Below are 138574 nucleotides of genomic sequence, written 5' to 3'. Positions count from 1 at the left end.
AACGCAGAGTTAATTCAGAGAGACTAAATAAATCGCCCGTTCTCCCGTCCCTGCTTAATGACCGCTCCCCTGTCCCCACGCCGTGAATGGGGTCAAGGAGATTTGGGAGGGGAGAGGGTCAGGAGAGGTCAGGTGAGTTTTCCATTTCATCCCGCGCAAGCCTGCCAGAGCTATTCTCCATGGGGTATTTCCCATTCAGCCGCGGTGAATGGACACTGATAGCTGTGAAAGGATCTGGCACCGTATGAACAGCCCTTCCCTAAGCGCTCGCTCTTGTGCTCTCTCCCACCCTTTCTTCCCAAGGGCTTCCAGGGAGCGGGGAATTAATAACGTTCATAAAGAGCCCCTTGGAAGGTTGGAAGTGTAACGCTGCGGTTGTGAATGGAAACCCGACGGCCGGCGATACCCTTCGCTGTCCCCTCTCTCTGCTGCTCGTTGGGAAGAGGTTTCTGCATCCAACCTGCTGCAGGAGGGACGACGCGGGGCCGTGTCACCAGGGACCCGCGGGACCGGAGCAGCATCTGCCCCAGCTCCCCGCGTGGCATCATCTGCTTCTCCAAAATGCGAAGGCTTTTCCTTTGCAAAGGCTTTTGCGGGGTGATTTTTTCCCGTATAAGACAGGACTCAGGTTATTACAGAGCCCTGACAAGTCACAAGTAGCTGATGAATCTAGTTGTCTGTTGTCTGATTATTATTGTGGCCGTTTGTCGAACTGGAGGGTGGGCGCACGACCATCATAAATCAGAGAGGCTGCGACCACTTTTGATAACACCTCTTGTCTCTTCTGCACCCATGTGAGAGACTGGAAGGGTTATGGAGTGGTGGGATATGGATTCTTCTGAGGGCTACATCAGTTTTTCTCAGCCACGTAACTACACGCAAATGTTAATTTTAAAAATGTCTGTCCCACTGTTTAGGTGCAATTACTTGTAAGATCTTAAGTTGGAAAGATTTGAGGGGACTGGGAGGAGAAGAGACTTCTTCCAGCCTTTGCTTGTGTGTGTCCATCAGCACGTAGTCCACTTTCTTCAGGCGTTTCGGGGTTCGTTTGTTCTCAAAGCGAAAGGTGCGGGTCAAAGTCTGTTAGCGAGGGCACGCGGAGCAGCGTCTGCACCGGCCGAGAGGGAGGAAGCGGGAAGTGAACTTTTCTGCTTCATGTAAATGAGTCTGTGCTTCTGGCATCGCCGGTAAATTCGGTCCTGGTTTGTGTCTGTGCTTTGCTCGAGTTCAGATGGTGGGTTTCCTCCGGCAGGGCCTTGCCGCGTCTCTGCGCCGCGTCGAGCGCAGGAAGACATTTGTCAAAAGTTTTTCTGTGGCGTGTGAGCAGAGAACGAGCTCTGAGTAGGTGAAACGTGTGAATCCGATCTGCTGGCCCACTGCCTCGGGAGGAGCGGACTCTTGGAAGCCGCTTTCCCTGGCTCCATCCCTGCTCCTTCTTGCTCCCGTCAGTGCTGCGGGGCGGGTTGCTGTCTGCCGCCCGGCTCCCAGTCCTTTCTGCTTTGCTCGCCGTTGCTGAAAAGGCTCCTCTGTGCAGGTGGGTGGCACGGAGCCGTCTCCTCCTCTCCTTTCCTCTCCTCTCCGTGTCCTTTGTCCGGCACTGTGCCGCTTTGCTCCTGCCCCCGGACCCGCCCTCCTACCTGCCTGCCAGGTGAACCAGCCTCTCGGCGTTGATCTGTTGTTTCTCTCCAGAGAAAGGAAAGGGAAAGTTTGGCTTGGAAGCTTAAAAGGGAAACCCAAACCTTGAGTTTCAAGTTGTTTTATTTCTCCTTGGGGAGGGAGAGGAAGAGCAGAGGAAGAGCCTGAACGCTCAGCAGCAGATGACGTCCCCACAGCACGACAGCTCGGGGAGCAGCTGCGAAAAAGCCCCACATGTGGCTTCCTTCTGCTTCTGTGTGCAGGAAACCTTACACAGAAGGGCTGGTGTGCCCCTTTTGGGGGTATGGCTGCTGTCCTTGTCAAGGTGCTTGGCATTGCGCTCCGTAAGGAATTACAAATACTGCCCCTCTTGTAGAAGTTTGGGGAAACCGAGGCCAGAGGTGCCTGTTGTCACGCAGCTTTTCGGACCAGCCACCCCCGTGTCTGACTGTGACAGGTCTCCCCATCACAAGACGCCAAGTCCTACTGGGCTGGACAGGCTGTTGCAGGTTCGCTTGGGTTGTGATGTGTAAGCGCTGCTGTTAGACCAGGATCTCCCAGCTCTGGTTTGCCTGACTCCTTCCGCATCACAGAGCTCCAGGTCCACACCGGTCCTGCACAGTCTGCCAGATAAATTGTCCTGGAAGAGATTAGCAGTTTAAATGAAGTGTTTGGTCTCGCCGCTGGGACTGTCGCTTAGAGCCAGACTGTTACCTGCAAAACTGCAGGGAACATCTCATTGTCTTTACAAGGAAAATAGTAACCCCATGTACTAAATCTCTCTCTGGTGGTTGGTTGTGAAGTGCCAGCACACCATCAAGGGAAGGGGACAAATGTTAACGCCAGGGCAGGGCTTTGGGCAAAGTCCAGACCTGGAGTTTCCTTCTGGGCTGGTTTGGGGTGACACGGTGCTGTGTGATCAGCGGGTTCGCAGGGCTGGAGCCTGCAGCCCGTGTTTGCTCAGCGCCCTGCGCGAGGGGCCCAGGTGTGGTTCTGCCGCTAATAACACACCGGTGTGACAGGTTATCGGGAGGCAGGGAGGGCCCTGAAACCAAACCCGCCTGTGTACCTGCTGCTGGTTCCACCTCTGCTCGCCTGCAAAGTACTGGAGTCGCTTTTCCTGAACGCTGTGTATCATATCGGAGCTAGGCTGGCTTTGGGGAGCTAGGCTGGTTTTGAGGAGCTAGGTTGGCTTTGGAGGAGCTAGGCTGGCTTTGAGGAGCTAGGCTGGCTTTGGGGAGCTAGGCTGGCTCTGGGGAGCTAGGCTGGCTTTGAGAAGCTAGGCTGGCTTTGGGGAGCTAGGCTGGCTCTGGGGAGCTAGGCTGGCTTTGGGGAGCTAGGTTGGCTTTGAGGAGTGCAGCTCAGAGCTGCCAGGATCACCTGTCACTGCTCGGCGTGGAACGGTGAGTCCTGGCTTCTCGTTTCCTTTCCTGCAAACCTCCCGAATCTTCCTTCTCCATCCCTCTGTCCTTATGGATCAGCGGTTCAGGTGATTTTCCTAGTCTGCGCTGGCATTTCTTTCCAGCTAAGCCAATCCATCTCTCCATGTTCTGTGAACAAAATAAAAAAAGTAGTTGATGGGTTTGGGGACAAAACGCAATTTAAACAGAAAAGGGTTCATAGTCTCTTGCAACCGTATCTACAGCTTAGTTGCTGTTGACAACTTGTCATCTCTGGCTGTACATGAGTATTGCTTCTGGGTACACTGGGATTTATTTTTTTTCTTCTGAGAGTGTGGATGGTGGAAGAGACAGTCCCTTTCCTACCCACTGGTAAGAAATTCAGCCTCTCTGCCTAAAAACTGAAATTCTTAGGTAGTCGGGGAGATGGACAGATTCGTGCTTCCTCTCCAGTGCTAGAGATGTCACTGCAATAAAAGGGAAGAAAACCTTTTTTTTCTCTGTGCGTGACACCTTTTACTTAATGTTTGGGGTTTACCTTAGGATAGGTCCCCATCTGGAAGCCCCCCAGACCCTGGACCACAGCGGACAGTGCACATTACAGGCCTAGTTTGGAGTGATGGGGGCTCACTGAATTTTCCTTGTGTGTCTGCTTCCTCCAGCTGATGGCACCCAGGCTTGTGCTGCAGCTTGAATTCCTGTCCCGAGGCTGTCAGCCAGCTGGGCACCCCTAGAAACGAACACGGCCGAGACATCCTGTGTCTAGCCCACATCTGAGAAAGGTGGTTGCTGCCCCCAGTCGCATCCTTTGCAGGCGGAGTGGATCTGAAGTGACGCTGAGCGTATCTGGGGCCGCCGAGGGTTCCTTTGAAGCCACGTCTAGTGATTAAAGGAAAACCGTTGCCGTTCCCCCTCTGCCGTTAGCTTGCCGTTTGACCTTGGGCAAGTCATCTCAATGTTGGCGGTTTTAAAAGGAGATGTCTTTTGTGACAGTGAGTGTGGAGCGGGAAGGTGAGGGATCCCGGAGGGAAAATAATCAGGACTTATGGTGTGTAATTGGCATTGTGTCAGCTCCTCAGCGCAGGAGCGGTGCCTCTCCTCTGCAGCACACAGGCGGAGAGCGATGCTTTTGTCTTTGTAAAAACCTCATTGCCACGCTTCCAGCTTCTCCCAGTCATCTCCATGTGGGTTACTCGGCTGATAGCAAGAGGAGAAGCAAGAGAGAAGGGAAAATGCAGAAACTGCCCCAGCTGTACCTATCTACCGAGCCTTGTGCAGCGATGGAGGTCAAACGCCCGTGCTCCGTGAAGCCAGGGAGCGCAGATTTGTGCTGTGCTTGGTGAACATGTGGAGTCTCCTCTCTGCCCAGCGCAAGGCTGCGGTCCAGCACGCCGCTGCTGCGGCGGCTCCTCCTGCGCAGACACTTTGCATCGCGCTCGGCCCCGGCCCGGCAGCCGCTCCGGCTCTGCCAGCTCTGACCAGGCGTCGCCTCCAGCACCGCTCGCCTCAGCCGCTGAGCGGGGAGCCGAGATCTGCCCTGTAGGAGTCTTGTCTTCTTCCCAGACGAAGAATTCAAAGGGAGACCGGGCTGCAAAATGGGATTTTTAGTTCAATTCTTCTGCTGGCTTCACTCTCTGCAGTTGAGTAAGGGCAGCTCTGGCACGGAGGGGGCGCACGGGCAGGGACGTGGTTGCAGCTTCCCTGCAGCCAGGGAGGGAGGGAGCCAGCAGAGATAAACTCCCCCGCCTGCGTGTCTCGCATTCTGTTCAGCCTCCTTCATCCCAAGGACCCAAAGCACCTGGGGGCTGCGGTGGGACGGGAGGCAGAAGCTTCTGTGAAATCGGGCGCGTGGTGCGCGGTCCAGAACCGGGTCGTGAGCTGGAGCATATTCAGGCCAGCGGGACCTGTTTTGCCTTGTCCCCACAGAGAAACTCGACGGCAGCTCGTTTAGGCTGAGAAGTCAGAGCGTGTGAATCCCGACAATTAGGCAGCAATTTGTTTTACTCCTGAATCAGTGCCTGTGAAGGAGCTTAATGTCTTGCTGACCCATTCTGCCTCTTCCAGCATCACTACAGACCATCTTCCTGAGATGGTTTTAGCAAAACAGCAATTTGACCGACTGGATGCTGGTAACCGTGCAGGATTTCTTTAGTTTGTAGACTGACGTAGTTGCAGGCTCGTAACAGGTTACTAAGAGGCATCTGCTTACTCTTGCCTTAGCTGCTTAGCCTCTGTCCTGATCTGCTGGCCTCTCCCCTCTGAAGAAGGCTGGAGAGAGGGAGCACGTTACAGGGCAAATAAATGACTCAGACTAATGAGTAAGGTAATTGCCGTTCACTGTTAGATGAGGCTAAAGTGGGTCAGGTTTGTTTGTGAAACTCCATGGAGGCACCATCTGTTCTCTGTGTCCCATCTCGGGGGCTGGAAACAGGGTTTGGGTGAAACTGCTTCCCCGGGAGCCTGCAGGGCTGCACGGGGGATGCCCGGTCGTTAGGCAGCCGTGTGGGTCTCTGGAGATGTCCCTGTGTGACCGCAGGCGAGTGCCCGCAGCCCTGATCCTGCACGGGAGCTCTTAATTGATTTCACTGGGAGAGGGGACCCTAAACCCTTTGTCTCTCTGCTACAACTGCCCATCTATAAGATGCCGCTGGACAGGATGCTGAGAGGTCATTAGACCTCCCTTGGCCTGAAGGCAGCATTGGATTTTCCCAAACAATGTCTGACAGGTGCCTGTCTCACCGGTCACAAGCCCTTGGAGAGAAACCCAGCACGAATGTAGTTCATATCTTTCAACTCTGCCGCTCTCTCCAATGTCCTCTCTTCATCCTCCATGTCGGGACGGGCACTGTCCATTTCAGCAGTGACGTGTCTGTGCGGTACCTGGTTTTAGCCCTTTTCCCTGCCCTGGATCCCGCTGTGTCTCTAACAAACCGTCTCTTCTCTCAGCCCACAGCATGTGAGCAGAAGGGGAAGCCTGGGGTGGGATCCCTGCCTCCTCACGCCTGGACTCGACGTCGCCGGCGCCGCATCTTGCAGTAAGAGGAAGAGGAAAATACAGCTCATTCACCATTGCTAAAAATGGGAGGCAGCATCTGTCCGGCAGACCGGGAAGGGAAGCTCCAGCCCTCGCCTGCGGGCCGTCCTGGGGAGGGACGCGGCCGGGGGGACGCAGCCCGTGGTCAGTAGGGGTGTCGGGGCAGCGCGGCTCAGCCAGCCTGGCTCAACATGCTCTTCCACAACCGCAAGACCCAGCTCCTGCTGGTCAACTTGCTGACGTTCGGCCTGGAGGTCTGCCTGGCTGCCGGCATCACCTACGTGCCGCCGCTGCTGCTGGAAGTGGGGGTGGAAGAGAAGTTCATGACCATGGTTTTGGGTAGGTGTTTTTTTTTTCTCATCTTTGAGGTGCTTGTTTCCCCTTTGGGTCTGGAGGGCAGGGGCAAATAAGGGCATTGAGGCTTGTCGCTGTGGGATGGTTGCAGGGCTACTGCTGTATGTGTTATATGTGTTTGGAGAAGGGGGCTGTGACCCAGCTAAGCGTCCTGAGTTCTTGAAACGTCCCAGGCTTTTTTCACAGTTCATAGAATCATTTTGGTTGGAAGAGACGCTCAGGATCATCGAGTCCAAACATAACCTAACTCAGGCACTACCCCATGTCCCTGAGAACCTCACCTTTTAAACCCCTCCAGGGATGGTGACTCCACCACTGCCCTGGGCAGCCTGTTCCAATGCCTGACAACTTCACAACCCTGGTCATACAGACCAGTGCCCTCCAGATCTGTCCCCCTAACACCACCTGCTTCTCTTTCCCAGGGATAGGACCTGTCCTTGGCTTGGTGTTTGTCCCGCTGATTGGATCCGCCAGCGACCACTGGCACAGCAGCTACGGCCGAAGGCGACCTTTCATCTGGATGCTGTGCCTGGGTGTCCTGCTGAGCCTCTTCATTATCCCCCATGCCAGCAGCCTGGCCAGCCTATTTGCCCTCAACCCTCGCCCGCTGGAGATCGCCTTCCTCATCCTGGGCATCGGCTTGCTGGATTTCTGCGGCCAGGTCTGCTTCACCCCGCTGGAAGCCCTGCTCTCCGACCTCTTCCAGGAGCCAGACAACTGCCGCCAAGCCTTCTCCATGTACGCCTTCATGATCAGTTTAGGGGGCTGCATTGGCTACCTCCTTCCAGCCATCGACTGGGGCGGCAGCTTTCTGGCCCCATACTTGGGAGGGCAGGAGACGTGCCTCTTCACCCTCCTCGCCGTCATCTTCCTCGGCTGTGTGCTGGCCACGCTTTTTGTGACGGAGGAGGCAGCCACCCAGGCAGATGTCCTGGATGGCCCGGCGCTGAAGGACGCTCCCCCCAAGCCCTCACCTCCCGCCTGCTGCTCTTGCCAGCTCTCCAGGAGCTCATGTCTCCTGCACGCCAGGCACGTCTTGCAGGCGCTGAGAAACCTCTGCACGCTGGTGCCGCGGCTTCACAGCCTCTACTGCCGCATCCCCAAGGTCATCCGGCGCCTGTTCGTGGCCGAGCTCTGCAGCTGGATGGCACTCATGACTTTCATGCTGTTCTACACAGACTTTGTTGGGGAAGGGCTGTACCACGGCGTCCCCAGAGCCAAGCCAGGCACGGATGCCAGACGCCACTATGATGAAGGTGAGAAGTGAACCAGCTGCTCTGAGGCTGCAGCACCTGTTCCTTAGGACGGGAGCATTTAGTGGGAGCTGGGAATGGGCTCAGCTCTGCTAATAACGCCAAAAAAAATGTTGCAGGAAACTGTAGGCTTTCTGCAGATGGGTCAGGAAAAATTGTCCCATGGCCCCAGAGCATTGCCCGATGGACCAAATAGCAAAACGCCTCTTTCTCCTCCAGCTCTCAGGCACTGAACCAGATCTGGCAGCACAGCCCTGGGGCTGGATTGTTAAACGGCAGAACGGTCTGGCAGGTTGCAGGCTGAACAGGGCGGATCCAGCTCTGTCTGCGAGCTGTGGCTGCCGCTGGCCAGGTCCTTTCACTGCTCTTCCCTCCCTTTGAAGTGAGGGGTGATGGTGCTCCCCATTGCTTGGAAAGCCAGGACATGCTCAGTAGCAGCCAGGTGGACTTTACCACATCTCCCTTTTGTGCTGCTGTGAGATTCCCATCTCACACCTGGATCTGGGGAGCCCTCGAGCAGCCTCCCCATCCTCACCCATCTCTCCAGCGCTTTCTGACAGCGCTCGCCACTGCAGCTGCCACGTCCACATCACGCGGTACTGCTCCCTGCAGCACGCTACCTGCTTACTCTTGTCACCTGCTGTCCTGTTTGGGCTGCTGTGTTGTGCCAGAGTCTTGACTTGCTGCCCAGCCCTTCTTTTCCTCTCCCTGATCTAAGTCTTTCATTCCTGGCCCTCCTCCTCCAGCTGGTGTATCTTGCCTTCTGAATTTTCCACTCACTGCCTCCGTGAGCTCTGCAGTACACTGCCTCTTTGTGCTGAGTGTCTGTTTAACTTAGAGGGAGCTTAATTATTATTTAACATTTACACTGTATAGCTTCCAGCAGGTCAGGACTCCATTGTGTTAGCTGTCATAGAAGCATGCGTTGAGTAATGATCCTTGTTTCAAAGAGTGAATGGTTTTGATTCCCTGAAATCTGATAGATCTTTGCAAAGGGTAAGGTCCGGATTGCTACCGGATACTGCAGTCGTTTAGTGGGCGTTGTGTACTTTACCTTGGCTTAAGCATAATTCCTTGTTCCGTTTGTTCCGTTGCTGGTTTTGACATCAGATAACCACAGATCCTGGTTCATAAGCAGGTGACGGATCCTGGGTCAAGAGCAGGAAAGTGTGAAAAACGATTTCCAAAAACAAGAAAGGCATTTGGATTCCCATCTCCCATTGCCCCTCTGGTTAGACTGGGGTGCCCAGAAATACTTGCTGCAGGTGCAGGGTGGAAGCTGCAGTCTGGGTGGTGCAGCCCTGGGATGTCTTAGGTGATGCTGCTCTGCTTCCTGCCGCAGCCATGCGGTTGTTTGCGGCTGTGTCACATTCTGCACGGACAGTACAGAGCTGGGCAGTGAAGGGGAGGGAGGGAGACCTCGAGATGTTCGCCTGTGTGAAATCGGTGCCTGTCACCACCTCTGCTTACCCGCAGGTGTCCGCATGGGGAGTTTGGGCCTTTTCCTGCAATGCGTCACATCCATCTTCTTTTCGACAATCATGGACCGGATGGTGAAGCAGTTCGGGACGCGGACGGTCTACCTGGCCAGCGTGGTGTTCTTCCCCGCGGCCGCCTTCGTCATGTGCCTTTCCCACAGCGTCATCGTTGTCACCATCTCGGCCGCTCTGACAGGCTTCACCTTCTCCGCGCTCCAGATCCTGCCGTACACGCTGGCGTCCCTGTATCACCACGAAAAACAGGTAGGGATCTGCTCCAGAGGGCAACGTGCCCAGGAGCTCTGAGGACAGCTTGGCCACCCTCTTCTGCCACTCGAAGCTGGTACAGTCAGTTCAGCCCGTGGAAGAGAAACACGTGTCTGTGCGCAAAGGTTTTCCACGTGTGCCTCTTGTCTCCAAGATGTGTCTTCTCTGAAGATTTGTCTGAAATGGAGGCGATAAAAGGGTTTAGCGTCTCTTTCCTTATGCATCCCCTGCTCACAACAAGCGTTATGCAATTTTTAAACATGGGGAGCGGGTAAGATGGGAGAAATCAGCTAGGATCGGTGTATCGAAGGGATGTCCTACATTCCTCTGTGTTCTGCATATTTTTAGGGAAACTGGTGCAGGTTAGTTACACCTGTGCGCATTTGGCAACCAAGTCACATCTGCAGCACTGCCTACCTGAGGTGCTAAAAAACCTCCAAAATTTTCAGCATTTAGAGGTCCTGCTTTCTGCATGAAGATCAATAAAATGAAAACCGAGGTTCTTCCTATTCCCCTAGCTCCAAGAAAAATAAACGTTGTGAAACTTCTGACACCAACACAAGAGCTAGTAATCCTGTCCCGCAGATGTTTTCCTTGTGGAGAAGTCCCAGGAGGTTCCTGAGTCGCACACTGGATTAATAGGAGTTTCTCTTGTGCTGCAAATGCAAAATTAATTTGTGGTTTGAGAGCAGCTCTTTCATCCCAATGGCAGGCGGTTCACTGTGCAGTGAAATAAGTAGGAGTTTTTACCACAGGCATCCAGATGTTCACATTGAACAAATACTTCTGACCGGCCCATCCTGATTTGCACCAGGCACCCTGTCAAAATTGGGGGACGAGGGAGTGTTCTGCTTTGCAAAAACTTCAGTTTGGCTGGGATTTCCCATGGACAGAATATCAACAGAACGAAAACCAAACTCCCCAGGCTGGGAATGCGAAGGCCACATGCCCAACTGTTTGCCAAAGGCTTGACGGGAAAATGCTCTCAGTGCAGTGAGGTGTGGGGTAGAGCTGGGTTTGGTCTCTCTGTTCCCCTAACTCGAAAGTTCCTCCTTCTTTTACCAGCTACTTCGCAACAGTGAGACCCCGCAAGAAGTAGTCCCTAAAAGGCCTTTTGCAGAAAATTCTCCGTCTTCCCCATTTCTGTTCCCTTCTTTTTTCCTTCCTATTGAAATCGCTCGTCATTTTTGTTTGCCTTCCCTCATTCGTGCTTCCTCTCTTCCCACTCTCTTTTTTTACTTCGACCAGTCCTCCCGAAGTGAATCGTTCCCCCCTCTACTGCCTCATTCCTCACGTGCCCTTCCTCTCTCCCCTAGGTATTTCTGCATAAGTATAAGAGCAAAGAGGAGGAAGACACAGCTCGAATGGACAAGAAATCAGCCTTCTCTAAAGGCCTCCTCTCCAGCCAGAAGCTGCCTTACCAGAATGGCCACGCTGGGAGCCTCTTCTCTTCCTCCTCATCCTCCTCCTCGCCTCCAGCCGCCGGCTCGGCTCTGTGCGTCAGCTCGTCCTGCGACGTCTCGCTGATGATGATGGTGGGAGAACCGGACTCGGTGGCTCCGGGCCGAGGGATCTGCCTGGACCTGGCTATTTTGGACAGTGCTTTCCTCCTCTCTCAGGTTGTCCCCTCCCTTTTCATGGGCTCCATCGTCCAGTTTACGCAGTCGGTGACTGCCTACATGGTGTCCGCTGCCGGCTTTGGCCTGGTCGCCATTTACTTTGCAACCAAAGTTGTCTTCGATAAGAGTGACATGGCCAAGTATTCGGTGTGATGGAGAAGGCACAAGGGCAGCGCGCGGGTGCCCGCACGTGGCAAAACCAGACGCGTGCGTGTCCGCACGGCCGCTTGTGGGAAGCCCCGTGTGGCATCTGCTCCCCCCGTGCTGTCGCTGGAGCCCTGGGGGGTATTTCTGGGGCTTAGGGGGGCAGGAGAGATGTGGCAGGGCTAATCTCAGGTGTAAATATGAGGCATCGGGGCGTCGCGCTTCGGGCCATCAGTGCTTTCCAAAGGTGCCTTTGTCAAAAGAGAGTGCTGCACAGCCAGCACCAAAGGGTTTATACAGAGGAGAGAAGGGAAATGGACTTTTCCTTTAATAACGGGTCATGTTTCTGTATAATTCTACCTAAACTGAGTAGGAGATGCAGTGGTATGGGGGGGGGAGGAAGAAATCATTGGCTTTCCTGTTTTCCAGTTACCCTCTTCCCCTGCTGCTTGTAGATTAACTCAGCTTCTTGAGCAATACTTCTGCAAACAGGACACGGGAGGAGATTTCCCTGGAAAAAAAAGGTGGGTGGCTAAAGTTTGGCCATGGAGCAAAGGGGATGCGTGTGTGTGGACACACAGTCTGTCCGTCCTTCCTCACCTCTGTTCCAACTGGGAGAGGCCATTCAGGAGAAAAGTTACTATGTCTTGTTTTGGAAAAACAAGTAACATTCCATTAGGACCAATTCCGAAAGGTGACTTATCTTTTACCTGTGTACTAAGTTGCATCAGATGGAAAGGACTTCTTAATTTTTTTTTTTCCTAACAATTTTTTTCAGCTTTCCTCACACAGTTCTCAGTAACTGCGACCTGTCAACTCCTCAGAGCTGCCACCTGTTCCCTCCCTTGACACATCCAGACCGTTGTGGCTCTTCCACACCTGGCCCTTGAAAGATGCTGCGATATCCCAAAACCTATTCTCAGAGGGTTTCCAGTCCTGTGATGATGAAGTAGAACAGGGTTTGCTGATCCAGATTGCATATTTACCATGTTATACTTGGGATTTTTAAAAATTCATTTTATTTCCAGACAGGAGTCAAGATTCTTACTGAGGCACAGAATAGACACATTCACCCATTAGAGAAAAGCAAAGTCCTGGGTTGTGCAGGTGGTTTAGCTCCCAGGTGTGGGTCATTTTCCAGGGGCAGAAGAGCGGCTGCAGCCGTGTGTCCTTCTGGCCAGTCCCAGCCTCCAGCCGAGTGGAATAATTCTGCCGGTCGCAGATTTCCACCGCTCAGAGACAATCCCCCGAGCAGGAGTCAAGGTCCTGGCCCACAGTCAGCACTTCAGACTTTGAAACAGTCCAAATTCTGCCTACAACAGGTAGAGGAAAGCGCGAGTTGGGCATTTGGAGGCGAGGCTGAGAGTACACAGAAGATGTTCATCAGCCTTTAGCTTTGGCTGGTCCAGAGAAAGAGCTTGTGAGTAATTTTCTGCGGAGGTGTGTGGGCAGCGGGATGCGCTGCTGAGGTTCTGCTGAAGGGCACAACGTTGCTATTTTTGCAAGGTCTTGTCAGACTATTCCTTGGCATGGGAGCGAGGTTCCTCCCCGCTGTCTGCAGACGGGTCCGCAGAGGCCTTCTCCTCAGCTTTTTCAACATTTCTTTCCCGTAAAGGGTGACTGTTTTTGTTTTCTTTCTTCTCAAATTATATGCCTGCCAGCCTCCCTTTCCCACAACAAGGTTTGTGTGCTGAAATGCAGCTGGTTTGGGGATGGATTTGGCAGCTGCTTAACCACCTACGGAAACAGTTTTTCATCTGTACTTCCTACCCTGGTCTGTCCGCTCCAGGCTGCAGCAGGAAGATGTTATTGCCAAAGGTGGGGTGTTTTGTGGATAAATGTTCCCAGTGATCAGTAACCTCTAATCAATCGGGTCCCTACTTGAGTGCTGATGTATCCTTTATTTTTTTTTCTTATGTAAAATGTTGGGAACCTTCACACCTGGAGGCTGCTACAATGCTAAACGCTTTTGATAATAGAGCCATTTGTTTGAGTGCCTAAAGAGTAATTCCACCCCGAGCTTCAGGTGTACGGGTTTGATGATAAAAGTCTCGGGTTTGATGATAAAGGTCTCGAACACTTCATTACGGACATCTGGTGGGCAGATGGGTACGGGAAGGAGGGTTTGCCAAGACCCAGCTCTGTCTTCACTTCTTGTCCGCCGTGGGAGCCGAAGCCCGAACGGGTTTGGGCTGTTTGCACGAGGAGAGGAAGAAACGGCCACGTGCGGTCAGGTCGTTGTCGGGGGACACGGGGAGCAGTTTTCTGTGTGAGCGTTCAGCGGGGAGGGAGGACAAGGCAGCGATCGGGATGGACTGGATTGATGGAGGGTGAGGAGAGATCAGGGCGAGGGAGCAGGAGGAAAAGGGGGTCAGGGAAACGGAGGTTTGCAGCAGTGCGAGGGTCCGGGCTGGCTCTGCCCTCGGTGTGGCCGTGCCCTGTCCGTAAAGCACCTCACAACCCTCCCGCTTCAACCCGCGCGTCTCACGGGCCGGCTGCCAAGGCCGAGCTCAGGGCCTGAGCTGGGCCGTCGGCGGCCGCCGTCCCCAAACCCGTTCGCTGTCACCGCAGTGGCCCGTGTGCCCCGTTATTACCAGAAGCCTTTGTTCCCAGTTCAGGCTGTCGCTGGGGCTGGCGGGAGAGGCGTTTTGCGGAGCATCCGTTGAGAAAATGCCGTTGTGGGATTGTCCTTCCTGGCCTGGCCGGTGAGGTTCTGCTGGGAGCGGCCTCTGGGTGCTGGCGCCGCTCACGGCAAGGGCCACGGGCACGTCCCGACACGCCGTTCCTGATTCAGTGTGAACACAGAAAGCTGTCTAGGACTTGATTAACCTGTACCACGTACAGCTGTGGGGACGAGCCCGTCAGAGGCGGTTTTACCGTGAGTTTTCCTGTTTCAGGTAGAAAGTGCGCTGCTGCTTTCTGCTGGCGGGGAATGGTGCTGTGCCTCGCCTTCGCTTTTGTGGCATGGGGTTGTGGAGAGCAGAGGTGGGGAGAAGGGAGAATGTCTTTAACGTGAGACTGTTACGCATCTCTAGGCGAGGGAAGGATGGGTGGGTGCTGGTTTTTGAGACCGTGTGCCGTCTGCGAGATGTTCGTGTTTTATTTATTCAGCAGAGCAATTATTTTGTATACGATGTAAGAGGAAGGCTATTATAAATTTTTATGAAAAAGGAGGAAATTAAAAATGGTGTTTAAATGGGACGGCTCTGTGGGGTGTGTGTGTGTGTTTCGCTAAACGAACCGCCAGGGGGCGCCCCGAGCGCTGCGGTGAGGGGCGGGGGCGGGGCCTGGCCGTGAAGCTCCGCCCCCTCCTCCAGCGGTGAAGCTCCGCCCCCCCGTGAAGCTCCGCCCCAGTGAAGCTCCGCCCCCCCTCCTTCCCCGCAGTGAAGCTCCGCCCCCCAGCCTCCTTCCCCGCAGTGAAGCTCCGCCCCCGTGAAGCTCCGCCCCCCCGCTCCGTCCCCGTGAAGCTCCGCCCCCCCCCCCCCCCCCCGCTGAAGCTCCGCCCCCCATGGTGACCCGCGCATCTCCGGAGCTGGGCCGGTTCTGGGCCGGTTCCGGGTCGGTTCTTCGGCTCTTTCCGCAGCGGAGGGGTGGGCAGGGGGGGCAGAGGCACCTGCCACCTGCTGTCACCTGCGACTCGCTGTCACCTGCTCCCTGCGGGTCTCTGGCGGGAACATCCCGCTGTGCACACCCCGAGGAAGAATCTCTCCCTGTTGTCACTCTGTGACCTGGTGTGAATCAAAGCCGCTGGTGTTTGAACCCCGCAGTGTCGCAGCAGCGGTACGGGAGGATTTTGAAGCGCTACGACTTTCCCAGTCTCTGCAAGGAATTTAAATATGATCAGCACTTAACGCTAAAAACTGAAGCCGAGGCGCAGGGTGACACCCAGAGGCACAGCAGCGAGTCGGGGGAATAGCTGTGGGTGCCCTTTCCAAATGAACATGCGCCTTGCTTGTTTTTTGGGTTTATCTTTTTTTTTTTTTAAAGCAAAGCCTTTGCTCTGGGAGTTTTCGTTCGGGCTCAGAATCTCACGCTTCTTACAAAGCAGAGAAGCTCTGCGCTCACTTCCTCGGGTTTCTGGGGCTCACGGTGGTAGATAAGAGGCAGATAACTCCCTTTTCCCATAGCGGCACTGCCCACCTCCAAATTGTCCTTCTGCTTGGAAAGATTTAACCCCAAACCACTGTCACCATCCAACTCTACGAGTGGTTTGAGAGAGCTGAAGAAAACATGATCCTCCCTCCCTCCGATCGGTGGGTTTGTCCCGTGCGCGGAGCAGCACGTCCTCACTTCTGTTACTCTCGTGCTTTTTTCCGTCATGGGCTGCGCGGCTCCTGTGATGCCGTCAGAACACCAGGCATTTCGGAGCCACCTGGTGAGTTTGGAAGCCGCTGCTGGCGGCAGAGGATCGTTCCCAGGCGGCCTGCGAGGCTCCTCGGGGCTCGGTGTACACTGACCAAGGCAGCCCCAAGGCCACGGTCAAGCTCACAGAATCACACAGAATCCCAGAATGTCAGGGGTTGGAAGGGACCTCGAAAGCTCACCCAGTGCAACCCCCCCGCCGGAGCAGGAACACCCAGCTGAGGTTACACAGAAGGTGTCCAGGCGGGTTGGAATGTCTGCAGAGAAGGAGACTCCACAGCCTCCCTGGGCAGCCTGGGCCAGGCTCTGGCACCCTCACCGGGAACAAGTTTCTTCTCAAATTTAAGTGGAACCCCCTGTGTTCCAGTTTGCACCCATTGCCCCTTGTCCTATCACTGGCTGTCACCCAGAAGAATCACAGAATCACAGAATCACAGAATGTTAGGGATTGGAAGGGACCTCAAAAGATCATCTAGTCCAATCCCCCTGCCAGAGCAGGAACACCTAGGTGAGGTTACACAGGAAGGCATCCAGGCGGGTTTTGAATGTCTCCAGAGAAGGAGAATCCACAACCTCCCTGGGCAGCCTGTTCCAGTGTTCCGTCACCCTCACTGAGAATAAGTTTCTTCTCAAATTTAAGTGGAACCTCTTGTGTTCCAGCTTGAACCCATTACCCCTTGTCTTACTGTTGGTTGTCACCGAGAAGAGCCTGGCTCCATCCTCGTGACACCCACCCTTTATATATTTATAAACATTGATGAGGTCACCCCTCAGTCTCCTCTTCTCCAAGCTAAAGAGACCCAGCTCCCTCAGCCTTTCCTCACACGGGAGATGCTCCACTCCCTTCATCATCTTTGTGGCCCTGCGCTGGACTCTCTCCAGCAGTTCCCTGTCCTGCTGGAACTGAGGGGCCGGAACTGGACACAATATTCCAGATGAGGTCTCACCAGGGCAGAGTAGAGGGCAAGGAGAACCTCTCTGGACCTACTAACCACCCCCCTTCTAATACACCCCAGGATGCCATTGGCCTTCTTGGCCACAAGGGCACAGTGCTGGCTCATGGTCATCCTGCTGTCCACCAGGACCCCCAGGTCCCTTTCCCCTACACTGCTCTCTAATAGGTCATTCCCCAACCTGTACTGGAACCTGGGGTTGTTCCTGCCCAGATGCAAGACTCTACATTTCCCCTTGTTATATTTCATTAAATTTTTCCCCGCCCAACTCTCCAGCCTGTCCAGATCTCGCTGGATGGCAGCACAGCCCTCTGGCGTGTCAGCCACTCCTCCCAGCTTGGTGTCATCAGCAAACTTACTGATAGTACACTCAATTCCCTCATCCATGTCATTGATGAATATATTGAACAGTATTGGTCCCAGAACTGACCCTTGAGGCACTCCACTAGATACAGGCCTCCAACCAGACTCCGCCCCATTGATCACAACTCTCTGGCTTCTCTCCTTCAGCCAGTTTGCAGTCCACCTCACTACCCGATCATCCAGTCCACACTTCCTCAGTTTTGCCGTGAGGATGCTGTGGGAGACGGTGTCAAATGCTTTGCTGAAGTCAAGGTAGACCACATCCACTGCTCTGCCATCGTCAATCCACCTTGTTACATCTTCATAAAAGGCTATGAGGTTGGTCAAACACGACTTCCCCTTGGTGAAGCCATGTTGACTGCCCCTGGTGACCCTCTTATCCTTGATATGTCTTAAGATGGCACCAAGGATAAGGTGTTCCATCACTTTCCCAGGGATGGAGGTGAGGCTGACCGGTCTATAGTTGCCCGGGTCCTCCTTCTTGCCCTTTCCAGCAATGACTTCAGCCAGCTCCCTCAGCACCCGCGGGTGCATCCCATCTGGACCCATGGATTTATGGATGTCCAGATTGCTTAATTGCTCCCTAACCCAGTCCTCATCAACTGAAGAGCCTGGCTCCATCCTCCTGACACTCCCCCTTTCCATATTGATCCCCATGAATGAGTCACCCCTCAGTCTCCTCTTCTCCAGCTCCAGAGCCCCAGCTCCTCAGCCTTTCCTCACACGGGAGATGCTCCACTCCCTGCAGCCTCTTCGTGGCTGCGCTGGACTCCCTCCAGCAGTTCCCTGTCCTTCTGGAGCTGAGGGGCCAGAACTGGACACAATATTCCAGATGCGGCCTCACCAGGGCAGAGCAGAGGGGCAGGAGAACCTCTCTGACCTACTGACCACCCCCTTCTAATCCCCCCCAGGTCCCATTGCCCTTCCTGGCCACAAGGGCCCAGTGCTGGCTCATGGTCACCCTGCTGTCCCCAGGACCCCCAGCTCCCTTTCCCCTACGCTGCTCTCCAACAGGCCGTTCCCAAGGACACGCTCAGGACGCCCCGAGCTCCCTGCGAGGACAGACGGGACGGATGCAGCTCCTTAACACAGCACCAGCATCCCAAAGCGATGGCCCTGCCGAAACTCTTCCTCCCGCGATGAAAACCTGTGATGCCAGCAGCAACCCTTACTGCTGCCACCTGCTAGGACTTGACTTTTTTTTTTTTTTCTTTTTCTTTTTTTTTTTTCCCCCTGGCATATTGGAGAAATCTGGACCTTTTCCAGTGTAAATGAACAGGGAGAGGAAACACCGGCAAACTGCGGCAGGGTCCCACGCGTCTCCTCCAGGACTCGCTCCAGCAGCCCCGGGTCTGCCCGAATCTCGGCCTGGGGGGTGGGGGGCGGTTTGGGGGCCGCCCCGCCAGCCCAGCCCGGTGCTCCGGCCGCCAATGGCACCGGCGGCCGCAGCCGAGCCCCCGGGGGGCGGGCCGGGCCGGGAGCCGCCCCCGCGCCCGCAGCCGCGGGCGGGATGGAGCGCGACCGGGTAAGGGGGCGCGGGACGGGGGGACGAGGTCGGTCTGCGTGTGTGTGTGTGGGGGGGTGTTTTTCCTCCCCGTCCCCCGGGATGAAGCAAGTGACCGGGCCAGGATCGGGCTCCTCGGCCCCGGGGGTGTCCAGCCTGCACCTGGCTCTGCTCCCCCAGCGGGGTTTGGGGATGTGGTTGTGCCAGGTTTTGCTCACACTCGCTTGTCCTTGGCCGGGTGGAAGCGTGGGGCATCCTTTATCACCGGGGGATCTGCTACATGTGGCTGCGTCCCACTTATTTAGCGTGTCGCATTTGTCCGACAACTTCGCAAGTCTGTGTTTTCGCGCGGCCGCTGTGAATGTGATTCCCGGCTCTGAAGAGGTTACAGGTGTGTGTTTGTCACGAGAGGAGAGTCATAGCCCTCGGCTGAGTTCCCGGCTCCTGCTCGTTGGCTGACCTTGGGCAAATTGCTTTTTCTCTGTGTGCTCAAACTGCACATCTGCTGGTCTCGTACGGCAGTAGAGTGCTCCTGGGGATTTGAAAAACTATAGGAATAGAAAGTGAAGCTTGAACACGACGTTGACCTTGTCTTGCATTGTGCTCCACTGAAGGCCAAAGTCAGGTCTCCATTTTCTTGCAGTAGCTGATCTGGGATGACAGCACCATTGACGTGCATTTTGCAAAAATGCCTTGGATTGACAAGGCACTGATGTCTGAACGGGTATCGACAAAGTCTGTCAGTGACGGAGCATGCCACCAGGTTACTCATTTCCCCTCTGCACCGCTCTGCGAGGTAGGATGTTACTATTGCCCCCAGTTGGATGGGAAGCTGAGGAGCAGAGTGTTCCAGCAACTACCCCAAGGCTGCACGGAGACCCTGCTCAGAGCTCCTTAGTCCCAGCTTAACCACTGGACCTTCCTGCCCTCTGGTTGTGCTTTTCTGTGTGGTGCTCAACAGAACTGTTCGCTCTGAATTTGCAAGGTATGTGCTAAGTGATGCTCCTGAGCTAAGGAGTTTATAGTTTAATTCAGTTGTCCTGGGGGCAAACTGAGGGGCTGGAGACTTCCTGAGCTGCTTGCCAAGGAGACCTTGTTGGAAAATCAGGTTTAAAGACTTTCTGGAAGAGTGTTTGGTAGCCAGAGGGCAAAGGCTTTTGTAGCCTCTGAAGCCTGTAGGAAGAGGAGACAAGAGTCACCGAAGCAGAGATCAGAGAGAGATCATAAAATTAGTGTGGAGGAAGGAGTGGAACTTGGTGCTGCCTTGAAGGTGATGGTTCAGAGCATTAATTTATGATGTGATGAAAACCTGAAGGTTGAGATTGGCCCAGACACCTTTCCTACCTCCCACGTGAGCAGCGATGGTCTCTGCTCGTCGCGGTTTGTTGAAGCAGAGTTGTGCTGGGGACACACGGTGGGCAGCGCTGCGAACGGCCCCGAGCAACGTGGCATCTTGTGCGTAGCAGGTTTTGAACGACGTGGGGATTATTTCTTCTTAAGGAGACGAGCCTTTCTATTAAACCCAAACCGCTTCTCAAAAATTCCCTTTCCAGCTCTCGGCACCCTGAGGAGCACTGATAACAAGGACTGGCTTGACTGGTTTGCAGCTCTGTAGAGATCTCATGGACTCACTCACTCTGGAAGAGGTTCATGAGGGACTTTGGCAGAGGTTTTCTTTCTCTTGGAAACCTGCTTTTTGCATTAAATGTAAAAAGCTCCTGCCTTCTCGGGTGGTTTAGGTGCTGCGGGAGCAGGACGCAGCCTCCAAGCTGCTGTCCACAGGGGCAGGGACGATGTGACTCCAGCCAGGAGACACCGTGACCCTTCTCACCTGTTTTGAAACGCGGCGTTCGTGTCCTCGAGGGCCCTGTGAGCCGACCCCAGTCCGTCTGCGATGCTTTCAGGAGGTGTGACTGAGCTCGACCTGCCTGAACTCGCCTTAAACTTGCTGGTTGAGGCACCGAGAGCCGGTGTAACCACAGCAGCGTGGTTGCTGGTGGACACGCACGGGCCGTGGTGCTTGCACAGAGCCCCAGGTGGATTGGCAGCAGCGGTTGCCTTGTGAGCTCTTCCAAAACTACTTCTTTTTAATCCAGCTGTGATAGGTCTGTGTCAGGTTGTGGTTGCACCAACATTTGCAGTGTGGAGAAACCAGCCCTCTCTCTTGGACCTGAATTAACTCCTCGTTGTAAGCCACAAGGCATCCTCTGCCATCTAGCAGGGCATCCCTGCCCCCTGGCTTGGGCAGAAGAGGGATGAAGTGTTTCATTGTGTATTTTTACCTTAATAAACTCCCCAGAGAAGTTTGCTTCTGGGGGTGCATCTAGCTCTTTGTTGGCATAGGAAAATGGTTAGCATGTGGTTTTTTGAGCAACAGACTCCTTAAAAACAAAGGCCGCTGACTAGTTTTGATGTTTTCTTTTTAATGCACGGTCCATTTTACTCAAGGGTTGAAGTTTTGTTGGTCAGTTGGGTTTTTTGGGGGGTTGTTGGTTTGTTTTTGGAAATAACCTTGCTGGCGTTCCCTTGCAGATGAACGGAGGCTTCCCCAGCTCTTCCAGAGGCTTCTGATCCAAGAGCTTCGTGTGGGCAGAAGACGCGAGTCAACAAATGGTCTCTGTGCGTTGCCAGGAGCTGCTGCCCCCCTGGACCAGCTCTTCCCTGCCGGAGAACTTTGCCGATGCTCTGCAGCGCAGCGTGTCACCGTCCCCTCTGCCGGGACACGGCAGCGAGAGGGTGTCCGGCCACCCCGAGGGCTCCGGCCACCTCCTTGCAGGCGGCGCCGGCCGCTCGGACGGCGCTTCGCCCCCCGCGTCCCGCGCAAAGGGGGAAGACGCGAAACCCCAAGTCTGCGAGGCTCAGCTCAAGCTGCCCGACTTCCGCGGCCGCCTCTCGCAGGACTTCACCCCCACGCTGGAGGAGATCGAGGAGTTCCTCAGGGAGAAGGCCGAGTTCCTCAAAGATGAAGCGAGCGAGCTCTGCCCGGCCGGAGGGGAGGTCGAGATCAAATCTGAGCTCAGCTTTGGTAGCTCTGAGGGACAGCTTATCTCCGGCGTGACTCGAGAAGATGAAGTCTCAAACGCTGCCCAGCTTGGAGGGACGGCTGATGGTGGTGACCAGGCGTTGGCTGCTGGGAGGGTTCCTGTTGTCCTCCAGATCCAGCCCCTCCAGATGGACTCTGCTCTAGCACAGAGAGCTGCAGGTGGTGTCCAGCTGCTCATCAGCTTGCAGGGCCAAAACCTGTCCCCCCTCCCTCAGATCCAACCCCCTGCGACCACCATGGACCAAAAATACGTCAAAATCGCCCCTTTGCCCGTCACCACGAGGCCAGGGCCGCCGGGGGATGTACAAGAGGAGGAGGCGACCCCCACGTTTCAGAAAGCCCCCGCTTCCCTCGTCCGCGCCCATCGGTGCTCGCACCCGGGCTGCGGCAAGGTGTACACCAAGAGTTCCCACCTCAAGGCTCATTTTCGGCGGCACACGGGTGAGAAACCGTACACGTGCGCTTGGCCCGACTGCGGCTGGCGGTAAGTGGGGTGTCCCGGCGCTCGCCAGGGCGCAGGAGAGCCCTTGGCTGGTGAAAATCCAGGGGAAAACCACAAGTTTTCTTTCCTGAGTCCATTACATGTGCGAGCTGGAAGGAGACGTGGAGGAGGAGAGTTTGTTGAGCGCTTTGGGTAGTTTTCACTAAAAATGCTGGAAACCTCCGGCTGGGGACACGTACCTGACAATCTCCCAAACACCCCAAATCCCTCTTGCACTGGATGCCTAAATACCCTCCATCAGTGCAGCTTTTCCAGGTGGTCTTGTAACTCTGCAAGCTTTCTCTGCCTAGTTCAGGACAATTTCCGCCAAAAATGGCTTTTCCCATTAATATTTGTCTCAGAAATTAGGAGTCCCATTGCTTCCTCGGGAGCCAGCGCACAGTTCTGTGTTTGTTTAGCAACCCTTTGCTTTCTCTTGCTGTTTGCCTGCCCTATATCCCTCCGACACCCGTGAGCCTGTAGCGTTATCTCCACGTTGCATTTACTTTTGTTTGCTCTGTGCATGGTGGCGGTTGACATTTTCTTTCATCCGCGTTCCTTAAATTAACCCCGCTTCTTAATCTTGCTGCACTTCTCTGATTATTTCCCTGCCGCGGTGTTTTCTCCCCGCTACCGCACACCTGTCCTGGGGGGCAGGATGCTCGGCGCAGCCTTTGTAAGGAGGGTTAATAGTCCTCAGGTCTTGCGTAACACTTTTCATCAGCAGATCTCAATGCCTTATCACAAAGAAAACTGGTGCTGGCAGCACTGAGCTTTCCTGGTGCCTTACGCAATGCTTTGGCAGACACTCGCTGCCTTGTTTCCCTGGATGGTGTGTTATGGCTTCTGTCTCGGGGTGGGGAAGCTCTGGGAGGTATGGGACTAGATCTGAATTTTGGGACTCCCTCTCGCCAAGCTGCTGTCCCATTGCCATCCGCAATTGTCCCTCAACGCCACCTGTAACCGCAGTACACGTCTATAGGCATCGGCGCCTTTTCCAGTGCTGCTAAACCGTCCTACACCCGATGCTCAGAGCCTGGGGATTGAGGAAGGGGACAATGGCAACCACACAAGCATCACGTTTCCCCCTGGGAAGGAGGATGGGGGTGATGCTACCCTGTGTGACAGCATCCTGCAGGATGTCCCCAAGTTGCTCGGCTTCACTTGCCACCCTGCCCACCGGTTACACCATGGACTGAGGTACTCAGCTGCCGCTGGGGTTCTCCGGGCCGTCCTCCCTTCTCTAGATGTGGCCCTAACTCTAAATATATACGTCATTTCTCCTGGCCCCGCTTTCTATGAGAAGCTGAGACCTTGGGGCTCGCTTCTCGCAATAAAGCTGGAAAAGAGGTCGGTGGTTTGCACAGAAGAGCTGAGGATGGCCTTGGGACACATTTTGTTTTCACAGAGCCTTTTGTGAGCAGCCGCAGTATTTAGTGTACCAGGTGTGAGCTTGGAATCCTGTGGCTGGGGTTACATCTGAAGCTCAAGCTTTCTGCTTGTTTGTGTGGGCTTGTTTCAGCCAGATTGAAAAACCCTTCTGCCCTAATACTCCTGCCGTCTGTGCTGGCTCCTTAGAGGAGTAAATCCTGCCCAGTCCTCCTCTCCAGCGCTCCGCTGACACTCGGACATGCTGAGGTCGCACCAGCTCCCGAACCTCATTGAGAGCCTTGGGGTGGCACTTGTAAAACCGCTGCAGCCCCGCGCTCTGCAGGTGCCGCCAGGTCTGGATCTGTGGGTGCCAGGTGGAAGAAAGGGCGCAGGAGAATGGAGACGTGTGTGTGGTTAAAGGGGCTTTCCAGGCTGCTCAGCTGATCTGCTCCGGGTGTGGGAATCACAGGGATGAACAGTCTGAGCACTGGGCACATCCTCGGAACAGCAATCGACTTGCTTTGGCATGGAAATCTCCGCTTCTGCACTCTGGGCTGGGTACGTTTGCTTTGCCTCCCTTGTGCTTGGTGTTTCAACCAGCTCACAGGCAGCTTCTCTCTCCCCAGCTCCCCATCTGACAGCGGAAACTCTACACCATTCTGAGAAACTAGGGGATGCACAGAGTTTGCAGGGAGAACCCGCGCTCTCCCAGTTAAAACAAGGCTTCTCTCAAAGCAACGCTCTTCTTGGGGTTATAGTAAAGCCCTTCCAGCCCGGCTCTTGAACAGTGTCCTTTAGTCACTGGGTTGATGCCCCAAAAAGCAATTTCTCTCAGCATCTGGCCTTGGGGCTGTCAGCTGCCAGGAGCTTTCAGCAGGTCTAAAACAAATGAGGGAAGCAGGTGGACACTGTCTTTAAGAGCAGGGGAAAGAAATTAAGATCTCAGTAGGTGAATTATTTTTCTCTAAACCACCCCATGGAGGGGTTTATTTCTTTCCATTCCTCCAGCAGGAGCCTGGGGTACCTGTGCTTCACTGGGAGGTTGGATGGAGCAGAAGTGACCTGTCTATGGTGACCTCCCACGTGCCGTGGTCCTCATGTTCCCCGTCCTGCCCAGCAGCCAAGGCTGGATCCACCATCCTTCCCTTCTCCCGCAGGTTTTCCCGGTCGGACGAGCTCTCCCGTCACAAGCGTTCCCACTCCGGTGTCAAGCCGTACCAGTGTGCCGCCTGCCAGAAGAAGTTTGCCCGCAGCGACCATTTAGCCAAACACGTGAAGATCCACCGGGGCCAGCCCTACGGCCAGCGGACACTGCAGGGCGGCAGCAGAAGTTAAGTCTTGCTGCTCATCCTTGCAAGGCTGAGCCCAGGAGGCTCCAAAGCCGAGCAAACAGAATGCAGAACCCACTGTAATAATGAAGCAGGAGAAATTACTTTATTTAACGAATTGTAGAAGATCCACTGTTACGCTGCTATTCAAGGATGACCTATATTCAGGGCCTGTTTCTGGTACTACTGTCCCTCTCTTAAATATATTAATATGTGATGGAAAGCCGAGTTAATTCAGGGCGAGTGTGTGTGTAGGGAAGCGGGGCTGGGACAGCTTTACAAGGTCACTTTGCAGGTGTCACCTGCCCGCTGCGGTGTGACAGGTGAGAACTGGCCCACAGCCCTTCATCCCCCCATGGGGCATCCCCGGGGCTGCTGCAGCATCCCAAGGCTCTGGGTCATTTCTGAGAAAGCCAGAGAGGATTTATTTTGGTTGGGCTCGCTCAGAAACCCACATCCATGAGCCCATCTGCCAGGGTGGCATCTCCAGACAGGCAGAACAGGGTGCTCGGGGGTGTCTGTGTTGTGCAGCAGCTGGAGGGGCTGAAGGCAGATGTTGGGTTTGGTTTTCCTGGCAGGGTTGAGATGGTGGTTGTGTTGTCATAGAATCACCGAATGTCCTGAGCTGGGAGGGACCCACAGGATCATGGAGGCCACCTCCTGTCCCTGCAGTGACAACCCCACAGGTCACCCCGTGTGTCTGAGGACGTTGTCCAGTCTCTTCTTGAACACTGTCAGGTTGGGGCCGTGACACCTCCCTGGGGAGCCTGTTCCAGTGTCCAGCACCTCTGGGTGAAGAACCTTTTCCTCATGTCCAGCTGCCCCTCCCCTGGCACATCTTCCTGCCATTCCCTGGGTTCTGTCACTGTCACAGAGAGAAGAGCTCAGCCCTGCCCCTCCTGCTCCCCTGCTGAGGAAGCTGTAGACCACGATGAGGTCTCCTCTCGGTCTCCTCCTTCTTCTCTTGTCCTCACTCTGCTTTTCTGTTTTGGGGGGTTTTGGTGGTGTTTGGTGGTTTTCCACCTGGGCGCGCTGGTGTCCTTGGGGACTGTGACTGTGGTGCAGCGCGGGGGGAATCGCGTCTGGTCCAGCTCGCTCAACGGTGCGTCTTGAAGGGGGATCAAGAGAACTGTCAGCAGCACCAGCAAAGTCCCTTTTTTACGTGATGGCATAAAAGAACAGGGCTAAGGAGAGACGCTGATGCGTACGGAGCCAGGGAAGAGCTGCAGCTCCGGTCGGGGGCAGCAGCGCAGCTCCCAGGTTGCTGACGTCCTTGTTGTGTTTGACTTCTGGTTAATTAAAGGCCAACTCCTTGCTCCTGTGCCAACTTCCCGAGCTTTTGCAAACATCTGGGAGGGAATTAGGTGCTTGTACAAACAAAGAATAAGCGTCAGGAGTTTGAGCTAGGCAGTATGCCCTTTCTACGTGGCTTTGCCAGCATGTCCCAAGCTGATATTTAGTGCCTGCGAGCTCTTTGCAACGCGGGTGTGCTCATGCCGTTCTTCCAGAGGAGAACTTCACACACTTGTCTCAAGCTGCCCTTGAGCTGGCTTTAGTGAGGCGTGTCGGGCTGTACCCAAAATGAGGACAGGGAAATGAGCTGATCTCCTTTCCCTGCCCTGTGGAGAGCGTGTTTGCACAGCAAAGAGGTTGTTCTCTGGTCCCTGCAGCCCTTGGCGAGGGATGACTCTGGGGAAGGCAAAAGCCAGACTGGTGGGGATGGATATGGTGTCCTGAGCTGAGGGCTGGTACGAAAGCATCCCTAGAAAAGACACGAAACTTCTGTGCGTGAAACACCAGCTCGTAAAGCAATCCATCCTAGTGATGGTGTTGTGCGGCTGGAGATGTTTGCTGGTGGTGGCTGCTCCTTCCTCAGCACGGTGCCCGGAGCTTTTCCAGCTTTGTTGAGAAGCTACTGCAGCATGACTTCAGGGAAAGAAGGTGAAAGGGAGCTGAAAATCCTTGATTTAATCTTAGTTTAGAATATTTGGGGATGCTTAACTGCCCCTGAAGGAGATGCTGCTGTTGTGGAGGCTGGAGACGGATGGAGTGGGGCATGTTCCACCCCTGAGGTTCTCTGGTGCACTGAGATGATGAATTTGTTTCTCCTACTGTTTGTTTTTCCAGCACTGCAGGACCACGGTCCAGCCCAGGACCTGGTGCTGCGGGTCGCTGTACAAGCACCAAAGAGAAGGTTCCGCTTCCTCAACGCCTTTGGCCCCTATAAACCGCAGAAGTTTCTCTGACCTGGAAACTTCAGTGTGCAAAACCGGTGTTTGCGCCGAGGAGAAACATTCCTAAAGCTGGCTTGGGTTTTGGATTCTTTATTGCAAAAACAAGCAGGCCAGCAGCGGAAGGGAGGCTGTTGACTTAAAGAAAATGAGAAGAGCAACAGTAACTCCAAAGTGTCAGAAAATATTTAACATTCAAACTTGTTTTCACATGGACCAAAAGACGTGCCATATTCAAATACAAAGCCTCTTGTCGTCAACAACTGTGACCACTTTAGAATGAACCAGTTCATTGCATGCTGAAGCAACACTGTTGGTCAAGAAACCGGTTTCTGGCATAGCACTATTTGCGGTTACTTTTGCTTTCTCTGAGAGACTGCAAATAATAAGATGTAGACATTAACACCTCGTGAATACATTTAACCTTCCATTTAGCTATAGCTTTATTCAGCATGACTGTAGATAAGCGTAGCAGCAAACAATCGTTGGAGCTTAAAGAACATTTTTAAAATAAGTACCAAGGCCTCCTATTTGTTCTGAAACTGTTTGTTTTATTTTCAGGGAATACCGTTTAATTTAATTGTCTTGATTATTTTGCCTCCAGCCCCGGCGCAGCGGGGACCGACGTGGGTCCAGCGATGGCTCTGCCGTTGGCTTCCCAAACCGCTGGCGTGCCGGGGGCACGTGTTTCTCAGAGAACACCTGCATCGCTTGTTTGTCCTAATCCCCAGGCAGGAGAGCGGGGTTTACGACAGAAATAGCTGGAGCCACGTAGCTTGACGTGATCCAAGCTTTCCCCAAAGGTCTGTTTCTGGATCCCGGCTTAAACTCCTTCATCCTTAGCTCAGAAGTGGGGAGGTGGCGATGTGCTCAAGGGACAGGAGCTGCCTGCAGCGGGGTTTCTTTCCTGCGTGTGCAAGACCTGCGACCCTCACGTTGACTGTTTGGAGAGAGCTCTCCCCTTAGGGGAAGGACAACGGCTTTTGCCATGATTAGCTGGCAATCCGGACCTGCCTCAGGGAGGGAACGCACCACGAGCGCTCCCAACTCTGCCCTGACCAGATGCCAGCAAGAATCATAGAATCATTTTGGTTGGAAGAGACCCTCAGGATCATCGAGTCCAACCATAACCCCATCTAACTCAGCCACTAACCCACGTGCCTAAGAACCTCCTCTAAACGCCTTTTAAACCCCTCCAGGGATGGTGACTCCGCCACTGCCCTGGGCAGCCTGTTCCAATGCCCAAGAGCCCTTTCCGGGAAGAATATTTTCCTAATATCCCATCTAAACCTCCCCTGGTGCAACTTGAGGCCGTTTCCTCTTGTTCTATCGCTTGCTACTTGGGAGAAGAGACCAACACCCTCCATGCTCCAAGCTCCTTTCAGGCAGCTGTAGACAGAAACGCAGCCCGAGCTTGTGTGATGCTGAGCCTTTAATGACGAGCCAGAAGAGACAGGTATGCAAGAGACTACTTTGTGTTGCCTTTTGTTTTAGTGGATTTTTGCCTGGCTAGGAATTCACTTCATGCCCTCTTTGCTTGAGGGCTCTCTTTGGAGGCTGCACGCCAACGTTGACTCATGCCCGTCTCGTGCTTTTGTTCGTCCCCCTTTGCTCTTCTCCCTCGCTCCAGCCTCTTTCACAGCGCTCCCTGTTCGTTTCGGACCTGCCCCATCCTGCCTCTCTCTGCCGAAGGCGACTTGGGGAGGTTGCGTGTTTCCAAACCGCGGAGCGAGAGGAGCCTGCGCCTCGTCGTTAGTCCAAGGACCTTCTCTGTTCTCCAGCAGCTCGTCCGCTGCGCAGCTCCCGTAGAGTCCCCTCCGGTCCCGGGTGGATCCGCCGTGGCAGATGGGGCTGGGAGCGCTGGCGGCGGCGACTTGCAGCGTGCCCGGTTTGTTTTGCTGTTCCTTTTAAGCAAACCGCAAAGGGAGGGGAGAGATTTTTATAAAATAAAATACCCTAGATATGTATCTCTTGTGCAATCCGTATTACAGTCTCACCTGCTTCCCTCTGGGGACTTTGGATGAATAGTCTAAAAAGTTTACTGAAGGCTTTGTAATTACTTATCCTTTGCTCCAGTGAGGATGTTACTCCACAGCAATGTTCATTGTGGAAGCACAGATGAGACCTATGGCATCGGGAGGGATGAGGAAGGACCCTCCCGTCTTCCCACAGACAAAACCAGCTGCCAAGAGGTGACACAAGCTGCCCTTGTGTCACCGAAGCTGCTGGGTTGCAACCCCGGCTCCATCTCAGGCAGTGTTAAGCGAACGGGGACGTGTGTCCGCCCAGCTCCCTGGTGCTGGAGCAGTGGGAGGCACCGGTTGCTCAGTGAAAAGGCTGCCGGGTTGCTAAGCAGTGCTTTTTAAGAAATTAAGTGCAAGCAGACAGTAGTTGTAGCGGGACAGGACGTGGGAGAGCACAGAGAGAAATCCAGGCGGCGTTTCTAAATTTGCAGCCGTGGCTCTGGATGTGCCTTCCGTCTTCAGCAGCGAAGTGACAGCGCTGATGTCCCCAGGCTGCACGTCCCCTGCAGCTCGTGCTGGTGGCTCGTCCTCCGAGAGGAGACAAGGGCCAGCGCAAATCCACAGCTGCGTTCAAGGCCTCTTTGGAAAGTTATCTCTAAGACGGATCGTAGCGTTAGTTGTTTTGGTGGTTTTTTTTTTTTGGTCCCAATAATATCAGAACTGAGTTTTAAATAACGATTCTCCCTTCCAAGAGCCCAGTTTTATTTGAGGCAAATGCAACTCTTGGCGTAGTTTCTATTTCTCCCTGGGAGTTACACAGTAGAAGTTGGTTTGGGGCAGGGGGCAAACTGGAGCCTTGAGTTTTCTCAGAAGAACAGGGAAGGACTTTGGTGGGCACAAGACCGCACAGGCTGGAAAACGGGCAAACATTTGCAGGAACAAAGAGGGTCGGCTGAGTTTTCCTCCCCTGCCTGGCCAGTTTGCCACCAGATGGGCCAGATCCTCCCAAAAGGTGGGAGCTGGTGGTGGGAAACAGGCAGAGAAGGTTTGCAGCTCTATCAGCACAGCGCTAACCCACGGGGCGCCCGGCAGCACTTTTTGGACTTGAAGCTGGAAAGAAAAGGGATAGGAGCCCCTTGTCAATTTGTATTTGTCCTAGGACATGGTTCAAGCTCTTCCGGAGCCACGGCTGAGCACAAAATGCAATGTTTTCTTGCCGAGAAGTGAAGTTTATCATGGCCTTGTGCTGCAGCTGATGCAATAGCTCACACCTGATGCAGGCCCTGGGAACAGTTGGGTTAAGAGCACAGCGAAGCTTAATGAACAAAAGAGCTAAATTAAAACAGCTGGCCATGCCAGATGACTGGCTGCTTTCTAATCAGCTTTCTACGTAGGCACAAGTCCATTTGCAGGGAGGCTGGAGCAGGGGAGAACATCTCTGGGTAGGAATAAGGCTAACGAGCAACTGGATTTTGTTTGTTGCTTGCTCTGTGGGGCTTGGCGATCCAAAGAGGGTGCTTGTTTTTTAGCATGGGCTTCGAACAGGTTGTTTGCAGGGATGCACCTTTCCTAGGAGCCGCTCTCCACAGCCCGTGCAGGTAAAACCCTTTGCTTTCTGATGTTTTGTCTGAGCTGGGGGAAGGTTTCTAGCTGATGCGGTAAATTCCCTGGCTGGAGGGGACAGAGGTGACGGTATCTGGTCAGCTGTGCCGTTCCTTGCTGTTTGATCCAGGGACCGGGCAGTGGTACAGGAATGGCTTATCCTTCCCTGGAAAATCCACCCAGATAAAGCCTTTTTTGGCTTAGAAAGTACGTGGTGGGAGGGGAGGAAATCAGATGTGTGATCTGACATCCATGGCTCTGTGTTTGCTTTTGGAAACTTTGGCTTTTCTCTGCAAATTACACCAATTTCTCCCCAACTGCAGTTCCACAGCTCCTTGCTGAAAGAACTGAGCGCGCTGCAGTCTGATTCTCACCTCTTCTATTTCAGACCTTGGCTTGTTTGCACAGACAGGCTCGGAAATGAAATTTTAAGTGTCATTTAAATGGCCACGATGGTCCCTGTTGTTCCCAGCCATGACGGTGCTGTTGGGCCAGGCTGGGGGAGGTTTTTTTTGGAGTCGTGTCCAGGAATTTTATTCAGGATGTGGCAACTTCACAAAGGGTAATTGTGCTTTTAGTAGGAGAAGGGCTGTGGAGATAACACAGTGGAAACTAGTTTGGCAGCGTTGTGCGATAACCAGAAATCCTCTGATGCGCAGCTTTAGGGCTTAACTTTCATAAGCACCTGAAACCACCTCCGAGCCTATGTGAGGCAATGGAGAGAAAAAAAAAGCAGCCTTTCTCCCGCTCGATCTAGTTCCTCGCTGTGTTGTGAAGTTTTTGTGTAACTGGGTAATTCTGCTTTTTCCTGAAATGAAATATTGAGTGTGTCTTTAACTGTTGTATGACCCGGGCATCGCACGTCCTGCTCAGCAAAGTATTTAACTCGGGAGCGTTTCCTTCAGCGGTGAACTGGCTGCTGCTGAGCCTTGCACTGGTCCCAGTCAAATATCTCCTGGGGGGGCGGAGATGGAGGCTCGTGGGCTGGATTAGCCGCCCCGCGTCCGCTGTAGGATGCTGAACGTCCTCTCCCGCTCTTCTCTGCCCTCAGCGTGCAGATTGCCCGGTCCTGGAGATGGGGCTGTAGTGTTCGTGCACTCAGAAGTAACAAGGGTTTGAAGCCAGCGCAGATCTGGGGCTTTTGGAGAGAATTGGCAGACACCAAAGCAGAGGCAGAGCTGCTTTCTGTGAAGGAAACTTTGGAGAATTGGGTGCAAAAAGGCTTTTTGTTGTGTCTGAGAAATACGAGATTGGTGGTGGCTTGGGTGTGAAGGGCACAGGAGGATGGGAACTGAGTTACTTCTCCATCTTCAAGGTGCTCCTTTTAGCTTTAGCTGGTATTTGTGGGCCTTGTAAATACCCCATGCGCATCCTGCGGTGCCTCCAGGACTTCTGCGAAGCGATGACTTCTCGCATCGGCGAGAGTCACCGCATCCCGGGACACTGGGACATCTCGGCGAGGACGGGGCTCACCTGGGTGCCAAAGGCTGGGCTGTGACCAGGGTGCGAAGATGCTCTGACAGCACGCTTTCTGCCATGAAACGTGTCGGGTTGATAACTAGCACCATCTAGTTCTTGTAGGCAAATGAGCACTCATGCCCACTTACCCCCAAGGATCTTATGAGTTGGGGTATGAGATGCTAATGCTGGTAACTGAAGCTTTAGAGATCAAACATTCAGCTTCCTGAGAACATCTGTTGAGCGAGCTTGTCCTTTTTCCTTCGCTTTTTCTTTTTTTCTTCTGCCTGCCTAGGCTCTCTCATGCTTTTTTGTCCTTTTAATTGAAAGTGGAGGTGGGAAAAAATGGAAATCATTTCTTAGTTTTATTTTAGAATGTGGCGGTTAACTTCTGTAAATAAATAATGGTCAGCATGGTTAAAAACTTCCTTTCTCCCCATGAGAGAAAGCATGATTTGGGGAAAAACGTTCTACTTTTTCCCTATAGTTAAAAGACACCTCGATTCCCTAAGCTCCTCACTTTCTCTGCTTTTATCTCCCTTCTGATCCCCTGTGACTGTGCAGTAAGTGCTGCTAAAGGGTTATTTTTAAAGGTATTGTGAAATACAGCGTCATGTTCCTTTCTCTTGCTCCTGAGTTTACAAACCTCCTTTCACTTCATTTGGCCCCATGAAATGGGACCAGCTGAAGGAGATGACCTAGTAATGGGGTGGAATTTGCCTTGTAGAACCAGCATTATTTGCAGCTGGAGCTGCTCGGGCTTAACTGGGCTCTGAGCCGCAACTTGTGTGTTTGGGGGATGATGGTACAACCCAAACAAAAATGAATTAATACCTGGCTGTGCGGCGCCTGTGTATGGAGCAGGACTCGCGTTTGCGAGAAGGCAACTGGGGGAACGGGTGCAGAAGACTCTGTGCTAACGCCGCCAACCTTTTCCCGGCGTGTCTGGGAGGCAGAAAGCTGCGTGTTTTGGCATGTGTGGCGTTGGGCGCTGAAGTGCTGCTGAGTTTCTATTTCTGCCAACGGGTGGGAGCCCAACGGCGAGGCGGCCAGAGGGGTTCGCTCATGGGAGGGAGCGGGGAGAGCGCTGCCTTCTTGGCACTTCACCAACTGCTCTCAAACTGGTGTGAAAAGTGCGTTGTTTAGTAGGTACCTCCGGACTGCGGCTGCTCATCTGTCAGCCAAGGCAGCGCGCCTTGGTGATAACCAGTCCCTGGCCATGGAAGAGCAGTTTGCTGGGGACTCCAGCGTGGCCATGGGTGGCTTTAACGAGCTTCGGGGTGATTAAGGCTCCTGCTGTGTGCGCAGCGAGCCCTGGCTCGCGATGGCATCGCCCCTTTGCCAGCGGCGTGCGGGGATGGGGTGAACCCTGCGGAGGTCCAGCAGCCCAGAACATCCGTATCCAGGTGCCCTCTGTGGGGAACGCAGCTGGGGGGGTTTGTGGGGCTGGTGCCCCCCTGTTCCCGGGGAGGACACAAGCGCAGGGTCGTGCCTTTCTGCTGGGAAGTGACATTTTTATGTGCAGGTTTATCAGAATAGGAAAAAGCCGTGAGCTACGCCTGGTGTATAACAACGTTGGGTTGTCCCCTCTTCCAGTGAGCCCTGGCCCTTTACTCCTTCAGCTCATACCTCCCCGGTTTTGCAGGACTTCGCTTTTTATTTATTTTTTTAAAAAAACATTTTAATGTTCTGCGGCTCGCTCCAGCCTCAGCCCCGTCCCTTGCCGCGACCTGGCCCGTGCCTTGCGGTGGCGGGGGGGCCGTGCCGGTGCACACACCCCTGCAACCCCCATCCCCCGGGGAGTCCCGCGTTATTCGTGACACGCCACGCAAACGGCTCCGGTGCCGCTGCCGGCGGGGCCGGGCCGGGCCGCGGGCACATGGCTGCGGGCGGGCGCTAGGGCCCCGCGGACTACACTCCCCAGCGGGCTTTGCGAGCCGTGGGCGGGCAGCGCTCTCCCATTGGTCGCTGCCGCCCCCGCTCCGGGCGGGGATTCGCCGGCGTGCGTGAGCGCCCCGCGCCCCTGCGTGGCCGTGGGCGGAAGTGTGGGGTACGGCGGCCGCGGAGGCTCCGCGGCGGAGGCGCTGGCGCTCCCCATCCCCCCGCCCGCCGCCGCCTCCGCGCCGCTGCCCTTCGCTGCTCGCCCGGCTCCTCCCGCCCGGGATGGGGGCCCGGCGCCCGGCCCGCCGGGGGGGCGCCCGGCCATGAAGGGCGGCGGGGGAGCCGCTCCCAGCACCTGCCCGCCGCGACGGGACCGCGACGCCCGGGGACCGGCGGGGCTCCTCCTCGGTGAGTGGCGGGGCGGGGGGCGGCTCCGGGGCCGGGAGCGAACGGGCTCCGTGCTGCGCGGGGGAGGGAGCGGAGGCGGCGGCACCGTGCGGGGGTTGAGGGGCCCCGGGCGGGGGGAGCCGGTGTCTGCGGGGGCCGCGGCCGGGGGGCATCTCCGGGAAGCGGCCGCCCCGGGGGCTGCGCTTGGCGGAGGGGCCGGGCCGGGGCGGCGGGGACCGCCCGCTGCCGGAGGGGCTCGGTCTGTGTGCGGTGGAGGAGCCGCGAAGCGAAAGCGGCGGTTCTGAAGGGCGGCAGCGCGGCCGGGGCTGGGGGCTGGGGGAGCCCCGGTGCCGCCGCTGGAGCCGCTTCTCCCGGGCCGGGGGAGGGGGCGGCCCCGGGACCCCCCGGCCCGTGTCCGGACCCGTTTCCGTCGCGCTGTTCCCGTTCGGTCCCCACTGACTTTCCTCCCCCTGCTGCTGTGAGGTTAGGGCCAGAGACTGGGATCAAGTGCTTGTTTTCTTTCTTTTCTTTTCTTTTTTTTTTTTTTTTAATATTTTTTTTCTTTTAATTCCCGGCTGCTGCTAATTTTTTTTTTTTTTTTTTAATCCTTGTGTACTCTGTGTGAAATGGGTGGATTCCTACCCACATCAATAAGTGAGCCCATGGAGAAAGTATGCAAATACATGCTGTTATGCTTTTATTATTTTGCATGCATATATACACACATACACACGCACGTATATACGTGTTCCTGCGTATTGCTTCCACAAGCCTTGTTTTCACAGAAAAACTTCTAATAATCCCCGTTGTGCTGCTGACCAAAGAGTTCTGGCTTTGGTGGTGCTGTTTTCAAGTGGTAGCTCCTGAGAAATAGAGGAATCGCTTTGTAGGCGAGTGCTCTGCTCGGTGGGTGCAGAATTTAGTCACGAGCGTTTCTTTATCTTCATCACATCGGGAACAAACCCCATCCCTGCACCCGGCACCGCCTGCCTGACAAAGCTGCGTGTTCGTGATTTTTTTTTTTTTCTGTCGGCCTGTTTATTTTTAGGGTCTTAGCGCCTGTTTGTGGAGAATAGTTGTTCCATCGTCATAGCAACCAGGCTGAGTGTATTATAAACATTATTAAAGGAAACCTTTTCCATCCAAAATGAGACTTCCTTTTCGTAATGAAGTTAGGATCAACGTAAAACGTTTAACCTCTTGATTGGGGTTCACTCTGTAGCGTGATGCGGAGATCTGACCCCTGACTCTTGGACAAGGAAGCTTTTACTTTCAGCATTTTGCCTTTTGGAGCTAATTTAATCTGTTGTCAGTAAACATTCTCCTGGACCCATTGTGGTGGCACATATGGAGGAAGCAAACGTGATCTACTTGGAGAGGAGCTTCCATGGAAATCAGTATTTTCACGGCTTACTGGGAAACAATCGCATCAGTGTCAGAAACCAACCGAGGAACTGCTCAAAGGCATTTCATATTTCAAGTTTACCATTCTCTCTGTTTGTCCTAAACCTTCCCGTGTTCTTTTTGGTCTCTTATCATACTAAAAGGAGAGGTAGAAAAGGGGAAACTCTTCATCCAAGCGCGGTAAAGCGGCGAAATGCCGTCTGCTGCCCAGAAAACGGCCACGCTGGGATGTCGGTCGTCGTTGGCCAAGGGTGGAGGATCAGAGCGACGGCAGGAGCTGGAGGAGAACACGGACCGTGCTTTCAAGTGCCCTCGTTGGCCGTGTTCAAACAAGTTAAAACATTTTTAAGTCTCGGGGTCACTAGTCAAAACCGTATTAGATAACGAAGCGGGTGCCACTGTCACCGCGTCAAGATTTAAACCAAACAAAAAGCTCATCGACTTCAGCCAACTCGAGTCTTCAGCCATAAGTACGGTGGGAATCCTGATGCCGCTGTTCTCCCTCGTGACTTGTTTTCTGTTGCCTTTTTACTAGTGCAGGACGGTTTTCTTGGGCATCTGAAAGGTGGAGAACACTAGAAACTACTTAGAAAAGGAAATACCCTTTTCTCAGAGTTAAGCAGCTGAAGCAGATTGTTCTTGAACCCCCAAATATTTGCTTACACCTTAATTTCATGGAAAGTATCTTAATTTTTGAGCCAAGAACCCAACATTTATTGCAACGTTTGCTTTAATTAAATACAACCATCGAACTTGGAGTGGGATTAGGCAATGAAAACTCCGGAGCGGCTCTTATCGTGAGGACATCCGCCAGCATTTCCTTCCCAGGAGCTTCCTGCCCCGCGAACCTCGGCTTCTCTTTCAGAACAAACCGATTTTCCTGGCTGCTTTGCAAACAACGGTGCAGGGAATGCCAGAGCCAAGGGGAAGACAAGAATTTGTTGGAGTCTAGGGTGGGTTTTTTTTCTTATTCTTGCCCGATTTTAGTATTTATTAGAGAAGGTATAGCTGGATTACTACTTGGAATTTTTTTTAACGGTGGTCTCGCGGATGTGGAAGTCTGCATCTCTAGTTTAATTTCTTGTAAACAGTAACTTTAGTCTACAAATCTAACAGGCTTTTAACTGGTAATTCACCTGTCTTTGGGAAGTAAGCAAACAAAACAAGTGACAGTGACAGGAGCAGCTAAAGTACTTTACAATGCTCTGTGTGTTCTGGAAAAGGACTAAATACCCTTATGCACTTCCCACCACATCCGAGTGTGTCAATATTTGGATATTAACACCCTGAAGAGGCTGGTTTTTTGATTTTTTTTTTGGATGTGTTGGGCAGCCGGCTCTTTCTAAAACGCATCAAAATTGATAACATCCTAAAAGAACCAGTTCAGGTGAATCATTGTCCCAGGGGCTTGAAAATATTTTATGAACGGTTTATTGGTAGTGGGGTGTTTGAAGTGCTGTGCTGAGGAAATTGTTGCTTGGTTGTGTGTTGATAACCACTTAATTAGATACTTCATTAGGGTGTTAAAAAGCTCCTATCCCTTTACTAAAATAAAAGGAATAAGGCAGCCATTTATTTATTTAAACAAAGACACTGAACAACCTGATTTAACTTGGAAGTCAACCCTGTTTTGAACAAGGAGTTGGGCCCGTGACCTCCAAAAATCTCCTTCAACCAAAGTTATTCTGTTGTTTATTTTCCTGGAATGACCGTCGGGGCCTTGTGTCTGCAGGAATATTGCACAACGTAGCCGGAGTTATTGTCTACAAATTCCTGCTGTTCACGCACCGTGGCCGTCCCGAACCATGGGAATAGTCGGGTCTTACCAGTCCCGCTTTGCGTGTGTGCGGAGCGCTCGTGTGCTGTGTGCACAGCGAGCCCGGCTTTCCTGCAGCTGTGTGAAGACTCGATTTGCTCGTTAAAGACTTGATTTGCTCGCCTGCTGAACGTCTGGCTTGTGCCATTGACTGTGAGATCCCCAAGACCGTCTCCAAATTACCGTTGCTGCCTTTTTTGTTTCTTTTTTTTTTTTTTCCTCTCTTTTTTCTTTTTAACAGAAGTGTTTGCGATGTGAGCAGCGGTTTTGGTGTCACCCTGTGCGTTTACCTCCGTTCTGTGCTGCTTCCAAAGTCGTCTTTTGAGGTGTTACTTCTGTGTAAATACCTCAACAGCTGTAACGGTGCCAGTTACTTGACTTTGTCCTCGCTGTGTAACATCTGTGTGACATCCTTCCTTTCCTCTGCCTCATCCCGTGTGGGTTCGGTAGACCTGCCGGCTTTATTCGGTCCGTCTGGAGGAGTCATCAGGCTGCAGATGCTTCTGAGAGGCTGTTGGAACAAATGCAGGCGAAAGATGCCTCGCACTGTTCTCAGCGTCGACTCCAAGCGCAGAAAATCTGCCGCAAGACCTCGACGTGTGCCCAGGTGGCCAAAGAGGCCACCAGCATCCTGGCTTGTGTCAGGAATAGCGTGGCCAGCAGAACTAGAGAAGTGATCGTGCCACTGTGCTGGGCACTGGTGAGGCCAAACCTCGAATGCTGTGTTCGGTTTGGGGCTCCTCATCATAAGAAGGACATTGAGGTGCTGGAGCGAGTTGAGAGAAGGGAACGGGGCTGGTGAGGGGCTGGAGCACAAGTGTGATGGGAGCGGCTGAGGGAGCTGGGGGTTCAGCTGGAGAACAGGAGCTGAGGGGAGACCTTCTGATCTCTGACCTGCCTGAAAGGAGCTTGGAGCCAGGGGGGGTCGGGCTCTGCTCCCCAGGAACAAGCGCCAGGACCAGAGGAAACGGCCTCAAGTTGCGCCAGGGGAGGTTGAGGTTGGATACGAGGAAAAAAATTCTTCCTGAAAAGGGCTGTGGGGCATTGGAACAGGCTGCCCATGACAGTAGTGGAGTCACCATCCCTGGAGGGGTTTAAAAGGCTTTTAGACGAGGTTCTCAGGGATATGGGTTAGTGCCCGAGTTGGGTTATGGTTGGACTCGATGATCCTGAGGGTCTCTTCCAACTGAAATGATTCTATGACTCTTTGAAGCCAGGGGATTAGGTCGTGCCGGAGCATCGCAACGTGTCCCTCCCCTCCGAGCACCAAGGGACGAACGCCTGAGGTTGTTTTGCGGTGGTCAGTATAGCTGTTGGCCACGGGGGACGTTCCATGTGCCGCTTCCCGAGCGGTTCCTCCGCCTGCTGTGCCACCCGTCGTTGCGCACCCGCATCCGCAGGAGACGCGGAGCCCCGGGGCTCTGTCATCAAATGGATCGTGGAGCACGTCGGGGCGCAGATGCACGAGTAGAAGTCACCGGAAAAGATGCATATCTCACGTCCTGGCGCTTTTTTTTTTTTTTTTTTTTTGTAAACTCGAGGCTTTGTCGAGTCAAGGCCTCAAACAAAGCTCCAGGAACCTCAAACAAAGCTGCAGCAGCAGGAGAAAGCTCGAGCTTGCAGCGCTCGTGTTTAGATAACTGCGGCCAAATGCTGTCAGCTCCTCAGTCGACTTCAAGGGTCATCTGTAGGCGTCAGAGAAGATCTCAAGACAATAATAGTGCTCTATTTTAGCGTACTCATTACAAAGTATAACTGCCCTCTGCCTCTAGCGGCTATTTTTTCCTCGTGCTCAGATGGTGCAGAAGTGGGAAGACTGTTGTCAGCAGCAGCAGCGTTGCTTCTCTGCCCCATTCCCTCGTTTGTCTTTTCAAATCAGACCACCACCTTTCTCCGTAGACTCTTAGAAGGAAAACAACCTTGGGCAAAAAGACGGTTTGCAGTGGCGTAATTATTGGTGTATTCATCTTGAAGAAAACGCAATCAAACCGCGGGGCTTTTTCTGCTGACGGGAAGCCGCGCTGGGAGATGGATGCCTTTTCATGAAATGAGACACAGTTTTGAAAGAAGTGGAAATGCTGTTTACAAATCACGAGAGGAGGAACATCTCCCTGCTGTTAGCATGGAGTGGGACAGGGGGTTCTTGTCCTTATCCTGATTGCTTTAGTTTAACTAATGAGCCCGTAACATCTCTGGAGAGCGTGGGCTTTGCTGTGTGTCTGAATAAAAAGGACAAAAGGAAGATGTTCTGCAAAATGTGGATGGCACAAGGAGCTTGAACTGCTGGAAAGGCCCATGTAGGGCGTCAGGCGCCTTCTGCCCCAGGTGCTGCAGAAGGAAGAACCTTTTTAACATCTTAGTTGATTCTTAAACAAAGAGAAATACTCATCTCACCTGTACTCGTTTTGATTTTGCATCTCGTGTGATGTTTTTCTTTTCTTCTGCTTTTTCCTGAAGAAGCAGCGGTTCTTTGATGTGTTCTTATGCTGTATCAAAGCAGCTTTAATAAAAAAGTTAAATGAGATGTTTTGATTCATAATACAACGTTGTATCCTGTACGCATGTTATCCTTTCCCAGTTCCAGCTTACTCCTGGACTCGGAAGGGGCAAGATCCACCTGTGATCTCATTGATTTGACCAATTTGAGGGTTATTTTCTGGCCTTCCCTTTGTTTGTCTATAATCTTCAGAAAAACCTCCCTGCTCCCAGTTCCATTGAGGTACCTCTCCATTGTTTCCTGTAGATGGTGTGCAATTAGTGTTAAATAAAGAGGGACATTCATTCTCTCATACGCTCTATAATCTATCCATTAACAATTCCAAGGTGTTCTATGATAGGCATGGAATAAATAAAACCTCTGCACACTCTTATTAAAGTGTATAACTAAGACTTGTTAAAGTAAAGGGTGCTGAAGATGTGCAATGTACTTCAAGCGATGGATGGAATCATGACAACCCTGAAGCCCGTAAATGCCTGAACCATCAGTAGTAACTTGATCAATCGGATGCTCCAGCTCGGTCTGTTCAGCCAGAAAGCTGCAGTATTTGGGATTTAGGCAGCGTGAACTCTATTTTGGTCAATGCTCCTCAGAACGATGTAGCTCATCACTGGAAAAGGTGGGGTTTTTTTTAAAAAAACCAAAATTGTATCTCCATCATTTCGTCTCTCCGTGCGTACTCTGTATTGCTGAACTTTGTGCTGGTCTGTCAGCGTCGTACGTCTCCAACTCTATTCAAAACCAGCCCTGACCTGGGAAATAACGCTTGGCTGGTAACGCTAGTGAGCTCTGAGAATAACGGCAAGGTGCATCTTAATAAAGGGAAGCAACCCAATGAAATAACAGCATTTAAATTCTGGGATGAAATCTGCACGGATTGTTACGAAGAGGGGAAAAAAAAAAAAGCCTTTGCCGCTCTGAGATTCTGCTGCTAAGCGCGTTTCTACGCGATTCCTCCCGTTGCATCAGTCGGCGCTACTTGGCGCGGAGCTGCTTGTGGGTTTTGAAAGCACTGGAGATAAATGTAGCGTGGGAATAATCACTCAGCTTCGTTTTCTTGCTCTTTCTCCGTTAACACGTATCGCTGGTATTGACAGCTCTGCAGCAGGGTGGAATCGAGTCCTTCTGTCTCCGCAACGCCCTGTGCATCATCGCGACAGGATAACGGTGCTCCGCGATGCCTCAGATATGAGACGATACGGGTAAAATGCAAATAAAAGTCGGAGGAGAAGGCCTGGGAGTGTTCTAACGTGGTTGCTGGGCTCCGAGTCCCGTACGGTTCGCGGCGCGGGGAGCGTCTCCAAGCACAGCGTTCAGCAGCTGGTATTTTCTTAGAGTGCCGAGCAATTAATTTGGGCAAGCACGGAGTTGTATGCACGCAGTAATTAACGAGGAAAGCACCTTAGGCCAGCATAACAAGGTGGTGTGGGTGTCCTTCATTTTGAGATTGTTCCTTGTAATTGCGGCAATTTAACCGGCTTGATCAATGGAGCATCCCTGCGTAGTCGCGTCAGTGCGCCATTAGGCAGGGATTCTGAAAAATAGGTTAAATGCAATGAGCTCTGCCCAAAAAAGTACCTGCCCTAGGGCACCTTATTTAAATAAGAATGCGTAGTCCTGTGTAAACTGTCAGCAGTAATTCTTTTACAGGGCTGAGTGAATTCTGAAGCTCTGACATGTAGACCGTTCTCTTCCTTATATAGGGCTGGATAAGCGCTGGGCAGTAATGAGATTGGAATAAAAGGCTTTGGGAACAAAGATGAACTGGCAGTCCTGGCTGAATCTTAAACTTATCCCCGTGTGTACGTGGGCTTCAAACAACATGGGTGTGGGTTCTGCTTGCCCAAGTTGGACTCGATGCCTTTGTTTTGGAGCTTCTGCTTGTGGATTTTATTTGGTTGCTGGGGCTGCAGATTCACTCAGATGGAAACCCCTGTACTTTTTAGGTTTGTCTTTATTGTGGTTTAACTGTCTGGGGGGAAAAAAATACCGAGCAGTTACACAAACCAAAACATTTTTACTGTAATTCATTGTGATGGTTCTTATTCCAGAGCGGCTGGGTTTGTTTTTCTTTCATTGGAAGAAGTTTTAGCTGCGTTAATAGAAGCTGTTCTGTTCTGGAATAAGGGAATCTATATGAGATACTGAATTGATATAATTTAATCTGGTTTAATTCACAACATATCTTATACTTCTTTTGTGCAGACAGGATTATTAGTGTTCGGCTTAGCAATATCCGGCAGTATTGTTTTGCGTAGTCAGATGTGGACAAGGAGCAACGTCATCTCTGCTGCCTTGTCTGTCTTTGCTGAATTTATATATTGACAGCGTCAGTGCAAGAAAACCACCCTGGAAGTGCACAAATCAACTGCCAGATACTAGTCCTAGAAAGCCTCAGCCTAAGTGACTGATCTAGGTAAGACATGGTAGGAATCGAGAGAAAAGCAAAAGCAGCATCCGAAATGGTTTTATTTACTTTCATGTTTGCTCTCTTAGGAGAGCCAGGGATGATGTGTGGAGAAGAAAGGAGATTTGAGAGGGGTTGGCTGCTCACAGAGAGGGGTAGAAATGTGAACTGAAGGAAAACCGAGTAACTCTGCGCTGGCACCTTCACGTCGCTTCAGCGGTTACTCGATGGGCTCTGTGTTCTTAGCGGTCCCGAGGCTGGAGGCGGGTGAGGAAAGGAGGAGGTGGTTGGATTTTTACCTGGGTGCACCTGAGCTGTTGCTCACAAAGCAGCACAAGTCAGAGTGGGTGAACGTGGAACAACTTAGAAACATCTTTTTTGGACAGTGACTCATTGCAACTTACCCAAAGTGACCTGATTTAGTTAAATGAGGCTAAATTTAACCCATGTGAAAAGTACTGACATGTGGGAGGAGACGACAGCACTTGGCTCTCAGCCCCTCCGTTCTGCAGGGAACATCTTTCACGGCTGGTGACTAATAATTTTTACTCTCGCTGGCGTTGGAAAGAACATCTCTGCTCCATTACCCCCTCGTAGGGAGACGAAGAAAATGCACTGTTCCTAATCTCTTGCCTCTCACCTTTCTGAATTTCAGCTTACTGCTATGGACAGTGCTATCACCCTGTGGCAGTTCCTCCTCCAGCTCCTCCAGGAGCCTCAGAACAAGAACATCATCTGCTGGACCTCCAACGACGGGGAGTTCAAGCTGCTGCAGGCAGAGGAGGTGGCCAGACTGTGGGGAATCCGCAAGAACAAGCCCAGTATGAACTACGATAAACTCAGCCGTGCTCTCCGATACTATTACGTGAAGGTAACAGAGTCCGTAAATCCACCTCGAAGCTCGATCCATCTTACCAGCTTCTGCCTAATGAGCTTTGTTTCCTTTTTCATTCTCTTCAAGGGGATAGGTGTCAATTCTGTGTCGCAGACTTAAGTAAGGTGTACTAGTTCATGTTTATAGGTTGTTTTTTTGCTTTTCATTTATCATTGTGCTGCGTTTCTTCCCCACTGGTTATTTTATAAGGTACTAGATAGCTTTGTGCAAAATATTATCTCCTTTGCTCTATGTCTCGGCTGATACGAATCTGCCTTTCAATACTAATCCCTTCTCCAAAAATAGGTGCCCTCGCAAGGGTTAAAATCCTTGACACTCCGGTTTAAGCAACAGAATGATGATGATGATAATTGAGATGGTGAATATTGCACCACCTTGAGATCTTTTCTGCAATTTTCTCTATGAAGGGGCTGTCAAAATAAGAATTTTTCAGTAAAGTGGCCCATAGTATTTTTGTTTTTCTCCATGTATTCAGAATTGCACCTCTAATGTTGTCAGCGAGTTTAGTCCAACAGAGTAAGATGCTTCTCTGGTTGAGCTGATTTCTTTTAATAACTTGTGAGGGCCCTTCATCGGTGTACAGGTAGTGTCAAAAAGCTGAAGCAGAACCAGAGTGGGGGAGTCGTACCTTCCTTTCAATGAGCCATTTATCCCACAACTGTTATTGTGGGGTTGTACGAGAGAAAAAATAAAACACGGTTTCTGAGGAACCTGTCAGTTTGTAGCAGGCGTTGTGTGTTGCTTGGGGTTTATTACTGGGTAGCACAAATCTGATTTTGCACTGGGAGATCTCAGTAATAATAATCGTATGACAAATAAGAATCTGCCTAGGTCCAAATTGTGTGTGGCATTTCACTGGGGAGCAAAACAAGTTTGACAGATGCTATTTTGTGGTATTGAAATAGCTGATTACCCTACGTTCTGCTGACTAGTTCAGCTATTTATTTTATTATAATCTTATTAAGAGTAAAGGTGGTTTGATTTGAAGTGTCAGGTCTCAGTTCTGCAAACCCGTAGGGTTTAATTGTGCGGGTTCTCCTGTTCGACTACACTTACTGTACCAGGTCAGTGACCTTTGGTGGCGATAATGGGTATTTTTTGTTTCTTAGCGGGTCTTTTAAAATCTGTTAAACAGATTTGCTTGGCGGTTTCAAGGCTGTCGTTAGCATGTTTAATGTCAGGTTAAGCTCACCTGTTCTAGTGTTTCGTCTGTGAGCTCTGGAAATTATACTTCAGGAGGATAACTAAATTGCAAGAATGCAGTGTGTTTTTTTTTAAAAAAAGAAACAATTTTTGATGAAAGATTACAGACTATCTGATTCTTTGGTCTATTTTAGGCAGGGTTTGTAGGAAGAAAATTAATCTGAAGAAGGTCTAAACATATATATGTCTTCTTACCCACAGAATATCATTAAAAAAGTGAACGGTAAGAAGTTTGTGTACAAGTTTGTTTCTTACCCGGAGATTTTAAATATGGATCCCCTTGTCGTGGGCCGTATAGAAGGAGACCCCGAAATGACTGGTTTTGCAGAAGTTAGCAGTGCTGCGAAGGACGTGGAAAACTACGGGAAGGAGAAGTCGCAGTCGTGTGCTAAATCCTCCAGCCGCAACGACTACATCCACTCAGGCCTGTACTCCTCTTTTACTCTCAACTCCCTCAACTCTTCCAGCGTCAAACTCTTCAGGTCCATCAAGATCGAGAATCCAGCCGAGAAAATGACCGAGAAGAAACCTGCTCAGGACCCAACGCCCTCCGTCATCAAGTTTGTCACCATGCCCTCCAAAAAGCCTTCCTCTGTCCCCCTGGTCTCTACCACGGCGGCGGTTTCTGCCGCTTCCACGGCTTCGGCCGTTTCCACCGCGTCCTCGCTCCCCCTGGGGTCGGAAGAGACTCTCCAGACGTTGGAGACGCTCGTTCTACCCAAGTTAACTGTCCCTGAAGCTCCTTTGCCCAACTTAACCACCAGCTTCACCCCGACTCCCCCCGTATCCTCCGTTTCTCCCGCTCTGCAAGTTCCCTCCACGCCCCCGTCGCCGCCCCTGAGCTCTAATCCCGACCTGGACATCGACACGGACATCGAGTCCGTGGCGTCTCAGCAGCTGGAGCAGGTTCAGAGCCTCTACCCTCAATCCCCAGAGCCCAAAGAGCAGGATTCCTCGGCGCTGGAGAAGGAATTTGCCAATCACCTCTCCAGATCTAAAAAACCCAAAGGGCTGGAGTTGGCTCCGACTCTCGTCATCACGGGCAGCGATCCAAGTCCGCTGGGGATCCTCAGCCCGTCTCTCCCAACTGCTTCTCTTACTCCAGCACTTTTCTCTCAGGTAACCTAATTCCCTTCCTGTATTTATGTTTTTATTAGCAACAGTAGCGCTCATGTTATATTTTAAAACAGTGAGGCGAGGCGAGCGGAAAACGAACGCTCAGTAGATTGTCTTTGGAGTTCGGAAACTCGGGATGTCGCTCCCGTTTTTCTTATAAAACAGAAACTCTATTCGCAGTCAGTATTAATGCGCCCAGGTGGTACATCAGGGCTACGCGGCTGTGCAGCCTGAGCGTGTGGAGGCAAAACCCAAACCGGCACCAGCAGGATCCTTGGTAAAATCTTGCCAGGGTGATATTGAATTATTTCAAAACCCCTGGACCCTGCCCTTATCCTTCAGGCTGATTCTGAAAATGCTTTAAAAATAGAGAACGGCGGGGGTGTCTGTTCAGCAGTTTGCTTTTACTTGATTCAGTAGCCATTTAGTTAAGACCAGAGTATTGTGATTTAAAAGCACTAAGAGCAGCTGCTTAGTTTGGTTGTTATCTTTGTGTGGGAAAGGAAAGCTTTTACGCCTCGTGGAAAATTTGGAAGAGAACTGAATCCAACTAGGCTCTTAAATTGTTCTGTGTGTATTTAATCTCTTTCCTGTAATAAATTGGAATTAGAATGAAACTGTAGGGAAAGTGCGAATCGAAAACCGAAATGGCTGAAGACAGGAAAAATAATCAAGTGCAGTTGCTCTTTTGGCACCATTCAAAGTGTTGGGCCGGTGAACCTGGAACGTTCGGGATATTTAGAAAGTGGATACAAAAGTCTTTTGTTGTGGCTCGAATGGTCGGTGTCGCCCAGACCGTTCGTGCGCCCGCAGCCTGCTCTTTTTAAATTCCCGGACCGCCTTTTCCGAAGCCGCTCGCAGGGGCTGTACGCTGAATTAATCGCCGGAGGAGCCGACGTGCCGTGGGTTCCAGCGGGATCTGGCAGCTGCGGGGGGGGAAAAAGGGCCAATATCTCAGCAGGGGGAGGGAGAAGCCGGATGGCGGCGGCTGCTGGGGGTGGTTTGGAGGCAGGAGAGGAGGTGGAAAGAGGGGATGGGAGTTCTGAAATTTGGACCCCGCTGCGGGAGCTGAGGTGGTTGTGGCTGGATATACACGAGGTCCGAGTTCCTCGGGGCGGGCTCCCCGGCTGACGTGTCGCGCTGTGTTTTGCAGACCCCCATCCTGCTGACCCCCAGCCCCTTGCTCTCCAGTATCCACTTCTGGAGCACGCTCAGCCCGGTCGCTCCGCTCAGTCCTGCAAGGTTGCAAGGTGCTAATACGCTCTTTCAGGTAAGTTCGAGCAGCGCTTTAATTTATTTAATTAAAGTTTTAAACGAACAGCAGTCTGTGCTGTAGTTAGAAATGGACATATTTTTTTTAGGTTTGCCCTTCCTGTAAAACTTACCTCCCTGTAACTTTACTGGTTGAGATTTTCCTGGAAACTGAGTTTTGTGGCCCCGTTGGTAGTTTTAATCGCTTGTTAACAGTCTCTTCTGTTCAAAGTCCTTAATTAAATCTCAGCACCGGTAAGAAAGAAGATTGCGTAATCTCTGTGGCAGTACATAGCACAGTTATTTATGATCTCTAGTTCTGCTGCCTTCCGTTGTTTGCAAACTCTCAGCTTCACTGTTTTTTAATAGATATTTTTATTTAACTAATATAGAAGGAAAAAAGTCCCCTGTATTTAAAAATAATCCTTCAGCTGTGATTGCTTATGCTTTTCCTTCACCTTCCACTTAGGAATTGGAATAACCACATCTGTCGTCCGAGTACAATTTAACTAGTTGTCTTCTGGGTTTATATCTGTCATCTCCATGGAGATGACGGAAGTAGCTTTGATGTACCAGGAGGACAGGGAATAAACAAGTAGGTCTGAAAATGCACTGGACATTTTTCTCTATAAATAGCTGATAATTAACTGAAGAACAATTTAGACCATGGTTTCCCAACAGCCTGTGTTAGTGTCATTTATTGGTTTAGGACATAGGTGGTGCCACTGAGGTTTTTTTGAAAGTTTGGGTTTTTTTCTTTGTTGTGGTGGTGTGTGGGTTTTTTCTTCACCTACATGCACAGATATGAGAGGAACGGTAAATTAAAATGGCCTCTTCACTAATCATTTTTGTTTTGTCTCTTAGTTTCCATCAGTGCTGAACAGTCATGGCCCATTTACTCTGTCTGGACTGGATGGACCCTCCACCCCTGGCCCGTTTTCCCCTGATCTACAGAAGACATAGCACACGAACTCATGGACAGGACATACTGGCAAGCAAGGGAAAGACAGGACACTTGTATTTAACCGTGTTTTTTAATGAGCAATTTATAATTCCACAGAGATTATCAACAATCATAGTTTTTGCCATTCCCAAGTAAAATGCCTTTTTTTGCAAAATTCCCTTTTTTGAAGACCCAGGTTGGGAATGTATATGCAAACGCCTTAATAGGAGCTGGAGCTCCAGTCTCTTCTCTTCCCTCCTCGGTTTGGAAGAACTTTGCTATGGTTAAAAAGGGAGTTTCAGTTGGTGTTGCAGTAACTGAGTCTGCACTGATTGCAGCGAACGGTGTCAGAGAAGTCTTTTCTCTGTGACTCTTGGAAAAAAAAAACCCCTCTGTTCTTCTGCTTCCCGTGCTTGGCGAGAAGAAATCTAATCCCGATCGAAGCCGGCGTTCCGGGAGATGCTTGGGAAAAGGGATGTGCGCATCGGCTTGAAAACTTCACAGCGACGAAACAGCCCGCGTCTTTTTTTCTGCTGTAAAAACACCTTTGTCTTTTTGCAGGGAGAAATTTTCAAGGAGTATTCGATGGTTGCGTTCCGGAGATACGGACAATTTTTTGCGTGGCGTTGTGTCCTGACGGTGCAGCCCCTCGGAGGAGCGGCCCGGCCAGCGTTGGCTGCTCCCCTGCCCTCCCGCGGGTGCGACGCGAGACGACCCAACGGTGGGATTAGTTCCTTTGAGTTCTCAGAAAGTTTGAATGCTGAAGTCCAAACATTTCTTGTGCCAGAGACCTGTGACACAGAGCCTGTCATCTCGCTGCTAGAAGATGAGCGGGATGGTGGATTTTCCACGAGTTTTTTTGGCGGGCGTGTTTATTTGGTGAGGTTGCTGCCTGATGCTGGAGTTTCAGACCCAAACCGTGGGTGAGAACACTTAACGTTACTGCTCTTTCCCCACCGTTGAAGTGGAGAAGCTCCTTTTCTACCAGCACTTATCTCAAGTTTTGCTTTAGATCTATTGCTTTTTTTTGTTTTTTTTCATTTGATAAAGCACTTAGATCCAAAATAAGTTAGGCTCAGTGTATACAGCTAAGCTGAGAGGTACCGTGGTGTATCAGCCTCGCTGTAAATTTGCGTTTGCTTTGCTTTCCTCGGTGGCCGTGTGTGCGTGTGTGGATTAATACAAGGTTAGTTTCCAGAGCCGCTTGAAACGCTGACGAAATGAATTTTGTGGTGTCGGGTTTTTAAACCTCAGGAGGCCTTTTAAGAGAACCGAGGAAGGAAAGAAGAGAATGAGTCTCTCCTCGGAGACGGGACGTCGTGGTCCGCTGGCACCGGGGGCTGTTCCTTCTGCTTTGGGCGTCCGATGTCAGGCAGCAACTTCTGATTGCTCCTGTGTAACATAAAATCCCCACTAGAAAACAGATGGAGACCATCTCTTTTCGCATCCTCACTGGCTGTCTTCAAAGTTTTCAGGAGCAGAGGAAGATCGTTACCATTACAGCAAGAGGAGCTGGCTGTGTCTGCTGTATATATTGCACCCGTCTAACGGATAACTGGGGAACTCGAGCTTTCCAGAGTTTTCCTTTTGCCGCTTTTGCAGACTCTGAATTCACTTTAAAGCGTTCCGACAATACCCGAGGCTTAATTTACTGTAGCAATGTTATCTTTCTGTATTCTAGCGTTGAAACACGTAAACCACTTGGTGTGTTCCTGACGTGACGCCCTGGGCGGGGGGGTGCGATGGAGTTGCTTTTTGAGCGTTATTCATCCAGAAAGTCCCCTGCCCGGTGGGAGAAAAGAATATGCCTTTTTTTGGTGGCTATAGCAGGGAGTGAGCTCCTGTGGGGAACTGTTTTGTTAGGTCGGAGGCATCATCGTGCTTCGCGTTTTAGACATCAGCAGATGTGGGATCAAGTTCCTGTGCCAGTGGCTCTTAAAATGACAATGTGCAATATTGACTTTTTTTTTTTTTTTTTTTTAAAATGCAGAAAGAAAAGCTGCAGGTTGTAATTAAGAGCAGGCACCTGGAATTTTCTGGTTTGCATGATGACCCAGGAATCTGCTCTAGGAAATATATATAGCTATATATAAATAGCAGCACTTTTAATGGTGGTTTTTTAGGTCGGCCAATTTTATGCCCACCGAGTGTGTGGACTTGAGAGCAACATTGCAGACTAGGATTAGAATTTAAAAATAATTAATGAGCACTAAAGACTTGCAATTTAATTGCTTCCCTTCCCTTGTCCCCTATGGAAAAAAAAGCCAAGTTTCTGTGTTGAAAAAGTTGTGTATGTGCACACGTGCACTTGATTTTTTCATAAACTGTATCACTTTCAGCGTAGGTATGCAAGAGAACCAAATGCTGACATAACTTGTCGGTTGTGCTTGGCGGAGTTTCGTGCTCTTCTCCAAGCGGCTTCATAAAATTGCACTGCCAGAGCTGCTGGATGAGATCCGCGTTCGCTTTCAGGAATACCTTCCGCAGAGAAAATTAATACGAAAACGCAGCCTGTGCGTGTTGGTTTCAGTCGGGTAACATCCAGCTTCCTCTCAGCACTGCGAAGATGGTTGGGTTTTTTTGCCTTCTTAAGCACCTGCCTGGGAAAACAAAAGTCCCGGGTGGGATTTGAATCTCAGGAGGCAGTTGGGAAAGCAAGTCGGGAGGGGAGGTGGGACGGGAGCCGCTCGCTCCTCTTCTCTCCATTACGACTTTCAGCTCACTTAAGGCAATGTTATCTTGTATATACGCTGCCTTGTTAAGCGTACGTTTCCTGACAGGTAGGGAACTGCCAGTGTTTGTGGATCACATTCCGGACGGAGCCCGGTGCGGCCGCGACTTCTCGGAGCTGCCGGGACCTTCCCGGGCTCAATTCGGGAGCGGTTTGCAGCTCTTTGGTTTTAATTTAGCGTAGGGAAGGTGGGGGTTTAAAAGGCTCTCTTTTAATTATCATGTTAGTAATATGGGTAATAGTACTTTGTCGGTTTAAAAAAAATAATAGCGCAGCATTACAGAAACATTTTAGTACAATTCATGTTGCCGAAGTAGCCGTGGTATCGTCGAATGCTTGATAATGTTTGCATCGGTTCATTCCTAGATGGTGGTAGAATTAGACTGGATGAGCATGGAAGCCGAACATCTGTCTTGCCTCTGGAAACCCCTTTTCCGTGTCCCCGCTGCTGTACTGTAGCCCTGCGGAGCTGAAAAGCTCTTGCTGCTTGTGCTGCGTCTGGGTTTTTGAGATCCCGAACTGTCGGGATGGTGCTGGCAACACGTTCCGCTGGCAGAAACGAGCCCTGGGAAGCAGAACGTGTTAATAATACCCTCCGGCTGTAGAACCGTACTCGTACCTGTTTTCAGAGCATGTGATCCTGGTAAAGAGGGTGATGGAGGAAAGTTTTGGGTTGGTTTTTGTTTAGTTTTGGTTTTTTTTTTTTCTGAACAGTTTAAGTCTAGATCCGTGTTTCAGAAGTCAGTTGAATGTAATTCCTATGCACTGCCTTTAGCACCGTCGAGTTGCGTTTTGCAATAGGTCAGGAAGTGATAAAATTCCTTGAATTTGAGAACTCGTTGTTTGAACTTAGAGCATCCTTAGGGCTTCAGTATCCACGGAATCTTTGGTATAACGGAGCGCGCGTCATGATTCGAAAGGCTTTGGCTGTTCAGTGGCTTGTTTGGAATAATTTCTCCCTCTGAGATGTTTTCAAACCTCAGATCTCTGGCAAACAGATTCTCCTCGGTGTTTTATTTTTTGTAGCGTTCGTTTTAACCGCAGCGAAGGCTGTTTCTGTGCGGATCTTCCTCGACGCAGCTTTTCAAAACGTGTTAGTGTCCCATTCCCTCATGACTTTGGCTTTCATGGGAGAACTTCTGCAGGTTGAGACGGGCTGGAAGAGCCGAGCGCGTAGATGCCGTTTCTCAGGTGAGCACAGGTGCAGAGTTCCCATCCATTTCTGTAGCATTTTTTTCCAGCGCTGAGGTCAGAACCTACAGTTCTGGCAGCGTTGGCTCCCCATGGTTTATTAGTTTATTTTTTTTTTTCGTTACCTTTTGCTACCGTTCCATAGCATTTTTGTACGTACTCGTGTAACCTCTTCCATTTTTAATGCATATTTGTTTACAAGACGCATCTCAGTGTTGTATCAAGAGGCTATCTTGGTATCGTCAGCTATGAAAAAAATAAACTACATCCGTAGTTAAGGAACATTGTCAAAGTCGACAGGTATTTTTAAAACTTGATGTTTGAGTTTTGGGTGTCCATAGCAATTTTGTTCTGTTTCATTCCTTAGTAAGAAACCTTCTGGCTTCTGAGGTCGTGGGTATGGATGGTTAATTTGGTCTTAATCATCACAAAATTATTGCGACAAATAGCCCGAGCCCCACAGCATCTTACACTCAGCGCATCAGCTGAAAATCCATTAGAATTGCAATTGCGTTGCGTAGGATCTAATCAAGATGTTTTAACGATGTCTTGCCGAAACAGGAATGTTTACGGTTTGATTGGAATTTAATTAAACAGTAATTGGCTGCCGTTTGGGCTGAACAGCATGAGCAGATCTGCGCAACGTGGAAGCGTTTGGCTGTTGCCGTTGAGCGGCGGTGAATCCGTGACGTGCTAGAGCTGATCTGCCGAAATCGGAGCCCGTCAGATGGAGATTAAAAGATAAACCGCAGCGACGGTTGTTTTACGGGGTCCTGTGGGTGCCAAGGGCTCTGCCTTGGATCGACATCTGGACACGGGAGAATACGTTCACTGCAGGCTGTCGCTTCTTTTTGGAGGATGCAGCTTTGCCGACCGCAACCGTGCCTTGCCAAAAAAACCGAACAAAAACCAAAATAAAAGCGACCTGCGAGGTAAGAAAGCTGGGCAGGGCCTGGTGTTTCTTCTTGAACGCGTGTGCTGATGTAGTTCCCTTTTGGGACAGCGAGCTGTCCGCTTCGTTTAAATTATTCTGCTAAAAAAAAGTAAAAACTGACCGGAATTTATTTTTGCTCATCCCCTCGCAAAGAATGTCGTGGACGCCTTTGTGGAGCTGTCCCGGCCATCTGCTAAAAAGCATCTTTTGAGAGCTGAAAACTTGGGGTTTGGCTGCATCGTTTAAGAGACCGGAACAACTCCCGGTGTGCGCGGACGCGCGTCCACACGTGCGCTCGGTCTGCCTTCCGGATTTGTATAAATTACACTTAAAAGCAAATACCGCGCTATGCAGTTGCCACTTTTCAATGTTTTGCACAAGCCGGTGAGGTTCTGGGGGGCTTTGTTGGCTTTTTTTCAGTACTCAAACCATCCGAGGGTGTGGACGGACCAGTTGCCAAAGGTTATTTCTCAGCGCACCTTTGACGTCGTCGGGAGCCGCATCTGCTAAAAAAAAAGGTGTCTTAACCGTGTCTTTGAACAGTTTTATGTGAGTGGAACAAAAGTTTGGACTCCTTTTTAACTTCAGACGCTTCTCTGGTGAGACGGTGCGGAAGGTTTTCATCTCAGAGTTGGGTTTTTGGTGGGGGCGTAAAGGGGAATTCGGAGCCTTTGGCAAGCGGGGGTGTGTCGATGGAGAGGCCGAACTGCTGAACAAACAGCACACGGAGGGGGCAGAGCAGCACCTGCCGTGCTGTACCCAGAACTGGAAGCTATTTTTGATCGTTTATTTTCATTTTTAATAGTTTTTGGAGCACAGGAAGGCTTTGAGGATGGCTCTGCGTGGCTCCCGCTGTGTGCCGGGGGGCGCTCACGATACCCGCGTTTGCTCCGGGCTCCTCGATGTGTTGTGGGTTTCATTTTTTATTTTATTTTTTAAATTTTTTTTTTTTTTTTTTGCTAGCATGTCTTAAATCTTCAGGCTTTGAACCCGCTTTCTAGAATTGTGTTGACTTTTTGTTCTGCTGTTGTTCAGTTGCACAGAGTTTTCTATATATGATGTACTAGTTTTAACGTTAATTCTCTGTGAACAGGGTTGAGATTATTCATTGTAGTTTGAAAAAAAAAAAAATGAAAAAATAGGTTGTGTTCTAAAACTCCCTTTTAAAAATCTTGTTTGTATTCTGTTGCAGTGTTACCAGATGGCCTTATGTACGTCACAGTGTTTTGTGATAAGTACAGTAGCACATTTAATGCTTATCTCCCCCCCCCCCCCCACTTCTGTTTTTATAGCTGAGAAGTATATTCTTAATAATAGAGATGAATAAACGGGGCAGTTTTAGCAACGTGTATGGTCAGGGTGGTGGTTGTCTCCTCTGATGTATATTGGGACAGCTGGGATTAAACTGGGGCTGGAATGGCTCTGAATAGGGATCGGTTACCAGCGAGTGGGGAATTCAGAGAATCTGGGAGCTGGTGGCAAATGCTTGTAAATCAGAATAGATCCGTTTGTAAAGCAGGATCCGTTTGCAGGTCAGAGCGGATCCCTTGGCTTGGCTGCAGCCGCTCCGACTTCCACCCGCCGCGCATCTGCTCTTTGCAGCTTTTTGGCTCAGGTGGAGCCAGGGCCGGACAGTTTAAGTTGATTTTTTGGAGAACTGACCCTGCCCGGCTGCGGGGACGCGTGACAGTTGTTGGGTTTATTTTCAAGGTGCGCGTCTGTTTTGGAAAGTGACTTTCTGATGCCTTTAGTGTTTTGCTCCTCAACTGGATTTTTAGGTTCACCTGGGTTCTTTGCAAACGGGGAAGATGACTCTGCAATGTGGTTTTTTAATATTACGGTAGCTCCGCCGTCTCTGCTTGGAGCAGACATTGTCTTTAACTCACCCTTTAACTCGGGAATGGATTCCATTGGACTTTCCTGTAATTTTAGTACAACCATCCGTGGTAAAAATTACATTGAAAGCAGCAGAGAGAACATTTTCAGTTACTCTTTCCAGAACAGAATTGCATTTAAAATAAATATATATGTATCTATAAATATAATACCAAGTCAAGAGACAAAACAATGTTGTAGTGAGTGTTTTAACTTCCTACACTGGAGACTTTTTCCAGACACGGTGTTTTAGAACCAGCTGTAACCTCAGACCCTTTGGTGCTCTCGTTACAGTTGGCGAAACTTGCCTGGGAGGGAATAACTTCTCAGTTTAACTTTTTATTGAAAATAATACCTTATAATAAGAGTATCTTAATGCCATTGTGTTCTAAAAAAAAAATGCTGGTATGTAATGCAAGTACATAAATAGCCAAAGTTTTCAGTAATTGTTCAGTGTTACTAAATTTGCTTTTATTTTACCTTCCAAGATAACATATGAGGAAGACCTTCAGCATGTTGATATATTGGGAAAAAAAAAAAAAGTCTGATCAATTTATAGCGGATATGCAGTTATCTGAACATATTTCAGGTTTGAATACAATTGGGAGGCAAAGTTCTAAGATGCAAAACTTCCTTTGGAGGACACTTCAAAGTAACAAACGCTGCTTTTCGAGAGCGGCGTTTTGCAATTGTTATTCAAACATCATGAAGGTCTTTCCTGAGAAATCAGGTGACTTTTCTATTGCTTCAATTTTTGTGCAAAAAAAAAAAAAAAAATCAATGTATTGCAATCTTTTTTAAAAATAGGGTGGGAATAGTTAAAGAAAAACTATTTTATGTAAGAACTGACAGAGGGATTTGCTTTGTATAATGCAAGCTGGCTTTAAAAAAAGCATTGTAGCAAATTATCCAAGTCAATCATATGTTAATAGTTATGTGCAACCAGACATGCAAAACAATTGTATTTTTTTAAATAAATATTTTTAACAAAGTTTCTGATCTTTTGACTGTTTGGGGTTTTTTTTTTTTCAGTAGAGGAAATGGAAAGTCGCAGCAGATGCAGTTGTTATTCCCAGCTTTGTAGCGCTGCACCGTCGTTGTTTTTTTGCCACACCAGGTATTTATCCCCTTCTGGTGCACATTTCCTCGGGTCCGCCGCTCCGTTCTGTATCTAGTGCCACCAGCAAAGCGGAGATTTGAATTGTCAGGCGCGCTTCTAACAAAAGAAACGCTGTTCTGGCGATAGCTTGAGCTACGTATTATCTGCAAGGATACGAGCAGCTATTTTATTTTTTAATATCCCACCAGGGACTGTCAGCTATATCCGTAATCTGAGTAGGCTTATTTCAGAATAACCTCCCTCGGTGTATTGTTTGGTGCCGGTTTCCTCTGCAGGGATGGAGGGAATGCTGCCATGCTGGGAGGGGCTCTATTAATGACTCGATTGGGGGTTTTTTGCAGCAAATGGCTTTTGCAGAACACGCTTTTTCACTGTGGGTGTATGAGGAGAGAAACGGTGGCATCCTGCGGTGCTGGAGGAGAATTACAGCACAAACTCGCTCCGTGGGTGAGTTAAGACCAGGATTCGGCTGCGTCGGCCTCGTGTGGACTCAGGTTTAGGGACACAAAGTGACTTCAACAAGTCTTGACTTTCTAAGGGACTTTTTCTACAGAACCACCCGGGGAAGCTCGTGAAGGGATTTTATGGAAGGTAAGATCTGCTGCTTGGAAAAATGGAAATGCTAAAAACTGTCAAACAGCTGTTAAATTCAGGTCAGAGCTGACAGTCTTGGCCAGGAACAGCTTACGTTACCCGAGTCCAGTCACGCTGAGAATCTAGCAATCAATCACCTTTAATTAAACACTGCTTTATATACACACGTACATATGTACATCCACATACAGCAGTTAAAGCAAAAAGTACATGTCCAATCACTCACTGAAGAAACAGATGTGTGCAGCTTGACGCTCTTCTAAAGCCGGTCCTTTCTTCGGAGCTTGTCACAGGTCATGCGTGGGGTATGAAAGTACCTTACAGAAGGCACCTGTTGTTAATAATAATAAAGTATTGCACAGATTAAGCAGCTGGAGGCTGGCTCCCAAATACCTCTGTTTGAGCTTCGACTGGAAGCTAGAAACAAAACCACCCTAAAAGACACTGCGAGTGGAGCAGCTAAACTAGTGACTTAAAGCAAAACAAACCATCACAACTCATTCTTGACTCGAAAAAGGAAAAAAAAAAAAAACCAAGCTAATGATTTTATTAAGAGGTCATAGCATGCTGAATAAGACACCGTCTTAGCGAACAGGTCTGATGCTGTGTGATATACGATAATCAACTGTGCAAATAGAGAGAGGTCCTGCTACCACTGTGCATTTGGCGAGTTCTTCCCATTGTGGAATTTTTCCCTGTGGAATTGTACGCGGAGGTGACATCTACTTGAGTCAGTGTTGCACCAAAACTAATTCAAATCCAATATCGTGCCGTAAATCGTAGGGGCTTCTGTACGTTACAGGCCAAAAGAAAAATCTGTTAAGTTCAATGACTAAGGGGGCAGATGTTCAGCCTCACATAAGGAACAGAGGGCAGCTGTTCCTTCCCAACCTGCATCCTGAATTGGTAAGAAAGTTCATTTGCAGGGATAATTGTTCGCCCAGCATCCCTGCCGTGGACCGGAGCCTTTCAGACACGGTCAGTCCAACGCTTACAGTCTCTTTTTGGTCAAAGTTGTGCTCAGCTTGAGGCAGAGTTTTAGGATGTCTTCTTGATTCTGACTTACCCAATCAAATGTGCTTTTGATTGCAGAAACGTTGCGTGATTCAGTCATTAAATGTGAAATCATCCTTAACAGTAACGCTGAACTGCGTGTTGGTTTATTGCTCGCCCAGGGCTCGGCCACTTCTTTAGCGCTGATACTGCCCAGTGTCATCTGTTACTGCTGGTTTGTTGGGTGAGGCGTCATCCAGACCTGCAAAATTCATGAGATACATTAGGAAAGAAACTGCCTCAGCTTATGGAATTATCGAGCGTATATAGAACTTGCTTGAAAACTGCTTATGTAGAATACACTTAGCGTAACTCCTGCAAGCTGTGAACCTTGGAACTTTCTGCTTCGTTAAATAAAAAAAAAACCAACAAACCTCGGAGCTGCAAGATAAGTAAAGGAACCTGGAGATAAGTAAAGGAACAGAGCAGGTCTAACAGCAGAATGTTTTGGCTGTTGCCAAGAACTTGTTTTCTCCAGGTGCAAAATGGCAGCTGAAGGTCAGAACTTTAAGTGACAGATCCGGTGAAGAACGGGGAGACCCCAGGCTGGGATTTTGGGCTGGGGGCTGGATTGTGGGGGTAGAATTGTCCAAGGTTTGTTTTTTTCCCCACCGAGGGTCCCTCTTTAGGAAGCACCAGCTCAAGCTGCTCTACACTGTAACTTGCAAGCAAAGTATTGATTTTAGAACAATTTCTGGATTCCATGCCCGAGTCTCTGCTGTGGGAAAGCTCGGGAGAAGGCGCTTCCCTGCACAGGTAACTCAGCTGGAGGTGCTGCTGAGCTGCCAGGGGATGTGCACGAGCTCTCCCAGGCACGGGGGTTACTCCATCACCACCGCATTACTTGTTTCTTCACTGCTCAGGGAAGATCAGCCTCCGTTTCCAGGAACCTGGACAAGTTTTCTGCCTGTTACACGATGCTCCTTTTACAACAGGTTCTCGTAAAAACAAACAGCATGTGCAGACTGAGGTGATACGGAAAAGAAACCTTTTACCAGCGAGGCTTTTCTCAAGAGCCTGACGCTTGCCTCCAGATGGCAAAGCCGCTTGTTCCCTGGATTTTCAGCCAGAAAACAGCATAGAAAAGCTTGTCCAGGCTGTGCTGGGAGCAATTACTCCTTGGAGCACTTACTCCTGGTAGCACGGCCGTGCTTTCACCGCTGCCCTGCCGTGTGCTTGGATCGTTCCTCTCTGATCCACACACCATTCCCACTTTTTTCCCCTTGCTTCTCCAACAGAAAAGCAAGCAAACCCTGAGCTGTGGCTGCCAAGGCTTTTGCGGGCAAGTCACAGCAGGAAAAAGGGGCAGGAAGCAGCAGTAGAATAAACATTTCCTTGCATTTTGCTGAAGTGCTGCTCCCTGGTTCTATATTGATGCACATGCCCCTTTTCCTCTCATTATAAAGCGGGCTGGTGCTTTCTTACCTGCCGAGGGCTTGGGGTACATCCTGTGGAAAAACAAGAGGAAAGCGTAGAAGGTAAAGGCCAAGCCTCCAAAGATCATCCCGCAGACCAGGAAACTGTAGCTGCCCTGATCATGGATAATCTGCAATTGGAGAGAAGAAAAAAAAAAAAAATAATGAAGAGAGAGCAGCCATGTCGTCGTAGCGCTCAAATACCTAACCAGCATTCAGTAAGAGCTTTATTATTTGATAGCTCGAGGTTAATTAATGCCTTGTCCACACTTACCGATCCCACCAGTAACTGCAGGAGCATCTCTCCGATCCCAGCGCCGGTCACCAACACGGTTGTGGCACAACCTGCAAATGAACGGTGCGAGTGAGGGCGGCGGGGAGCAGCGGAACCAGCCAGGAGCAGCCCGGCGCTGCTTTCAGCTGCTCTTTCACCGAGCTCTCCAGCCGAGACTGAAAAAACATTTAATGCGTGTTCCCATCTAGCGCTGTGAATGCCTCTTCCAACCTACAGCAGTGCGGGAAGGTAAAAGTTTAAGCCAAAAAAACCATCCCCTGTTCTGTCACTTGTCTCTGTTGGCAGAGCTGATCTTGCTGGAAAGATTTTCATCCTGTGTCGCTGCCCCCGAGGTGGGGGTTGGCAGAGACCTCCTGTAAGAGCCGGCCAAACTCTAGGATTTTCAGTTCAATGATAATCTGGATGATGTTTTTGAAACCAGCTCCCCCTAAACCTCTAAATCAGACATTCCTGCCCATCCCTGAGAGCCCTAAAGCTGCAGGAAACCCAGAGCCAGGAAACCCAGAGCCAGGAAACCGAGAACCAGCCTGGATCCCTGCCTGGAGAAGTTCTCAGTACAATTAACCTGGGATTTACACAGGTTTTTTGACTACAAGCTCAAATCAACATCATCTTCAAAAGTGGATCTTTCTTCCTAGGCATCCCCAAGGAGGGGAGGAGTTGCTGGGTGTGATGGTTTCGATCTGAGCATCCCAGGGTCCGGTATAGGTTGGGGAACGGCCTGTTGGAGAGCAGTGTAGGGGAAAGGGAGCTGGGGGTCCTGGGGACAGCAGGGTGACCATGAGCCAGCACTGGGCCCTTGTGGCCAGGAAGGGCAATGGGACCTGGTGGGGTTAGAAGGGGGTGGTCAGTAGGTCAGAGAGGTTCTCCTGCCCCTCTGCTCTGCCCTGGGGAGGCCGCATCTGGAATATTGTGTCCAGTTCTGGCCCCTCAGTTCCAGAGGACAGGGAACTGCTGGAGAGAGTCCAGCGCAGCCACGAAGATGCTGCAGGGAGTGGAGCATCTCCCATGTGAGGAAAGGCTGAGGAGCTGGGGCTCTGGAGCTGGAGAAGAGGAGACTGAGGGGTGACTCATTCATGGGGATCAATATGGAAAGGGGGAGTGTCAGGAGGATGGAGCCAGGCTCTTCTGGGTGACAGCCAGTGATAGGACAAGGGGCAATGGGTGCAAACTGGAACACAGGAGGTTCCATTTAGATTTGAGAAGAAACTTGTTCCCGGTGAGGGTGCCAGAGCCTGGCCCAGGCTGCCCAGGGAGGTTGTGGAGTCTCCTTCTCTGCAGACATTCCAACCCGCCTGGACACCTTCTGTGTAACCTCAGCTGGGTGTTCCTGCTCCGGCGGGGGGGTTGCACTGGGTGAGCTTTCGAGGTCCCTTCCAACCCCTGACATTCCGGGATTCTGTGATCCCAGTTGTGCCCGAATCCCCGCTCACCTCGGTACTGCAGGATGTCCTCGGTGTAGGCCAGCATGCTGGGGAACGTGCTGCTGAGGAACAGCCCCAGAGACGCTGTCCCCAGAAACAAGAAGACGACGCTGTAGGAGAAAATCAAGAGCAGGAGGAAGGTTATCAGGACTCCAACCTGTGGACAACACACACAGAGTCAGCGGGAAGGGAAATGCTGAGTGGCAATAGGCGCTAGGTTTGTTGGGTTTTTTTTAAAATAGAAGACAGTCTGGAAAATAAAATAAATTATACTGAAAAAAAACCAAATCACAATCTCTGAAAACCTAAAATAACTAGCCAAATAAAATCCATCTGCATTTACAGTAAAGAATTTTGTATTTTTTTTTATAACAGGACTTTATAACCTAACTTAGTACTTAAGTCTCAACTTCATTAGGTAGAGACTTAAGATTATATCTGGAAAAATACTTTTTCTCTGCAGCTTTAAATACAATAGTACTTCCATGATATTTACCTAACCGCTAATAAGGCTTATTCCGCACATTAAAGAATTAACTCACTCTCAATAACTGCTCAGAAACCAGCCACAGGAGTAAAGCCAAAGAGCCAACTAAATTGAAATAAACTTGCCGTCACCTCTGGCTGCTTGTGTGCAAGTGTCCCAGCAAAACCATCCCAGATGCGGCAGTGGAGCGAGTCAGCAGAGGGAGCTCTGCAACATCCCTCAGCTTGGTTTTCCTTGTTCAGGCGCCGATGATGGGTGTGGGTATGTACACCGGGGCAATAGGGACTCTAAAGAAATCGGATTCAAACTGCACTTTGCTATAACGCTGAAATGACCCCAAGAGCTGCTGGATCTTCCTGTACGTTTCTTTTTTTTTGTTTTGTAAGAAGTATTAATAGGAACAAGTCCCTCCCTGTTTGCCACATCATTACACACCTTTTTCTTACATACCCTTAAAGGATTCCTTCCCCTTTCTCCAAGTGAATGTGTTTTATTAATTTAATCAACTTCACATCAGGTTGGTTTCTTTGGCATCTGCTCCAGTCTAAAGAGAGAATTTACTGGCCTGCCTGCCTTCCCTTTCCCATGGCTAACATGGGCATTAATTTCCCTGTAGATGCCAGAGAAGACAAAGTGAATCAAGTTGGCAGACGCTTTGCCAGGCGCTTTCACCAGCCTAACGTTGGATTAACCGAGGAGCCGGCTCCGAAAAGCGGCGCAATCGAGTTGTGAGTCTTAACGCCCTCGTGCACCGGAGGCAGCCGCGAACACAGACCCAGCGATGGCGGGGAAGGCGAAGACAGCTCGGGACGCCGAGCTGCCAATCTGCCTCGCGTACGGCACGAGAGCAGCCGCAGCTCTGCACATCAACACCAAACCCTGGAGACAAGCAGAAGAGAGAGAGTACAGTAAAACCAGCCTCACCACGTTGATGAAGACCATGGTCGCTGGCTTCATGCGGTAGGACACGGGGATGGAGATGAGCCTGCCCAGCGTGATGAACCCCCAGAAGAGGCTGGGCAGGTAACCGGCCACCTTATGGACTACGGAGAGAGGCTCCTCCACCGCGTAGCTGTAAATGAAGCCCGAGTACTCTCCCTGCGGGGGAAACAAAACAGCCTGTCACATCCACGGGGTGACGCGCAGGCTCTGCGGATTCAGCCCGTCCCTCAGTTATTCACAACGCTGTGATGGTGCTGAAGAGCCCACCTATGGATTTGCTACCAACCCTCAGTGAACCTCGTTCCCCAGGGTTTGCAGCTGGAGACAGGAGCAGAACACAGGATTTAAGCTCCCCTACGAGGGCAAGACTTAACAGCGTTACTGGGTAAAATGCAGACTAAACTCTGACCTGTAGAGATGCTCTCTTCCCTAGGGACTGTTTGTCCTTTTCAAATTGCATACTCCTAAAACATAACACCTTATGGACCCGGAGTCGATCACCCTTGAAGATGGAGGCCCTGGAACGTTCCCGTACCTACAGCTGCTGTGTGTAACCCCGCTCGTCTCTCAGGACCCTATTTATCGCCTTACTAAGACCCAGAAGTATTTTACCGTGAGGGGACTGAGACGAAACTGTTGAAAGAAAAAGAACAGCAACTCGCCAGCCAAGAGCGAGCCTTCCTCGCCCGGACAGAAGTGCTGCCCATGGTCAACCCCGTGTCACAGCGCTGGCCAGGGTGACCAGGGACCGCGCCATCCCCGCGTGCCCCTGGCTTGGATTTGCTGGGCTCAGGAGACCCATCAAACCAAGCCACCGTTTCTCGTGAAATAAAACGAAGCTGCTCTTGGCTGAAGTGAGAAGAGACCTGTGCTTTGTATGAGTAGACAACATCACAGCTCCAGCTCGGAGCTGGCTGGGTTAGTAGCAATCTAGCTGCAACAACACGGAGCCTGGGAGAAGCCACAAAACCCTCCCGAGAAGCGGGACACGTATCATCCTGACCGCGATTAGCTTTGAATGAGAAGCTCGGGAACCAGCCCGCTGCACCGGCAGACCCCGCAGAGGACACGTGCTGGGTTTGGGCTGTTACAAGTGATTTGGAAGGAAGCAAGCCACACAGCTTTGCTCAGACAAGATCCCTCTAGCAGCTGAACTCACCACAATCCCATCAGTCATGAAGAGAACAAGAGCCCCAGTGATGTGGACTGCGAAGTAGGTGTAAGAAGCCCCTCGGAAGTTTTTGCTTTGGCAGCAGCTAAATAAGTCATCATGACCTGGTGAAAAACAATGCAAAGCAAACTTAGCTGGGACGTCCCCGTGGGGCCGGGTGGTTGCCAGCCCGCAACGGGGATTGTTTTGCACTCAGCTGCAAGACAGAGATTCATAGAGGACCGTGAACAATGTGGAGCACTCTGCTGGCACCACCTCTTTCTTTACCCACCCACACGCTTCCAGAAGGAAGATGGATATTTGTATGGGCTGCTGTGCACAGACTGGGATCCTGGCTCTCCGGGATACTCGCCGCTTCTCTTACTGGAGCTGCTCTTCCCATTTAGGAGCAACACCTTGCTGGCTCCACTCTTACAGTCAATAGAAACAAACCCATCAGACCGGAGCATCATGCTCGGAGCCCTTGGTACCGCTGCACAGCGGAGTCCTGCGCAGGGAAGCTCACATCCCGCATCGCACCAAACAAGCCGACTTTGGGAAAGAGGGCGATAAACACACAAGTAGCGTTGCCGCCGCTGGGAACCACAACCTGCCGAAGCTGGGGGGGCACGACCCCAGGAATTCCCATCCTCGTGTTTTTATCACCCCTTTCTGGGGGGTGCAAAGGGCCGGGGTGAAGGTGACGGCACCTGGAGTCCCGTGCGGGTCGGACAGTCGCTCCCGCACGGCAAAGATGAAGTTGTCACAACTTCTCTGGGGAAGGAGGGATTTTGCCAGCACGGACGCGGCTGCCGGAGGTGGCAGCGGCCAGCGTGCGGCCGTCCTGCTGCGCTAAGGATTAATCTCAGCTGCGTTTAAGAGGAAGACGGAGATCTGAGGAACATGAAGCTCCAGTGGGCTGGTAGGAAAATGGGCAGCTGGGTTGGGGAAAGAAGCCATCAGCATCTCAGCTAAGGGAAATGCTGTCGGATGAGCACAACCTTATCGGACACCGGAGAACCCGCTCCCTTAGGGACACCCGTGATCCTCCCCTGCAGCAACTCGCTACATCTTTAGCTGCCTTCAAGTATTCCCTAAAATTTCCTTTTATTGTTCAGGTAAATCCACCTCTTCTGAAATAACACTAAACGCTCCTCTGATAACCCTAAACTATTACTTCCGAGATTCACTATTTAGCTGAAGAATTTACTGCGATACATTTCTCTTGGGTAGCAAAGAACAATGCTACTATTGTCCCCAAAACAGGGCGTAGTCACGAGTTCAAGAGCAAACTATTGGAGTTTAACTTTTCCCCTCGAACAAGGGCGCTGTCCCGATTCCTTTCAAATTTATAAAAAGCTGCATTCTGCGGCACTTTTAAACTGAACGGTCAGCGGAGCCAGCGCAAAACCTGACCGAAAACCAGGAGGAAACGCCGGGGCACAACCTTCACGTGGGCTTAAACAACTTGGGAGCCCAGGTTTAGTTTTAGGACAGCTCAGAGTAAAACAACCTGGAGTACCATCTAATTCGAGGGCAACAAATTGTCTTTTTGGGTTGCCTGGGTACTCCTGGATTACACCCACGTGTACGTTTTGGAAAGCCAGGCAATACCGATGGATCTCACCAGTTAGACTCAATGGAGACGCTCAGAAATGCGGATTTTTCTCCCCTTGCTCGCTCCCCATCCCTCCAAACCCACCGGAGAGATGCCTCCCGCTCACCTCCTGCTGCCGGGGGTCTCTGGGTGCTGGTGGAGAGATCGTCCTTCTCCGGGGGCCGCGTCTCCATCGCCAGCTCGTCGGCCGACAGCAGCGGGTGGCTGCTGCTGCTGAAACACGGCACCATCCGCTCCTTGTAGAGCAGGAAAAACACCGCGATGGGCACCGGCAGCTGCGGGAGGAAGAGGGAGAAGGGGCAGGTGAACGCGACACGAGCCTCGCACCAAGTCCAGCCCGGTTTCCCGGTCGCGGGGCTGATTTGGGACGCGGCGTCTGCAACGGATGCGACCGATGCCAAGGGTGAGGAGAGGGGGTGGTGATGGGGGAAGAGGGCACCGCAGGAGGGATGGAGGCTTGGTAGGAGAGCTGGGAGGGAGGAAAAAAAATAATAAAATAAAATATGAAATAAAATAGAAAATAGAAAATAAAATTAAAAATTAAAAAATAAAAATTAAAAATAAAAATTATAAAAATAAAAATAATAAAAATATAAAATAAAATGTAAATAATAAAAATAATAAAAATATAAAATAAAATGTAAATAATAAAAATAATAAAAATATAAAATAAAAAAAAAAGTTTTAAAAAAATAAAATAAAATAAAAATCAGAGTTGAGAGCAAAGATTCCTCGTGTACTGCACGGCTGGGGCATCTCCTGCCAGTCCCTGTGGCCTGGGGGCCATGCAGTCCAGAGACACCCGAACAGAAAGCACCTATTGATAAATACAAATCTAATGAAGCACCGTACCAGCCCTCCAAACCCAAAATCTTCTGATTTCAAGCATTTTGTCACTTCTACCCAAGGAATTACAATTGAAAAAGCAGCTTTTGCCTGTGGAGAGCGGAACGGTTTGAAGGCGAGACCTTGTGCAGCTGAAATTCTTCGTGAGGGAAGAACAAGCTGCTCCAGGACCTCTGTGCCCACCCCCAGGCTGCTCAGCATCTCCGGAGAGACGAGCTGGTGGTTCCCGGGCCAACGACGACGGCACCGCCGCAGCTTCAAACAGCCCCCGGTGCAGCCCCCGCGGTGGGACCTGGGGCCAAAGAGCATCTCGGAGACCCCCAAAACACCCCGCGATGCTCCCGCCAGCACCGTCCCCTGCTCTCGGGGTTTTTTCCCTGGTGCGAATACAGGCGGGGACCACGAGCTCGGACCAGCCCGCTGGCTGCATCGCGCAGCAGCCGCAGCGTCGAGTCCCCCGGCACCGCGGTGCCTCCAAGCCCAGAGGGACTTGCCTTTTTTTTTTTTTTTTTTTTTTTTTTTTAAGAAAAAAGCCAAAAAACACGCAGAGGGAAGCAAATAAAGCTGGGCCTGCCCCTCGCCAGCCCTTCCTTCTCCTCCCGCCACAACCAAGTGCTGTTTATTCTACAACAAAACTGGGGGAGAAAGCCAGGAAATCCTAAGTGACGGCTCACTCTCCAGCCACCGAGCGCTTGTTTTTGACATGTCTGTGAGCAAGCGGGAGCTCTAGCTCTAAATTTCCTGCCTTTTGTCGGCTCGTGGCATGATTTAAATGTATGGAGAGTTCCCCACCCCGCCTCTCTTGCCTGAATTCATTTATGAGGACTTCATTGTTCTGGGAACAATGGGAATAGGAACAGTTAGTTCGGTCCCATGGAAGAAAAATGCATTTGCTTGATAGCTCTAATCCTTCCGGAGGTCAGGACCAGATTTTATTCTTCTAAATTGCAGAGCTTGCAAAAAAACCCACCCCAAAACAAATAAAAACATGCAGAGGGACTGCCCTTAAAGATAAAGCCTCTGGGCACTTCCAACCTTAAGAAGAACTTGGTGCCTGTGCAGAAAAGGGCCCCAGCTCTGGGCTCCCCCGATTCCCAGTCGATACGCATGCGTTTGCATGCACATCCCTGCTCCCCGGATCCCCATCGCTAAAGCCAGCTCAGGAAAGTGGGGAGAAGCAAAGGACCAAGCTCAAAAGAAAGCAGGTTCCCTGCGTCCTGCACAGGTTTTCTTCCCAGGGCAATTCTGCTTTGCCTTTTTCAGCAGGTTTTTCTTTTTTTTTTTTTCCAAGGAGGAGGGGGGACGAGCATCCTGCCGGGACCCTGTATGGGACGAAGGGTAAAGTCGGCAGCAACAGCCGGGACCTGATGCTCCAGCTCCACTCGAATTGCTGGGGACGTTCCCCTCCCCTTGGCCGCTTTTAACCGTTGTCATCAACTCAACGAGTTGCTGCATCACGCAGTTAAGCGTGGGTATAATCCAGGCTCCTTCCCCTCGGTTTCTATTTCAGTCTCTCCCCCCAGGAGCACCGGACCGTTCTCTGCTATTGTGTCCAGGCCACTTTGAAGCAACCTAAGCACAACGGAGCGTCCCACGCTTCCCCCGGGAAACCACCTTCCGGACAAACACATCCCTCGCCGAGGAACGTTTTCCTGATCTCCAGCCCCTTGGAACGGGCTGGATGATTAAATTTCCGTTCTGTGGGAAACTGAATTTTAAAAAGATGAGGGTTTTTTTGGTTCCAAATCCGGATGAAAAGCCAAAATTTCGTCTTAGAATGAACAATTTTGGCCAGGAGTCATCCAAGCACTTCGTTTCGATAATGTTGAACCACTTAATTTCACTAAAGCAAAAACATTTTGCTTCAATAACATCCAAACAACTTATTCTGTCAACTTTACACATCGCGTTTATGCCAAAGTCAAATTGAGACATTTCTACTTTAAACAAAGCAAGAAATTGAAATGAATCATTTTGGCTTGCGCCTCGTCAGAAAACACACAGCCCTGTGAAAACTGGGATGGAAATGTGTTTTTGACCATTTTATAATGACATTGCCGGTCCTGGTTTCCATTTCTATAGCTTACTCATTTCACCCACTTCCCTGGGGTTTTAAATACCAATTACCATCGTCTTCTGCTGACGTTTACAACTTAAAGAAGGGCTCAGCAGCTTTGGAGCGGAGCTGCTCCCAGCGTCTCGGGTTATTGAGTTTAAACAAGGAATTGTGTCGGTTCCCTCAGCGAGGCGTCGGGAAAGACAATAACAGCTCTGCTTTGGCAAGGGGACGCGCTGAAGAGCTGCGTATGTCCAGCTCCCTGCTCCTTGGATGTTTGTTACCCAACCCTCATCCCAAAAACCATCCGTCTCCCAGCACCCCGGGACTCCCTGTCGCGAGCCGGTTCCACACGTGCACACACGTGCAAGCGGCACTTGAGCGTGGAGCGATGCACAAGCCCAGCTTATGGTCTGCTAAGCTGGACTCAGCCTGGGGTCCCGTCCCGCTCCCAAAATATCCATGGGACCCTCCCATCCATGCTCCAGATAGCGGATGCATCGTCGTGTTCAGAGCAGATATTAAACGCTGCCTTCAAAATTAAATCCGTTTGCTCAAGATTGACCGGCAAAAATAGATAATGCTCGGGTGTAATTAAAAGCACATTTCCCATGGCGTACATAGAGTCAGAGGTAATTAAAGCCGGCTTCTCCAGTGCAGAGACCGCGTTTTTTTTGTTGGTACTTCTGCAAAGAAACTCATTATAGCACTGGCCCAGCTGTTTCAGTTGCCTGTTGTCCTCCCCACGTCAGCGAGCCGGCTGGATCTAACCGTGCTGGGGTTTGGATATTAACTCGGGGCAAGGAAAAGGGCTGGGTTTCAAAGAGAGCCCACGGTCTGCAGGCAAAGGCAGCTTGCTGGACATCAGCTTTGGGACTCGGCAGGGTGGCGAGAGAGGACGGGCACAAAATCCCATCCCTCTCACAAAGGAAGGGTCACGGAGCTTTTACACCTGCTGCCAAGCACCAGGGAAAGGTAACAAATAGGCAGAGACCCTGCGGTCAAGCTTTCAGTCCCAGTAACTCGGTTCATCAACGGGTGGGTTCCCATCAAAGATGCTGCAGATCACCCTCGTGCTGAGCCGTCCCCACATAGCCCAGCTCGGCCCTGCGGCTCTGAGCCCCTGCCCGGGGGATGCTGGAGGCACGACCTGCGTCCAGAGAGTTCAGACAAATCCCACAGGATGGTACGTCGACCCCATCACGTCTGATGGCGCCGTCACCACTGGTTCAGCTTCAGAGTCCTGCCCTCCTACCCCCGGCGCCTGCTGCAAACCAGGCGTTGGGCACAAAAGGAACCTTTGCTGATCCTCACGCCTCCTTCCGTCACTGGGAGCACCCAACACCCCCAAACACAACGGTCTGCAAAGCCGAGAGGCAGGGACATCCCCAGCAGCAGCCGGGGCCACCCCAGCCGCAGCACTTACATTGATGAGGGCCATGATCCAGAAGGCGTAGGAGACGCGGGTGACCACCATGCCTTTCATCGGCAGGTCGTAATGGGACAGGTTGCCCGGATGGTGCGGGACCAGGGACTTGCGGATGTGCGGGAGGTTGCTGGAGGCGTTGGCCGTGGAGTTGGAGAGGATGCAGTTGGTGTCCGAGAGGAAGGGGTCAGCGATCAGTGGGCTCAGCAGCGCTCCAAAGCCCACGAAGAAATGAAGGGCCTGCGAGAGACACAACACAAGTAGGGCAGGGGGTTTGCTTCTCTTTTCTGTAGGGAGACCGGCCGAGCCCCTCACTCCTCTTCCTCGGGGGAGGAAGCACAGCCTGGGGGAGACACGGGCTCCACGCTCACCTGCAGGAATATAGCGGAGTCTTTCTGGTAGATCTTCACCAGCTGCATGTTGGAGATGGTGTCGATGCAACCCATGGCCAGTCCTGCCACAGCCATGACCACAGCCAGGACCACCACATTGTGGCACAGAGGGATGATGGCGAAGACCACGGAGATGGCCAGCGATGAGGCGAAGAGCGCAAACAAGGACTGAGCCAACCTGAGACAGTGAAAGAGGGAAGACAGAACAGAATTACCACCATGAGGAGCATCCACACCACAGCCCTGCCTCCCGTTTTCAGCCCCGGGGCGGTCGGCGGTGTGGGCGTTAGCAGGAGATGCACCCACAGGCTGTAGGTCCAACTAACGCAGCTCCGGCACATGCTCTTCTGACAAGGGACACGCTGCTCCCCCAGGTCTCCACGTCACAGCCGTAGCCAGACCAGGACATTGCCATCTTCCATCTAGGCAGATCTTCCATCCAGCTTTCGTGGAGAAGAGTAACCATCCCATCAAACCCATGTTCTGCACCTTTCAAGGCAGAATAAGGCCTGAGAACCTTCCCTTGTTGACTGGGCACATCTGGGGATGGAAAGGGGCAGGGGTACATGCATCATGACTTTTGAGCAGCTCCAGGGCTTTTCTCAGGGCGGGCTGTATTGCACTGGCAGGCTGAGCAGGGACAAGAGCTGCTGGGCAATCCCAGCTCCTGGCAGGGAGAGAGCTGCTGGCATCCACATCACCCCAGACCTGCCTCACAGGGAGCACCGGGGAGCCGCTGCGGTTCCCTCTCCACGCCCTGCGCTGTCACTGTTCTGGCAACATCATCCCTTTCCCCACCACGCCGGGACGGGATGCGGTGCTGCTGCCGTTCCCAGCGCAAGCAGCCGCTTTCCAGCCCGCGTGGTCCATTGGAGAAGCCCAAGGGATGCGTGTGGTGGAGGTAAAGCTGGTGCATCGCATCTCGAGCCTGGCAACGGCACGGGCGGCTCTCGCTGTGAGCCGGGCGGTAGCCAGCTCGCTGGAGAACGGTGCCCGGGCTGGCACCGCGCTGCTCCGGAGCTGCCAAGTGCAAAGGCAGGAAGGAAGGAAGGAAGGAAGGAAGGAAGCAGGGACCAGACAGCGAAACGCTGAAACTCGCAGAAAGATGGGACTATAAAGTCACAGCATAGAGTAAGCAGCACAGGCATGTCCCAAACCCTGGTACGAACTCCTTGCAATGCCCAGCACCCTGCTACGAGTTGCTAATCAGCAATTGGGGTCTGCTGCTGGGCGATGTGGGGTACAGCCGTCTGGCCACAGCAGAGGGCTGGCAATGCACAGGTGTGTCCCCAGTATGGACAGGCAAGAAAAAACACCTACGGCTCACTTGGCATCAGCTGCGCGCTTTTCCAGAGAGGGAGGAGAGGGCTACGAGGAGGCACCTCTGCTGCCAGCCCTCCCGCCCTGTTTGTCCGGAACGGCCTGGCCCCGGGCATGTCACCGCGGTTCTGCGTGGCCATCATTCATCTGCAAACCACATCCTGCTCCTTGACAGCACCGGGCAGAAAAACAGGCCAAGGGCACCTCTCCTTTTTATTTTGCTGCCTGGTGGCACAAACCTGGCTGTGCCGGCACCTCGGTGGGCTCCCACCTCCCGGGCCAGCCTCGCTCGCCCATCGGCCGAACCACGGTGGAGGAGCCGACGTTTTGCAAAGCCGTAACTACTGATCTTCCTCTGACAGCAAAACAAGGAGCCGGCATGGGATTTTCTGGGGGAGGGAGAGAGCTGAGCGAGATGTGCACAGTCATGGCAGGAAAAACAACCAGCAAATGAGAGAGGAGCAGCTTGGAGCCTGAAGAGACGAAGCAGCACTCTCCGGGGTACGGCAGGCGAATCCGAGGCGGGGAGTGACGGGGAATCGCGCGCCGAGCCATCCCAGAAACGCCTCTGCTCTTCTGCAGCCCTCGCAAAACAACCACAGCACCGCGCTTGGCCGGGGAGCACCTTCATTACTAGAGTTAAACATTAATTGCAGGTGATGTTATGTCCTTAAAAAGCATTAAAAAGATCACCTCGCCTCTCCCCAATGAGCGAGAACTCCTGCCTGCAGCCAGAAGGCGTTAATAAAACAATTGCAAGGCCCCTGCAAACACCAGCAGCCCCCAGCCCCTGCTGCCCCCAGTATTAGGGAGGATGAAGAAATTGCTGGTTTCTCCTCTCTAGGATCAGGATGTTAATACAATCCTGTAGCCAGCCAGCAAAACTTCCCCTCTCCTTCCCACACGGCGTATATAAACCCCCACCTTGGGGTTCCTGTTGGGCAAGCACTCTTCGACTTCATCCATGATTTTCCTCACCCCAGGGAGCATTTTTTAAGGCCCTCAGATCAAGAAGAAAAATGATAATCGGGCTAATTCAGACTTGAAAAACTGATAATTAAAAAAACCCAAAGCCCTAAAGGGACAAGGCGAGGACACGGAGGAAGAAGGTGGCGTGGATAATGTCACATCTGCCCCAGGTACCCCTGCATCCAGCAGAAAACACCAGCCAGGTTTGAGGAGCATCACTGCCCGGGTTGCCGGTGCTCAAGTGACAAAAGACTTTCTTTTGCGGTGAGAAGTGTCCTGCATGCACCACCAGCCATTTGCTCAACCAGAAACCTTCCGAAGACGGGAGTCTGAAGGGCAGGGAGAGAACAGGGTCATCCCTGACGTGCTGTGATGTGCCCTCAGGTAAAGATGAAGGAAGGGCAGAAGGTCCCACCTCATCAGCCCTCCTCTGCTGTCACCAGCGGGACGAGCTCAGGGCTGAGCCGAACGCTGGGAGAAAAAAAAAAATACAGGACACAAAAATGCAGTTTCTGAATTAAAAAAAAAAAAAAAAGCAAACTGGGTCACGGGCGCTCAGTTACTCCGGTGCTTCTGTCACAAACGTGTGTAGCGGAGCAGCGCAGAGGGAACGTGACTCTAACTTCACAATGTGAACTTAAAATCCAACCGAATGGGAAAGGAAAAGGGGAAGGTGAGGGAAGCAAGAGGGAGAGGGGCCGGGGTGCAGGTGCCCAGCGCTCAGCCCTGGAGTTTGCAGGGCAGGGGGCTCGGGGTGGATCGCGCCCGGGGCTCTGGGCTGGGCTGGCTCTAGGCTGGGCTTCGAGCCCTCTCCGCACGCCCACCCCATCGCTGCTGGCCGGATTGGCACTCTCGCAACACACCAGGTACTTCTGAGAATCTAATCCAGGTAATATCAGGAAACGAGCGCTCTCATTGTGCTTCTCGCAAAGGTGCCGAGGGCAGCAGCTGCTGCCAGGGCTGTCGCTGCTCCAGGAACCTCCACCGACACCCCAGCAGCAGCAGGGTTTGAAGCAGGGCACGCACACCCCCTAAACCCCAACCCCGCTCCTGCAAATACCCGGGAAAACCCACAGAGCAGAGCTCGGCATTACAACCCAGCAAGCCCCAAGTGGAGCAGCAACCTGTCGTGAACCTGAGCGTGAGCTTAACCAACGCGCCGCGCAGCTTCGCGGGGACCTGCTCATCCCTTTGCGCCTCCCGACAAGCCGGGGAAGGGACCACGCAGCCAACCCGGGTCTCCAGGGCAGAACCCCGCAGGCAACATTTCTACATCACTCGGGGAAACTTGCAACAGCAAACTTTCTTCTTCCTTGAGATCTCGCAGGACAGGGAATTCTGGAGCTGGTTCCTGCAGTCCAGGCTCGCGCTGAGTTACAGAAGAGATGGATGCCACGTTACGCTCTGTCGTCCCCGCGCTCCAGGACTCCAGCTGGGCCCAGAGAGCTGAGCCTACAACCCAGCGTTCAGCAGCTTCTCTGGCGAGAGGAACCAAACCGCTGTTTAGGTCCTGCCACCCGCTTCTGCCGCAGAATCCAGTAACAACACAGCTTTCCCTCGCGAGTCCATCATTCAGAGCACACAGCTCAGACCAACACGTATTTTAATAGAAAGCAAGCAACAAAGTCGGTGTTCCTCAGGCGTTAGGAACTAAGCCCAGCTTGCAGCCAGACCTCGGCCCAGCTGGCTTACAGGCAGGCGATGCTTTGGGATCCTCTACCAGCGGCTTTCCATCTCCTAACCGGAGCAGATGACCTGTCCAGTGCTCCTCCCTGCCCCGCACTGGGACCAGCATCATTTGATTTATAAGCCCACAGCATGGCCCAGAAGTGGAAATCCTTCGCAGGACAGCTCGATCTGTCTGTCCCTGAAGAGGGGATAGCACAGGAGCTCTCAGAGTCTGAACAGTTGATATTCTTATCCAAACTCACATGTTTGTAGGTCACACTGCTTTGAGGAACCCTCCCCAACACTCAGAAGATACAACTACCCAAAACGTGCGGTCCCTCCCGCCCGGCAGGGCTGCCGCTCCGCAGCGGGGCTCACAGGCACTTTGCAAGAGCCCTGTTGCTCCCAGAGGCTGCGATCACATCCTGGCTCATAACCACGGTGAGCAACAAATGCTCTTTTCCCCCCAAGATGCGGCTGCAGAGCTGAAAGTTTGGGGGTCTCTGAGCACCAAACCCCAAACGGGTCCGTGTAATCCCCAGACGGGGCACCAGGACAGGTCAGTGTACCAGGTTGGCAAGTTAGCAGGTGCTCTGATGCCATTCCATGAGCTAACACTCTCCACAACGCACAAGAGTTTTAAGAACACATTTTTAAGCAGGCATTTTAAAGTAGTGAAGGACTAATGCAAAATGCTCTCATATACATGTTAAACATATATATGACGTGTTATCAGAGGTACGGAGCTGACACATTACATCACCGCCTGAAGAATTAGTGACAATGTAAATAATCAGCTGATTCTCAGCAGAGCAGAGCTGTCATCCAGCCTCAAATCAAACGCCTGTTTGGCGATCTTTGGTGTTGAGCCATCGCGTGTTATTTATTTTTAACACATCCTGGACAGAAGGCTCAGTGCAAACCCCTGCTCGGCTGCGTCCAGGTTTCTCGCTGGCCCATGGGGCACGTTACGTCCCTGGCCACCCCACACGGCTCAGGCAGCGCCTGTGTCCCCGTGCCCCGCGGCAGCAGGACCACGAGGACCGCTCGCATCTCGCCTCGGATTTGAACACAAAAACGCCTCGATTTCTGACACTGAGGTTGTTAGAACAGGCTGCCAATAATATTTTTGTGATAAACAATCAGGTTAAGGAAAATACCCTCCAGGAAGTTCAGGCTGTAACTTCACACTCAAGCTACCTCTGTCCTGAGCTCCAGGGGAACCGGCAGCTTCTCTCCAAGGGTTCGGAACCGTGCAGAAGTGGGGAGCAGCAGCCCCCAGAGCATCTCCTGCCCCCGCTTCTCCTGGGAAGCCCCCTCCCTCCCAGCCACTGGGGCTGCAGACCCTCTGGGACACGCATGAAACGCTCCACTCGGGTTTTCCCCCGTGGACCACAGCATCCCATAAAAAAAAACCAAAACAAAACAAAAAACAAACCCAGCGGGAGAACGCGGGAGGGAGGCAAAGCCCCTGGTGCTGCCCACCCCCGGTCCGGGAGGAAAGCGGGTGGGCAGCGGGGAGCTCAGCCCACCCACGGGAGGTGCGACGAGTTTGCCAGGTGCCTTACGTCCTCTTGAAGACCCCTCCGAGGCAGCTGCCGAGCAGGAGGCAGAACTGCTGCGAGAAGAAGACCCAGGTGATCTGGGAGAGGGAGCTCTGGGTCTGACAGCGCAGGTCCAGCAGCGTGGGCCCCAGGAACGCGATGCAGAGGCCGAAGCTGAAGAAAACGCTCCAATAAGTGAGGGTGGGCTGCAGGTTCCTCCGGAACCGCGCCGACACCCGCTCGTCCCACCACATCCTCGGGCGGCGGAGCGGGGGCGGCCCCGCCGATGCGGCTCCGGCGCCGCCCGGCCCCGCTCTCCCTCTCTCTCCCTCTCTCTCCCGGTCCCGGTCCCGGTCCCGCCGCCGCCCTCGCTGCTGCCTTTGCAGGATGTGGCTCCGGAGCCCGCGGCACCGCGCCGGCCGCTGGCTCCGCCTCCGGGACCGGGAACCGCCGCCGCCTCCCGGGGCCGGGGCGGAGCGGCCTCGCCATCGCCCGGGCGGACCCCGCTGCAGCGCAGCCCTCCGCGGGGCTGGAAGGAGCGCAAGAGCATCCCAGCCCGGTACCCCCGCAGCGGCTTCCCAAAAGTAGGGCAGCCCCCACCCGCGACCCCGTTGCGCGGTCCACACCTCAGGGCATACATGACACTCAGCTGCAGCCACCCTCATGCGACTGCCAAGCAAGGAAGCCCAGAAATCCCCTTTCTCTATGGTCTCCCGTACCCCTAAATAGGTACAAGCGTTCCAGACAAATGCAATTAAAGTTGCCCCTTCCCTGGCTGAGAAGCACAAGATGGTTTGGGCGGCGGGGGGGGCTGTGTGTGCATGTTTTAAAGTCGGAGTGGTTGATGCTTACGCAAAAGGTCTCCTCTAGAGGATGGATTTATAAATATTTCACCTGCTTTAGCTAGGGAAGACTAGCAATTTTTAGAACACTCTTTCCAGGCAAAGCAGAATCGATGGAGCTCAGACAGAGGGCTGGCTCCAGGGCAGTGCACCGGGTCCCTTCCCATGCCAGCAGACCCCGCACAGGTCCTCGCACATCCTGTGACCTTTAGGAATGCTGCTCCAGGGCTGCAGGTGCTAATTTCCACCTGGACATAGCTTAATGTTTAGCTAATTCAAATTGCATTGAAGCCCTTATTCTTCTCTGCTTGTGGCATCTGCTGAAGCCTTCCGAGAGCAAGGAGAACAGAATCATGTCCCCTTCCACCACCAAGATGAACAAAGTGACTCTGGGCAATAGCATAGAACAGGTGGGCGCTAAAACCTCTGATTGCCCCAGTGGAAAACTGCTGTGGCTGTCATGCACCTGAAACCATTAAGCAATTAAAGGCACAGCTCAGCTGCCTGCAGGGATGGAGCAATGTTGTTATTCTGTTCTACTGATGGGCAAACTCAGGGCCAGAAAGGAATGAAGTGCTTTGCTTACACAGAGTGAGTCAACAGCAAGGCCGGAAATCAGGTTTTCTCATTACGTGATAAACCGTCTTCCTTAATAGCCTGGATGGCAGGATGGAGGGGAAGGGGAGGCTGGTGCACAGGCCTGGGAGACACAGCCCCAGGCTCTCCCTGCTGGGCAATGAGCAGCCAAACCACTGCACACTATCTCAGCTTCTCTTTCCCCATCCATAAATCGGGACAAAACAAGATGAGAGAGGAATGATTGTGACAGTAAAGGCCTTTCCATCAAAATGCCGCCGGGAAGGTCGTTTCCTGACCTTCCTTGTCCACGTGCGTGGAGCTGCAGTTGCTTGATGAAACAGCAGATCCTTCTCATACACACACCAGGTGCCATAGCCCAAGAAAAGGGCTCACAGGGCTTTACCCCTGGACCACATTCTTGATGTCAGTCCTGATCTTGGTTCTCCCATTCCCAGAACAGGACTCAGGAGACCTGCACTCTGCTCCTGGCTTCCATTACTGCATCACCATCACTTGGTAGCGTCGCTTCTCTGGTCCTTGACTTCCCCAGCTATCAAATGGCCGAGCAATGCTTTCCACATCTTTGCAGGCTCGGTGCATCCGCTCCCAGTCGAAAAGGCAGCATCCAGGCACCAGAGGTTACAAATGGTTGTACAACCCTTACCCCAGCTACAACAGCTGACCCCACTTGGCTAAGCAATGGCCTAAACACCAGTACCCTTGCTTCCAGAAATATCAGGCCATTTTATCAGGGATAACACAAATCATGCTTGCAAATAAGAAACGAAGCGTAGGTGGGTTAGTCAGCATAAGAACACACAGATCCTTTCTGGCTCTGCATACTGAAACTCGGATCTTCAGAGGCAGCTCATAAAAATGCAAGCCACAGGATTATGAGTATATGCAATGCCAGGATTAGCCTCGCGAGGAGGCACTTCAGGCTGTTTTCCAAGCTAAAATCAATGTTGTGCTTGCAATGAATTAAACACCCACATTTTTGTGCTTGCTGCAAACTGCAAAGTGAAATCATGAATGAAGGAACAGCAGCGCGGCACGGTTACAGCCAGCAGCATCAGGCTGCGCGTCCCTTGCTGCTCAAAAAGATCCGACAAGTGCCTGAGAAACACCTTCCTTTTGCTTCCTGTGTCCTTGCAGGTTCCTGGGGCAGCAAGAGGCACAGCGCGGTTTTTTCACACTCTATCAGTTAATCTTTCCAGCCAGCGGAGCAATGACTTCTGCGATGTGATCGCTCCTGCTTTGCAGTGGCTACTCTACAGAGCTCCAACCCAGAAGCCAGATTTTGCTCAGGTTTGCTGTTGTGATGCTGGCCTCGCTTCTCTTGGCCCGATCTCAACACAGTGGGAAAATTCAATCCTGCTAATGGGTTTTCTGAAGGTTTCCTCGGGGTGGAACCAGCTGAGGCCCCACGGGTGGGCTTGGGCCAGCAGTTGCCTGGGGACAAGGCTCCTTCAAGGCTTTTGCCAGTGGCCAGGTTGGCAGCTGTGGCCAGGGCTTGGGGCTGAGATAATGTCAATTTTTCCCCATCTCCTTTTTGCCAAGAGACCACAAAGACCCATTCTGGGCTGACACCCTCAGAAACCCCAACACATTATCCCAGCAACGTGGGCATCGTGAGACAGGAGCACCAATGCCTTTCAATGGCTCTAACTCAGCCCAAAGAACCCACCACTGAGAAAGCTTGAGCAGCTAAGAAAATAACCACCCTGTCGCTGAACCTGACCAAGAAAAGACGAGATGCTTCTTACAACACAGGGTACACTCTCCATAGGATGGGTTGAGTTATTCATGTAAGGTGCTCAGCAACCCAGCGTGAACGGGAACGGCAGCAAATGAGAGAGGTGTTCACCTCCTGCATTCTGGGGCCAAGAGTTTCAAAACACACGGTGTGATTTGGAAAGCTTGGCTCCACTTCTAGGTCAAACACTACCCTGAGATCTTGGCTCAGTTATTACGGATCCTGTAACGCTTGTCTAAAAGGAGGAAGCGCTCACCTACATACATGTTCTCCTACCACTCAAGCGAAATAATTCACACGCCCACTCCGATTTAGCTGGAATCAATGTGCTTCCTCCTCTACTGCACCAAAACTGCAGCAGAGGACAGCGGGCTGCAACAAAACGACCAGGCTGAGCCTCCTGGAATTTAACGACACGCAAATAATCTTGTTGAGGGCAGCAGGTATCGTCTCCGCTTTGCAGACGATGCGGAGAGACCCGGGGAGCGATGGGTGATAAGGCTTGAGCGCCCTAGTGAGGAAGGGCAGCGCGTAAGGGATGTGGAGTGGGGATGTCACGGCTATTTGGGCTGTTGGGAACATCCAACCGCCGGTTGGAGGGTGCGGGTGGGACTGCCGGGTGACATTGCCCCGGTCCCAGTGCCAGCAGCCGCCACCGCCGCTGCGCCACTGGAGCAACGAGAGCGGCAGATGGAGGAACTGGTTTGGCAAACAGCTCCGTACTGGGACCTGCCCAGCGCCTGGACGTGACTCAGGCGGGCTGGGCGCTGCCGGGAGGTGCGGCCCGGGGGGGCTGAAGGGCATCACCCCCCCTTCCTTAAACCAGCCGCCCATCTCGCACCACGGGTCTGGTCCCAAACGTCCCCCCGGTCCCCCTGTACTCCACCTCTGGCTCTCCCAGGTCTCCCAGACCCGGGTGGCTGGAGCTTCTCTTCAGCAGCGATGAGCCAGCGAGCAGGAATACGTAAAGGGGATTCCTGTGCTGAACAGTGCTGATCTCGGGGGGATTTTTAGCTGCTGTGGGAAACGGGGCTCCCCCGTCCCTAAACCAGCTCTGCCCTTCAGCTGCTTTGCAACCACGGGCTGGGCACATCAGCTCCGTGCTTTATTTGCCTGATAGGCTTATTGCAATATTTGTTCAAGGATCCACGCAAGGGACTGTAGGAACATTTTCCTATTTGCGCACAAGTTTCTGAGGTCTTGTGTTTCAACCCCCTGCAAAGGTCAGGTAGTTGGAAACTCCTTCGGCACCAAGTCTGTGTCTGTTACTAGAGCGAGACGAAAAACGCCCTATTAACAGGAGAAAAAAATGAAAGGTGTCCTGGAACTGCATGGAAAATAGCAGTGGGTATGACATGGCACGACACAGTCCCTGCCCCATGTACAAAACTATCCTGTATTCAATAAAGTTTATTGTCCGATCTTGGCTTTGGAGCGTTCACAATACAACTGCAATATAAGCCTTAGCAACAAAATGAGCACATCCACAAAATATGTCCATGTCACATCTGAAATACAAAAGTTGAAATATTCTTATAAAACATTCAGACACAAGATTGATAGATGGATACAGTCTTTTATTATTTTTATTGTGTTGTTTTTTTTTTTTTCTGTACCTTTCCATTTATTCCAGAAAAACTTTCTATAAAAAAATCATTGCTCTTTTTGGAATAAATCTTTAAAATAATTTCTTTTAAAATGCATCCTTCGTTTGTACAACACTAGTTAAATATATTACTGGTATTCTGCAAATGAATCACACCAGAGAACATTCACAGCATGTGTATCCTGGTTGCTTGGATCTGTTTTTCTTGCTGTAGGACAAGCATGATGCTGAGGATGAAAGAAGGCAATGAAGAACCCAGAAAAGGGGTTTCATAGTGTTCGCGCCCAGATATCACCAGTGAGGAGTGCTAAGGGGACAACCAAAAAACCAAACCCTTCAAGAAGCTTGAGAAAATGGCCTTCTATTATTATTTTTTCATTATGTGTAAGGGAGAGGAAAAAAATCCACTTATTTTGTCCTTAGTCTCCAAGACACAATGTAGTTTTGTTATTTAAAGTCTTAACATAGATCTGGCAATGGGCTGGGCCAGGAAAGGCGTGTGCGCGTGTGAATGGAGAGGGTGAAATGAAATAAATAGCTCTGTGAGTTTTATTGCTGCCCCATAACGTGGACCTTGCTTTACACATTACTTACTTACACTTCTCTAATTAGCTATCAGCTGGAGAGACGAAAGAACACAGCCTTTCCTGAAGGGACAGCCAAAACTCCATTTTCCACCAGAACTGGTAAAAAATAAAATTTAAAAAAATTGAAAGAAAAATGTCTGGAAGACAAAGCAACAGTTTCCTTTAGTCCAAACTCCCCATGTGTGAGGAGCGCCAGCTGCTCCTCTGCACAGCGGCGGATGCGAGAACCCGCGAAATGAAAAAAATGCCGGAGAACCACAGACATTCCCAGCATTATCCTTAGCGCTGCTTGAAAAAATCCAACTCGGGAGCTGGCTGGTGCTCCAAAAACTGGGGAAAAGCTGCCCGAGGATGCGGTACCGGAGGGATGATGCCACCGCGCTGCAGATTTCCTCCCCTTCCACGCTCGAGGCTTCTATAAACTGGGGAATGTGAAGGATTGTGGTTCTTACAAACCCAGCCAGACCCCGCCGTCCTCATGGGGACGCTCTCCAGAAGATGGAGAAAAGGGGATTTTTGGGCTTCGGGATCCAATCGCTGCCAACCTGCGGCTCCTTTTCTGTGCCGTGGGAGATCGGACGTTGGGGGCTCTGGAGCCGACACGTGCGAGCGCTGCAGCGACAGGAGATTATAAATCAAACCTTGCTCGGCAGGGCACCTAATATTTACACACGCTATCGCCCTCCTGAATAGGAATCCAATATCCGCTAAACAGCAGTGGAACAAAAGGGGTTATCTTGAATTTAGGCTGTTAGTAGAGCACGGGGCTAATAAATAATGGTGTCTCCTTCAGAGAGGATTTGTAGGAGGAAAGGCAAAGGCTACGAAAGAATAAACAGCAGCTAACAGGCCCTTTGTCTTCGCTATCTGATGCAGTCAGTCTACACGGTCACTGCCAGGGCTTTTCCCCAGTGGTTTCTGTAGGTGACCTTGACCTTCGGCAGGAATCACCTCGCTCAAGGGGGAGATCTGAGACCACACCGACCTGCTCTGTCCCCGTCTTCCCCCTGCGAAGGTGGGACTTGATGCCCCACAAAGCTTTACGGTAACACCAGCAAGAAAACTGCACCGAGACGGGTCAAACGTCCTGAATGGGCTTCCCAGGAGCGGGCGGAGGGCGTTCCTGCTCCTCCGGGTCCCATCTGGGCTCCGCTCCCCTGGGAACGACCAGGATTCTTCGCCCAGGTACCTGGAGGTGCTGCTGAGACGCCGAGCCCACGGCTTGGCTGTCCTTGAAACGCAAGCCCGCAGCACCGATCCCTGCCATGCCAAGGAAATTCCTGTATCAAATGCCTCGGTGAAAGCAAAGATGACAGTGGGATTGTTCATTACTCCAGCCAACACCTCCCTTTGCGAACCTCCCGAGCGAAAAGCCCCACGCGGCAGCAGCCGGGTGTAGGAAACCAGGCAAAACGCTGCCCGGCCGTCAGGGAGAAATGCGTCACTGGTGCCTGATGGCTATTCATGCTCTTCCCTATCAAATGGAAACAATTAATGAACTATTCAGCCTGCTGTATGCTGGCCGGAGAGAGAAGGGAGCTGAGTAGGGATGGGCAAACCTCAAACAATGCAGACGTCTGGATGCTTGTCTAGGACAAACCCCAATTAACAGCTTTGGGCTGATGGGAGAAGCTCGGAGGGCGCATCGCATCGAGCACTGGCACAGGGAGGAGTCACCCCAGAGGCTTTGGGGAGCTCCAGGGTCTCCTCGTTTATCCTCATGCTTTGCGTTTTCTGGGGATCACAGAAGAAACGCTGCGCGGCAAAGCAGAAAACAGAGCCCTGGCTCCCCGCTCGATGGGGAAACAGCGGCGTGGGGAGTTACCGTCCCCTGAGCGATGCCTCCCAGGCTGGGAGCATGACGGGTTAAGACATCAGCATGTCCTGCCAGCGCCAGTGCCAGCGCCAGCGCCAGCGCCAGTGCCAGTGCCAGTGCCAGTGCCAGTCCCAGTGCCTGCCAAATCCAGAGTCTCCCAGCTACATTTGTGGGCTGCAGGACCAGTGGGCGAGAGGACTAGTCATCCGGGACAGCCAAGAGAAGGATGGAAATATTCTACAGGAGAGAGACTTCTTGCAACGCTCACACACTTGCAGGCTGCAGGGGAGAGGTGCAGCAGGGCCTCTTCGCTCGGGATGGATTTGGCACGTTCCTGAAGCATACGGAGGGGAAAATACATCAGGAGAAGTCCTCGGCCAGCAGAGCACGCTCAGATCTAAGCACGTCCCCCAGTCCCACGGCATCGATCTGAGTCAGGGCTGGTAGGATCTGGCGGTGGCTGCAGACGCAGAGGCCACGCGATGAGGTTTGAGGGATGATTTTTCTCCTCTGCAGGTCTATTTCTGGTCCCCACAGCTGAGCTGTGGGAGGTTTGGCACCTCTCCCCCATTCCTCCGGGTAGAAATGCACTGAGGTGGGCGTCCGCAATACTGCGGAATGGATTCGTGCTCTGCCATGGGACGCCGGGGGAGATGTGCTCCTGAGAGCTGGGAACCGTGTCCTCCCGTGTGACGATGGCAGAGGGTCACGGGGTGGGGGTCAGCTCCATCGGACCCTGGGAAAGGGTGGCCGCAAGGCTCGGAGCAGCAACGGGAGGGTGCACGGAGCCGATGCTCCTTTGGCCCAGCTTCTGCACAGCTCTACCAGCTTCTGCACCCCTTAATCTCAGCTCAGGACACCCCTGGGGAGCAGCCAGCCGAGCGAATTTGGAAACGCAGTGGTGGCGAGGAGGGGGAAGCAATGGGAAGCCTCCCCTGCCCAGCTGCTCCATCCTTGTCAGGATTCAGGTGCCAAAGGTGGGGAGAGGAACGGGTTCTGTTGGCAAAGGCAAGGGCAAAGAGGGGAGGGCTGGTGTGGTTTTTGTGCTTCAGGTGCCATCTCTCCGGTGCCAGGCAGGGCCCACGCTCCCGACTCGTAACGTGGCTGCAAAGTGTCTCCCCAAGAAATCAGGGGTGCAGAGCAGGTTATCCCAGCAAAAGTACATTTTCAGAAATGCCCACCTGGGCCAAACGCTACGATCCGCAGCCCAGCTTTGGAGATACCACCCTCTGATCACAAAACCGTGCCCAGCTCACGACACAATCCTGCGTTCCAGGGCAGCTCCGCACTAGAGCGCTGGTACAGAGGGTGGCAGCTCACGTCTCATGAAACATGAAAACATGAAAACAAGAGGGGAAAAAGGCCACAGGTCCATCAACAGCAGCTGCCAGGGGCTGTGGTTGGGGGAACGGGCAGGGAAGAGCCTGCGGCCATGGGCGCTTGGGCATCGTCCTGCTCGAGTCAGTAATTCTGCGGTGGGTCAGGTGGGAGGATGTTGCCGTCTCCTTTCTCAGTGCTTTGATCTCCATGGCGACAAGGGGAATACGAGATCCAAGTTTAAAATATACTCTGCCTCCTGTTCTTCCCTCGGGCTGAGGAAAAGAGAGAGAGAGATGGGACAGAGAGGTCAGCGGGCGAGCGGCACTTTGCAGAGATGCCAAACCCTGCAGTGCTCTGGGTCAGGAGGTTACGAGCCCAGGGCATTCATGGAAGAGGGAGCTGTGCCTCAGGGCACCTAGACTGACTTGGGTACCATGGTAGGTGACAAGCAAGGATGCCCTTGGGGTAATTTGTGGACTAAAGCAGGGAAAAAGGAACCAGGTTTAGTTTTTTCCTATGTGGGACTCACTGGGAGCAACCCCAGTCTGTGGCACCATCTGGGAGAGGTCAGCGTGATTTTCCCCAGTCCTACCTGACTGCTGAAAGGCTGAGCCTCGGTAGCCAGGGTCCTTCTGAAGCTGGATCTCCTTCAGGGAGAAGATGGAGACATCTACGCAGAGAGGACAGAGAGGGTCAGTCCCGCTGGAGTGATCTGCAAACCCAGGAGGGACAGCAGCGCCTAAGGGCAGCACTGCACCTCCGCAGAGCTTTTCTTTCGCACTCCTGCTCCACATTGTCCTACCCACAGAATCACAGGATCACAGAATCCCAGAATGTCAGGGGTTGGAAGGGACCTCGAAAGCTCATCCAGTGCAACCCCCCCGCCGGAGCAGGAACACCCAGCTGAGGTTACACAGGAAGGTGTCCAGGCGGGTTGGAATGTCTGCAGAGAAGGAGACTCCACAACCTCCCTGGGCAGCCTGGGCCAGGCTCTGGCACCCTCACCGGGAACAAGTTTCTTCTCATATTCAAGTGGAACCTCCTGTGTTCCAGTTTGCACCCATTGCCCCTTGTCCTGTCACTGGCTGTCACCCAGAAGAGCCTGGCTCCATCCTCCTGACACTCCCCCTTTCCATATTGATCCCCATGAATGAGTCACCCCTCAGTCTCCTCTTCTCCAGCTCCAGAGCCCCAGCTCCTCAGCCTTTCCTCACACGGGAGATGCTCCACTCCCTTCAGCATCTTCGTGGCTGTGCTGGACTCCCAAGCAGTTCCCTGTCCTTCTGGAACTGCTCCTTGCCCTTGCAGCCACCAAGGTTCCATCCCACCCTGCCACAGGAGCACCTCCCAGTGAGCAAAGACAAGAGGCATCCCAAGAGACCTGGCTGCAAACCACCACCCTGGAGCTGCACAGCAGCTCTTTTTGCTCCACATCCCCCCGGCCAGAGGACAACGTGCACTTACTGTCGGGCAGGAGATGCACCCGCTCTCCCAGGCTCTTGAAGTACGCGTGCTGCAGGGCTGCCTCCGCCGAAATACGCCCTTTGGCTTCGAACTGCACAAAGCCCCACAGAAAGGCAATTACACAACTGTGAGATGGCTCAGAGACCCCGGACACGGTGTGTGCACATCTGTGCACGTGTCGGTGCCCCAGCAAGTTCCTGGGCCACGTGGGCGGCCACGTGTCCAAACCCCGTGCACGCCGTGGGGTTGTGCAGGCAATTCCCAGCGCTGTTTGCGTGTGCACAAGGGACAGCACATGCTGCGTGGCCACGGGAGTGCACCGGCCATGCCGCACCTTATGGGTCATCAGGGTTGTATCCTCTCCCTTGTGTCTGAGGGGACACAGGGTGAAGGATGGTTCGCCGTCCTTAAAGGGAGGTGGTTTAGGACAGCATCTACGTGGCCACGGCTGTAGGGCCATGGCTTATTCTGCAGTCGCAGCTCCCACCCTGCCCGGCTCCAAAATCAGCGTGAAGGCAGCCAGAGTACCTTAATTTCAGCAAACTCCTTTGCCGTTCACCTGCTCTACCACTCACCAGAAGGAGGTTCATCAGCAAGTCAATGCCTTCTGAGTCCAGCCTGAGAGAAGGAGGAAAGAAAAAATGGAGCGTTATTGCATGCAGGAGACGTTGCAATGGTCAATGCAAGGGGCAAGGGGCGGCTGGGACCTCCAGTGCACAGCTGCATTCAGAAACTGCCAGCACCACAAGGAGGAAAGTTAGGAGCAGCATAAGCCCACCATGTGTCCCCGCTCAAGGAGGTACCTTGGGGCGTGATTTATTAACGGCTGGGCTTGGTACTGCGTGAAATTGTAAGCCTTAAACTCCTCGTTGGATGTTATTCCAGGCCAGGTGTCTTCTGTTGGGGTTCCTGGGAGGGGAAGAGAGGGAATCACATCACGCCTACTTGGTGCAGAGAGAACAGACGCACGTGAGTGCCAGTGTCCTGCCCAGGAGACAGGGCACGAATTTCCCCCGCGGGCTGGCACCCACCTGCGCATAGAATCACAGAATTCTTTTTGTTGGAAAAGACCCTCAAGATCATCGAGTCCAACCATTCCCCCACCCCTGGTACTACCCCATGTCCTTGAGAACCTCATCTCCGTCTGTCCAACCCCTCCAGGGATGGTGACTCCAGCACTGCCCTGGGCAGCCTGTTCCAATGCCCGACAGCTCTTTGGGGAAGAAGTTGTTCTTAATATCTTATCTAAACCTCCTCTGGTGCCACAGGGCAAGCCTGGCAGGGGGCTGCAGGCAGCACCTGCCCACGCCTGCCCACGCCAGGCTTTGCTCCCTGCCCACGCCAGGCTTTGCTCCCTGCGGGTTCCCAGCCTGCGCTCTGTCCCCGCTCCTGCAGGCAGCCACTGCCCTCGCGTGGGGATTTGGGAGACAGCAGAAGACTCGCTCACCCAGCAGCCTGAAGATCAAATGCAGCTCTTCTTTCACCGTGGAGCCAGGGAACATGGGGCGTCCGGTGACCATCTCGTAGTGGATGCACCCAACACCCCTAAAGCAGCAGCAGAAGCTCTGGGATTAGTGGGGGAGAACACCCCACCACCCCTTGGCCAGGACTGAGGTTCCTGGAGAGGGAAAGGAGCTCCAGGAGCTGTGTCCCTTCTCTGCTACGGGTAACTAGTTGTCCCTGATTGTGGACACTGTGCTCCAAAGACCCTGAGCCTCTGGGAGAGCCCACCACCCTCTGGTGGAACCAACACCATGGGCACACACGGTGCTGCGCTGGCAGACGGATGGAAACGCCCGACCCAGCATCCCTGAGACCTTGGGAAGCTCGGAGCTGTGACTCACCACATGTCGATGGGTGTGGAATACTCGGTAGATCCCAGCAGGACATCGGGGGGCCGGTACCACAGCGTGACCACCTCATTGGAATACGTTTTCGTAGGGACGGACTTGGCTCTGGCTAGTCCTGAGGATGAAAGGGATGGGCATCAAGGAGCTGCACCTCCTCGCGAAGATGCATCTTCCCCAGAGAGGGACCACGTACCAAAATCAGCCAGCTTGAGCTCTCCTCTCTCGTTGATGAGCAAGTTCTGGGGTTTGAGGTCTCGGTGCAGGATCTTTCTCCCGTGACAGTAAGCCAGACCACGCAGCAGCTGGAACATGAAGATCTGTGGCAGAGAGAAGGGGGTTGCGTTTAGCACTGGGGCATGGGTACCAAAAATGAGTCTGCTCCAAGGGCTCTCAAACTCATGGCCAGGAAAGACTCCTGGAAGCTGCTCTGAGGTGGGACACACTATAGACAAGTGTTCAGACCCACCACCAGCAATCCAGAAAAGGGGATGAACAAAGTCTGCCATGCACAGTGATTATATTTAGGGTGGTAGTAGCTGCAGAAAAGCTGCTGGAGCATCAGAACAGGCTGAAAAAGGTCAAAGAAGAGTAAAAAGGCCGAAATGAAGAGAGAAGGGGCATCCAGCCTCACCCACCCTGCAACACCCCGGACCGTGCTCATGGGGAGCTCCCAAACGTGGGGTCCCAGGCAGCGCCATCTCACCTTCACGTTGTGCACGCTCATCAGGTTCCCACAGTTATCCAGATATTGCTTGAGGTCGTTGTCCTGCAAGGGGAAGCAGCTGTCAGCCTCTCCTTGCCTCGGGCCCCATCACCCGCCGTCCCCCCGTTCCCGCAGGGAGCCCCCCCAGACCCACCAGGTACTCGAAGACGAGGGTGAGGGAGCGCTCGGTGTGGATGATGTCGTGCAGGGTCACGATGTTGGCGTGTTTCAGGTTCTTCAGCAGCGACACTGCAAGGAGAGGACGTGGCGGGTTGGGGCAGCGGGAGCTGCACGGCCTCGTCGAATCATTTTGGTTGGAAAAGCCCCTCAAGATCATCGAGTCCAACCGTTCCCCACCCCTGGCACTGCCCCATGTCCCTGAGAACCTCATCTCCGTCTGTCCAACCCCTCCAGGGATGGTGACTCCAGCACTGCCCTGGGCAGCCTGTTCCAATGCCCGTCAGCCCTTTCCAAGACAAAAAAAATTCCTAATATCCAATGATGGTGGGACTGAAGGTAGAAACATCCACCTACGTCACCCATCCCAAATTTGCTGTGACCTGGCATTGCCTGTGAGGGCTGCGATAGGGAAAAGCCCCCCCTGTCCTCACCTTCCCGTATGGCCGTGCAAGGTGCCCCTTCCTCGTGCTCCAGGCGAATCTCCTTCAGGGCAACGAGGTTTTCGGTCAGCTTGCTGCGCCCCTTGAAGACGGTGGCATAAGTGCCCTGGGGGAGAGAGAAAACACAAGCCGCACAGACCGTTTATCAGGGTGGCACAACACTCACACACTCCGTAACTTTTGCAGGAAGGACAATTTAAAGCTAAAAGGCCAAGTCTGAAGTCTACGGAAAGACCTGGTCTAAGAATTGCTGTATATCAAAGAAATTTGGCCACAGTCTGCCCTTTGCACTTCTAACTTAATTTAAACCCTTACGGGGGTTTCATAGTCTACTCACCTCTCCCAGTTTATCCAGTTTAACATAAGTTTCCAGCTTCCCGAACCCGATATCTGACTGTAAGAGAGAACGAAAAACGTCACTGGGTAGATCTCATCAGGAATGGCTTCAGGTCCTGGGGGGAAGGTCAAGGACAGCGGGCAGTCACAGCTTTGGGGGCAGATCAATCACGGCAGGTGTTTGCATGCAGCAACCCATTACTGATGCCCAGCCCTTTTCTTGAGTCATTTTCTACGTCCTGGTCTTCACCGCGACTCCGTTCGTTTCTCTGAGTGCTGGTCAAATCGGGCGTGAAAGGGACATTTTGCCATTTGGAAGAGTTAACTCTTTAACGTATTGCCAAGACCTGCTCTCGTGTACCCAGTAAAAGAAGGGCAACCACTGCAAGGCCAGAGATTTTGGTGTCCCTGACACTGCAGTTTTCTGTGGGGACGGAAACACCTCCTTGGTTAGTCTGGATTACCTTTGTGCCAGGGAGAGGGATAGTTCCCAACACAACAGCACCCAGAGCCCAGGCCAAACTGGTGCTCCTGAAGCTTAAATACTAAACCAGGGTCATCCTCCCACAAAATAACATTTGCACCGGTGCAGTCCCAGAGCAGCAGCTCTGACCCCAGCTCCCCCAAGCCCCCCCAAACCCCAGCGTGTCCCCCTCCCCTGAGCCAAGGGCTCACGCCGTGCTGCTGGCCAGCAGATGGAGCTGGATGGACAGCTGTCAATCAGCAGGCACAGAGAATCATAGAATCATTTCCGTTGGAAGAGACCCTCAGGATCATCGAGTCCAACCATAACCCAACTCTAGCACTAAGCCATGTCCCTGAGAACCTCGTCTAAACGCCTTTTAAACCCCTCCGGGGATGGTGACTCCACCACTGCCCTGGGCAGCCTGTTCCAATGCCCCACAGCCCTTTCCGGGAAGAATTTTTTCCTAATATCCCATCTAAACCTCCCTTGGCACATGGGCTGTGTGGAGGGAAAGCTCCCTTTTTGCTCACACAGGCTGGATTTGGACCGGCAAATCCCAGGGGAACATAGCAGGTTTTTTTACTCCATTTTGGCTTCCCCAAACCCTCTGCATCCCCTGGGAACAGATGTGTCCTGAGCAGGGAAATGAAGTGGCTGCTGCAACCTGAGGTGCTGTACAAGCCCCCGGAGCCATCCTGCCAGTTTTGCATGTCTTATTCATGGTGGAAACCATGAATATTAACAGCACATTGCTCTGGCTGTGTCTATTTTATTGATTAGGCAGAACAGGCAGGTAAACGCGAGCTCTCCTTTTCTCCTCCCTCCCTTGAATGCCAGATCTGAAGACGCCTGCTGAGCCCTCGCTGCCGTGTCTGTACAGCTCCGAGTGCTCCCGGGCAGCAGGACACACGCTTGCACATTTGTAATCAGGGCACCGGCTTCTTCCTCCCACATATGCTGATGCTCTGCAGGAAAGTAACTGAAATGCCAACGCTGATGCAAAAGCTAATTCATTATTTATCGGCATTTGCATTTCAACTAGCAGAGGCCCCAGCACTTGCTAAACCGCAGGAGGTTTTCCACCTCCTCCCCTTTGGAAGGAGCCAGGCGGAAAGGAAAGGCAGGTATGTGCAGAGGTGAGTGAAGGAACGTGCAGGGCTGGGGATTTGCAGGGCAGGATGTGGATATGCATGTGTAGGAGTGACACGGGGACGATACGCACATGCGCGTGTGTGCAGAAAGGGATTTGCATGGGCAGAGATGTGTGTGTGTCTCTCGATGACACACAGGAGGTACAAGGGAGCTGGCACAGCAGGGCAGGACCGCATGGGTGGGTGACAGGCAGCACATGCACCTGCTGGCTGGGACCTGTGTGCGTGAAGCGAGATGCCGTAGCCGGCACCGCTCGCTCTGCATGACCAGACTTACGAGGGAAGCCCGTCGGGACATCCTGCTGAGGGGCTTGGGGAACTCCGGGCTCTCCATCTGCAGCTTCTGCAAGAACTCGGGGGGCAGGCGGATGTCCATGGGCAGGGAGAGCCGCTTGCTGACATCCTGCGGAGAGGGTGATGAATGCATCCGATGAAAGGAGGTCTGTGCAGAGATATTTAAAGGGAAGTGCTCTCTAACCAGAGCTGGTGTTAATGCCGAAGCAACGGGTGCAGAGACCATGGGACCGTTAGTCAAAGGAAAAAGGAAAGTGTGTGCGCACGCGTGTGCACGGGGATGTGCACTGGGCTTTGTCAGGTACTGTGATTGTCCCCAACAGGACAGCCAGGGCTCATGGCCGAGACTGCCAGGTCCCCACAAATCAACCACCGGCTCTTCCAGCCAGCAGGCAGGTGACAACGCAAACTCACCGCGTCCCCTCTGCCCGCCCCGGCCTGCCGCAGGTACTTGCCTCCATGGAGAAGCGGCGCTGGTTGTTGTTGCGGTAGCGCACGGCCATCGGGGACTGTCCCTCCACCTCGGAGGGGGACACGGGGCTGCTGTCTGCTCGGAAGTCCCTGCCCAGGTGGCCCAGCTGCAGGTGCCCTTGAGCCAGGTCTGAGGACAAAGAGAAAGGAGAAGGAGCTGCTGGAGTGGGCAGCAGAAGTGCCAAGGCCCAAGGCTTTGGAGAAAAGAGAGTGAGAGCAAGGCAGGGAGGTCCAGAGATGCTAGGAAAGTCTTCTTCCTCCTCTTTATCCAGGAGGCAGAGAAAATACCTGCTTTTTGCTCCAGACTTTGCACAGGATTTTGCACAGGTGAGTATTCATCTTAACTTCCCAGCCTTATCTTCAACTAACGTCACACTAGACAAAACACAATTTGTACTTTAGGGACACCGAGGTGCCTGAGCCTGGCTCTGGATCCCTCCATGCGAGGTGTGTGCAAAAACAAAACAGAAAGAAAACCATGCTTCTGGGGAGCTTACAGGCACACGTACCTAATCTGCTTCAGGAATCGCCAAAACCAACAGACATCAGAGTATTTTCCTCTAAGGATGTGACCGTTTCTCAGCAGATGTTTGGGATTAAAGGCTGCAGAGTCACTTATCGCAAAACAAAACACTCCAGGCTTTCCTGCCCCAGCCTGTTGCATTTAGCCAGACACGCAGACCTGAGAAGCACAAAAGCTCTCTTGAAAACCAAAGCAACTCAGAAAAATAACTCTTCTCTCGGGACCCTGGGTGTGAAGCCTCAGTGAGCCCAAGCAAACCTGAAAAGAGCAAGAAATCAGAACAAAAAAAGCTATTGAGCTCTCTGTGGTCTCCAGTTTGAGGCTTGCACTTAAACCTCCTCACTCTGTAATTAACAGCTGGTTGATGGGGAGGCAGCACTAACTGGGTGTGCTGGGATGCAGGAGGCAGTGCTAACTGGGTGTGCTGGGATGCAGGAGGCAGCGCTAACTGGGTGTGCTGGGATGCAGGAGGTAGCACTAACTGGGTGTGCTGGGATGCAGGAGGCAGCACTAACTGGGTGTGCTGGGATGCAGGAGGCAGCGCTAACTGGGTGTGCTGGGATGCAGGAGGTAGCACTAACTGGGTGTGCTGGGATGCAGGAGGCAGCGCTAACTGGGTGTGCTGGGATGCAGGAGGTAGCACTAACTGGGTGTGCTGGGATGCAGGAGGCAGCACTAACTGGCTGTGCTGGGATGCAGGAGGTAGCACTAACTGGGTGTGCTGGGATGCAGGAGGCAGCACTAACTGGGTGTGCTGGGATGCAGGAGGCAGCGCTAACTGGGTGTGCTGGGATGCAGGAGCACCACCTCCCCAAGGCAGGGATGCATCTCCCTCTGAGAAAGCATGTGGCCAAGCAGGGGACAACCGTTTTCTCTCCTTCCCGGTGGCCGTACCGCTCTCTTTCTTCTCATCTAAACTTTGCAGCCACCCTCCAAGTCAACAAGACCTCCAGGGTCCTGCCATAAAGCGCCGGTGTCCTCCGTGCACGCTGCAGTTATCTCCCCAGAGCCAGGAGGAACATCTCAGCAGGGAAACCACCCGGGGAGGACCTGTGACGCTCCAAACCGAGCCACCCAAGTCCTCAAGCTCTTTCCCCGAGCTGCACAGAGACAATCCCCAATGCAGATTTCAGCGCGGCCAGCGATGATCTCATTGCTGTCACAGGGGGGAGAGCAGGGCTGGGACCTGGCTGCACTTTGCTCATCTGACGGATGAGAAGTGGCGGGCCAGTGACCTGGGAAAAGATGCGTTTTGTGCCATGGTCACTGGGGGAGCGGAGGACCCGCAGTCGCAGGGGTGTCCTCCATAGAGAGCCTGCACCCAAGGGAGGGCTCAGCCCATGACACTGGGCTCGGTGGAACCTGAAACAGCGCCAGGAGTTTTTGGGCAGATAGGCGAGAAAAAGGCACAGCGTCACCTTTTTTCCCAGGACCGCTGCAGGACTCTGGTCCCTGCTCCTTTCTGGCCATCTGTCTGCGCAGGAACAGTTAGGAAACCTACCCTGAATGAACCACAGGTATGAAATTAATGTGGAGCGATTAAACTGCATCAAATCTTTTTTTAACTTGTTTGCTTCCTAAGCAAATCATCTGGGAAAAAAAAAAAAAATAAAGGCCATTTTAAATCTGACTGAACGGAGTTCGACTAATCCACTTTAAATTATCGTTCGGGTGAATTTGTGCTGGTTCCTGTAGGTAAACGAGCCCAAAGACTTGGGAAAAGACGCAGCCTGTCCCTGAAAGGTGCAAACCTGCAGTGCCCTCTCTCTGAACCAGCAGCACACCAACCTCTCCTCATCTCCAAGAGCATCAGATGTAAAGCCAGAGGTAAAACAACAACCTGGACCCCCCGGCACACGCAAAGGGGGATGGGATACGCAAAAGGTGAGCTGCCAAAGGATGGGAAAAGCGTGTGAAAATAGAGAAGACTTGCAGAGATGAGGGGAAAGGTGTTTTAGCTGCCGTGGGGCCAGCACGGACCATCCCGCATCACCACGAGGTGCCCACGGCACCCGGGGACACCCGGCCCCGCAGGGCTGGGGTTGCCCCTGGGCTTGGGGAACCTTCTGGGTGCTCGTGGGAGGAGCCGTGAAGCTGTGGGTGTGCAAACCTGTCTGCTTCTGCTCGGCATTTCATGTGGATTACGGTGAGCCCTGACACTCCGCAAATAACGAGGCTGCATGGGATATCAAAGCAAATTAAAGCGAGACCGCAGACGCGGCGGCTGCCTTTGACGAGCCTCCCGCCTTTTCTTGATAAATATATTTAAACGCTGCCTCTGCCAAAACAAGCTTTGATCTCCCAAGGAAAGGGGCCAGAACCTTTCCCTGCTTGCCCGACTTACAACTTTTAATTACTTTGCTAAGTGTGAACTCTCCTCTCCAAGCTCTGTTACACTCACGCGGAAGGGCTGCACTCACACCTTGCATTATTCATCCTCCTTCCTCCTCCTCCTCATCGCTTCTCCATGGCCTTGCACTCCAAAGGCCAGATTTGTCTCTGCTTTACGCCATCGCAAACTGGGAGTTACGTGGCTTCGCAACCCGAATATGGACAATATTTGTCCTCGGAGGACAGGCCGGGCAGTAGGTGTCTTGGGGCAAAGCCTTGGCATAGACAGGAGCTATTGCTGGATGCCACCAGCTCTTCTCAAAGCAAACGGGAGCAACCAAGACCTGACAGCTCTGAAAATCTGGAATATGGAGAGGAATGTGTGACTGGGGCAGGCCATGAGGAAAGGAGAGAGACCAGGGAGGAGGTTCTGCTTCACCAGCCCCGGGCACAGGCAGCCCCTTGGCCTCTCTGCATTGTCACACTCCATCAAGGTGACATTGCTCACGACGCGATGTGTCTGGGCTGGAAAGCTGTTTGCTTTTCCACTTGCCAGCTCTGCTTCTCTCCGGCCTCGTGTTATCAGCCTCTGCGGGCGAAGTCATGAGAATTACGGGATGGAGAGGACAGAGCTGGGGATTTCCCACCATACCAGGTTTCCACCCCCGAGAAGGCCTCAACTTGTCCCGTTGCCAGACTTAGAGCAGCTCTGCACGTGCTTCTGGAGCATCTCATGAGCAGCTTGTCTGGGCTCTGCATCCCCCTCCTCCCCAAGGACAGGCAGGGGCACTCGCCGCCACCAAAGTGCAGGATTTTCAGGCTGCCCCGACCTGTGAACGCTGATAACCTGTGATTTCTGATGCTGGAGGGAAAATAACAACCGCAAGCAGCTCCCTGAGGAGCTGTGCGAGGTGATGAAAGACAAAAAGGATGTGCTGATCGCCGCCGTGATCAGCGCTCGTGTGTGGAGCGAGGGATCACGGTGCCTGAACCGTCACAGGTCATCTGCTTACCGGGAGAGAAAAGATCCCTGAAAAGATCCTTGAAAAGATCCCTGCAGGCAGAGACAGCCCAGGGGCACGTTCAGAGATCCTGAGCAAAGTAGGCACGACCTGAAGCAAAGCTTTTCCCTGTTTTGTGGGAAAGAGAAGCAGCACAAGAGCGAGTGCCACGGCTCCAGCCTCAGCTCTGATACCAGTTTTCTGCACGATGGTAGCAAAGACGTTTTGCCTCTTTGCACCTCGATTTCTCCACCTGGAAAAGGGAGCAGTCCAATGCTTCAGAGAGAACTGCTGCTTCCCCAAAGTCAGAGCCCTCTCCAGACCAGGCTGCTCCAAACCTCGCCACCAAACCTTGCAAAAGAGCATTTTGCACTTAAAACCCCTTTTGCATCCCCTCCAGCATCCCCAAAACGATCCCGACACCCATCTGCAGCGTCCCACTCGTACACCGTGCTCAAATGAGTCCTCACCCCGGGGTGCTGGGGCTCGGACCCCCCCGGCACCGACTCCTCCAGCTTCCCCTGCCGAGCACCCACCACGTCCTCTGGGCAAAGAGCTCCCGAAGAGCCAGGAGGGGCTTAGGAAACCAAGAGACGCCTCAGACAAATGCGGCTGTCAGGGCTCTTCATAAACAACCGCTGCAGCCTGCGGGAGACGGAGATTAAGGGCACTGTGGAGGTGACTTCTCGGCGTTGTTTACAGTCCCCAAGGGAAACTTCACGGAGAGATCTCGGGCAGGAGGGCGCAGGCTCGGGGTGGCGCGTTTTCACTCTTATTCTTTCCCGGCTCTCTCAGAAGCGAGACCAAAAGCCGGGGTGGGGGGATAGGCGGATTCTGCATGCACGGCTTTGCCGTTCAAGGGCAAAGGAAGAACTGTGACCGAAGCTTCGTTAAAGCAGAAGAACAGGGAAATCGCCTCTCCGACAAAGCCTCGGTTTGCACGGCAGAGATAACGAGCCCAGGCTCAGGCATCCCAGAGCAGGGGTCCCCCAAGGAAAACAACAGCAGGAGCAGCTGGCAGTGCTCAGGACTTCCGTAGCCTCGTACCATTTTATCCCCACGGCTTCTGCCCATCTAATTAAGGGCTCAAGTCTAATTATAGCCCTCGCTGCTTGCTAGGGTGTGAGGGGAGGTGTGTGCGGAGGGGAGCTGGGAAGGATGCTGTGAAGGGATGCTGTTCAGGGCAGCCTGGGTGTCTGGGGGGATAAAGAGCATCGGGAGGTGCAGGAGTGAGGAAAGCCAGCTCTAAATTAGGTTACCGCATCTCTTCTTTCAAGCAGGTTCGCTGGCACAGAGACAGTCCCTCCCCGCTGGGGCAGACGCGAGTGCCAGGCAATTACATCACGGCCTCAGCCTCTGCTTGCAGCAAAAGCTTCAAGCAATTGTGGCTGCAGGGTGAGGGGAAAAGAGAGCTTGAACGTGACCTGATGGGAGCCGAGGGCACCGACACAGAAACGGGCAAAGCCAGTTGTTTTGGCAGGAGGCAGCTGCGAAGCCATGACGTGATCGCCAGGAGCAGTTCAGCCTCGCAACCCACAGCAGCGAATTCACCTCTGGATGAGTCAAGTCTGACTTTATCAGGTTTCCAAACGCCTGCCTGCCAGCGGCTCTGCCTGCTTGTCCGTGCACGGCCGCCTCGGCGGGATCTGCTCGGGTTTACGCCCCGAGCGTCGCCCCTCCCTTGATATGCCCATAGCTGGAGACAGCAGAGCCTGCCCCAGCCTGCAGAGAGCTGCTCTGCTCGCGCAGGGGACGTGCCCTGCTCAGCTCATGGAGTTGTTAACCCTGAATCTCCCTGGGACCTCGAAAACTGCACCCCAGGAGAAGGCTGTGGGTCCGGGAGCAAAGGATGGGTCAGCAAAGCCCAGACGCTGCTCTGGACAGAGCGAGCAGCCCCTTGGGCTTGAGGAAAGCATCAGTCTAGAGCTCAAATGGGCTCGAACACCACTGTCACCTTTGGGCAGGCAGGAGACACACACTTTCACACTCTACCTTAACCACAGATGTGTCATTCCTCTCTGTTTGGTGCAAATACCTTTCCCTCCTCTAAGGCTTTCCCTATGCAAATATAAATCTCTCTTCAGATCAGATTTAATGACATGGTGTCATTAACCCTGCTGGATAGATGGGGAAAGCAACACAGACAAAGCCGTTCCCCCAGCGAAAGGCTGGGGGGGCTGCACTGGAGACGTTTGCTGCCCCCAGATGCTCCTGACCAGCCCCAGCGCCGCGGCGGGGACCAGGGTGGGGGGCTCCTTACCTTCATTCCTCCGGTTGTTGAGCTGGTTGAACTGCTCCGTGAACTCCGTCAGCGACTCCTCGATGGTCTCCGTCCGCGGAACTGAGAGCGAAAACCTCCGCTTGAAGTTTTTCATCTTGTTCATTGTCGCTTGTGCTGCAAGGGATGGCAGAGCCCTGCGGGGAAGGGGACGGAGAGGCTGAGAGAGCTGGACGGTGCACGAGACAGCCCCCCAGGAACACAGACCCTGCTTTTAGGGGCTGGCAGCACCCCAACCCGAATTTTCCCTGCTGTGGATCTGCAGGGATCCCCAGGGACATCCCCTCCTCCGAGGCACCGCTGCTGTGTCAGAGCAAAAAAAGGAGACACGTGGTCACCAGGGGAATCAGGTTCCTCATGAATTTCAGAGCTGAGTGTGGTCAAGCAGTGCAAGGGGGCTTTTGCTGAGCTAATTATCCAAGATGAGCCCAGAGCAGGGCTGTGCACACTGAATCACGAGTACCAACACCTCGCAGCATCCTTGGAAACCCCAGGAATGCCCAAAACAGGGAAATGCAGGGTAGAAATAAAAGGAACGTAAGAAAGAGCAAATAGTGACGGAAAAGATTCAATGCCACGCGATGCATACAAGGAGGCACCTCTCCCCTGGCAGTTTGGTCTCTGCTTTGCCCTCGCAAGAAAGACTTTCTGAGGCAGCAGCAAAATGCTGAGCGGAGCCAGGACCAGCTGGGGGGTCCTGGAGAGATGCAGGGAGATGCTCAGAGCTCCCAGTTTGCTCACAAGCTCTTGAATGACTCACTCTGTACAGGCATTAGAATCACCTTAGCCAGGGATCTGATTAAAGCAATAAACCCCTTAAATGAAGAAAACCCTCCAGGTGCACACGGCGAAGCGTGCTGAGTCTCCTTGCTCCACAGACCCACAGACATCGGTGTCTCAACCCCAACCAGCCTCAGCTCTGCCCCTTCCAGTCCCAGTCCCGGCAGGTTTGGGTCTGTCCCTCTCCTGTTCTCAACCTGATGAGCTGCTCCTCCACCAGCCTTTATCATCTCCACCCTCTAACCTGCCTGGTGGGAGACTTTCCATTAACAGCACTGGACTCCTCCTAGCCCAAGGGGGAATCTTAAGGGGAAAATCATCTGTTGGTACCAAACAGGTACCAAAAGCTACACAGAGCGGTTCTTCCCTGCACCGACATGCACACCCCGCCACTCGTCCCGCATCCATGGAGCAGGTTGACTCCCCTGCTCCTGGGTTTCCCCCCTGCAGCCCCTTCCCTGGCTCTCCCCATTCTTCCCAGCCCCTCCGGGGTTTATCAGCACAACCAGGGGGTGATTACATTCCAGACTGATGCCATCAGCCCCAGCATCCGGGAGCTCCTGCGTCGCGTCGCCAGGGCAACAGGAACACTTGGGTTGACATGCCTGCATCTGAAAGCTTAAAAGATTATCCCTCAGCAATCTAAACACTCCGTTTGTGTGCCTGCCAAGCTCTGCTGCCAGGTACAGCCCCTGCTGGGGGTGCAACCCCCTGAAAATCCCTGGCAATCACGGCAATCCTGGGGACTCACACCCCACAACCATCCCCATTCCTCTCCCACCTTTAACGCTGCAAAAACGTAAAGCTGAAGGCTTGCCAGCAATGCTTGTGTACCTGGAACCAAGGCTGGGGGTGGGAAAGGAGGCTGTTTTGAGTTGCAAAGTGAGGCAGGAGGATGCTAGACACATCCACTTCAGCCTTCAGACATTTCAATGTTTTCTCGGCACTACAGAATGATGCTTTGACAACAAGGATGCTGGCACTAGCGGGTGCTGCATTCCCAAAGTCTCCATGCTGGTGCTTTCCTCTTGGCCAAGAATAAAGTCTCCGAGCACTGCTGTTCCTTCCGAAGGGAAGGCAAAGCTCGACACTTGCTTTGGAGACCGTTTTCCCAGCCCAAAAGCTCTGAGCTGGCTCCCTACCTTGCAAGCTAAGCAAGTTTTAACCCAGGCACTGCTGGTGCGTGGAAATGCCGCTAGCGTTGCACGCAGCCAAGGAGCTAAACAGACCTGAAGGGTTTTGCTCCAGCTGTGCATGCTGACGCTGCTCAAATGGCACCCACCAGCAAAAGCTCTAGAAGCTCCTGTGCAAGGCACTGTTCTATTCCCAAACAGAAAACAGGAGCTCAGGGGAATTCCGTGATGCTCCCAGCAGGTACATCGCAGGCTCAAACAAAAGACAACCTTCCCACATTAATGTTCAGATAAGCCCCAGTGATTACTCTTTCAAATAAGAGCATAAGCAAGTTTCCACCCATCTCTGGCAAAGGTCACACTAATGAACCGCGCTCTGGCAGCATCCTGAGCGACCCTTGCACGTGTCCATACAACAGCAAGTGCAAGGACACATTCGCAGCAGCAAGTGCTGCAATTACCTGACCTCAAATCCACCTGAAAGTACCAGGCTGCATTCCCCTGGGACTGGCAGGGAAGAAAGAGCTGCGATCGCCCCTTGCCAGTCCCCTAAGATGCTGAAATCCCAGCTTGGAGAGGAAGGCTCTGCGCTTCAAGAGACATTTAGCAATGCTGTGCATTGCTAACAGAGCGAAAAGAAGCGGATCCAAATCCTGGGTAACGCACTGGCAGGACTAAGGAGGGCAGAACCCAACTCTGAGCATCATCCACTTCCCTGCCCTTTTCGAAAGGGCACCCTGCCTGGGACTGGGAGGGACTGGGAAGGACTGGGAGGGACTGGGGTTGCGCCTGCCATGCCCAAAGGACAGTGTCACCCTGCTGCGCTGGGGACAAAGTCCCAGCCTGGCAGGGAGTGGCAGGGGACGGTCAGGAGAGCAAACCATACCAAAGGACCAGGAGGTCCATGAACTGCTGAGCAATTCCTGCTCTGACAACCCCCGCAACCAATCCGTCACCTCCAGAAGGGCCCTGGACTCCAGGACCAGGAAACATCCAGGGAATATAAAAGACACGGGGAATATAAAATACACAGAGAATATAAAATATACTCCATCTCCAGGTGAAGGAGGAAGCGAACGAGGGGAAAAGGGCCTTTCCACCTCCCTCCCTGTCCTCTTGCTCTCCTCGAAATGCTGCAAGTGGGTTAGAAGGCAAACCCCTTCGCACCGACCAAAATTTGTGCTCCACAAACTGCAGTTCGAATCTTTCCGCCGCCTGGAGTGGGCTGCTAAATATAAACCTCCTCACAGAGGAAGCGGGATGGGGGTAAAAATAGCAACACCATCACCAGATACCTCTCCTGCCGCACACAATCCTGCCCCGTGCTCGTTATCTTTATGGCTCCGTGCAATCGTGGCTGTTTTTTCCAGCTAGACCTGGACCTACTTGGCATCTGGTGACGGGGTTCATGTTAAAGCATTTGTCAGCTGGAATTTACGGCGCTGTTCTTGTCCTCAGCCCCTCCGCTCCTCCCCAGAGAGGAATTCATCCTGTCCCCCGAGTGGCCGTTTGGATCCAGGTGCCCTAAAACTGGGATTTATTCCCCTCCTGCAAGCTCAGCATCCCGCACTCTGTGTGCTGGAAGAGCTGGGGCGCATCGCGTGGGGCAGCTGATGCGGGGTCCCCCCTGGGTCCCCATCCCCTGGGCAGCTCCCTGCGGGGCAAGAGGCTTTGTCCATCCTCCCCCTGCATTTCTTTTGGGAGAAAACATCCTTTTTTTCTAGCTAAAGGGAGCAGCCCTCTCCCACGGCATGCATTTCAAAGGCAGAATCGCTAGCGACCGCCTCTTGTTTCTCACCCTGATTTTGCAGGAGCGCACTAAAGGAAGCGGAGGAATTTATTGACTTCCCGAGAGAAAGTGCCACTTGCTAAGCAAAGCAATGACATCACTTGTTTTACAGCTCGAAGGGAATTACAGCAACCCCTGAACTGCAGTTATCTCCGGGGTGAAAGAAGCCGGGTGATGAACAACGGGCAAAAAAAAAATGACGTCGCGTGGTGGGACAGGCTGGGAAGAAGCCGTCTGAAATGGCAATAAGGAATTTAAGCATCAACAGGCAAAACCGAAATCATTCAGGTTGGAATCTGGCCAAGGAGCGGGGATTAGAGCCAGCAGAGCGAATGATCTGCATTTACTGTAATATAGTGAGATAGTAAATACTTGGCTAAAACACTTCAAAGAGCCCAAAGCTGAAGCCCGTCAGGAAAGCTCCTCATATGCTCCCAACAAGATGTTAATGATTCTTTAAACACTGCATTCTAAGCCGTGTTTGCTGCACTAGCAATAACCGCACTCGCTGTTTTCCAGCGGACTATTCCCATGGGCATTCGGGCTGCGACGATCCACACGAGTCTCTCTTGGTTTGTACAGCAAAACCCGCTGGCTGTCTGCTGTGGAATTCAGGAGACAGGTATTTTAGGCACAGATGAGCCATCATCAGTGTATGAAACTGCCCCTTTTCTCCTTCAGCATATTGCAGGGGCTCAGAAGCAGAGCTTTCAAGCAATAACCACTTTATTGCCTTTTCACAAAGTACCTCCTTTTTTTTTTTTTTCTTACCATTTTAACAGACTCCTGCCCCTGTTTCCCAGCTGAAAGCAAGGAAGGCTTGAAGGAAATAGTACATTTTTTTTTTTAATCCCCAGAGAGATTAAGAGTTGTGTTTACAAGGCAAAATGAACAGTCCTATTCAGCAGTTACGGCCCACGTTTCTAGCTATTAGGTAGCATTGATTCCCTCCTGCAAGAAATGGTGAATTCTGCTCACAGAGCCTTATTTGCTCTGCAAACACGGTTATCATGCAACGCTGCATGTGGCTACAGGGCTAAACAAACAAGGAATGGAGGCACCCGTTGAATACGTGCCCCTCCTCACATCGCAAGGCACCGAGACAAAAATCAGCCCCAACAAAAGCTCACCAGCACAGCCCGTGTGCCCAGCAGCAGGTTCCCAGTTTGCCCAGTTGATGCGCTCCAAGCTCCAGCACAGAGCCGGGGCAGAGGAAAGCGGCGCGGGCAGGCGATGGGACAGATTTTGGCCCCTCCGTGGTGCACATTCCTGTGCAAACAGGAGCTCAGCGCAACCCAAATTCCTCCTTCGCTCCAAATTTCCTGGCCAGGGTCCTTGGGGGGTGTATGGAGGGGGACGGGGAGAGATTTAGGGCTGTTCGGGGGGGGCAGCGGGAAATCACAGCGTGCTGGGGATGACTCTGACATACACCAGGGGCGATGCCGAATTTTCTGCAGCAGCTGGGAATCCTACCAGGGCAAAGCTGGAGGGGCAGGGAAGGATTTTGGCCCCTGATACGAACCTCTCCCCGGCTGCTCAGCTGTCGGTATGAAATCCTCCCTGGGGTAACGAGCTCCCAGCCGCTCCCTCCCCATGACAGATGCTGCAAAGCGCAGTCCGAGCGCCGGGGTGGATGAGTCGGGATGGACAGAGGCCGTTCGGAGCAGAAGCGAGGGCTGCGATGGCTCCGCAGAGCCAGGACCATGCTCTGCTCAGCCCCCGGGACGGGCAGCAGCCCCTGCCCATCAGACAGAGCAGTTTGCAGCAATTATTGTCCCCAAAAGGTGAGCGATGAGGGGACAGAGCAAGGGCAGCTCTCCTCCCTCCCGCCGCTCAGCTCTGCTATTCGTGGGGCTGACACTTCCCTCCTACACAGGGAGCAAAGCCCCTGCCAGGAGGTCAAGATCCTGCAGGGAAGGGAATACAATCAATTCCTACTAACGTACAGGAGCCCCGTAGCGAGCAGCAAGACCATCATCCCAGGGCATGATTGAAAAGGGAACTCGGGGTCTGCAGGGAGTCAGTTGGTCCATCCTTGCGTTGCAATTTTTTTTTTCCTTCTGTACTACTGGCTTCCATGATGACAACAAACGCAGCGCATCGGTAACGCAACGAGGGCAACCAGGAGATCGCTGTCCTCCCTTCCCGCGTCTGCAGCTCGGAGGAGGCTTGGGAGGAAAAACGATGCTGTAGCAAATGTGCCGGACTGGCTTCCACTCCAGCTCTGACTCAGTTTCCCTTGCTATAAACCAAGAATGACGACACATCCTTTATCCCTTCCAGTTTGTTTGCATTTTCCTCCCTTTGGAGACCCTTGCAGGCAGAAGGGGGTTTGTGGGGTGCACATCCCTCATTTGCAGCACACAGTTATGCTTTGGTGAGTTCTTTAGAGACAATGGTGCAGGCAAAGCACAAGCCACATGGAGAGCGTAAAGATCTCTGAGAGCCAAGCAGGGATGAAGACAGCCTGGGAAGGGCGAACGCGATGGAAAAGTTCCTGCAAGCCCAGCTCTGGAGACTTTCTAACCTGTACTCGATGCATGGGTGAGGGTGGGAAGGAAAGCCGTTTGGCTAGATGCACATCTCCACTCTTCGTTTGTCCCGGTCCTGACAATGAGCCCAGTAACAAGAGGACACAAAGGAGGTTTGTTCTGCCTGTGTATATTTTGCTTTTCTCTGTGTCCGCAGCCCTGCGCGGGGCAGTCAGCAGCTCTCACTTGGCTCTTCCCTTCCCGGCTCTTGGTGAGATCAGGAAGGCATTAAAATGCCAGTCATTATTCCAGTAGCCTCAAAACACTAGGCACTTATTCCTCAGCCGATGCTAACCTGAGCAAAGTGTCCAGTGTTTGGCTGGGTCAACAATAGGCTGCTAACAGCCAGTTTGTCCAGCACACACACCCCAGTCACAGCCGGGAGCTCAGTGCTCGCATTGTCCGGGCCGAGCTGTCCTGAAGGTGGCCGTGACAGCGTTCCCGTGGTACGTGCATCGTCTGCAGGGGACGAGCAGAGTCCCTGCTCCAACCCACCCATCGCTGCTGGTTTGCACCAGAAGGGACGGCAGCGGGGAATTCATCTCAGCAAAAGTGCTCGACTTTTCCCCCTGGAGCCCAACACAACTGAGATAGAGACGTTCCCTTTGAGACTCAATTTTGCTACAGCAGCTATTTAAGTTATCGAGACTTAATTCACAGCCACTGGGGAGTTCAGGGCGCGTGTCCCCCTGGCAGCGTTCACTGTCACGGCAGCGCTGTCTTGCTCGTACGGCGACGCTGGACCAGCACAAGTGTGATGGGAGCGGCTGAGGGAGCTGGGGCTTCAGCTGGAGAACAGGAGCTGAGAGGAGACCTTCTGATCTCTGACCTGCCCGAAAGGAGCTTGGAGCCAGGGGGGGTCGGGCTCTGCTCCCCAGTGGCAAGTAATAGGACAAGAGGAAATGGCCCCAAGTTGCGCCAGGGGAGGTTTCAAGTGGATATTAGGAAAAAATTCTTCCTGGAAAGGGCTGTTGGGCTTTGGAAGAGGCTGCCCAGGGCAGTGGTGGAGTCACCATCCCTGTGTAAAGGGGGAGTGTCAGGAGGATGCAGCCAGGCTCTTCTGGGTGACAACCAGTGATAGGACAAGGGGCAGTGGGTGCAAACTGGAACACAGGAGGTGCCACTTAAATATGAGAAGAAACTTGCTCCCGGTGAGGGTGCCAGAGCCTGGCCCAGGCTGCCCAGGGAGGCTGTGGAGTCTCCTTCTCTGCAGACATTCCAACCCGCCTGGACACCTTCTGTGTAACCTCAGCTGGGTGTTCCTGCTCCGGCGGGGGGGTTGCACTGGGTGAGCTTTCGAGGTCCCTTCCGATCCCTGACATTCTGGGATTCTGTGAAAAGGCGTTTAGATGAGGTTCTTAGGAACACGGTTTAGTGCTAGAGTTAGGGTGCGTTATGGTTGGACTCGATGATCCTGAGGGTCTCTTCCAACTGAAATGATTCTCTGATTCTAAAGAGCTGTGCTGGGAATGCTGGGGCAGCCAGCACTCCACAGCTTAGGTATTTAGCCAATTCTCTACCCTTTTCCATGACTTTCTCCTTTGATCCTTTTATTACACAGCTGGCACGTCTCTCACAACAAGCATCCCACTATGTGTACACCGAGCTCCAAGCACAGCGAGCAGCAGCGGCAATATCAACACAATTATTGAAAAAGAACATCACCAGCAAAGACCAGTCTGGTCCATGCCTTTTATGACACTCAAACGATTATTTACTGACAATTAATTAAGACAATCCACACTGCATCCGAGGCAGATTGGCTCTCACTGTGACGCCCGCCTGCCCCTCACCAGCCCCTCTGAGACCCAATGTCCCGCGCTGTCCTCTCCCAGCATCACCTCCCCGTCACCTGGCTGTCACAGCACACCCCAAACGTGACAAAGGTTCCTTTTCGCAGAAGGTCAAGGACTGGAAGGGACCTCGAAAGCTCACCCAGTGCAACCCCCCCGCCGGAGCAGGAACACCCAGATGAGGTTACACAGGAAGGTGTCCAGGCGGGTTGGAATGTCTGCAGAGAAGGAGACTCCACAACCTCCCTGGGCAGCCTGGGCCAGGCTCTGGCACCCTCACCGGGAACAAGTTTCTGCTCATATTCAAGTGGCACCTCCTGTGTTCCAGTTCGCACCCGCTGCCCCTTGTCCTATCACTGGTTGTCACCCAGAAGAGCCTGGCTGCATCCTGTGACACTCCCCCTTTCCATATTGATCCCCAGGAATGAGTCACCCCTCAGTCTCCTCTTCTCCAGCTCCAGAGCCCCAGCTCCTCAGCCTTTCCTCACACGGGAGATGCTCCGCTCCCTTCAGCATCTTCGTGGCTGCGCTGGACTCTCTCCAGCAGTTCCCTGTCCTTCTGGAACTGAGGGGCCAGAACTGGACACAATATTCCAGATGCGGCCTCACCAGGGCAGAGCAGAGGGGCAGGAGAACCTCTCTGACCTACTGACCACCCCCTTCTAATCCCCCCCAGGTCCCATTGCCCTTCCTGGCCACAAGGGCCCAGTGCTGGCTCATGGTCACCCTGCTGTCCCCAGGACCCCCAGCTCCCTTTCCCCTACGCTGCTCTCCAACAGCTCGTTCCCCAACTTACACTGGAACCTGGGGTTGTTCCTGCCCAGATGCAAGACTCTGCGCTTGCCCTTGTTATATTTCACTAAATCTTTCCCCACCCAACTCTCCAGCCTGTCCAGGTCAATACACCAGCACAACCAAGAAAGCGTTCCCGGGTCCTGCTGAAGGGAAGACCCTCCAGAAGCACAACGCCAGCCCTGCCGTTCGCAGGTGGCTGGGAGACACAGCCAAGAGGGTGCCAGCTCCCAGCTGCCAACAAAAGCCATTCTCAGCAACACAAAGCCTCTTATTTTCTCTCCCAGGAGTGTTTAACCTGTGGCTGAGGCTGTCAGCACCTGCCTTGCCTTTGTTGCTGGACGGGAAGGAGGATCCAGGTTATGGGAGAAGATCCCTGGTGCAGGAGGGACCGAGTCCCACCGAGCTGCTCCCCAGCTGGACGTCACCTGCAGCTCGGCCCCGCTGGATAAAGCTCTGCAGCGCTGGCATCCACACGCTCACACAGCATGGGGGACGTAGGCTCTGCTGCCTTCTTAATTGCTATTTTCTTTCCTCCTTTTCCTTTTTCTTTTTTTTTAAATTAAAGCTTTCGTTCTTTCTCCAGCCCACGCAGAGCTCCCAGAGCTCGTCTGCAATTGCCACTGCAAAGACAAGAGCTCACGGAAAAGCTGGGATTCGCTTTCCCTGCAGTGGTCAGGAGGAGACAGGATAAGTGGTCCCCTTCTCTCTTTAATGGAAAATACTGGGATTTTCCTCCTGTGGCCCACGATTCGCATCGCTCCGCAGGGACGGCTGAGCAGAGGGACCGCACGACCCCGCTGCCCGGCTCCCCTTTCTGAAAGCATTCCCGGGAGGGTATTTAAAGGAACAGAAATTACACCCTGTACACCCGACAGTCGTGTGGAATTTGTGAAATGCAGCTACCTCTGGTGCAAAGAAAAGGAGGGGGCAGCAACCAGCGCGCAACGGAAAGGCGAAGGCAAGAAATGAAAGCCAGATCCTCGGGAAACGTCTTACTGGACAGACCCTGGTGTCAAAGGATCTTGACAGGACTGAATTTCCCAGGAAAAAAAAAAAGAGAAAATGGTTTTAATGCAAACAGAAGTACAACATTTATAAGAAGCAGCACCACCACAGTGCTCAAAGCAATTAAGAGCTCGGCTCTTTGCCACACATTTTCTAGGAGACTAGAAACGCACAGAGTTGCACTACCCCGATAAACCGCACTTGTAAAAGGGCTGAGACCTCGGCCAGTTCTGCTCCACAATCCGTAAATACCTGGATTTCTACGCCACCCAGCCCTGGCGATGGGAGGACGAGCTGGAGAAACAAACAGCTTCACACGAGATGAACGCTCCTTCCTCCCCCAGCAAGCTCCCGGTTCGGATCCAGCAGCTCCTTGGAGCCGACACCGCTAATAAACCAGCGCCCCATCGCCCTCAGATCTTCCTGTAACAACAGGAAAAGAAACTAATGAAAGGGGACGGTGTCCCTGACCGACTGCTCCCCGCTGCAGCCCAGTTTACAGCACCAGTTCCAGACTGGTTTTCTCCGCAGGGCTGTGCCCTGGAGCAGTGCTACCACTGTTTGAGCATTAGGTACATAAAACTCTTTAGAGCGGTTTCAAATCTGTTTTATTTAAAGCTCTGGAATAGTCACATGGTAGGAAGGCAGCGAGCAAACAGTGCGAGTCTACCTCCCTGCCAAGGATCGCCCTAATCTGGTATTTAATCTTCAACCCGTTGTGCACCCATCCTTGGAGGGCCCTGAGCACGTGCGGGGACGTATTTCTCCCTCAGACACGAGGGAAATGCAGCCACACAGGCAGGGAGCACAACGAGCCAACGCTCGAGGAATCGGAGCATTCCAAAGCACAGCACAAACCGTAATTACTTTTGGCATCCCCGTCTCCCCCGTCACGAGAAGAGCAACGCTGCAATATCTTTTATCCGGACCTTTCCTTATCACGATTGCGGCGGCGATGCTCGGAGCCCCAGCCGGGGGCAGATGTGTGGGTGGGCATCCCTGTGATCTTTCTGCCTGGGTTTGGCTTCCTAAACCCGGAGCCCACAGCTCATCCTCACCAGGTGAGACGGGATCGCCCAAATCTCCGATCGGGGACTTCTGCTCGACGAAGCTGCTGTCGAGGCTGGAGGAAGGCAGGAGATTTTAAAAAGCTTCCTGAGCCAAGAGGTGGCTGCCAGGGATCCCTGGGTGATAAGGGATGTGTTTTGAGGAAGGAAACCTGGCAAGGGCTCCGTGTTGCTGCGTGTGCCAGGCTTGGAGACACCCTCGCATTAGCACGAGCAGCCTCCAGCGATGGTTCGCCCTCGCCCCTGGCCCCTGCGCCGCCCCAAATGTGCTTCGTCTGCTTCGGGGGGGATGCGCCACACGTGCCCTGCTGCCGCAAACTGCTGAACTGGAAGATTTCACCTGTTCTTCTGTCCCTGTGCTCTTTCCCTTCTCCCCTTTTCGCTACTCAAATTTTTCCTCCATAATCTGAACGAAGCCGAGTGTCCATGCCATCCCGTCTCTGGCTTCTCAGATCTCGGCGCCGATACCGCCGCCAATAACACGACACTCCTTGCTTCTGCACGTGAAGCGTTTCCACTTTGCAAAGAGCCAGGGGGTGGGCAACGCAGTGAAAACCAGACATTGTCTGGGCCACACGCGGAGAAGGAATAATGCAGGAGCAAACACCAAAAAGAGATTTTCGCAGCAGCAAATGTCTCAGGGAATGACGAGTGAAAGCAAATGAAGCGGATCCTCAAATAGTCCTGCTCCACTTAGGGTCTGACTAGCACAATTGACATTAAAACAACCCAGTGAGATCATAGAATCATTTTCGTGTGAAAAGACCCTCAAGATCACGGAGTCCAATGCCTTCCAGGAAACCCCTGTCCCCGAGAGAGCAGCCCACGCGTGCAGAGCACCTTCGACCATCCTTCTGCACCACCTACCTGCCCCAAATCCTTATCCTGATGCAGCGAAGCACACCGTGGCGACGACATTTTCCTGTTAAACCAAACGCGGACACGTCTGGATACCAAATAGAGATATCCCAGATGAAATATGTATAAAGAGATTAAGCACGCCTCAGTGCCTGCAAACCTCTGCTCACTTCCCTATGGAGGGCAACATTTCACGCCTATCTGGGAACTCGGCAAGCGCACACTGTTTAGATAAACCTTGTTCCTCGTTAAACTGTAAATAACATCTGTTTTGCCAAGCCGAGCCCCAGCTCACTGCTCAGTGTCCTGAAAATCGCCGTGTCAGTCATGGGAACGGCAGACAAAGTGAGTCTATTTAGTGTTTTTTAAAATAAAGAAGTTATATCTTTAAAAAAAATTTTTTTTTTAAGCTTACTTTTTATTCCCATCCTTCCCCCTTCACTTTTTACCCACCTGCCCCCTGCACTTTAAAAGCCCTGCAGACTGGTCGGGTCCCCCACACTGCAGCTCCGGTGTCCTTGACGAGCACGATGGGTTTTTCTGCACGAGCCTTGGAAACTGGGGGAGATAACAGAGCCCAGCAGGAGATAAACAGAGCGAAGGGGCGAGCGAGAGAGATCTCTTGCAGGAAAACACACAGCTGGACTCACCAGCCCCTGGACACTGGGAGGGAGCGATAGGGTCTGCGGTCCCCGGCCCTTTTGGGAGACATCAGAAGCACGTCTGGAAATAATTTCAAATACAGCTCCCTCCACCCCCCAAATCAAAACACAGACATATTTCCATGTGGTTTTCCGTAACGGCAGTCAAGGAGACTCCAAGCTCAAAAGCGAGATGAAAAGGGGCGACATCAAGCGGGGCTGTTCAAAGCTCACTGGGTTGTGTTCAGTTCTCCTCCTCTCCTGCCTCGCGAGCTGATAAGCTGTTCGCTTCATAGGAAACGCTTGAGATAAGAAAGGATTATAATCCTGAGACCCAAAGAGATGAGAGATTCGGCCTCTGTTCACACAGCAGAGCTGAGATGCCCCATTCTCACCACCGAGCCAAACTGGTTTAATACTGGTGGGGCTGCTCGTACCCACTGCAACTAACTGCACTGGCAACGCTGCTATCATAGTGCGATTAGTTGCACAATTAATCGTTAATAAGAAGGGATTGAAAGGGATTAAGTACTTAAATAGAACACATGCTGCTAACGGTAATTTAGAAAAACACGGCTTCTCCCTCACATACTGCGTCATGTTTTTGTGGAAGTAAAATGACTCCATCAGACCTTTTCTCTGCACCTCCTGCACAGGGGAAATACCTGTTTCCAGCTATTCCAGGAATTCAACACCTCGGCACATCCCAGCCGTGGTTCTGGGATGGGGCAGCGACAGGAGCCCCAGGAAAGCTCCAAAGCTCCGCACTCCTATTGCTCTTTGCAGGGGCTTTGGGAGTCGTTGCTAAAGCAGGATCCCGGTGGAAGGGCGGGATGTGAAGGTGGTACAGGGTGTCGCGGTGGTTCATTTAATGGAGAGAGAAGTTTGGGGACACAGAGGCACTCTTTGCATTTTTAATTGTCTTTTGGACGAGACACAAAACAGCCCCTGGGTATGACCAAAAAGAGCATTAAAACCACTAGTTCTGCCTCCTCCTCAGACTCCCAGGCAGTTCACATTGCTTCTCTGTCCCACACACACACACACCCCAACCAATTTACATTGCAAATAGCGTTTGCAAATTCCTGCCTAAACCCCAGGTGCTAGGAAAGCCGCCCAGGTGCCTCCGGACCATCCGCAGCCTTTCTGGGACCCTCCCAAAGAGCTGAAATGGCTCCAAGGGGCCTGGTCGGCACGAGGACCGCGGGGCTCCCGCTCGCGGATCCAGGCCTCCGCGTCCCCGCGTCCCTCTGGGCCCAGGCACCGCAGCAGCTCGTGATGCTGCTGCTGATTCGTGACGGACCCGACAGCGCGTCCTCCCCGGCCCCCAGGAGAGGTTTTCTGCCTTGAATCAGAAAGCGAAGCGGCAGGGAAACAAACCCCCTGGCTCCTCGGAGCGGGGCAGTCTGAGACATCCCTTCGCGGTTTCTCGCCTCGACCACACAAGCCCGCAGCGAGACTCGGCCCGGCAGAGGTTTCCTCTGCGCTGGGTGGCGTTTCAGACTTCAGCTCGTCCTCAGAAACGAAAATGCGCCAGCTGACGGGCCAAGGGGCTGCGCGGGTTCTTCCCCTGCTCCGCCTGCGGCTGCAGGGAGGGGTGACACGGGCCCTGTGCCATCCCCAGGGCGCACGGACCAGGAGGTCCCCACGGCCCCAGAGCATCTCCCCGTCTGCGCCCAACCTGCTCCGGGGATACCGAGAGCCTTTAACAGAGCCTTTCACTCTCCGGGGTTGCTAATTCACCTCCTCTGGCCGGTGCCACGCTCGGGAAGCACACGACTTCAATGAATTTATTGTAGGGGCAGACGGCAAGGGCTGCGGAGCCTCGCCCCGAGATGTGGTCGTCTTCGAGCAGGACGGGGAACGTTGGCAGAGCTGCAGAAAGGGCCGCCCTGGCGGGCACGGCCCTGTGCCCTGCTCGGGACTAACACCGGCCTTCAGCCTCCTCACTGCAAACACGAAGAGCAAACAGCGCCCGGAGGCTCCCAGCCACAGGCTGACCCTTGATGTCCCTTCTGATGGGCAGGGCTGCAAGTCAGATACCACGGGCAAAATACAAAGGACAGAGAAGAAAAGGCTGGGATTTGTGAGATACTGTTCCTGACTGCCTATACTCCCTGTATCCCGTGGCACAGTGATTACTGCGCAGTAATTAGTTACTAATTACAAGGTGACCAACCCGCAGGAATATCTGTAGCAGAAGGAGCAATATAGGCTTTGGGCTGAATGCAGATTTTCCTTACTGCTTCTCCTTCGCAGCTCCACCATTGCTCCAATTTGAGGCATGGGGAACAGATGCCAGAAAGGTTATTCTTGCCTACGAGAGCACAGGAACGGTTCCTCACCTCTCTGCGATCACTGGCCATCCAAGGATCGCCAAGCGTTTCACTGCATCCTCAGTTTCTGAAGCACACACTCCGCCAGGTCACTGGCGATGCCGGTGCTGCAGAAATGAGTTTCCAGTTCTCTGTGCTACCTGGGTGACAGCAGGGACGACACAAGCACACATTACAGGAGAGATCCTGCTACAAAACCGGGGAGGATTTGTGACACTCGCAGCCTTGGCTGGCGACAAAAGTCGCTGTTTCTTGTGCTGCTGTGGGTCTACTGACTTCAGCAGACCAAGGCTGATTTACACCACCCGAGCACCTGGTGAAGAATTTAACCTACCAACATGGGCAGATGCAATAGGAGGATGCATTTTCTGGGTGAAAAGAGATCCCTTCAGCTGCTATCACACTCTTCAAACCGGATTTTTAAAGTAAAAAAACCGACCAACCAACCAAAAACCAAAAGACACCATCAAACCAAAATTGTGCTATTGAAGATCTCAGTAGGTCCCCGGCGGCATCTCTGGGTATCTAGAGATTGGCAGCATCTGCCCCAGCACAGCTCAGAGCACAAGCCGCCAGTCTAAGAGGCTTTCCACCAAATAATTCAAGCCATGCTAGAAGGCATAAAACCAAGCTCCAGGTGATGTTCCACACTGGAATACAGAAAAAAAACCCCAACAGCCACGAATTTGTATGCATGTGCATGTTCACAAGCGCAGAGTTAAGGCTCCTGTTCATAAACCTTGTCGGATTTAGCAACTAAAAAAGAATCCGGCTTCAAGAGCGGGCAGCGCTGGGGAGAAGTGGGCGCGAGGGAGAAGTGATGGTGGGGGGGGCTGTAGCTAAATCTAACTGGGATCATGAATCATCGCCCCTGAGCGACCAGTATATTAATACTTACCAAATAATTAAATAGACGGAGTAAAAATAAACTATTTAAATCAAAATGGAGAAATAGCAGAAATAAACGGAACGTTTGGAATGTTTCTGCTTCCCAAAAAAGGCACGCTTTGATTTCTTCAGAGGTTTCAGTGTTTATGCTTCAACAGCCTCTCCTTTTTAATTTAGCAACTCAAAAGTCACCAAAACAACAGTAGCGCCCCATGAAACTGGTCAAATCCACCCTCCCGCCCCACTCCAAAGCCCCTGGCTGGGGAAATGTGGGTTGTTTAAAGGAAAGAGCTGAGCATTTCAGAGGCTGGGGAAGAAAGAGAAGGAGGGGGAAAGGGTTCATGTAGAAGTCTTCAGCAATAAAAACATTACGGCATGGCATGTCATGAGCAAAAACTGAAAGGGTGCCCGAAAGACAAATAAAACTCATGTCATTTCAGACCCCAGCGAGAAATGGGCTGTTGGCTACAGACCAGCACAAACCAGCACATGCTGGAGAGAGTATCAGACCCCAGTTGGAGATCCAGTGCCATCAGTGATGGGACCTTGTTAACGCCAGGAATACGCTCCGTGCCTCAGTTTCCCACCCGATAAACGAAGATGATGATGCTCCAGGGTGGTGCGTGGGTGAGTTGTTTGGGTGCCATTAACAAAACTTAAAAGCAACAAAACGATAGGATTGAATGCACTATTAATTGCCAATGAAGTGCCTTCGTTAGCAGCACCCTTCCCCCTGTGCTAACGAAAAGGCAGCAAACCCAACACCACCCCATCCCGTTTGCTTCCTCCTCTGTGCGTCACAAGCAGTGACAGCTCTGATGACACCGTGTGTCCCCGCAGCGCTGGCACAGGTGACCGGTACCAGGCACCCGCAGCTCTGGATCACAAATTTGCCACTCAAATAATGTATTCCTTTTGTTACGGTAGTGCCTGCTGCCCCAGAGACTGAGGACTCGCCGTGCAAAAGGCAGTGATAAGAAACCATCCTTGCTTCAAAACGCCCCTGATTTAAATCCACAAAGGAAAAGGGAAGCAGAAGGGGGGTCAGTGGCAGCCCCAGCCCGAGATGCTCTGAAACATCTTTGCCTGAGCTGCCCTGGGAGACCCAGTGCCCAAAAAGCATCTCTGAAAACAGCAGGGCAAACACCCCTCGGTTCCACTTTTAGAGTCATTTATCCTCCCAGCACCCTGGTGCGGCAGCGACGGTACCTGAATTAAGAGCATAGAAAAGCCGCAAAAACCAGAAGAGCTGGTGCTGGTGTCTGAATCCAGCTCTCTGGAGCAAGTGCCCCCAAACCTGGAGCATCCTTCTGCTTCACCAACCACATTCTCGCAGGACCCGGCTACACTTGAAACTGGGGTGCATTATGCATTCAGCACACGAGTGAGAATTTTAACAAGGGCCCAGCTGCTGCTCAGGTGTGAAGAGAAATGGTCAGATTTTCGGCAGAGATCAGCTCAGCAGGCTGGGCTGAATATATGTGGACATTTCCCAGGGGGAATGCAGCCTGCCTGCAAAAATCCAGCCTTAATTGTGGTGGCTTGGAGCTCATCCCTAAACAGCGAGGAAACCCAGAAGGCAAGAGAATACAGATCTCAAGCTGTGATCGGAGGTAGAGCAAGAATAAGCTGCGCAGAAAGAGGGAGGCGAAAAAAGAACGAGAGAGATGAGAGATTGCAGCGGTGTCAGAAGCACAGATGAACCCCAGCCGTCCCCGAAGGCTTGCTGGCTCTGCTCGGTGGCTTGAAAATAATTTCACAGCAGCTTCTTTTCCAGCCAGGCTGGCTAGACAAACGTACGAGTGAAGATTGGGAGCGACTGAGCAAACAAGCAGCAGCTGAGGAACATTGGCTGCAGGCAAAATGCCACCTGAAAAGAAACCTTGATTAGAAATGTAAAGAGAGGGCAAAAGATGCTCCGCAAAGGTAATCGTTCACCAGATTGTAATCTGGACTTTTGCATCTACATTCATCAACAGGTTGCTTTCTGCTATCAGATTTCCTTTTACAAACAGCAGAAGCAAGTTAATTTAGAGAAAAGCAAACCCAGCAGGTCAAACCTCTGCGCTGACACCGTTTGCTGAAAGCAGCTGAAGAGCCTTTTTAAACACAGACCTTGTATTGTTTTTCTACCTGTAAAGATGCAAACTGAGACCTTGTCATCAACCAGAGTTGACCTTTGGGGGTTTCAATGCACTAATTACCCAGAGCAAAACTCACTCCAGGCTGGGTTTGGATCTTTGCTGAGTTCTGTAGCGGGGCCCAGAGTCAAGACCTCCTGTCCTGTTGCCTGGAGAAGCTGCTTTAACTTTGCCTCAGTTTCCCTGAGCACGGAAGGAGAATTTGGGAGGCTCTTATAAACCTTCCTGGAAACTCTTACTATTATTTGGACATGACTCCAAACATGTGTCCCAGGTTTTCTGGAGATTCTCAGATCTCCTGGTCCAAACCTCATGTCTGTAAGGAAGCCAGAGGAATGTCTCAGGGTTTACAAGCATTGACCAAACATTCATTTCTCTCCAGAAGGCCAGACCAAGGGGATGGTCCCAGTGGAAACTGCAATGTGGATATTTTAGTGCATACATGACATATGGGAAGTACATCCATGGGTTTCTGTCTCACCAAGTGGCAGGGCACAGCAGAAAGGACAGAGGGAACAGTGGGATCCTCATGGATTTAGGAGACCAAAATCCAATTCCCTGCGCTACCGCAGCTCCTCGTAGCACCTCCAACAAGCCATTTTGTCTCTCCGCTTTCCCCGTACGGAAAATGAAGCTGCCTTCATCTATCTCGTCTCGTTACAGCGCCAGCAACAGACGGCAAAAACCGTTTCCTCCCGCACCCATGCTCTTGGCACACCAGGGCTGTACCCAGCGCCCAACTGTGATCAACCAGACAGCGACCACGGCAATAAATGCACACGAAAGGCAGCAGCTAAAGACGTAAAGCACTTGTTGGGAAGACGGGAAAAAGCAGCTGGGCACGTCGGCTGCATTTCAGTCACCTGTACCGTCCGAATATGTGACAGCATCACTTCATGCTTTGTCACTCGCCTGCCAGCGCAGCCCGAAGGGTCCATTCACGGGACCACAAAGAGGGCTTGTTCAGTGAAAGGGGCCTTCACGGCATGGAGACGAGTATTTTAGTGCTTCCATGCCTGTCTCTGCCAGCATCCCAGAGCTCTAGAGAGCCCAGGGAGCAAACTTCAGAGAACAAAGCAAGGTCAAGTGTTAACAGATGGGGGAACTCAGACATGGGCATGCGGTGATGTGTCCATGGTCAGACAGAATCCATGGCAAGGCCGGGGACAGGGTCAGATCTCCAGAGTCCTGTTCTTTAGTTAGAAAATTTCCTCTCTTTTTGAAGCAGGATAAGAGAGCAGGAGCTCCCAACCATTGCTGGGGAGGTTGTTCCACTACTCATTTATTAATTGTCCTCATTTAGACATGGTACCCATACTTTCCTGCATTGGGGAATAAGTCTGGGCTCTTGGAAACAAATATGTGAAACCTGCAGAACCTCCCATCAAAAGTGGTCCCACCTGGAGAATGGGCACCAAAACTTGCACAGAAGTCGTCTAGCATGACAGTCCAAAAATCAGCAAACTGTGTGCTGGATGCCTCACACGTACAACACAGACAAAATCTCACGGATGAGGTGCCAGCTGGTGAACCAGATTCCCACCTTCTATTCCTTCTTTGCACCAGACTCTTGGACATGTCATATCCCGTCAACATACTTGGGTCTTCTCCAGAAAGGAAAGGATGCTCTAGGTTGCAAAAGCACTTTGAGATGCCATCATGCCACCGCTGATCATTGAATCGTTTAGGTTGGAAAAGACCTTTAAGATCATCAAGTCCAACCGTTAACCCAGCACTGCCAGGTCCACCACTAACCCATGTCCCTAAGAACCTCATCTACATGTATTTTAAATACTTCCAGGGATGATGACTCCACCACCTCCCTGGGCAGCCTGTTCCAATGCCCAACAGCCCTCTTCTGCAAAGAAATTTCTAATGGCCTGGTGTTTGCATCAAGGGAATCTTTTCAGGATCATGAGAACGGGTTTTCATGACCTCTCCACAGACGGGGTGACCCAGAAGCTCTGCCAATGCCTTGCGAGGCTGGAAAACAAGACTCTGCTTGCATTTACCACATCTCAGCTCTGTGTGTTTGCACATGTTGCTGATCTACGTGCCACCCCATTAACACTAAGGAGGAAATTAATCCCATTTCCTTGCAGGGAGAGGGTCCTGTCTGAAGGCACTTTCACCAATCTCATCCCGAGGCACCAACTTTCTGCCTGATGCTCGTTCAAGGTGCTTTCCCTTCAGGTCCCTTCTCCACCATTCCTTTGGTTGACGGAGAGCACAAAACCCACAACGGCAGCAGCCCCCGGCCTGACTCTGACGCTGTCTTCTTTTCAGAGCTAATGCCACCACTGTGCCCACCAGCCAGCGTGCTCATTCCAGTTTGTTTTCAGGGAGAGAAGAGCCAGTTTATGAAAGCCTGACTTTACAGGAGCGAGTGCTGGCATTGCAGGAAGAGCAGCTCTCAATGCGGGGTCTTGTCTGGGGAGCTCCTTGCCAGCGAGGAGAGGGACAGGGGTTCTGGGGGCAAGCTCTCCACACCCCTGGGAACTTGTCAGAGCAACAGGAGCATTGGAGAGATGCGGCTGATACCAACAGCCACAAAAAAATGCAGCGCAAGGAGAATGCCGTCCTGCCGGCACGCAGCGGGACGCCGGCCTGAGCCAGAGAACCCACCAGACAGACCTTGGGTGTGAGCTCCCCCTGGAAAATTTCACACCAGAGACTGAAGGGTCCCCACCAGGTCCCGCACAGAGGGACTCATGCCAGGGGTGTCAACGAAACGGCGCATGTTGATAGTGATTAAAGGGTCGACCAGGGCTCCCTAAACCACGTTTAGGACCAAAACACACGCAGGGATCTGCTCCACCAGGGAACGGACAGGTACAAATCCTTGCTGTTCTCGGTGTAGAGCCGAACCCTCGCTCAGCATACCTCCAGCTTCAGCTATCAACCTCCGCCCCGACCCAGCACTTTCTGCCCGAACAGTCCCCAGAACAGCGACAGCCCCCGACCCAGCGCTGCCCGGCCGGCGGCGCCGCGGGAGGGGAGGGCCGGGGACCCCCAGCGCTCCGCGCTGCTCACCCCCGGCACTCACCGGCCGCCGAGCTGCTCCCTCTGCCTCCTTCCTCCTTCCTGCCGCCGCCACGCCGGGACCCGGGGAAGAGCGGGGGCGGCGCTGCGGGGGCCGCAGCGGGGCCGGGGCCGGAGCAGAAACGGGGCCGAAGCAGATGCGGGGCCGGTGCCGGAGCAGAAACGGGGCCGGTCCCGGAGCAGAAACGGGGCTGGAGAGGGTCAGGAACGGTGCCGGTGCTGGAGCAGGAGCGGGGCTGGGGAAGGTCTGGGGCGGTACCAGGCGCCGGAGCGGTGCCGGAGCAGAAGCGATGCCGGAGCTGGAGCAGTGCCGGTACCGGAGCCGGAAAGAATTGGAGCGGTGCCAGTGCCGGTGCTGGAAGGGGTTGGAGCGGTGCCAGTACGGGTTGGAGCGGTGTGGGTACCGGAGCGGTGCCGGTCCCGGTGCCGGAGGGGTTGGAGCGGTGCCGGTCCCGGTGCCAGTACGGGTTGGAGCGGTGCCAGTACGGGTTGGAGCGGTGTGGGTACCGGAGCGGCGCCGGTCCCGGTCCCGGTCCCGGTCCAGGTCCCGGTCCCGGTGCCGGAGGGGTTGGGGCAGTCCCGGTGCCGGTCGGGTTTGGAGCGGTGCGGGGCCGGTGCGGGACCCGGCGCTCCGCTCGGAGCTCCGCTCGGCGCTCCGCTGGCTCCTCCCCGCCGCAGCCCCGGGCTCGGTTGCCCGCCCGGCCCCGCTGCCCTCGCAGCCGGCCCGGGAGCGCTGCGGGCGGGAGCCGGCGCTGCTCGGGCTGCGCAGCGGGGAGCGGGGCGGCTCTGCGGACACACACACCCCCGCCCGCCTCACACGCGAGTCCGGGGAGTTCCCTCCTGTAGCTCTTCCTACTCGTCCTTGAGGCTCTTGGAATGGGAGCCCGTGGAATGGGGACACGCTGGGGACCCGTGGGCTGCCTCAGAAATTTCAGCCTGTGTCACTCCAGTGGGGTTATGTATTTAGCAGCAGCTTCGCTTTCCATCCCAGCTATTTATTGTCTTATATTTAGCCAAACGTTCTCGGTTTGCCAAAAATAGGCCAGCCACGGGAATAAATCAGGCTGACTGAAGGTGCCAACATTGTCTGTCTGAAACTAATTAATTTCTTATATCCCCTGCTATATTAATCCTCGCCTCCCCTCTACAGAGCATCCTGTCTGTCAGGATAGTTTTTGTAATTAGTGGGTATTATGCCTAAATCTGAGGGATGTGCGGGAGGTTTAACGTGGCGGGGGAAGGCAAAGGGGACACCTGGGCAGGGAAGGAACAAAATCCATCTACACAGAGTGTGGGGAGCAGGAACACAGAGGACACAGCAGAGCTGGTGAGGAGGAGGAAAGGAGGCACAAGCTCACAGTGGGGAAATCCTATTGCAGGGTATCATATAGGATCTTCTCCTTTCTAGACATCTGAGATTCCACAAAGAAGACTGTCCAGAAGACACAAATTTGGGCTTCCTTAGTTCTGCTGCTGACAGAACTCCTTTTTCCTTTTTGAATGTGGGAGTCTTGGGAGACTTGCTGACTCTCATTTCTTATATTAGAGCTATCAAGTTTGCTGGGAGACAGTTTGAGGAACAGGGAAGTTGTTCACAGATGGCATTGCAGAATTGTGAAAGCTGAGCCCCTGTAGAGGAAAAGGGATGTTTTCACAGGATCCATTTTATTTGTTCACTTTAGCCTGTCCCACGGCAACACCCAGCCAAGACCTGAAGCCCTTAGTAATGCTTGTCTGCTCTGAAATTGGGGCAAAACCTTGGACACCAGTTGGAGTTCAGCCTCGAGGCACATTGCCCCGGTTGGGGCGTGCTGACTTTGTAGCAGGGGTAAGACCCGCTCCTCCGCGACACAGGGCGAGCAGCTCGTTTCTCACTGCCCTGAGCAGCTTGTTTCTCACCTGCGTCACGGGGATTTGCATCCTTTGCTCCGCAGGGCTCAGGGAGGAGCAGCACAGGGTAAGACCCAGAGGCACGATGGCTCTTGGCTGGCGTGACCACCTGCCCTCCCCTGACCCTGGTCAATGAGTAGCTGGTCATGTGGCTGCGGGCAGCTCCGGGTGACGTTGGCCATCACGCTCCCTTTATGCCACTGGCTGCAGACACTGGCATGTTTTCCACAGCCCAGCAATCCAGCCAGACTCTGACATGCCCCTGGCTTCCATCCTCAGCCATCCCCTCTATTTAAAGGGAGATGTCTCGAAAATTTCTGTGCCGTTCCCAGCACAGCGCAGTCCTCGGCATAACAACTGCTGCCACACGCCCCATACCACAGCTGTGAGACCACCTGGCACAGTAAATCCTTTTTAAAACAGAAAGCAGAGGAGATCCCCAGCAAAATCTATGGCTGCTTAGGGAAAAAAAGCCCCCAAACTGGAGGTGGATGGAGAAACCAGCTCTAAGAAAAAGAGCGAGGTGCAAGGGGCAAAAATGTTAGCAGCAATTAGTGGACAGAGACACGAGCTCAGTGATGTGTCACACGAGCTGCTTATTAGTGCGTAACATTCCTCGCAAACACAAATTGTGCTAATCAACATGCAAAGAAGGGATTGTGGAAAGCGTGACAGGGCTGGCTTTGAGAGGAGGATGCAGAGAGGGAAAGCACCCAGCTGCTGCAGCCGGCAGGGATTCCTCGACACGGGTGTGATGGGCAAGGAGCATCGCGGTGCGATGGGTGTTCACCGATGTGCGGGACGAGAACACAGCACATCTCCCCGGCAGAGCGACATGCTAGTAATGAGACTCTACACTGTGTAATGGGGCTGGGTCCATTCCACCAACAACAGCCCAAAGCAAACTGTCCCTTAATGTGTGTTCTGTGAAGGGCAACATGGGCTGAGGTCGCTGGTGTTGAACTTGGCACCCAGCAGCGGATGCCTCTGCAATACCGAGCAGTGCATTTGCAAGGCAGTGCCTGCGGGGTGTTTTTCGAACACGCCAACTTAATGGCTGAGCAAAAGGCAGGCATGCTTGGGTTTTGTGAGGTTTTTTCTGAAATTACTTTGAGTTCTGGGCTTGGTTTTTTTCCCTTTTGTGTTGTCACAGTGAAATCACATTGCCTCGTGGGGTCCCAGGGGAAATCAGGTGTGAAAATGGGCTTACTGCGCTTAGGAGTATTTCACTAAAAACTGAGTCTGGCTGGGAAACTACAAGAATTTGTGTAAGTCTGTGGCTGTGATTACCTCAACTCTTGCTGGAGGAGACTGTGCTCAGCAAATCCTTCTCCTCCTCCTCCAGTTATGCGGTTCCTGGGGTGTCCCTTGCCTGGTCCAGCCAGGGGGGCTGTGGCCCACAGCTGCTCTCCCTTTTGCTATAAATTGCATCTTCTGAAGATACTCAGGCTTTGGTTCCTCACCCCAAGCCCATCTGCTGTCACCTCCCTGCAAACAGCACCTCAGCCCAGCTGCACGTTTGGCTGGAGAGAGGGGAAAAGGGGAGAGGTGTGAAGGAGAGAAGGATGCAGCGAGCTGAGAGCCTGACCTGACGGAGACTTGCACACTCGTGTCTGCCTCCAGCCACAGGGCCACGGCCGGCTGGATGCTGGAACTGAGCAGAGCTGTGATGCAGATAACCCGGGATGATGGCTTTGAGCTGTTCATGCTGCTGGCACAGCCCTAGGACTTCCTCCAGGTAGAAGCAACCCCGGTTTTTGCTGTACACCGGCAGATCACTCACCCCCTTCACCCCTCCTGGAAAGCTGGGGTGATTTTCAGGAGCAGCAAGGAAAGGCAGCAGCATCCTGGGCAGCATTTTAATCCCAGCCCTAAGGGGTTTGCTAGGGCTGCTCCTCCCCAGAACCTTGTTAGCAAACCCCACCGCAGAGATGGGACAGAGGGACCGTGGGATGCCGAGGGGTCAGCACAGCTTTGGGACGCTGGGGAGAGCAATCCCAACGCACGGGCAAGCACAGGGTGTGAGACCCCACTCTGCACCCCTCGTCCCTGTGCAAAGCCGTCTGAGGACAGGGCTCCGGGAGCATTGCATGGACTGACACAGAGCTAGAGCCCGTCTTGTAAAACTGCGCCTTGCCCCAGGCATGCTCCCTGCCTGGCTCCTGGCCAGACACATTAAATCCTCCTGTTTCTCCCCGGCTCCATGAGGCCCCGGAGGGGACACTCCATCCAGTCCCAGGCACCAGCATTGGGAGAGTGCACAGGGCGGCTGTGGGGACGGCCAGAGGGTTTAGGAGGGGACTTAAGCAGTTCAGGCTGTTTAGCCTTGAGGGGCAGAAGCTGAACAGAGGGGACAACAGTCTCCAAATGCATAAAAGTAGAAGGGAGCAGCCTGTCTTCTGTTAGAGCTGTGGCAAACATCTTTTGCAGAGGGGTGTAAGAACGCGTTAATTTTGGCTGTAAGCTGCTAGTCCCCATTTAATACCCCTCCCTAGAGCGGGAGCTGCTGTGCCCGCCTGTCCCACCGTGTGTGCCCTGAGCAGCACCCTGCAGAGAGGCAGCAGCTCGCCTTATGTGATCCCCAGGCTGGGGACCTGGACTCTAATCCAAAGTGGAAATCACTTGGATATGCTCAGCAGGGAGCTGAATGGAGAAAAGATGTCAAAATGCACTAAGCAATGAATTCCAGGCCTAGTAAAAGCTGGTTTTAAGAAAGATACGACCACTGAACAGTGCTCTACCCGGTAGGCATCACTGCCTCCCTAGAGAGAGGTCCAGAGCTTCAATCTGCAACCCAGCGCTCTCACATAAGAGTCCTGGCAATCCCAGTAAATGTAGGAAGTACATTAAACCTGACAGCTTAGGCTGGAGCATTAGAGAAATGGCAGCAACATGAATGTGCTTGACTTATCCAGGAAACACAGGTCGGCCCCTGGGGTGGTTTTGCCTCTTCCTGCAGCTCCTCCGGCTCCATTCCGTGCGGCACCGAGCAGCGTCGGAGCTGCAGATCCCTCCGGATCCCTGGCAGCTCAGAGGAACGTTTTCTCCACTACTAAACTCACATGGGCATGCATGTGTGCTGCTCCAAGGCAAGCGGCTGCGCGTAGGTCTGCAGGGAATATTTCACAGTCGCTGCATCCAGGCAGCAGCTCCCTTCCCTGCTGCCCTGACATTCAATAGGAACGTGGGCATCGAGTCATGGAAAGAAAATGTGTTCAATGCTTCCCCTGCCAGGGGACAGCTCTGCCTTTTGCACACGCAGGCATGTGGAAATCATTGCCCGGAGATCAGCGCTGCGTTTCAGCGACAATCAGAGTGTTTAGAGGCTGGCTGCTAAATCAAGGAAAACTGGGAAATGGGCTCCATGCTGAACTGTCCAGGCTGGCATGGCAGGATCTGCTCATCCCGAGTGCTGGAGAGGCCGAATGCACCTGCTGCTGTCCCTGGGATGTGGCTGCTGTCACCGGGATGTGGCTGTTGTCACCGGGATGTGGCTGCTGTCACTGGGACGTGGCTGTTGTCCCTGCGATGTGGCTGCTGTCCCTGGGATGTGGCTGATGTCCCTGGGACGTGGCTGCTGTCCCTGCGATGTGGCTGCTGTCCCTGGGATGTGGCTGCTGTCCCTGGGATGTGGCTGTTGTCCCTGGGATGTGGCTGCTGTCCCTGCGATGTGGCTGCTGTCCCTGGGATGTGGCTGTTGTCCCTGAGATGTGGCTGCTGTCCCTGGGATGTGGCTGCTGTCCCTGGGACGTGGCTGCTGTCCCTGGGATGTGGCTGTTGTCCCTGCGATGTGGCTGCTGTCCCTGGGATGTGGCTGTTGTCCCTGGGACGTGGCTGTTGTCCCTGCGATGTGGCTGCTGTCCCTGCAATGTGGCTGTTGTCCCTGGGACGTGGCTGTTGTCACCAGGATGTGGCTGTTGTCCCTGGGACGTGGCTGTTGTCCCTGCAATGTGGCTGCTGTCCCTGGGATGTGGCTGATGTCCCTGGGACGTGGCTCTTGTCCCTGCGATGTGGCTGCTGTCCCTGCAATGTGGCTGTTGTCCCTGGGACGTGGCTGTTGTCACCAGGATGTGGCTGTTGTCCCTGGGACGTGGCTGCTGCTGCACCCCGAGGTGCAGCGTGCGCCTGCGACTGTGCACGGTGCTACCGAGGGCTGCGCTGGCTGGAGATCAGCCTTATTTCACAGCACCCCCGACAAGTTACATTGCTGGTGGGCACCTGCAACTCCACTGGCTCCGAAAATGTAAGATGAAAGGAGTAGCGTTATTCACATTTTACAGGCAAGTAAACTGAGGAGCAGGAGAAATGGAGACAAGTTCAAATATCCTTGTGAATGCAGGTTAGCGCGTGTTCCTGGAGCTGAGCGAGTTCCTCGAGGTCCCACTGCAAATCTCCAACAACATTTATAACTGAGCCCAGGGAACTCCAGTCTACTCTCATCCCACACAAGAACTGACTCCCTATGAACGCAAATCACCCTGGAACTAAACTTGGTGTAAATCACTGCATGAATCAACGTGCTGCATGCAAAATAAAATCACCATCCACGAAGTACAGTTGGCCAAATCGAATCTGACCACAGCAACCATCAGGCCGGTTGCGAACTGGTGAATCCAGCAGCAGGTCCTCCTAATTTTGCCCATGGAGCATCACCATAACAACAGAGCCACCAATCCATACCAGAGATTCATGCACTTAGCAACCAGGAGCTGCCAAATTATAGATATTTTAAAAAAAAGAGTAAAAAGAGTAAAAATTATTTCCTCCATGATCCTGCTATAAATTGTGCAAAACTCCAGCAGCACGATGGGCAAAGCCAGAAAAATGCAGAGAGTGCGACGGATACCAAAACTTCTCCCCCGGCACCATGGGACCTGGAGAAACCAAGCAAGACTGCTCGGCTTGAAGGTTTCCAGGGGGGTTTAGCAGTTGCTTCACAGGGGTTAAAGCATCTCAGCTCTGCAGAGAGGAGCCCAGGCGCCAGCACCGCGGTTCAAAAGTAACCGAGTTTGCTCCTGCGAGCGGACTTCGTCCCTCATCACCCTGTGTGAAGCAAGTGCGATAAGTTATTTTTTTTCAGAGAACAATCCGTCTCTCTCCCACTGACTCACTGACAAGCTTCCCCTTTCCAAGGCGGCTCACGGGGTGAGCTGTGGGCTGAACAGTCAGTGCTGGCTCCCGGGAAGGGGTGAGTGAGTGCACCAAGGGCTGAAATCTCCGCTTCCTCCTGGGAGCAAGGAGCACCGGGGTAAAGTTCCGTAGGGGAATGTGCCTGGGCAAACCAAACAGATTAAATGCTTGACCTTGCCAACGCGCGCCAGAAACACCAGCAAAGTGTCTGGTGCTTTCCTGCTGATGGAAAGTGGGAGTCCTACCTGGACCAAGACCAGCTGTACAAGAAATACCCAGAGACTAAGAACAGAGCATCAGATGGGGTTTTCCAGCCCAAACCAGTAAGACTCCTGTTAGCAGGATGCAATCCTTTTGCCGAGGCAGTGCAGGCAGTCTGGCTGAAGAATAATAGGACACTTTTGAGCCTTTGGTCACAGAGATGGATGGATGGATGGATGGATGGATGGATGGATGGAAAGGGAGGAGCTGACGCAGCAGGCTGGCACCATTCAGCAAGAACAGCTTGGGTGGCACCAGAAAGGGGCTCCCCCACCGCTGACTATGACAGCCTCAGGATGCTGAGCCAGGATTTGCTGCTTGCCTCGCAGCCTGTTAGCTATTTTCAGCCCAAATGAGGAATCCAACCCAGCTTTGGCTTCCCAAAACATTGATCTAGGCAGAAACTTCAGTGGGAAAGAGTGGGATGATAAATGCGAGAATATTTCCAAAAAAGAGAGCCAAGAAAGGGTTTAAGCTGCAGTGCTGGGCACACGCATGGTGGAGCACAGAGCAAAGCATCCCTGAGAGGGCAGGAATGGTGGGGACATGCCCAAGAAGGATGCTTGGCTTAGCTGGGAGCAGAGTGGGCACAGTCCCACCTTTGTGCGTATGCTGACGCTTGTGCCAGCCAAACCCGCAGCGTCTGGGAGCAGCTCCGGCCCCCACGAGTCTATCGAGGCCTCTGGAGCTGATGTTCACCCCTCACCGCCTCCTACCCAGGCTGACATTCCCCACCTCTGCTGTTATAATTAGGGAACTGGAGCAGATGGCAGCAGAGTTAGCTGAGAAGAGGAAAATCTCATACACAGCTGCTACTTGCTGTGAGCAAGTCCTTCCCTCTTCGGCAAGACAGGAGGACGACAGATCCCATGACCAGAGAGGGAGCTGCAGCCACAACATCCCCCAAAGACTCCGGGCTGGGCACGGGGTGGGAACCACAGCGTGGTTGGTGACAAGGCACCGGTGGCACCGCAGCAGCGCCAGGCTCTGTGCCCTTCAGCATCATCAAGCTTCATCCCTGCAAGCATTACGGAAATCTGCAGCTGCGAGCAACGCCGCTCCAGTCGTCTGCCTCCACCACAAACGTTTACACGCTGTTCTGTGCTGCTTGGGCAAAACCAAAACTGGCTGGAGCTTGCAGGGTAGACAAGGACCTTGCCCCCTGCTTCCCAGCGAGCAAACATACATGCATCAGCAGCAAAGGTTGTGATGGGCAGAGAGAAATTCTGACAAGTGAGACTGGGTGGCAAAGCCTTGCAGGGCAGCCTGCAGCCGGGGAAAAGCCTGGGCAGCCCAGGGATGACCCACAGCACTGTGTGGGCACGGCATGGGTCCTGCTGCAGGCTGTGCAATGAGGGGAGATGGGGGAGATGAGGGACATGGGGGACATGGGGGACATAGGGGGCATGGGCTGCCTTCCTCCCAAGGGAAAGGCTCTCGGTGCAGCCCAGAACTTGCTTTAACTGGTACTGAGGCATCTGCCCAGGAGAAAATCACCAGTGGGCTGGTGGCACACAGCTCCCTGCAAGGCTGTCTCTGGGGAGAATCTACAGCACAAGCCTCTCCCCAGCTGAATGCGACCATTATTTCACTGGTGCAGTAATTCCCCAGCCAGTAAGTGCTCTGATGACATGTTGAGTCTCCTCTTCTGCTCACACGCTGCAAACCTGCTGTAAACACAGCCTGAAATCATCTTCCCTGACAGGCTGCAGAGGAACTCTCCTGCTGACTTCTTCTGGCTGGAAGAGGCTTGAGATTCATTCTGACAGATGCTGAGCGCTCTGTGCACGGGGCGGCTGCATCCCACCACGCTCCATGGGTCTCGGCCTGATCCTGCCCTCGGTTGGTCCAGTTTTGTGGGTGCTGAGCCCCCACAGTGCAGGGAAATCCCTGGTGACTGCCCAGCACACATGGGAGCCAGAGCTCTTCACCTCAGCACCCAAACCACAGCATCCAAGGGCTGCCGGAGCTGCTTGTAGCTGGAGGGAAACACTGTCTTTGTGGTCGTTTCTCTTATAACTCTGGGGTAAATCATGAGGCCGTTCCATCGCATACCATCCCCGTATATCAAATAGCTTGTCCAGAAGCCTTTCCAAATCCTGAAGCTCAGAAAAAGGGCTCTGGAGGCTCGTCCAGTCACGGCGCTTCATAGAATCCAGGCGCTCTGAACCGGGGCGGGATGCCCTTGGGCTGGAGGCTGCACTTGCTCATCTCAAGCCCCGCAATACAGGCAAAGAAACCACCTCTCCCAAATCCAGCACTGAGCCACTGTCTGCCAGCACACGGGTTCCTTAGGCCAGTCCCTGCTTTTGACTAATAAGGCACTTCCGAGGGAAAAAAAAAAAAGGCAAAATACAGGTTTAATGAAGAACTGTTCTGGATAAATCTGCTCTCTTGTTGTCTCTCAGATTAAATCAATTAGCACCACCGAAGAGTCTGCATTTGCAGATGCTGATTCTCCTTGTGCTCGTGCTGATTCGAGTCAGGAACAAATAAAGTCCATAAAGCTCCCTGGATGTACAACTGAGAGTGAAGGAAAATACCAGTTCTGTTACCCAGCATCCAGCCTTCACTCTCTTGGTTTAGTGCTACTCAAAAGCCCCTTGGGTATAACCAACTTATTTTTAGTTGTTTACTTATTAAACAAGCACAAGGGAAGGGTAAATGTCAAGGCATTTTTGCATACCAAGCTGGACTCTGCACATTTATTCTGTCACATATAGGGATGCCGGACCAAACTACTTCTCTGGAGCTGGGAGTGGAGCAGGACCAGCCAAGGAATGTGGATCCTGCCTAGAAGCTGGTGCCACCCTGCAACATCTGGAAGCCGAGCACCTCCTGACCATGGGATCATCTGTCAAATGAGCACAGCACTCATTTAGCCGGCTGTATATATGATCTCCTCTTGGGTTTTGCCATATTTAACCCCTTCACACCTGAAGCGAACAAGGAAATTCCCAACTCCAGTGTCACGAGAGATGAAAGGACTTTCTTAAGGTCAATGGCACCAAACAGAGCACAAGTGTGATGGGAGCGGCTGAGGGAGCTGGGGGTTCAGCTGGAGAACAGGAGCTGAGGGGAGACCTTCTGATCTCTGACCTGCCTGAAAGGAGCTTGGGGCCAGGGGGGGTCGGGCTCTGCTCCCCAGGAACAAGCGCCAGGACCAGAGGAAAATGGCCTCAAGTTGCGCCAGGGGAGGTTGAGGTTGGATCTGGGGAGCAATTTCTTCCCCAAAGGGCGGTGGGGCATTGGAACAGGCTGCCCAGGGCAGTGCTGGAGTCACCATCCCTGGAGGGGTTTAAAAGGCGTTTAGACGAGGTTCTCAGGGTCATGGGTTAGTGCTAGAGTTGGGTTATGGTTGGACTCGATGATCCTGAGGGTCTCTTCCAACTGAAATAATTCTATGGTTCTAAACAGGAGCCTCCACAACAGAGGCAAATCTCAGTGCTATTTCACTACTGCTAAGTCCTTTATCCTCTCCATGCATCGCTTATAAAAATATTTCAGGCAAACGTGTGCTTTCAGCCCATGCACTGAGGTTTTGCAGGAGCGTTGTTGCACAGGTTGATGGCCATAAGGAATGACAATTAGGGGGGGTCTGTCCCCAGGCCCTGGCCGACAGCAGCTGACTCCTGGCTGGGAAAGCACCAGCCGGCATCTCTCAAGGGCTGAGAAAACCTCCCAGCAGGTTCGTGCCGGTGATTCCAGGCCCGAGCAGCCGTCTGCTCCCCGGGCGAGATAAGGCACAGCTGATCGGCCGTGACTCAGCACCCCAAGCCCATCTCAAGCATGAGGAACAAGGGCCGAGCGTGACGCCGTGCCAAGTGACCAACCCTGCTCCTGCCTGCCTTACCTGGCCCTCCCAAGCTGGCAGAGGCTGCTACAAACTCAGGTTCCCCGGGGATTCTGTCTAGAGGAGGAAAAAAGTGGAACCTTGTCACTTCTCCAGCATGTCTGAGCTCAGCATCTGGGGTCCAGAAGTTCTACGCAAGTGACTACCGGGCAGGCATGAGCAAGCGTGGAGTGTCCAGAGCACGGTGCACAGCCCCATGCAGCGTGTCCTCCTGCGTTTCTGCCTCTGAAGAACAGAATACAAGATATTTTCTCCCAGTTTGTGGGCAGCTACCATTATGAACAGTTGCAGGAGCCTTTTCCTGGAGAAGGAGCTCTTCCCCTTGTGACCTGTGCCCCTGTTTGATCCCTTCTCAGCTCTTTTCTCCACGCCTCAGCTCCTTGGCTGTCCTGCCCCCCTGCTCCAGCCAGAGGAAGGTTCTCCCTGCAAAGCTCCGAGGGATTCGCAGGAGTTCGTGGAAAATGCTTCCACCTCGTGGCCCTCAGCAGAAACGACTGGCTGGGACATGCCAGGCTGCTCCCACACGACCCAGCTGAGACCCACTGAAAAAAACCCATTCCACCCTCTCTGCTTCACCCAGACTGAACTGAGGCATGCAGGGACCAGAACGGGAGCATCCCATGGGGTACGCATGGACTTCTCCAGGGCTGCGGAGTTAAAACAGCCCATGTGCTGTTAACTCGCATCTGGAATATTGTGTCCAGTTCTGGCCCCTCAGTTCCAGAAGGACAGGGAACTGCTGGAGAGAGTCCAGCGCAGCCACGAAGATGCTGCAGGGAGTGGAGCATCTCCCGTGTGAGGAAAGGCTGAGGAGCTGGGGCTCTGGAGCTGGAGAAGAGGAGACTGAGGGCTGACTCATTCATGGGGATCAATATGGAAAGGGGGAGTGTCAGGAGGATGGAGCCAGGCTCTTCTGGGTGACAGCCAGTGATAGGACAAGGGGCAATGGGTGCAAACTGGAACACAGGAGGTTCCACTTGAATATGAGAAGAAACTTCTTCCCGGTGAGGGTGCCAGAGCCTGGCCCAGGCTGCCCAGGGAGGTTGTGGAGTCTCCTTCTCTGCAGACATTCCAACCCGCCTGGACACCTTCCTGTGTAACCTCAGCTGGGTGTTCCTGCTCCGGCGGGGGGGTTGCACTGGATGAGCTTTCGAGGTCCCTTCCGACCCCTGACATTCTGGGATTCCACAAATGCAGACACACTTGCAGAAGCTCAACCTGGGGTGTCAGAGCTGCCGAACCCATTCTGCCGAGGGACAGCGTCGCCGCTTCTGGTTCCCTTCCAAAATCTGCCTGCACAGGCAGGCGGGAGGCGAAAGGAGTGGAAAAGCCTGGAGCACACGGCAGTAAGCACCGGGCACCTTGCGACATTCAGGGCTTCACCGTGCCGTTTCCCCTGGCCTGTGGGGAATGCTGCAGGGATTGCGGATCACATCCCCGTCCCGCTTCTGCCACCAACACTGTCTGAATCACTGGGCAAGTCACTTCTGCCGCACCATGGGAGCTACTGGGGCTTTAATGCTGCAGGAAAAAAAATCAGCTTGCGCAAAGATTTCCCGCTAGGACACGGAGGTTTTGGGTGGTTATTGCACAGGGTCAGGGTGGCACATCTGCAGTTTTCATGTGGGCCGCAGCTCTTACACTTCACATTAGATGTTTTTAAGACAAACGATCCCTCTCTTGCAATTCTCAGGCAACATCTCATTTCTCCCTCTCGTCCTGCTGCCTGCTGGTGGGTGGATTTTGGAAAAATACTCCAAAATTTGTCAGTGCTTCCCTACACGTGCTGCTGCAGGAACCAGGTGGGGCTTTATAAGAACCCTGGGGTTTAGGGCAGCTGTTTCTTTCTGAAATATCCCCAAGGATGGACAACCATCCCTCATTTCTGCCCTCCGTGTGGCTCAGCAAGCGCCATAGCAATCCAACTCGAGATGTGTATTTTAGAGGACGTAACCACTCTTTTAGAAGCAGTTTTCACAACATGAACTGCAGCTGAGCTGCAGCTCTCATGGAGCTTGCAAGTCTGTAAAATTCCAGCAGCTGGGCATGCATTGTTTGTCGGACTGCAAACACAGTCTAACTGTATTACTCATCGCTTGAGTATCAGACGTCTTGCCCAATGCTGCAATTTTGCAGGAACCCACCATCCTGTTAGTCCAGCAGCATCAGAAGTGCCTGTTTGCCAGCAGCTTTACCTGTTCTTGGAGGTTTGTCTCTAGCTGGGACACCAAGGTGTTCGGCTCCAGACAGCAGGGTCCCAGGTCTAGAGGTGCTGCCAAAATCTTCCTCCTGTGCATCAAACAAATATCAAGGTCCTCATAGAAATTCTTCCTGGAAAGGGCTGTGGGGCATTGGAACAGGCTGCCCAGGGCAGTGCTGGAGTCACCATCCCCGGAGGGGTTTAAAAAGCATTTAGACGAGGTTCTCAGGGACATGGGTTAGTGCTAGAGTTGGGTTATGGTTGGACTCGTTGATCCTGAGGGTCTCTTCCAACTGAAATGATTCTATGATTTCCCACGCAGCTAATGGGATGCTCTTGCAGCCTTATGGTCTACTGAAGAACTCGGCAGATAGAAGGATTTCCCCAATGGCGTTTGCTGTCCTAACGATTCCCTCTTTGCCTGATCAAAGGTGAGCAATTCAGTGTTTGCTTGGCATGAGCGAGACTCAGCTTTGTCTCACAACAGCAGCAGCGTAAAGTGATTACATTTTTGGCAGTTTTGGCTTTTGTTAAAAACAACAAAGTCCACGAAGACGGCAAATCCATTTGCCATGCTCCCTATGTGCAAAACGCAACACGATTGTTCCTTCCAACGCCAGCGAGAGGACCGGAGTGCCGCGGCGATGCTGCAGCGAGGCGGCAGAGCTGGACGAGAGGTGGAAACACCTGCACATCCCCACCGAGGCAACAGCTGCTTCCCCACAATCCTTCACCCACCACAACCCACCGGGCCAGGGGTTGAGCTGCCCCTGCGCCCAGGACCACACACAGAAGCCTTGATACGAGATGGATTTAAAGCAGTGACATTCCTGCTGTCGCAGCCAACGCTGCACGTATTAGAAACCTCTCAGCAGAAGAGACAAGCAGGCTGCTCGTTGCCCATTTATGCTCAAACACACAATCCCCGGCCCCGTCTCAGTTTGAACAGGCTGCCGAGCGAGCTGCTCCCAGGAGGAATCGGTAATTAATGCAGAAGAGTGAACAAACCTGCGGCCAATCTGCAAGCACAATATATGTTGTTGGAAATGGTGTCTGTTACTCAAGAGACACAGCACAGCTTCTGCAAATCATGCAGGGATTTGTCAAAGGAGTGGACTAATTTCTCATGTTATTAAGGACCTTGAATTTTGCAGGGAAAGCGGCTGGGCTTGCAGAGGAAGCTTTCCCAGCAGGATCCGAGTGAAGCTCAGTGACTCCACCTGTGTTTGCTGAGAGAGCAGCCCTGCACAAAAGCCGAGTTCTCACTTTGCCACTGATTTAAACGTTCAGCTATTTCGCTTGGCAAGATCGATCCTGCACGGGGCTGGCACGTTACAGGTAGGCAGGGTTGGAAAAAGGATTATAGCCGGCCTTCCTTTCCCAGCAACACATCTCACCTGTCAGTGTGGGGAGAGGCAGCTTGGAAGGCAGGACGCTGACCTCGCTGTCCTGGCTGGAGCCCATATGGACACTTGGCACGTAAGGATCTACCGGGGGTTAATCAAAGGCCTGTGAAAGTGCAGCGAGAAACCCGCCAGTCGCCATACGAACCGCCGTCCCGAGGAAATTAAAAATCACGCGCCATATGCTGCCCGGCATGGGAGGGCGCGGGGCGTCGCGAGCAGCGTCTGCATCTGCCCCAGCGGCCCCGGGAGGGGCAGGTGCGGCGCGGGCTGCGAGGCGGGTTCAGCACCCCGCGATAACTCGCCTCCTTCCCAGCACGGAGCGAGAAGGACGGTGTCGGGGAAATAAGGGGAACCGAGGGGAAGGATGACACACGTTCAGCCCAACCCAGTGGCAGAGCAGCCGGGGAGATGGAGCCAATAGCTGCTTTTCATGCTCAGTGAGTCTGTCCACCTCCACCCCCCTCGAGTCCTTAAGTTGCAGCTTTTAACTACCTCGGTGTTCAAAGAGAACATGATGCTCAGCGTGAGCAGAAGGAAGAGCCTGCTGACAGGTAGCCAGCATGGACACTGATCCTGGCAGGGCCGGCTGCTGAGAGAGGTACGTGCCTTCCAGGGCAGGGATCCCAGAGCAATCACATTTGGGATGCAAACTCCGAGCAGACTTCGAATTTTCCAGCAGGGAGAAGCTGGAAATCTGGCTCCCTCGAAATGATTCATCCCCCCTCTTCCCACCATCGCCGCGTCCTCTCCCCATCCCTCCCAGCACAACACACTTCGCTGCAGTCTCTCCATCTGGGTGCTTTAATGCTGGGCGTCTCAGTGTTCCCACGGGTGCTGGAGCTGGGAGCGGAGGCTGAGCAAGAACTGGGGACAGCGGGTGGTACCCGCGGGGGCGATGGACCCGGGGCACTGGGTCCCAGACGCCGAGCAGGGATTCCGGCGGGTAAGAGCCGTCCTTGGGGAACCGGGCTCTGCCCTGCTCAGCACATGGATGCTTGGGTGCAACCAGGGTGCTCACCCAAATGGGTGCCTTTCCCCCAACAGGCGCCTGGTGCTCCCAGGAGGGTGGAAGGAAGGGGATAGGGGGGGAGGCAGTGAAGCGGGGACACTGGCAGAGTTGGGGTCCCCCCTTCCAGGGCTCTATGCTCAAAGAGGACGCCAAGCCAGCACTGTGATCATGTCACCTAATGTCCCTGGCCTGACCAGACAGCGGTTTGGGGAGAGGGGAGAAGAGAGGCCCGACTGAAGGATGCCTCTTGGATGTACTATTGCTGGTCCTGCGATCCAGGCTGCTGTTTGCTGTCTCGGAGAGACCTTCTCCTTTTGGCTGGGGGGGTACCTGACCTGCTGCTTGGCTACTGCAGCTGACGGGTCCCCAACAAGCATCTGGTGGCACCTTGCTGGGGGGGCAGAGTGAGATGGAGGTGACACCGATGTAGCAAAATCCCTTGTCTGGCAGTAGAAGAAAGTGATTCCTTCCGCATTGCTGTGTGGGAGGTGTTCAGGGCTTGCTGCCCCCAGGATTTCGGTGTAATTTCACCTCATATTTATAAACACGGAGTTGCTTTCTCAGGCACATCAAGGAGAAGTAAAAAGGAGGAGTTGCGGGGATCCCCCAACCAGGGCTAGCAGGATCTGGGTAGAGTGAAAGAACTTTTGTGGTCTTGAGAAGAAGAAAGCAGGTGGCACGTGTGTCGGCTGAACTCAGTTTCGGTCTGTCCCATCCCAGGGACGGGCGCAGGGCTGGGACCAGGGCTGCTCTCAGCCACTGCCTTTATTTTCCTCTTGCACCCTTCCTGGTGCTGGTTCCTGTGGCTGTGCTGGGATAAATATCATCTAACAAACCCTTGCTGGAGATGATGCCGTCAGGTGGCGCTTGGGAATAGGCAGCGTCGCTGTGGGAGTCCGGCGAGCAAACACTTGTTGCTGCGCAGGGAAGCGGGGCAAACGTGGCACGCAGAGCCGCTGGCCACCAAGCCCACGCTGCTGGCTCTGCCCACAGCTGGGAGGTGACGCGGAAAGGGAGCAAAGACTTTCTGCCGGCGCTGGGAGGGATGTGCAGAGCAGTCGTGGCTGTGGAGAAGGGAGGAGAAGTGCGAAAAGCTTTCTTTTTTTTTTCTCAGCTCTGGCACCAAAAAGCGTGATTTTAATTATAGACTATTTCTTCAGATTTAGCCTTGTCTCTCGCATGTAACTTCAGCCCTGCGACCTCCTCGGCAGGTTTTGCTTGCGCGAGCGGCTCCATGCACGCGGTGTGACTCCGGTCTCCGAAGGGAGAAGTTTCTGTGCAGTCTGGAGAGCTTTTGCAGGCTTGGAGACGCTTTTCTGGTCAGCCAGATGCAGAACAGAATATACGGAAACCTTTAGTCTTGATAAACGTGCTGCTCCTGGAGAAGGGGCCGCCCCAAGCCTGTAACGCCCAGAACAAAACCTGCGGCTGGGCCAGTCCGAGCCGTTCCAACGGCCAGAGCGGAGCTGCGCTTGGGCAACCCCCCGTCCCGGGGCACACAGTGACGGTCCCCAGGAGGGGCTGTGTCCCTTGCAAAGCCCCCCAGGCCAGGCTGGGCCGCGGGAGCAGACGGCGAGGCGCAGATTTACACTCCGACCCACGCGCCACCTCCCTGCACCACGGGGGAGAATCAGCCCCCGTGCTTGGGGACAGCAGCTGGGTGACAGCCAGGGCTGGAGCAGCCGGCCGCATCCCAGGCTGGCTTTCTCTGCAGGGTGCTGCTCACCCTGTCCTGGGTCACCACAGAGGGTTTGTCACCCCTCCGGGACAGACACAGCCCAGAGCACAGCACAGCCCTCCTACTCTCAAGAATAACTCTCTGACTTCAAAGTCAAGGCACGCTTGGGAGGACAAAGAGAAGCATTGTAGCTGATAATGCTTCGGGACATTATTAGGCACGTTTTCGGAGATCCCAAATGCGACAGCATTTTTGCAGCCTAGCTTAAGTGTAGAGAGAGCAGACAGAAGCTGAGGAAGAAAAGAGCTGCTCAAACTGAAGTAAGAACATCCACATGGGGGTTTGTATCCGGTAAACTAGATCCAACGCAGCTTCCACTTGGAGACACGAAAAATCGCAGGCACAGTCCCAGCTCAGAGGCTGGACGAGACAGCGGGGAGCCGGGCGCGAGAGGCTTCCCTGCCATGCAGGGGCTGAACCAGCACCTTTTGGTGATCTCGGTGTGGTGCAAAGCACGGGGCAAAGCCGCCCGGCTCGGGCAGGGCTGGTGGTGTCACCAGGCAGCGCGTCCCACGGGTGCCAGGCGGCTGGTGGCATCGCCCGGGCTCTCTGTGGAGCGCGAGGTTCCCGGCATCAGCCCCGGTTCCAGCGCGAGGGAGCACGTCCCCTGTTAATCAGCATTTAATTAAAGGACATGCTGACATTTGGAAATCAGAAACAACTCTCCTGTGTGGGCTGCCTTCTCTCTGCTGCTTGCCTCTTCTCTGATTCACTCCCTGACATTTTGCCAGATTAGGATGTGACTCTCTCTCTCACTCCTTCTTTAGAAAATTAAATTGAAAAGGAGATGCAAAGCCACCACTGCTCCCGAGGGAGATGTTGTAAGGGATGGGATTTCACTGGGGAAAACTCCCACTATTACTGGTGCTACATCGGCGTCCTACAAAGACGCTGCCTGCGGGGCAGGTTTTTGTGGGGCAGACCCGCAGGGATGCTGAGGCGGGGGGTACTCGCCCACCCCGTGCCACCCCCCGCAGCAGCGTCCCCTGTCCTGGGGTCCCTTTCCTGCCCTGGCTCTGGGGATGGGAGGGATGATCCCTCTCCCCATCCCTCACCCCTCGCATTCCCCGAGCCGTAGCACAGCAGCGTCCCGCCTGTGCCGAGGTGCCCCCCGCCTCCCGCACCTTCTGCTGCTCTTGAAACGGGGCCAGCGATTCTGTTTATCCGTTAGCCCATGCCAGAGCTGGTAAAATGCAAACAGCAGTGAGGGATGGGGGAGGAGGAGGGGTGGTGGGGGGGAACCCTCACCGTTCGCTTCCCCTTGGCTGCTCATTTCAACCTTCTTTCAAGCAGAAATTACTCACATTAATCAAGAGTGAGAATGTGTTTGCAGCCCTGCAGATTTGGCAGCGCAGAATCAAATTCCATCAGTAACAGCAGGAGGACGGGAGCCTGTATCTCTGCTGTGCGCTGCCTAATAGAGCCATTGCCAGAGGAAATTGGATCTGAGAGCTCCCCTAAATTAATCTACCCTTTAAGAAAAAAATGCCAGGAGATCTACATGACAAATGAGCATTTGCAACGAAAACCGATGCAAACAACGCATCGAATCAGGATGGATCTGCCCCTTGGCCAACATCTGCATGGGAAGAGGCACAACCCCAAAGAGTGTGGGGTCCCCTGTGGCCAGGGCATGGGGTGGGCAGAGGAGCCCCGAGGGGCAATTTGGGCCACGGGAGCTGTTGGGACAAGGGAACAGGTGCGAAACGATCGCTGCTGCTCAGCTGCTGCAATAACCTGCAGGCGGGAGAGGGGCAGAGGCACCGAGCTGCCTCCATCCCCTGCCTGCAAGCACAGCCCTGGCTGCAGAATCCCCACAAGAAGGAGCCGGGGCAGGAGCTGCCGTGGGGCAGCAGCGGGTGCTGCTGTGTCACTCCTGCCATCGCCACGCAGGGGCAGGTGGAGGCTCCCGGGGTTCTGGCTCGCGCCGCGGAGCCGGGGCGCAGGTGCCGCGGCTCGCTCTGCTTTAATAGAGCTGCCGCCGCTCCAAGGTGATTGCTACTTTATTGGCTTATTTTTAGCCACGCAGCTGGGCTGAGAGGAAGATGGATGAGTCTTGTCTTGGGTGAGACTTTTGTTTGCAGTAGGAACCAGGACATGGGGCGAATGCTTTGAAAACTGCCTTGAAAAGAGCTGGGGCGAAGCTCCCCGGTGCAGAGCAGGGAGTTCCTCGGGCTCCTGCCCCGGGAAGGGTCCGTAGGGTGGGCACAGACCGGGCTGTGCCAGGGGTGAGTTGGTGCAGGCTGCCTGCTGCTGGGCACTTACCTCCCACGAGTTTGCTTGCAGCATCCCCCAGGACAATCCAAACACCCATGTGCCATTCAGGGTCTTGTCTGCCCTGAGGGTCCCGCATCCCAGGGGTTGGTCTTTCTCGGGAGCAATCAACGGGAACGGGAAGGGCTGATCCCTGCGGCCGGTCCAGGCAGCGCTGGTCGGGTGAACCCCACTGCATTTCACACCGCGTGTCCCCTGCACCCCTCTGCGATTTTCCAACCATGGACAATTGAAAAGCCTTGGCATGTTTACTCTCAGCAGCACCTGGTGATTGAATCTTGCCCTTTATTTCCTGGGTTTATTAACTCCCTGCCCCTGTATGTGTGGAATGAGCAAAGCCAGGCGGTGATGAGATGAAGAACATTTCCAGTGCAGCCTCGGGATTACCGGGAGCTTGCAGCAGGGAAAAACTGGGCTGGATGAAAGGGCTGGGTGCATTGAGCGCAAGGGAGGCGCTGGGTGCTGAGCACTTTGGCCAGGCTGGTCCAAACTGCCTTGAAGAGCCAGGCAAAGTCCCTAGCACAACACTTTGCTCTGGAGGAACGTCCCTGCTCTGTGCATGGGCTCTAGGACACTGCGTGTGAGTCACGTTTGCAATCAAAGTGGGATTGTGTGATTGCAACTGGGCTAATAAGGCTTTCCGTGGTGATTTTTGCTCTCTGAATAGATGCACTTATGTAGGGTTTTGTTGCAGGAGGTCTGTTCAGTTGTCTACAGAAAATAAGCAGCCAGGTCTCAGGATATTACAACAAGGGGAAAGTAAAATACCTGGGCAGCCAGATAAGAAAGAGCGTGAACTTGTTTTAAAATTCATCCAGCATGTGTAGACAGCGCGTGGCAATAATTGTGTGTCTCTGCCTCCTCACACCGTGGGGACCTGTGCTGCCCGGGGAGCAGAGCCTGGTTGTGCCAGCACGCGTGTGACACACAACGCGGTGTGCCACACAACCCGGTGTGCCCCGTGCCTGCCCCGGCTGCTGCCGGCACGGTGGGAGCTGCGGCCAGCGCGGCCGCGGGGAATATTGATTAGTTTTCCGGTGGAACCTGACAGAGCCTATTCTGGTGATGTAATGAAGATGGATGATCCCGTCCCCTCGCCGCGGTGCTTTGGGGAAGGGCAAAATGATTCGCTGCCTCCTGGAGGGATGCTCCACGGTCCTCCATGCCTCGCTCCTGTACCTCATCTAATTTCCACCTCGCCCGCTGGTTTGGGGTTTTTTTCTTCTTTCCATCCTTCTGGCTCTCTGCCTCCCCTTGTCCCAGCACCCCGTCGTCTCAGTGGGCATGGGGAGGTGGATGTGATGCTCGTGCCTGGTCCAGACCATT

At 53.0% G+C, this 138574-nt stretch overlaps 5 protein-coding genes across 8 annotated transcripts; 3 read left to right on the top strand and 2 right to left on the bottom strand.

Annotated features, from left to right (window-relative positions):
* The first annotated feature begins 6260 nt into the window (after positions 1 to 6260).
* On the top strand, positions 6261 to 11193 carry SLC45A3 (solute carrier family 45 member 3). Its single transcript, XM_065649660.1, has 4 exons — positions 6261 to 6408; positions 6846 to 7679; positions 9153 to 9418; positions 10738 to 11193. The coding sequence occupies exons 1-4, from the start codon at positions 6261 to 6263 to the stop codon at positions 11191 to 11193; spliced, it is 1704 nt and encodes a 567-aa protein (XP_065505732.1).
* A 9783-nt stretch (positions 11194 to 20976) lies between these two features.
* LOC135997235 (Krueppel-like factor 15) lies at positions 20977 to 24596 on the top strand. Its single transcript, XM_065649737.1, has 2 exons — positions 20977 to 21893; positions 24419 to 24596. Exons 1-2 carry the CDS (start codon positions 20977 to 20979, stop codon positions 24594 to 24596), a joined length of 1095 nt encoding a protein of 364 aa, XP_065505809.1.
* Positions 24597 to 34044: 9448 nt separating this feature from the next.
* ELK4 (ETS transcription factor ELK4) lies at positions 34045 to 55323 on the top strand. Its single transcript, XM_065649547.1, has 5 exons — positions 34045 to 34133; positions 42892 to 43107; positions 44536 to 45453; positions 46604 to 46720; positions 47566 to 55323. The coding sequence occupies exons 2-5, from the start codon at positions 42901 to 42903 to the stop codon at positions 47662 to 47664; spliced, it is 1341 nt and encodes a 446-aa protein (XP_065505619.1). The 5' UTR covers positions 34045 to 34133; positions 42892 to 42900; the 3' UTR covers positions 47665 to 55323.
* Positions 55324 to 56232: 909 nt separating this feature from the next.
* MFSD4A (major facilitator superfamily domain containing 4A) lies at positions 56233 to 75065 on the bottom strand. Of its 2 annotated transcripts, XM_065649524.1 has the most exons (10): positions 74719 to 75065; positions 69173 to 69371; positions 68802 to 69041; positions 64580 to 64748; positions 62865 to 62980; positions 61688 to 61861; positions 60286 to 60433; positions 58832 to 58902; positions 58568 to 58688; positions 56233 to 57344 (listed from the first exon to the last, which is right to left on the bottom strand). In XM_065649524.1, exons 1-10 carry the CDS (start codon positions 74946 to 74948, stop codon positions 57280 to 57282), a joined length of 1533 nt encoding a protein of 510 aa, XP_065505596.1. In that variant the 5' UTR covers positions 74949 to 75065; the 3' UTR covers positions 56233 to 57279. The 2 variants fall into 2 exon arrangements, with proteins under 2 accessions (XP_065505596.1, XP_065505598.1); XM_065649526.1 differs by lacking the exon at positions 56233 to 57344 and having other exon boundaries at positions 58597 to 58688; positions 60286 to 60386.
* A 4226-nt stretch (positions 75066 to 79291) lies between these two features.
* On the bottom strand, positions 79292 to 118437 carry CDK18 (cyclin dependent kinase 18). 3 transcript variants are annotated; one of them, XM_065649365.1, is made up of 16 exons: positions 118344 to 118437; positions 96671 to 96825; positions 90540 to 90685; positions 90068 to 90193; positions 88175 to 88231; positions 87829 to 87943; positions 87372 to 87466; positions 87218 to 87280; positions 86708 to 86831; positions 86509 to 86629; positions 86112 to 86209; positions 85468 to 85573; positions 85240 to 85282; positions 84665 to 84755; positions 83793 to 83870; positions 79292 to 83472 (listed from the first exon to the last, which is right to left on the bottom strand). In XM_065649365.1, exons 2-16 carry the CDS (start codon positions 96792 to 96794, stop codon positions 83438 to 83440), a joined length of 1422 nt encoding a protein of 473 aa, XP_065505437.1. In that variant the 5' UTR covers positions 96795 to 96825; positions 118344 to 118437; the 3' UTR covers positions 79292 to 83437. The 3 variants fall into 3 exon arrangements, with proteins under 3 accessions (XP_065505437.1, XP_065505436.1, XP_065505435.1); XM_065649364.1 differs by lacking the exon at positions 118344 to 118437 and adding an exon at positions 117492 to 117681; XM_065649363.1 differs by lacking the exons at positions 96671 to 96825; positions 118344 to 118437 and adding an exon at positions 90844 to 90920.
* Between the last annotated feature and the right edge of the window lie 20137 nt (positions 118438 to 138574).

This window comes from Caloenas nicobarica, chromosome 21, assembly GCF_036013445.1.
Source record: "Caloenas nicobarica isolate bCalNic1 chromosome 21, bCalNic1.hap1, whole genome shotgun sequence".
Taxonomy (NCBI): domain Eukaryota; kingdom Metazoa; phylum Chordata; class Aves; order Columbiformes; family Columbidae; genus Caloenas; species Caloenas nicobarica.
Note: the sequence above shows the minus strand (reverse complement) of the source record. Positions and strands in the feature narration are given on the sequence as shown.

Excerpts from the sequence above, each read along its gene's own strand:
- MFSD4A (XM_065649524.1), bottom strand. The coding sequence starts at position 74,948 with ATGTGGTGGGACGAGCGGGTGTCGGCGCGGTTCCGGAGGAACCTGCAG. Across the intron at positions 69,372-74,718 it reads GGAGGGGTCTTCAAGAGGAC|GTTGGCTCAGTCCTTGTTTG; the intron begins GTAAGGCACCTG and ends TCACTGTCTCAG. Across the intron at positions 60,434-61,687 it reads CCATGGTCTTCATCAACGTG|GTTGGAGTCCTGATAACCTT; the intron begins GTGAGGCTGGTT and ends TGTTGTCCACAG.
- CDK18 (XM_065649365.1), bottom strand. The coding sequence starts at position 96,794 with ATGAACAAGATGAAAAACTTCAAGCGGAGGTTTTCGCTCTCAGTTCCG. Across the intron at positions 87,467-87,828 it reads TTGCACGGCCATACGGGAAG|TGTCGCTGCTGAAGAACCTG; the intron begins GTGAGGACAGGG and ends CTCTCCTTGCAG. Across the intron at positions 85,283-85,467 it reads TTAATAAATCACGCCCCAAG|GCTGGACTCAGAAGGCATTG; the intron begins GTACCTCCTTGA and ends TCCTTCTCTCAG.
- LOC135997235 (XM_065649737.1), top strand. The coding sequence starts at position 20,977 with ATGGTCTCTGTGCGTTGCCAGGAGCTGCTGCCCCCCTGGACCAGCTCT. Across the intron at positions 21,894-24,418 it reads TGGCCCGACTGCGGCTGGCG|GTTTTCCCGGTCGGACGAGC; the intron begins GTAAGTGGGGTG and ends CTTCTCCCGCAG.
- SLC45A3 (XM_065649660.1), top strand. The coding sequence starts at position 6,261 with ATGCTCTTCCACAACCGCAAGACCCAGCTCCTGCTGGTCAACTTGCTG. Across the intron at positions 7,680-9,152 it reads CAGACGCCACTATGATGAAG|GTGTCCGCATGGGGAGTTTG; the intron begins GTGAGAAGTGAA and ends GCTTACCCGCAG. Across the intron at positions 9,419-10,737 it reads TGTATCACCACGAAAAACAG|GTATTTCTGCATAAGTATAA; the intron begins GTAGGGATCTGC and ends TCTCTCCCCTAG.
- ELK4 (XM_065649547.1), top strand. The coding sequence starts at position 42,901 with ATGGACAGTGCTATCACCCTGTGGCAGTTCCTCCTCCAGCTCCTCCAG. Across the intron at positions 43,108-44,535 it reads TCCGATACTATTACGTGAAG|AATATCATTAAAAAAGTGAA; the intron begins GTAACAGAGTCC and ends TCTTACCCACAG. Across the intron at positions 46,721-47,565 it reads GTGCTAATACGCTCTTTCAG|TTTCCATCAGTGCTGAACAG; the intron begins GTAAGTTCGAGC and ends TTTGTCTCTTAG.